Source organism: Heterodontus francisci, chromosome 22 (assembly GCF_036365525.1).
Source record: "Heterodontus francisci isolate sHetFra1 chromosome 22, sHetFra1.hap1, whole genome shotgun sequence".
Classification (NCBI taxonomy): domain Eukaryota; kingdom Metazoa; phylum Chordata; class Chondrichthyes; order Heterodontiformes; family Heterodontidae; genus Heterodontus; species Heterodontus francisci.
Window position 1 is genome coordinate 65,991,561 of NC_090392.1, and position 144,179 is coordinate 66,135,739.

General features: G+C 41.7%; 2 protein-coding genes and 1 long non-coding RNA gene across 3 annotated transcripts; 1 reads left to right on the forward strand and 2 right to left on the reverse strand.

Moving 5' to 3' along the window:
* Positions 1-450: 450 nt before the first annotated feature.
* LOC137381399 (A disintegrin and metalloproteinase with thrombospondin motifs 8-like) lies at positions 451-30,751 on the reverse strand. The gene is made up of 8 exons (XM_068053941.1): positions 29,551-30,751; positions 24,033-24,165; positions 16,822-16,989; positions 12,595-12,887; positions 11,270-11,456; positions 10,331-10,503; positions 4,854-5,029; positions 451-1,982 (listed from the first exon to the last, which is right to left on the reverse strand). Exons 1-8 carry the CDS (start codon positions 30,454-30,456, stop codon positions 1,244-1,246), a joined length of 2,775 nt encoding a protein of 924 aa, XP_067910042.1. The 5' UTR covers positions 30,457-30,751; the 3' UTR covers positions 451-1,243.
* Positions 30,752-46,051: 15,300 nt separating this feature from the next.
* Positions 46,052-89,740, forward strand: LOC137381400 (A disintegrin and metalloproteinase with thrombospondin motifs 15-like). The gene is made up of 9 exons (XM_068053942.1): positions 46,052-46,990; positions 52,974-53,362; positions 67,638-67,770; positions 68,686-68,853; positions 74,001-74,284; positions 76,783-76,960; positions 79,659-79,834; positions 84,957-85,132; positions 87,503-89,740. Exons 1-9 carry the CDS (start codon positions 46,432-46,434, stop codon positions 88,287-88,289), a joined length of 2,850 nt encoding a protein of 949 aa, XP_067910043.1. The 5' UTR covers positions 46,052-46,431; the 3' UTR covers positions 88,290-89,740.
* LOC137381401 (uncharacterized) lies at positions 61,905-67,321 on the reverse strand. Its single transcript, XR_010977170.1, has 3 exons — positions 67,268-67,321; positions 63,137-63,263; positions 61,905-62,214 (listed from the first exon to the last, which is right to left on the reverse strand). It is a non-coding gene; the product is annotated as an uncharacterized lncRNA (long non-coding RNA).
* Positions 89,741-144,179: the final 54,439 nt, after the last annotated feature.

A 144,179-nucleotide genomic window follows, 5' to 3' on the forward strand; every position in this document is an offset into this window, starting at 1 on the left:
GGTATGCAATCCCAGCCTTATACTGCATATCAATTCCATTGCATTCCTATGTTATTCGTGTCAACTCTAGCATTTTGACTGTTCATAAATGAATTTCAACATGTATTTTGCTTTGACTGATTTTCAGCAACCAAACCCCCTCCCCTCATGAAACAAGATTTTGAACGCACTGTTTGCAGCAGAAATTAGAGGTGTGCATTCACACAGATAAAGCCAATAGTTTTGAGTTATCTCCTTCAAAAATAAGTGGATTGAAGGGATACAAAGAAAATAAAAAAGAAACAGAAGGAATAAAGCATAAGACAGTGAGAAAAGGAAAGAATTATTTATGAAAAGTTAAAGAAAGAAAATAACAGGATAGAATAAAAGCTATAACCTATGATTTATTGTGCGAGATTAAACAGGGCTTTCGACAGAGCAAATTCTGCATTACTCACTAAAGTGGCAAAGTTCATACATAATCAAGATTTTATTAAGCTTTTATAAAATTAAGTTGATTTATTTTAATGTACTCTCAGTTTGACTGGGGTCTCATCATTTGCCACATAAGAGCTAATAACCAGTTGTACATCAAAGTAAAGCATCTAAATAGATAAAGGGGAGAAAAAGTCTCTTTTTTGTAACACAGCAGCATCTATAAAATAATTTGAAGTACAATGTCATTAAGATACAAACTGTACAAAAATAAATAGCTTTAAAAGGAAGCTTAAAAATAACTACACTCCTTCATTGAAGGTATATGATACCTCAAGTACTCTATATACAGTATTGGAATGCTACATCTGAATTAGTTTTAAAATCTTCCATAAAATATACACATTGTTGTATGGGACTGATATATAACAAACTATTATAGACACCCCAAAGGCAGTACCTCTTAATTATTAAATTACAGTTACTATGATTATAGGTTTGTCGTCTTCGCAATGGCCGACTTGTCAAGCGTTAAGACTGAAACAGCAGCATATAAGACACACTTACAGTATATTAGCCTAACTTCTGAAAGGCAACGTTCTCTAAGATCTGAGGTAGATAACTATCTGGAAAAACAACAAAAGGAAGATATACAGTGGTATTTGCTGTCTTACTACAACAAACAGGTCTACTTTGTTAACCTATTTGGGTCAGTTAGTGCATTTTCTCCATTTGCCTATGGCTACACAACCCTGAAGCTAAACAAGGTTGAGTCTGGTTAGTATGGGCTGTCAGATTGTATTTCTTTTCACATAAAAAGTAGCCATGTTTAGCACTCCTGTAGGAAGCACTCCTCAGTCACAGATTTGGGTTGTTTGGAAAGGTCACATTTATCCTCTTCTGCAGTTTTGCCAGTGTATTCAACACATAACGCAATCCGCTTCCTTTCCCCCTTGCCACAAGTTCTTGAGCAGGAGGACCAAGAGCCCAGCTGCCAAAGTGGGCATGGCATATCGGCACAGGGTCTAATGTCCTCCGGCTTCAATGCTCTGTTACATTCCAAGGACACTTTGCCATCATTGTCCTTGCACTCTACATTCCTCCTTTGCCAACCAGATCCACAGCTACGAGAACATTCTGACCATTCTCCAAGAGTATATTGAGAGGCGATGGACTGTTTGATGGCATTAGGGGACTTCTTGTTTGATCTGGCTTTCTGCTTGCTAAATAAGACATCTTTGGGGATGAAGAAGCTGTACTTCACCCTGGGAGGCAATGTATCTATACTGATAGACAACAGCTGGATTGTAAGTGGCTCTTGCAGCTGTTTGAAACTCTGAATTCTTTCCAAAGTGGTAGAGGAGCCACTGTACTTGAGAATAGCCCCTCCAATCGGAATATCTTGTTCTACTGTTATCACGGAATAGTCTCCATTCAGAATGTACTTATCATCCAGCAACTTCACAGCCAAGTAATTACCGTCATGTTTAATCCCTTTATGACTCCGTTGTTTGATATCTATATTAGTTGCTCCAGCAGGGATTGTAACAATGTCATTATAGCCAAACCTAGGGAGACAAAAATACCTATAGTTAAATCCCATAAAAAACTATTTGATTATGAGAAATTCATGATTTGTTGCAGTGTGATATGAGGTTCTGCCACAATTAAGGGTTTTCATAATGTGAATGAAATGCAGTCTCAAGCCTCTAAAATTATAGTATTATTATCTCCATCAGTCTCTGAATTTTTGATGGACTTTCAACTAAATAAATATGTGGAGATGAAGTAAGTCTCCCTTTTATTCATCAATGTGTCTGTACGGGGTTGAGGTCCAATTTGCCTGAAATTCCTAACTCCATCCAGAAGGAGGTTAACAATTAACGGGTCAAGTACCAGTAGGAGCCCTGCAAAGTCACTACTAATGTTATAGAACTATTCAGACTATCATGCCTATGTTCATACTAGCTCTTTAACTACAGTCATCTCCTCTAGTCCTATTTCTCTTCCCTTTTTCTGAATACATTTGTACTCTTCCTTTTCAACATGTTACCCAAATTTCTTTTTAAATGGTGTTTTAGTCTGTGCCTCAATAGCCAATTGTGGTAAAGCATTCCATGTTCTAATAACCATCAGTATGGAAAAATAAATTTCAAACTTCCCCCCTTCCAATAATATTCCTGACTCTATGCCTCTTTGTTATCAATTTGCCAACCAGTGGAAATAATACTTGATTATTCACTCTCTAAAAACCTTTCATATTTTTGAAAACTTCTATTAGGTCCACCCTCATCCTATTCTGTTCCAGTGAAAAAGTTTTAATCTTACAAGCCTTTCTTCATATGTATAAATTTTCATTCCTGGTATTGTTCCAATGACTAATCCATAATTCTCTTCCAACAATGAGGTGCCTAGAACAACTGTCACCTAACTATTCCTTTATACAAATTCAACATCACTGCCTTGTTTTTAAAAACCAATGCCCTAATGCACAAAACCCAGAATTTCATTGCCTTTTTATGGCCTTTTCTATTTGCAGTCCCAACTTTTATGCATCTATATTGCCAAAGCTTGTACCACTCTTATGTCTTACTGTTTAGGGTATACTTCCCTTCACTGTTTTTTCATACCCCAGGATGTAATACTTCATATTTCTGTGTATTGAACTGCACCGGTTGCTTATCTGTTAATCTGTCTACGTCCTCCTGCAACACCTCCAATCTTCCTCACAAATTGGTCTTGCCCCTAATTTGATTTGATCTGACCAACAAACTTCAATATTATTATTCTTGTGCCCATGCACAAATCAATTGTAAAAATAAAAATAGGGGCAGGAAACAGGAGCAGGGACTGCTTCTGGGTCCCGCACCCACCCCTAGGGGGAAACAGTCAGTCATTGGAACTTTGACTGGGGCGCCTCCTTAGTTGGCATGGAGAAGGCTCCGTGTCCAATTAAAGGCAGCGGGTGTGCTCCCAAGGTTGGAGGGCCAATCAGAAGCCTTCCAGCTTGAGAGGAACACCCACTGCAGTAAACGGTAAAGAACTGAGAGAGTGCTTCAACAAGAAGGTGACCTCTCAGTACTTTTTTAAAACTTTGTTTACAAAATACAAAAAGCAGCCAGGCAACCACTGCGGGGTGGTGGTGGGAGCCCCTCTACTGGGTGGCCTTTTGCTGCACCCCTATCTAGGCCAGCAAGGAGAGCCTGCAGGCCTGCCTGGAGTTCTGGCACCCCAGCCTGACACTAGGTGCCCACCTCCAGGCAGCTCAACTGCCCCCACCCCCTCATCACATTGGGAAACTGGATACCAACTGGAAAATCCCAGTCAGCCTTCTTAATCCCTGGCTAACAAGGCTCTTAATGAGACTAATTGCCTGCCCATCTTGTGGGGGCGGGCGGCCTTGCCGGGCCCTGAATCCATGTCAGCCAAAATGGTTGATGTTGGGAATGAGGTAGGGAAATCAGCACGCCATCTGGCATCACAATTTTTGGGCCCTGTCTGCCTTCGTTCCTGAACTTAGCTGGGCCCAAAATTTAGCCCCCCAAAAAAGTAAAAAGTTCCCAGCACAGATCCCTTGGAGTGACCCACATCTTGCCAATCTGAAAAACATCTATCTGTCCCCCTACTTAAAAGGTACCAACCTTTTAAAATGCCTTTAGGACCAACTCAACTCCACAGATTTTAATTATATTCCTGTATATTTAAAAAGAAATGATTCTAATTCTTTCTGTTCCCCTTCCAAATTTGTCAGATATCCACAATTAGTCAGTAGGGTGAAATGGTGGAGTAAATGTTGACTTCTTCACAGATGCCATATGACTCAGCAAGTGGGATGCTTGAGTGATAATGTCACTCCCTGGATAGTTCTCCCCAAAGGAAACATAGGTTTTAAAGTCAGTTAGGACTAAATTAGAACCTAATTCTTGTAGGTGAGGATCCAACATATAATTCTCTTGCTATGAATCCAACCATTAAGGGATCTGTGTTAATTTTTTTGTCATGTATTTGCTATTGGTAATTTATATTCCTGTTCTCTCTCATCTCCTTATACTCACACCATTCTTTTTGGTCAAGAGGGTGGAAATCTCAAGTTTATTTTCCTTCCTTTCCAAAGCAACCAGCTTACAAATGATTAATTCACCCTTTAGAATAAATCTGAGTGCCAGCATTCAAATGAGATGCCTAATTCAGTATCCAATGCTCGAATGCTTTAACTACTGCCCACTGCAGACTTTTGTTGAACCATTACTATTTATATCAAAGTTTGTAAACTCATAAGTAGTTTATTGCATTTGCTAAATTCTTGCATCTCCATCTATAAAATCAAATCACATAAATATTTCTAAAGTATTAAGCACACATCTCCCACTGTATCATATGGGTTTGGTGACAGCTTTTAATTTTGAAGAGTGCAGAACCTAGTATAGAAATGGACATACTTGGACTTGTTCAGAGAGCCAGTTATTTTCCTGCATGTTGAGCTATTCCCACCACACACTGCGCACTTGTCAAACTTCTTGCTGGATCCAAATACATGATCACAGCCAGCTTTTACGCATTGACCTTGGACACAAATCGATGTGGTATCAGGACCACATGACATTCCATCAATAACCTGCAACACCAAGAATTGATTAAAATTAGTTTGCATTTCATCATCATAAAGATATTTTGATGTCCTACATTTGAAAGTGTGATTTGTATTATGGAACATTGATTTAAACAGGGATAATTGGACAAGGGAAGGGGAAGGGTTGTAGAGTCCTGCTATATTTTATGTCCTGCACCAATGCACACTTATCCAAAAGCTTGCCAGATTTTAAAGTTATTTTATACAATCTGATTAGAATTTATATAATACACAGCATGGTTGATCATGTAGGACAGGCCTGTAAGAATCACATACGAATTTGGTGTAGGATATCCTTTTATTAGGAACAAACATGGTGGTATATTCCAGTCTGACTGAAATTATTTTCTTTCCTGAAGCATAAAAGGATGGGAATTTTACATCAGATTTTTAGTCTAAAAGTTTTAACACTTCAGATGCAGAGACCTTTTTAATTATGAATTTAGATTTCATGATACATAGTGCTGCCATTATGTTTGTTAATTTATCTCAGCATGTGCTTTTGTATCCACACAGGTTTAGCAGCAAGAATTTAATTAAACAAGACAACAAAAGTCACCGTGATTTAATTGGCTCATCTAAGAAGAAATTAGTCAGCACTGACATAAAAATCCAATTTGATGGTATATCTGAATTGTTTCCTTGATAGAGAGAAATTAGGACTAAGGTATTACATTAGCTGCTAGCATTTTCTTATTCTGTCTGTATCGCGCTTACACTGCTAACTGCTGCAGCCAAGATGGAGCTGTGATTCTATAGAACTTTTTTTCCACAGTATCATAACATTTTACAAGCCAGAAGGAGGCCATTTGGTCTTTTGTACCTTTGCCAGCTTTCCAATTAGTCCCATTCCCTTGTCTTTTGCTATGCCCCTTTTATTTTTTCCTTTAAAGGTAATTTCCCCACTTCCCTTTTAAAAGCTATTTTCAACTCTGCTTCCAACATGGTTTCTGTGTAAAAATAATAATTCCCCATCTACTCCCTTTGTTATTTTGCTGTTCATCTTAAATTTATGCCCTCTCGTTACTAGCTCACTGACTCCTCATAGCAGAGTACCTCCCTTCTTCGATTCAAAATATCCCAAACTATCCAAACTACACTGTGATATTTGTGTACAAACAATTACTTACTTAATGCATTTAACCAGTTTTAATGCCTCAACTGAAATAGAAGACAAAGTAATTTCAGAGAAATAAATGTATATTAATATTGGAAAGCAACATTTCTGGGCACTACTTTTTTTCTATTTTGTGAGCCATAAGGATCTATTTGACCAAACCACCAGATTTTCAGAACATGTCATTTTAAGTTGTTATAAGGCATCAGTGATACTTTTCTGAAAACTGTAAAGGAGCCAACATATTTTGCAGTTGGCCCATATGTAATTATTTGATGCTTTATTACAGAGCAGAAGGATCTTTGCAGAATATGTTATTTATTTTTATGATGTGAAATTAGTGTCTCCAAAAATAATTAAATGCAAATGCCACAATATAGTTAAAAGCCTTAAATTGATCACATCAAAGCTCTATGGTGCCAAAACTATGATTCATAGTTATAATTCAACCATTGCAATAAACAGAGCCCAGAGGTGCTGACAGCATGACTATTATCCTTGACAACCTGGGCAGTATTTAAAAATAATTAAGCATAAAATGTTTCAATATCCTTTAAAAACTCAGTGTATAGTTGAGTTACGTTGAGGACATCCAGTGGTTTCTTACTTCATGTTATTTTGCACAAAGGAGAAAAATGCTTGACAATGGGGCTTGCAAATCATAGATGGATGTTTGAAATCTCAGCAGTGAGTGATGCTAGGATTGGAATGTAACTCTTTGCTGGTATGTACATGTCTGTTTCCTTTTAAGTTATGACGGACTGTGAAAAAATAAAGATGCTGTAATCACTGGCAAACACCAAGTAAAAAGCTCATCTAAATAAAGAAAGTGATGGTATTAAAAGATTCGAATAGCTTACTAAAAAGGTCTTCAGCATAATTGCTGCAGTAACTAATATTTTATGGACTATACTTCTATTTTTCTTTCATAATTAAGTATGAAAATATGGCATGATGAAAATCCTTTCAGCAGAACAGAATTTAGCTAGAGACAGTAAGGACAGACATTTAGTGATATTTTGAGATTATAGAAAAGTGCCAATGGGCAAATCACTGATTCACCATTCATCAGTGCATACTCCAGTCCTTCTGGTCATGGTTCGACTTACAGGTGACATTGCAGTGCGTCTGCTTGATAGTAACTCCTTTTTTTCTCCAGATTCAAGTGCGTTTGCTTTTTGGTTATAGCAACATTCTACCCCTTGAGCCTGCTCCACCATTCAATCCGATCATAGCTGATCTATACCTCAATTCCATTTGTTTTGTATTCCTCGATACCCTTACCGAACAAAAATCTATCAATTTCAGCCTTGGTCAGAGTCGCATGTGAGACAATCGAGGTATAATTGAGACTTAATGCCTGAAGAATATTTATGATGGATGCAGTTTTCAAGCCTCTTTAAAACACTTTAAAGTTTTTTCCAGTTTAATGGACTTTTGCTCCGTGTAAACAAAAAATATTCTTTGTCTACTCATGTTTGAAGATGATGCTTACCAACTGCTGTGGTGGGATTTGAACTCATGGGCAGCATGTTATGCAGTGGGGAGGCTGGTAAATGGTTGGAAACCCTTTTGTTCTGTCAGCAAGCTTTGCCAGGCGTCTTTAACTCAGCCACGGCATTAGCATCCTGCTTCCAGGTTTCCCGACCAATCTGAGAGGGCAGGCAGGATGACATGCTGTATCTGTCAAAGGAAGGATTTTTAGTTAAAGGGACCCCAGTAGGGGTCAGAATGGCTGAACTGTATATTGATACCTGTGGCTTCAACAACCACAGGAACAGAAGAGAGATGAGGGAAAGCTGCTCCCTCTCTTGCTCCCCTGGGTTTCTGACTCTTACCTGGAGGTCCTGCTGTGAGTTCTGAGGGACTGAAATGAGGTGATGTTTGCCAAGGATGAGACGATGAGGTCAATCCATCAAAGCAAGCAAGCATGGATGAAAGTGGCCAAGGAAGTGAGCAGTAGAAATGTGGAGACAGTGCCCAAGGGGTTCAAGGATCTCAGGAATGCAGCGAAGATGAGCGGCATCTCATTTTCAAGTGCCAACTCCCACACTCTGACTTTCCCAGCATTCTCCTGCACAATACTCCTCAGACTGACAGATCTTGCAGCTGCACTCATTCTTCTCTCTCCAGACACCTCCTCACATCCCCATCTGAACAGCTAACACTCACACTCCCCCTTATCTTTGTGGCACCTCCCACTGATGCCTTCATGTTATGGGCTGAATTTTGTTGGTGACAATGAAGTCCTGCCTCAGCCAATAGTGGGACCCTAGGCGGCATATTTCTGGCGGTGGCAAATTAAGAGGCTACCGCCAGGGTTGCCGTTAGTGGTGGCCATTGCTGCGGCTTCTACATTGGGGAGAGAGTGCCTCAATGACAGAGTGCCCTCGAAGACAGGTCAGTGTGGTTGGGGGAAGCTAGGGCTTGGCAGCCAGGCCCTGGTGATCGGGGTGGAGGGAGGTCAGTGCTGTTGCTGCGAGGGTAGCCATTGCCGCCAGGGAGCCCCTCTGTGGGCCATGGAGCACCCATCAAGGAGGCCCCCCCAACCAGAATCAGCTGGGAGACCGCCAGGGTTTACCTGGCAGTCTCCCCATGTGGCAGCAGACCTTCTCGACGTGCGCAAAATACCAACAGAGGCATGAAGTGGCCCTTAATTGGTCACTTAAGTGGTTCAATAGGCCGCCAAGTTTTCCACCGCCATAGCATATTGTCAGCAGCAAGAAGGTGTCGGCTCCCCTCCTGTCACCTCCCTCTGCCATTTTGCCAGCCCTCCTGCCTCCCAGCCCATAGCATTTAGGCTGGGAAAATTCAGCCTGTTGTCGTTCCCTCCTCCCCAAACAATCCATTCGTCACATTCAAAACTCTCTGCTTTCTCTCCTTGCAAAAGAAAGTGTGGAACTCCAGAGACAGAGAGAGAACTTGGTGAGGCAGTTGGGGTGAGGGGCTCTTCTAGTGATAACCATCTAGATAGCCATTGACAATATGTGCCCACCTGGTCCACTGGGAGGGTGGTCTTGTTCCAGGCGACTGCAGATATCAGCAATGACCTGCTGTGAAAACCTAAGCCTCCTGTGGCACTGGTGCTCACGTATGTTGAGAGAGCTCTGCCAGTAGACTCTGCGTTGGGGTCTCGCCTTCTTCATGCTGGATTCAACCCCTCTGTCCTGGGGAACAACATGTGGCTGAGGCGGAGGCAGCTGGTGATGCCGTTGGTGTTGTTGTTGCTGCTCCTCTTGTTCCTCATCAGTAGTCCAAGAGAGCTGCACAAGCTGCTCCCATGCCACGGTGAAGGCTGACAGGAGGGAAGTGGAGATCAAGGTGGGTGAAGTGCAAGTCAGGTGGACTGCCTTCAAAGAAGTTGGATGTCACCTGTCATGCAGTAAGAGCACTCTAAGAAGAAATGCAGTGAGCACCAGCCTCTCACCTAGGCAAGGCTGCAGCACTTAAGTATCACTGTTTGAAGGTTTCTCAGTTTGTTAGTTTCACTGACCAAGCCCTCCCCGCTGTGCTCTCGCCTCGTTGACCCTGACACGGCAAACCCATGTGCTGCCTGTTAAAGCCAGAATGCTGCATAAAATATTCAGTGAATGCCTCTTTAAATATTTTAATTATTTACCTGACAGCTCCACGGGGGCTCCCCATCACCTGCAAACCTGGATGTTGGCGGGATCATGTTGGCTTCCTGTCCTGATACCATTCTACCCCTGTCTCCGGATCACTAATTCAGGCATCCAGTAACATAACCACTATGCTACAGTACCTTCAATAGATATGATTTATTTGTGCAATTCATTTCTTTTGGTGAAAAAAAGAATTGATTAACTGGCCAGCTCTGAACACAGAATCAAATAGATCATTGTGATGAAGTAATTTGGGATCTGACAATACAGTAAGATACCAGGAAATATTTGAAAAATACAGTGTTACTCAACTTTAAATTACTATGCTGACAGACTTTGTGAAACCATAGCTGTAAATTACCAAAACAAAAGCAAAATTCAGTGGATCCTAGAAATCTGAAATAAAAACAGAAAATGCTAGAAACATTGAGCAGGTCTGACAGCATCAATGGAGAAACAGATGTTGCTTGACCTGCTGAGTGTTTCCAGTATTTTCTGTTTTTAGTTGTAGCTGTAAATTACTGTCTATTCTAAGGAGGGACTTACTTTGGATTGAAATACTTTAAAATTGCTTCTCCCTCTGGCACGACAGAATAGTTTACACCGATCTCTTGGGGACACGCCAGAGTATTTGGGTATCCAGTTATCAGTCTTCCCAGCCAAGCCTTTGTAATTCAAGCTGTTGTACTTTTCACACTGTTCTTCTCTGAAGCTTTTTCCTATTGCAAAATAAACAGATTCTAAAAGTTACTTTCTTTGTGTCTCATTGGGAATGAGTCCTATTTTTATTTTAAAATATTTACTCTGTTGCAATTTGACTCAAACAGCCAAAACCACAGTTTCTTTTCAGAGCCATGTAAGAGCACAACCTGTGCACCAGACAAAACTATAAGATGCTTACATTTCTGTAAGGAACAAGACTGAAGTGGACTTGTTCCTTTCACGCCTCGACTGCAGCATTTTAGAGAAAACTGCAAATTATTTGTAGGATTACTAGACAGCATTAACATCCCTCACACTGTTAGCTCCATTTCAAGTCTGTCAGAGCAGCATAGAGGAATTTTCCATTGCACCTGCTACACCCGCCATGAACGTGTGATGCTGTTACTGGGTCTTACGTGTGAACATTGCCCATTCATCACCACCATCATCAATCAGCTCATGAGCACAATAAGCCAAACTACTTCAACTTTCATATTCGATTCTATACTACATATTTGGTTTATTTGCAGTTAAGTATTTATTTCTCACAAAGTCCTTGGGTCAAATGGGGCATGAGTGTTACCAAGTTTTGTGAAATTATATATCCGACAAAACTAGAATATGGAAGAATAAATGCAATCATGATGTCAGCAAGCATGCCACCCATTTACACTTTCATGTTGTATATTTTAGCTGCTGTGTGTAATCGCAACATCCCATAGTTCACCACTCCATATTGACAATTCTACAAGTATTCTTAAATGGCTAAAATAATCCATTTACCATTGTTATTCGGACAATCTTGTGTATTGCAGGAACGGTACCGTGTTCGCTGCCCTTCACAATATTTTCCACCATTTTGAGGCACTGGATCATTGCATTCTCTGAATGAAAACTGCACACCTCCACCGCAAGTTCGGGAACATTCTCCCCAGGGACTCCAAGATCCCCAGCTTCCCTGGACAACAGCCTGCAAGAGAGACAAAAACTCAACACCCACCTACCTGATAACATGTGGTCTTAGGAGGCCACGCCTATAGACCTTGAATAAAATTTATGTAATTACTTGTATTACAAGAATTATCTTGTATTTAATCCTCAATTATTTGAGCAAAAGCTTAAAGCAGGCAGCCCCAATCAACACAGTTCCAATTTTCTACCAAGGCTATTCTCATTTTTTTTTAATGCACCATTAACTTTGTCTTGCATTTCAACAGTGCTTTTCCAAATGATTACCCACTATCATTTATGATGTTGCAGGCCTTGAGTTCCCCAACCTCTGCCCTATTAAATATACATGAAGGAAAAGAAAGTCAGGACAAGATTGCAGCAATAAAACATAGACTAATGCTAAGAGTTGTAGTGGGAATTGGGTGAAGCTGCAGGTCCAGACATTATCCTGAAATTTGATTTAAATCCAGCCCAAACACTTTCCCCCTTATGACTGTGTCAGCATCAAGAGCTCCTAGGCCAAGAATATATGTCCAAAGCAAATTAAAGTTTCCTGTATTCTGCCCCAACTATGTGCCTTAACTTCAAATGACTAGTTACTCCAGCAGTGTGAATTTTCAGTGTGAATTAATATTCACTCTATGTATGTGAAACACAAGTAAGATTTATTAACCTTACCATCACTTTACAAAGGTCCCTACGTGGGCAACTGTATTGGGAAGGGGCGGGTGGGCGACCTAATCTTCGACTGCTGGCTGCCCATTGCTTGCCTGAGAAATGAGCAGCAGGCAGTTAAAAATTGTAGGGTGGGGCACCTCTACCTCTTGGATGCCCCAGGCCCTCCCAATGTGATTTTCAGGCAGCCTTTCAAATGACTAAAGCAAGCCCACTTGTTTTGGGTGGAAGGGAGTTCAAATATATAAACTGAGGTCCTATGCTGTTATAAGACAGTACACTTTGTCTTAAGAAAGTTCTAAATAAATAGCGACTTTGTTTTACTGTATTTTCTCAGTTCTCTATTCTAATGATGTCAACAGGATTTGTATATATTTAAAATCATTTGCATTAAAAGATCAGTTAAAACATTGAAATTTGAGGTGGTAAATTCACAGTCAAAAATAAACTCTAGAAAAAGCCCACACAATTACACACCTTACCTTTATGTTAGTTACCTCGTTGGTGCCTATACACGCGCCATCTACACAGATTTTGTTCTGACCACACGGAGTCCCATCTCCCCACAGGAGACTTCCATTTTTCGTGTGACACATGGGTTGATCCTCAATCCTGCACCACAGCTGAGAACACACATCAGAGTCTGACGTGTTCGGACAGTGTTGGTACTCCTCTCCAAAAATCTGTTGGCACTGTGCGTCCAAGTTGTATGCCTGCCCTGGCAGCTCAGTAGGCAATGGAACTGATTTAACAGGAGCATCGAGCAGACAGCCGCCTGTGAACAACACCAGATTCAATCAACAATTTTGTTTATACTTTGTATATTTAAAAGAACTGTTTATTTTTAATGAGTATATTCTACTTTGACAACATCGCTATTTTTACATCGCTATATATACATCAGATGTTTTTTCAGGCATTTCTGAGTTTCATGACATTGTTGCCCTGAACTTGGTCCTTTTTGCACCTGCTTCTATATCTATATTTACAGGGAACATGAAACTGCATCATTCCACTCATCTGCAGTAAATTAATTGCATAACTGACTGTAGTACATAATTGGTAGGTGCCACTGGGTAATTTCAGCCCAGAAGTCCCATATCCCCAGCTGTGAGATGCTACAGAATGGACTAAGGAAATAGGAAAATAGTGGGGAAAGAAGAAAATCAGTTGGAGTTTAATAATAATTGAACATCAATTTTCAAGACCATTTTTTGGAATTAGATAGGGCTGGGAGCACCAACTGTAGCTCTTCCCAATAGCATATGTTCATTTTTAGATCTAGGTTTGTCAAGCTAGTAATCCATTCAGACTCTTGTTTCAAATATTAGTTAGTTAGAGATACAGCACTGAAACAGGCCCTTCGGCCCACCGAGTCTGTGCCGACCATCAACCACCCATTTATACTAATCGTACACTAATTCCATATTCCTACCACATCCCCACCTGTCCCTATATTTCCCTACCACCTACCTATGCTAGGGGCAATTTATAATGGCCAATTTACCTATCAACCTGAAACTCATTGGCATGTGGGAAGAAACCGGAGCACCCAGAGGAAACCTACGCAGACACAGGGAGAACTTGCAAACTCCACACAGGCAGTACCCAGATTTGAACCCGGGTCACTGGAGCTGTGAGGCTGCGGTGCTAACCACTGCGCCACTGTGCCGCATTACATTGGTCTACACCAGTAGCACAAATTGGGCTCATAGCAAATCGGTCGCCAGGTTTACATGGTGCACAATTTTCTTTTCCATTGAAGTCAATGGGCTGTTGATTAATTATGACCCTGTTTCATGCTATCGCCATAGACCAAATTCACCCTGCACGAGTCCAATATTTCATTCAAAAATTCCAGTAGAGGAAAAAAAATTACAGTAATGGTATTGTGGCCTCATATACTGGCATACTTAATAAATATGGCTTCAGTATTTACTAAAATAAAAGTAGAAAATGTTGAAAACACAGGTCAGCACTTGAAGGGGACTAATTATTATAGGTGGAATCCACCATTACTGAAACAGTAGTCTAACTTTCCATTTCAGCTCCTGTCTTTACTGCTATGTATTTCCAGAATTTCCTTTTTGTTTCACCAATGGAAGTAGACTAAGACTGAATCATACTTTAGCTTGTACAATGTGCGAATATAATCAAAAATGAACAGCTCTTCTTTTAGTCCCAACTGATTATGATACCTGGGCCAGTTAAAAACTACTATTGTACTAGCTGCTCTAATTTTTGTTCTGCCTTGAGTTGCAATGTTGAATTTTCGATTTGGTATAGTGTCCGGTTTATGCCAGCACATGTCCACTGTCATTAAAAACGACTGTGAAATTAAAAAGTAATATGGGAATTTCAAACTCCAGCTGAAGCAGTTGAATTGTAGGAACAATCCCACAGCACGAATTTGCAGACTGGAGCCTTGAAATGGTGTTCCCTTCAACATAAGATCAGAATTGGGGATGTTCACTGATGATTGCACAGTGTTTAGTACCATTCGCAACACTTCAGATACTGAAGTCATCTGCGTCTGCATGTAGTAAGTCCTGGACAACATTTAGGCTTGGGCTGATAAGCGGCAAGTAACATTCACACCACACAAGTCCCAGGCAATGACCATCTCAAACAAGAGACATTCTAATCATCTCCCCTTGAAATTCAACAGCATTACCATCATCAAATTCCCCCATTATCAACATCCCGGGGGTTACATTGACCGGAACCTTAACTGCACCAGCCATATAAATACAGCGGCTACAACAGCAGGTCAGAGGCTAGGAATTCTGCGGCGAGTAACTCACCTCCTGACTCCCTGAAGTCTGTCTACCATCTACAAGGCACAAGTCAGGATTGTGATGGAATACACTCCACTTGCCTGGATGAGTGCAGCTCCAACAACACACAAGAAGCTCAACACCATCCAAGACAAAGCAGCATGCTTGATTGGCATCCCATCCACCATCTTAAACATTCACTCCCTCCACCACCAACGCATAGTGGCATACCATCTACAAGATGCACTGCAGCAACTCATCAAGGCTCCTTCGACAGCACCTTCTAAACCTGCGACCTCTACCAGCTAGAAGGTCAAGGGCAGCAGATGCATGGCAACACCACCACCTCAAAGTTCCCCTTCAAGTCACACACCATCCTGACTGGGAAATATATTGCCACTCCTTCACTGTTGCAGGATCAAAGTCCTGGAACTCCCTCCCTAATAGCACTGTGGGTGTACCTACACTAAATGGACTGCAGCGATTCAAGAAGGTGGCTCATCACCACTTTCTCCAGGGCAGTTAGTGATGGGCAATAAATGCTGGCTTTGCCAAGATGCTCACATCCCAAGAATGAATACATAAAAGGATACAAGAGTACAAACACTTAATATGGTTGTCCAAAATTCCCCTCTCCGTTTTTTCAGCAGAACTGTAAACCAGTTTAAAATAAATGAGTTAATATTTGCACTAAAATCGCAGAGGAAGGAATTTCAGACGTATGTAGTGAGCATTCGATCACTATCATTCATAGGAACTCGAAATGGTGCAGAGTCTCTTCAGACGGGCTTGTAAACACATTTGAATTATTATACCCAGTGCCTCAGGTTCTGGATATCTGGCTTGGTATTCTTTTCATCAGCTTTACTCCTGGCTACCTATCACTGGGTATTTTTGCATTAGAGATCCTGTTTATCACATGTAGCAATCGAAGGATAAACTGTATTTACAGGATTGCAGTGCACTTTTTGTGATACTACAAACTGTGGATAAAGATGTGCATTCACAACCCAGTTTACGAACTAAACATTCTGTAGAAAGATCATCCTATTTGTACTTACTGACTGCCAAAGAAAATAAGTCTCAATTGTAAGTGGATTCAATTGACTCATGCGCCAAGTTCTTATTTCTGTGTCCACGTACATTCCCGTGCCAACTTTACTGGCAGTCAGAAAAACAATCTTCATTCAAATAGGGGCCTGGGAACATGGCATGTGAAGCTTTTACTGAGACGTATTGCATGGTTAACCGTGCATGCACAATTTGCGTTAAACTGGTTTAAGAAAGTGGGTTTCAGTTATACGTTCATCTAAACTTGTAAGTTCAGTATTTATTTTTGCAAACTGTTTTTGTGCAATTTGGGAATGAAAAAATATCTCCAATTTACACACAAATAGATTATTAAAAGTCACAAGTTATGTTCCAGCATGGCTAAGATACAATTCAGTGTATCTTGTACATAGACCCACATTATCCTAGCGCTAGGTCTAAATTCTACCTCCCACAGTATCAGCATGAATTTTTTGTTTTCCAAACTACTAGCAATATAGTCCATTTGAGTGAGCTTGTGGATTTGTTGCCCATCAGTGCACATGTGAGGATGCCTTTAGGCTAAAAATCCATGACTTTTGGAAACTGAATCAGGACAGTCACCATTATATGTAGCTCAGTTTCAATTAACATAGTACTGATACTATCAGCGAACAACCATAACAGCATAGACATTTCCTTTTGGTTGTAAAATGTGGAGGATTTTAACTAATATTTAGATTTAAAGAAGTTCCAATGAACTTTACAATAGGTTCCAACAATGATATATCTCAAATGAACTAGAAATAAGTTGTTCTTCAACATTAGCTATGCAGCAGTTGTACATGTTTCATCAAAGCCTAGAAGACAACCACTCCACCATACTGCAGCTGACTAACTTACCGTGACCATTATCAAAGAACTCTGTGATATAAAATGCACTACAAGGAGACCAAGGTAGAGTTCTGTTGAGGCGGATGAACACTGGAGCCATCATATGGTTTTTCCCTAGCTGACCAAACAGCTTATCGCATGTCTTTGAATCATCATGTGGCATGCTCAATTCATGACCTGTCAAAATGAGAAAATATTAACTTAGTCAAATCCAAACTGAATATAGCAAGACTGTACACTTACATTGCCTGCTAAATATACTGAAAGCATGCAACTATTCTAAAATAATTATTATTCAATTTTGGGAACTTTATTGACTATGGTATCACTTAAACTATCTAACAGTAGGAATTGCAAAACTGATCATTTGGGAATAGGCAAGAATAAACATTTTAAGATATCTATATATTCATTTTAGAAATCTAAAATCATGCTACATTCCATCATATAGTTAATAAGACACACTATGAAACTTTAAACAACATGTGGGCTGCTGTTAGACTTCCTGTCTGAAGAACTGAACAGCAGATGGAATTGTTGATCAATGACTTCAGATAAAAAGATGTTGTAATTGATCCAAGTGTAGAATTCCATTATATCAAGTCATTTCCCATTCACCCCTATTGTATAGAACTCCAAGTCCAGCAATAATACTGAAATATATCATTCAAATTCAAGTGTAAACATCCTTCCCAACTATTTGCGATTAATGCCTCACTGTGTTGATCATTGGCAGTCCTGCATATCTTCTGCACGCTAAACATCTCTTGCAAAAGTTCACATCAAGTACAATGATAGTATTTGAACTTACATTGAATTCAAGGCACAGTGATTTAATGAGATGAGGTGCACATACAAACATACATACGAACAAACGAATTAGGAGCAGGAGTAGGCCACTTGGCACTTCGAGCCTGCTCCGCCATTCAATAAGTCCATGGCTGAACTGATTTCTCCACATTTCCAGCTCCGATAACCTTCCACCCCCTTGCTTATAAGAATCTATCCACCTCTGCCTTAAAAATATTCAAACACTCTGCTTCCACTGCCTTTTACATGTTAGTATTATTTATATATTATTTTTATATTTTACATATTACAAATGGCTTTATATTTCAATTAAACATTCATATAAATCTTAATTCAAGCATAATCAAAGCTCAACTGTAAACTGTCAAAAAGTAACAGAATCCACTGCACCTTAGATTTAACAAACCTTTCCTTTTTCACTCAATGGAGTGACTTCAAGGGGGAAATAGTTTGATAATAAGATTAAGATGTTCTAGGTTTTTGTCATGCAAATTGGAGAACTGGAGGATACCAACTCTTTTATTGAGGAACGTCTAATACTATACTAACAATTTGAAACCAGTATTTATTTACATTGATGCAAGGAGTATTATTTGTGGCTGACTCTGAACCTACTTGACCAGAGAAAAAAGACCTGTACATTTATGATGTTACAAACATTCACTGAGCTCTGTGCACAATCCTCCCTTCTTAAGAGCACTGTAGGTGTACCTACCCCCATGGACTGCAGCGGTTCAAGAAGGCAGCTCACCACCACCTTCTCAAGGGCAATTAGGGATGGGTAATAAATGCTAGCCTAGCCAGCGAAGCCCATATCCCAAGAATTAATTTTAAAAAATCACTTAAATACATATTGAATGCGGCAGTGCCCTATGTTAATGTTAAAGATTAAGAATGAAATGTAAAATAGTTCCAACCTAAACCAAGGAACCATTTGCAAACTTGCTAAATGTTACTTTGCATGAATTGCAGTTATACTGCAGGTGATGTGAAACTGAAGTATTACAAGACTACTTCCCTTGAGCTATTCTCAAACTGCCAATCTAAATACAATTTGCGTCACTTCACACCTGAATTACATTATACACTTTTGTTCCCTGCAAAATCAAATTGCTTCATGTTTCTGAAAAATGTAATATAATGGGCTAGTTGGAGAGCAGGAATGCACAGAACCATTTAGTAGTAAAACAAAAAAATGATATCTAGTAAAATGTTTACAGTATTCCAGATGTTTCCAGCACCTTATGACCATGAAAGGTGGAAATATGCCAAATTCACTCTGGAGTACAAAACTGGCACTTTGCCAAACCTACTCTGAGCAAAGCAACAAATAAGGTTTAGCATGTCTAACTTTCAGTGGTGAGGTATAGCTATTCCTTTTTTAAATACATCACTTTTTAAATTTGGTTTAAAAAATGCCTTTCTCCTACTCAAAACAAAAGAAACCTGGAAAATGGGACTATTATGAAAAAATGAAGATAACATTTTTATAAGTATCTAACTCAATAATAGTTAACAGATGCCTATCCATGCCATTTTCGAACAGTGGGGGTATTGTGTCTCTGTAGTAGTAATCAGGTTAGTGCTACTGTATGCCATACATTACTTAGAGTCTAAAGGTTAAATCTGAATGGTACTGTGCCTTTCACACACTTACCCCTATTTTCAAGGATTCAAGCATCTAGATGCAGAAAGGCAAGTCAATTATCACAGTGACTCAATGGTATTCTGTTATGCTGTTGCCTTTCTCCCTAGTCTACATCACCACCCAATTTTTGCTCCATAGATTAGAATGAAATCAAACAATATAATCTATGATCTTCTGTCCTTGTAGCAAGCTGTCTGGTGCTACTTGCATATGGGAAGCGGCAGGTGAAAAGACTAAAAATTTCAACTTAAAAGATGTACAGAAATTAAAAGAAAACTTGCTGATCCTAACCAGACCAGACTGTATTATCTGCCAACACATTCCTTCATATACTAGCCTACCCCTACCTTATCATTCCCCTTCCCACTGGCTCTTGTTGCCTACTGCTGTACAAATACAATATTAAAAAAAACAGACTCCTCCAGCGCAGCCACTGGTACTTATGAAGATTTTTTTTACGTCCAAAATGCTAAGATTTGAGAAATCTTTGTTTTCCTTCCCAAATGCTTTAACCCTTAAAATCCTTCCCAGAAAATATCTTTCTCCCCTTCTCCCACCTACTCTCCGGATGATACTTCAATCAGACGATAAACAATTTAACTAAAAGTTTAGAATGCCATAGAATCAGTCTTTCAGTTTTCTAACTGAACAAGCTGCAAGTTAGATGCACACAAGAGAAAGAAAATGTTGCCGAGGAGATTACTGAGATACAGCCTACTAGGCTAGATGGGATTGAGATTCACAAGGAGGAGGTGTTAGCAATTTTGGAAAGAGTGAAAATAGATAAGTCCCCTGGGCCAGATGGGATTTATCCTAGGATTCTCTGGGAAGCCAGGGAGGAGATTGCAGAGCCGTTGTTGTTGATCTTCAAGTCGTCATTGTCGACAGGAGTAGTGCCGGAGGACTGGAGGATAGCAAATGTTGTCCCCTTGTTCAAGAAGGGGAGTAGAGACAGCCCTGGTAATTATAGACCTGTGAGCCTTACTTCGGTTGTGGGTAAAATGTTGGAAAAGGTTATAAGAGACAGGATTTATAATCATCTTGAAAAGAATAAGTTGATTTGCGATAGTCAGCACGGTTTTGTGAAAGGTAGGTCGTGCCTCACAAACCTTATTGAGTTTTTCGAGAAGGTGACCAAACAGGTGGATGAGGGTAAAGCCGTGGATGTGGTGTATATGGATTTCAGTAAGGCGTTTGATAAGGTTCCCCACGGTAGGCTATTGCAGAAAATACGCAAGTATGGGGTTGAAGGTGATTTAGAGCTTTGGATCAGAAATTGGCTAGCTGAAAGAAGACAGAGGGTGGTGGTTGATGGCAAATGTTCATCCTGGAGTTTAGTTACTAGTGGTGTACCGCAAGGTTCTGTTTTGGGGCCACTGCTGTTTGTCATTTTTATAAACGACCTGGATGAGGGTGTAGAAGGGTGGGTTAGTAAATTTGCGGATGACACGAAGGTCGGTGGAGTTGTGGATAGTGTCGAAGGGTGTTGTAGGGTACAGAGGGACATAGATAGGCTGCAGAGCTGGGCTGAGAGATGGCAAATGGAGTTTAATGCGGAGAAGTGTGAGGTGATTCACTTTGGAAGGAGTAACAGCAATGCAGAGTACTGGGCTAATGGGAAGATTCTTGGTAGTGTAGATGAGCAGAGAGATCTTGGTATCCAGGTACATAAATCCCTGAAAGTTGCTACCCAGGTTAATAGGGCTGTTAAGAAGGCATATGGTGTGTTAGCCTTTATTAGTAGGGGGATCGAGTTTCAGAGCCACGGGGTCATGATGCAGCTGTACAAAACTCTGGTGAGGCCGCACCTGGAGTATTGCGTGCAGTTCTGGTCACCGCATTATAGGAAGGATGTCGAAGCTTTGGAAAGGGTGCAGAGGAGATTTACTAGGATGTTGCCTGGTATGGAAGGAAGGTCTTACGAGGAAAGGCTGAGGGACTTGGGGTTGTTTTCGTTAGAGAGAAGGAGGAGGAGAGGTGACTTAATAGAGACATACAAGATAATCAGAGGGTTAGATAGGGTGGATAGTGAGAGTCTTTTTCCTCGGATGAGGATGGCAAACACGAGGGGACATAGCTTTAAGTTGAGGGGTGAAAGATATAGGACAGATGTCAGAGGTAGTTTCTTTACGCAGAGAGTAGTAGGGGCGTGGAACGCCCTGCCTGCAACAGTAGTAGACTCGCCAACTTTAAGGGCATTTAAGTGGTCATTGGATAGACATATGGATGTAAATGGAATAGTGTAGGTCAGATGATCGGCGCAACATCGAGGGCCGAAGGGCCTGTACTGCGCTGTAATATTCTAATTCTAAAAAAAAAAGATAGACTGGATGGGGAAGGCTGTTCAGCTCAGAAAGAAACTATAAGTCCCATCAAATGCAGAATGATGCCAGGACTTTAGCCTGCCTGAATCTACCCAAAAGCCCATTTCACCTATTTATCATTCCACCTATTGATTACTGGGTACAAAGAACTTTCTGATATCAGTTTGAAATTTGTCTTTTTTGCTAGTTTGAATCTTGTTCTACTGTCACAGTTTAGCTTGAAGCTGTGTTGTAGATTTATTTTTTTCTATAACATATATTACCTTACATACCTTTTAAGATGTCCCTTCTTAGTCTGCTGCTTTCAAAGGTGGAATAGTCCAACCTTTTGCAGTTTTTTCTTATAATGTAGTTCTCTGATGATAGGATTCAATCTAAAGATCTCTGCACCATTTCAAGGGCTTGAATCTCTGTCCAAAAAATGGACTCAAAAGTCATAGTCCTGAGATTTACTCTACAGTACTTTTAAAAGTAGGTAGCACTATTTTTAATCATTACATTTATACTGTCTTTTATGCAGAAGTACTAGGCACTTTACATTGTAGGCTTCACCCAACTATTATCTAGTATATAGTTCCAAGTGTGACAGCTGAGTTGTATCCATTTTGATACTAAACATATCGAATGCATTGTTTTACAAGATAGTCAGTAATATTCGATATGCTCATATCTTAAGGCTTTGTACTCTACCCTGTTTTGCTCATGCGTGAATGAACTAAAAGGAGTATTATAGTAAATAGAAAATGGTTATAAAGTAGTAAAGAAAATTAAAATGATCTTTCAACTCTGTACCCAGCCTTCTCAAGTCAGTTATAGTATAAGTTAGCTGTAACAAATCAAGTTCCTTGCTAGCTTAGTTAATATTCATGCCAGGAGGTCCCATGCTTCATTTCTAGTCTCTGCAAAATAAGCTGATATCAGTCAGTGTTATAGCATTACAATTGGCCCATATGCCACTGATATTGGTACATAGGGAGGCTTCAGGAGGTGAAGAGCAGGTCACCAAAAAAGTATAAAGATTGGGAGGGAGCGGGTCTTGGTAGAAACACACAGAAATCTGGAGGAAATTGACCATGGTAAGCGCACAGAGAGATTGGGCAGGAGTGGCCACTTAAAGGAGTACATGCCTTTGAATAAACAGACTGGAATTGTACTCCGCCCCGCAGGAGCGGGCTGGGGCGGGGGTCCTAAAATTGAGTGGGAGGTGGGGGGATGACATTCCTGTCACCTTCTGCATCCATGGCAATTTTAAGAGGGGCAGCGATGGCGGGAAACAGCTCGCCCACTCCAGGCTAATTAAATCCCTTAAGTGGCCAATTAACTGTTACTTAAGGGCCTCCTCACGCTGCCGCTGGTATATTACCATCAGCGGGCGGGTGGCTCAAGACACCCAGGAGGCTGCTCAGTAAAACCTGGTGGACTCCTTGCAGGCTTGGTGGCGGGAGGGCGAGTGGGTGGGCACCCTGTGCCCCACGGAGGGCCATACATGGCCCAACCGCACACACTGCACTACATTCTCCCCCCTCAACTGACACCCCTTGCCTCGCCGGGGCCCAGCCGATTGTCCCCCGTGAGGCCCCATACACTTACTCTTTTTTTCCGGGGCTGGCGTCTCTCTTGCTCTTCTGGCTGGGTTCAGTCCCAACAGTGGCCACCCTGATTGGCTGGCAACTCTTGAAGGCGGTACATCCTGCCTCAGAGCGGTGGAAGTCCTGCTCGAGGCCAATTACGGGCCTGGGCCACATAAAATCATTGCATGGCTCCCAGGCCTGGCAGAGGCAGGCTCGCCCTGACATTTTGGCCGGTGGGCGGGGCCTCCTGTCCAACGTAAAATTTCAGCCATAATGGAGTCCCTAACTTGTGGCAGCTACCAAATTGTGGTCTCATTGGCATTGGCACAGGTCAAGTATAGATAGTCAAGTGGCTGGATGGAGATTGTGAAGTATTTGGTGAGAGGGCATCAAAGTCTATCTGGAGCTTTGAATGTTCAGAGGCCCAGATGTGTGCATCTTGCTGTTTGGGAGGAAACTGATTGAGAAACATTTATGGGTAAAATTTTGTTTTCCAAATATATGCATTATGCCAATTTGATTTTTTTGCAATATATAATAGATTAGTTTTCTATATGTTTTTGTTGAATATGATTGGGCAAAAAAAATGACAGACTGTAATAGGTTAGGATGTAAATAGGGAGAAAAATTCTGTGTAATATGATTGGTGAATAATAAAAGTAGAAAAATGCCCAATTATAAAAGGGTAAAACACATAGATATTTTAACAATTAATGAATGAGGAAGAAAACGGGCATGCTCTATGGTCAAGATGTATACAACAGTTACGACATAGATGGTAGACAGAAGATTGCATGTGCGCAATTACATATAATAAACACATCTCAGATATACTTTTAAGGGCATTAACTTTAGCAGTCACTGTACCCAGTTCATGTGCTACGGTGTAGGCTGCCTGAAGTCCATTATCCTCTATCACGGCACAGCTCCTACTTGTGTCACACATGGTTCCAATGTCTGCCACTCCAAGGGTATTACAGCTCTGCTGGCCACAGATATCCTGTGAGGAAGGAAATGAGACAACCTCTCAAATATTCTCACTCCAAAATGAAAATGGTCAAAAAGGCTATGATCATTTGACGTATTTGCAATACTACATGGAATATATTCATAATTTTCACATCTGCCTTATTTATTTCACAAAGGCATTAAACTCATATTTTAATTTTAACTAGTTACAACAGACTTGTGAAAAAATACAAGAACAACATTCCGATTCTCACAGAAGACTCACAGATCTATCAATGGATCGAATCAAATATTTTTGCATAAATACAACCCAAAAATGACAGGAAAAAATGTTTAATTAAAAAAAAAATTGCTGTACCAGCTGGAAGTATGTGTAACTCATTGACAAAGTGATAATTCAATTCAGCCAAAATGGAATAAACTCCATCTCTGGTGACACACTCAGTTATCCTTTCTTTCAAATCTGCATTTTTCATTGGTTGGCTTCTAGTCACAAATTGCTAGAAAATGTAGAATCATAGAATGGTTACAGCACAGAAGGAGGCCATTCAGCCCATCACATCTGTGCTGGCTCTCTGTAAGAGCATCTCCGCTAATCCCACTCCCCAACCTTTTCCCCATAGCCCTGCAAATTTTTTCTCTTCAAAAAATTATCCAGTTCCTTTTTGAAAGCCATGATTGAATCAACCACCACCACTTTCTCACTATTTGATTACAGAATAAAGTCTGCATACTTAAAAGTACAACATCAAAATAAATCCTACACTGGATAATTTTAACACAATTAACTTTCAAAATAGAGAACACAATGTAATAAACTAAACTTAATATTCTATATGGATGGATGAAAAAGGTGCTTATTTAAAATACAAATATGCTTAACTTCTACTGAATAGAACTGAAACTCGTAAAATGTTTTATTGAAATAAGTACTTTCCAGCTATTAAATACCTTTCTCTGGCCTCATATTTTAGTTTTTTGTCCTCTGATCAACATTAAACTATTAGATCAGTCACTGTAGTTTAATCCCACAAATTCTCCTAACATTTAGAAAATTGCTGCAGAAATTATTTTACTGCTTTGCATCTTGTGTTAAGAGTTTGGAATGAAGAGCCACTGTAATGGGATCATCTATTGGGAAAATAAAATCAGCAGTTAAAGGTTTTTGATTTTTTAAAAAATGTTTTCTTAATATTGGCACAACTAATTTTCTACTAGTTAATAAAAGACTATTTTGGTGCTGAAACAATGGCTTTTATGATACCTCATTGGTAGTGAAGCCCAGCACATGAGTATAAACGACAAGGCTGAAGCATTTGCAACCATCTTCAGCCAGGAGGTGCTGAGTGCATGATCTATCTCAGACTCCTCCTGAGGTCCTCACAATCACAGAAGCCACTCTTCAGCCAATTTGATTCACTCTATGTGACATTAAGAGACGGCTGTGAGCACTGGATATAGTTGGGATTTCACATTGGGCGGACAGGAGCCGGCCACTGACTGAAAAGTTGGTGGAACCCGCTTCCGCCTCAGCTGGGGATCCGACCCGCATTTTATGGGTCCCCAGGCTTTAACTGTTCCGAGGCGGGACTTCCAGCTGCTTGAGGGAGGAAGTCCCACCTCATTGAGCTGCCAGCCAAAATCATCAGACTGGGAGCGGTGGCCACTGCTGGGACTGCAGCCCAGCCAAAGACATGGAGACGGGAAGACGGGTAGGTTTTGGTTGCCTCACCGGGGCTAATTGGTTGGGCCCCAGCAAGGCAAAGGTGATTGGTTGGGGAGAATGGGGGCGTGTTGGTTGCTGGGGGTGGTTGGGGTAGCGGAGGCTGCCCTCCATTGGGCACCCTGTGCCCGATGAGCGGCCCCCCCCCTTGGGACGATTGCAGCCGGCTGTTTTTCACAGACGGCTTTTCTTGGCTCCAGGATGCCCGCTTGCCACGCATAAGGTCCGCGTGGAGGCAAGCGAAGGCCCTTAAATGGCCGTTAAGCGGCCACTTAAGGGCCTTGATTGGCCTGGGGCATGCGGGCCATTTTATGCCCCCCCCCCCACCCTACGTAAAGGGGGCGGAGGCGGGAGCAGGTCGGGAGAGCCTCCTGGAACCTCCCACTCCACTTTACGCCATCCCCCTGCCACCATCTGACTCATTGGGGTGCTGTAGAATTCCAGCCTACAACATCCCAGCTGCAATGCTGATGACGTGCTCCAGGATTAGCCACGCCTCTAGCCAAGCTATTCCAATAACACTGCAACCCTGGCATTTACCCGATTCCCCGTCCACAAAAAGCAGGACAAATTTAATTCGGTCAATTATCGCCCTGTCAATCATTAGCAAAGTGATGTTAGGAGCTATCAACAATGCCATCAAGGGGCACTTACTGACAAATAACCTGCTCACTAATGCTCAGTTTGGGTTCTGCCCAGACCACTCAACTCTTGATCTCATTGCAACCTTGGTCCAAACATGGACAAGGGACCTGAATTCCAGGTGAGGTAGGAGAGACTGCCCTTACTCCTGATTCCCTAAAGCCTGTCCACCATTAACCAGGCACAAGTCAGGTGTGTAATGGAATACTCTCCACTTGTCTGCTTGTGTGCAGCTCCAACAACACTCAAAAAGCGCAACACCATCCAGGGCAAAGAGCCCACTTGATTGGCAACTCAACCACCACTTTAAACATTCACTCCCTCCACCACTGGCACTCTTTTTTCGATAGCACCTTCCAAACCCATGACCTCTACCATCTAGAAGGATAAGGGTAGCAGGAGAACACCACCACCTGCAAGTTCCCCTCCAAGTCACACACCATCCTGACTTGGAACTTTATCACCATTCCTTCACTGTGGCTGGCTCAAAATCCTGGCACCCCCTTCCTAACAGCACTATGGGTGTACCTACCCCACATGTACTGCAGCGGTTCAAGAAGGCGGCTCACCATCATTTTCTCAAGGGCAATTAGGGATGGCCAATAAATGCTGGCTTAACCAGCAACGCCCACATCCCATGAATTTAAAAATCCATTAACATTATTACAAATATACGCCCAAGACTAATTGAATTATTGACTCAGTTCCACCATTTAGTGCAAGGTGTTCAGTTTAATATTTTTATAGAATACTCTGGTACTGAAAACAGAAGCACATCCTCCTTCTCAGAAACACTCATTTCAACTTTCCCCAAAGGATGTACTCCTAGATTGCAGTGCTTAAGGAGAAATATTTATATAAGCCTACTGATTGCAGTTTACAACATCTGTCATCACTCATGAGTGATCTGATTCTGAAACTTTTAATAAAGTTTCAAGACCAGGTGGAGATTTTCTGCATTGAAATCTTTACCTGTGCAGCAACCGTAACCCTGACTTAAGTAGCAAAAAGGGTAAGGGCGTGTGTCAATTCTAGGATTTCCGCAAGTACGGAAATAATCCACATCTCATGGCTAAGCGGTGATAAGATAATTATATCCAGACATCACGTGCTTGCCCTACCCCTGCAGTTATTAGCATCTCGTTGGCTGTAAGATTTTTATTTATAAACATGTTAAATTGTAACTTGGAAATAAATGGCATAGTTTTCTATTATATCACAATGATGCAAAATACCTCCACAGTTTCTGGCTAGGTCAGTGATGGTGCAGTCTGTAATGGCCCTTTCCCTTTCCCTTACCCTAAAACCGACGATAAAACCAAACCCCTATTGCACATTCCTTAGGGACGATTGCTGCTGAGCTGTAATTCACCTTCTGTGGGGTTTCCACTGAACCTGAGTGAATGGGGTGGGGGGAGTGTAAGTATGTGAGGTCGGACTGCACCATTACCTGCTGGTTTTACGTCCACGGATTGTTCTAACTATGCCCCACCCCTCATTGCCTCTGCCATTAGTACAGTGCAGAGAGTATCAGGAGCTGGCGGCCGATTGTGGAAGAAAACGTCTCGGTCACCAGGCACAAGTATTGTACAGGGCTAATCAGAGATCGCCATAAACAGCTCGTCAGGAGCAGGGCTGTGAATATTAACTTTCTTCTTGCTTCATCGTCCCAATGCAGACCACGACACCCGGCTGCTCACAGACTGGCTCTGCATGAGTCTACTTGACCACAACGCGCATACACACAAACATACAGAGACACAGAGACAGACACATACTCTCACCCTAGCTTCTATGGGCTTGATATCAGGGAGTTACAGCTGCCTGGGACAGGTGACATTATTACAGCTGTAATTTCGTCTCCAAATGACCTTTTGTTTTCGCCAGCTCCACACTAACAAGAGCAAGAGGCGGGGATTTGCAGTCTTTCCTGGAAGAATGCAGGTAAACCCCAAGCCAAAAGCAGCCTGCACTCAGCGGAGGACTGGAGGCATCTTTCAGTCACTGTGGGGAGCGGCCACTGACTGGAGCTGGGCTCAGGACCATTGCCCAGCTATCTGGGCAGCTTGCTCGCAGTCCCTGCTGTCAGTATGGAGAATCTAGCGATTGCTCTGGTGTAGATTCACAAAGACACGGTTTTGCCATTTCGCTGCCCACAAAGACCATTCTAAAGGAGAAACCAGTTCAAAATGTGTTTCCCCACAGTTCTTCCTCTGTGTCCTCCCCCCGTCTCCCCCCCCCCCTCCCCGACTTAAGCACGGATAATTCCTCCCCCTTCCCAATATTTTTTCTGCCCAGTTGTATCTCTGTCCCCAATGTCCTCTCAAACAGACAGGCGCCCTGTGTAGAAGCAAGCCGCCTGTTCAATGTCAGTGTCACTCTCCCCCGCCTGATAAACCTGACTTATCACATTCAATGGGAGTTGCTTTTACTGATATTTACCGGATTGATTCCAATTCAAGATGATTGCGCTGCGGACATTTTTTGAAACCTGTTTGTTAACCGGTCGATCCTATCAGTGATTCAGTGGAAGCTGCCTCGGCAGTGAAGTCTCTGCTCTTGGATCAGGCTCCATTGCATTCGCCACAACTGGCCGCCTTTACACTGCAACTTCAGGTGCAGTGGTTCAGGGGCACACAGGTCAACAGTGCTTCTTTCTCAGAATATGGAGTGCACTCAAGGTCCTGAGGATGTGTGCACCCCCCCCCCCCCCTTCCTCCTCGCCCCGCCACCTCAATCCCTCCTCCTCCTCCTACAAGAGTCGCTGTCACTCGGGTTTGAGTGGCCACTCTCAGTCTAGTGGAGGTGGTTTAAAATGAGAGAGTAGAGAGGGAGAAACTGGTAGGAGGGTGGGTAACTGGAGTGAGTGCAAGCAGATTGAATTGTGACTTTCAGAAGGGATCAAAGGGGTGGGATTTGAGGGGGGGGGGCGAGGAAGGGCTATGGGGCGAGAGCAAGGCAGTGGGATAAATTGGACAGCTCTTTCAAAGAGCTGGCAGAGGGAGGATGGGCCGAATGGCCAACTCCAGCTCCTTTAGGTACACACATTACCTGGCGGGTGAACAAGACGGCCGTGTCGAAGTGATCAGGGTGCCTGTCGCTCGGGTGGTTGTAATCCAGCTGCCAGTGTTTGAAGTTGCGCAGGGTGAGGCCGGCGTTGCTGGAGACTGAAGGCCCTTCGTCCCCGTCCTCCACCAGCAAGATCTTCACCACCACCACGTTGACCAGGTTCCTGATGCTGGGGTCCTTGTAGAGCCGGGAAACCACGGCCATCAGAGTGAGCAGGTAATGCTGCAGGCTGGCCCCATAGAACCTCACCATGGACTCATCAGCAACCAGCATGGTCTCAATGTAACGCGCCTCGGACACGAATCTCTTGGCCCGGGGCTGCAGGAGCTTCCCTCGGCTGCTGTTCCTCTTCCCCTGGCTCAGGATCTCCCTCCTGAGTTGCCAGAAATGGGGGTCGTCGGGCGCAGAAACGGCGCATCTCTCGCCCCCTGCCTGCGCCGCTCTGTTGCCGGGCCCCCTCTGGAGGAGGTGAGGGCGGATCGGGCTGTGTCCCGGGCTCACCGGCTCGATCAGATACTCCTCCCCGTCCGTGTAGAAAGCGCCCTGGATGCCCCGGCACAGGCTGAGGGCCACCATGGATGCGGGGCTGGAGTTCACTCTCCCCGAGTAGAAACACTTCCTCAGGTCGGGCTCACCCTGGGCTTTGCCCGCCCGGCTTTTCCCAACGTGTTGGACAGTGAAAGCCGGAGCCAAGAAGCTGGAATCGGGCTCCAGGCTCAGCAGGAACTCTTTGCCGAATGCCCTGAGCTGGTAGACGGGGAGATCCGAGCCCTCCTTCCCCAGGAGCCCCGCATTGCCATCCAACCTGACAGGAGTCACCTCCACCACACAGGGCTCCTGAGCCAGCACTGAAACTGTACTGAAGAACAAGAGAATTCCGCCTAACATCTCCAGCAATGTTTCACATTCAAACAGGAACAATTTGCTGTAATATTCTATCACTGCTCCTATCTGCTGCTGATAATTCAATTAGTTCTGCAGTAGCTGCTGTTAAAAAGCCTCCCTTATTTGCAGAAGACCTTTGCTTAGGATTCAATGTACTGGAGTGAGCGGGACCTCCCGTGGCTGCAGCACCAGTGAATCGTTGGAAAGCACCAGCTTTTTATACTCTTCTCAACAGCTTCCATTGACATAAGCGATTTTATTTTTACTCGGAGCTCCCCCCACCCTCTTTACTTTGATCACTTTCATAATCCTCCCCAAACTTGCTTTGACTTTGCTGCAAACTTTCCACCAATCAGCGGCCGCATCGCCACGCCCCCCCCCCCCCCCCACAATTTTTTGTCTCTCTTTTTAACCCTTGGCAGCTCAAGGGATCAGAACAGAAATGACTTGAGTTTTTTTTTCTTACCAGTTGTAGAACCGGCACTGAGTGAAATATAGCAGACAGCGTGCAAATATGAAGCAGCGAACGCTGCAAACGCTCATTCGGCCCATCGTGCCCGTGCTGGCTCTTAGAAAGAGCCCCAAGTCCCCCTGTTCCTTCCTCCATCTGTGGACGATTGGGGAAATCGATAACCTGTCAGGTATAATACTTCAGAATTAGAACTGCTTGGAATATTCGTCCGTATCTCTCACTCCGTGCAACATAATATCAACATCGATCTCTTTAATATGGTAATGAGAATAAAGTTCAGAACTCTTGTTGTCACCGAGAGAGTCAATGGGCTCCAGACTTTGAGCTGCGGTCACCTGTCACCTGGGAGCAACTTTATTACGATCAAGTGGTGATTCACACCTTTCCTCCTCATTTAGCTTTATACTGATATCATTTCCTGATACTAACCAGTGAAGCAGAGGCTCGCCATCAAATACTGGAGCAGTACAGGAGGGATGACTTCTATACGGGAGGAACTGTTTGTGACTCCCTCCCAAAGCTGCTCCGCTGCAGGCTGGTACAATTCGTAGAAGCAACGCTCAGTGTTTGCGTGTCGGTCTGTCTTGCAGCAATCGGCTGCACGCAAACTTCAAGCCCAGCGACGCGCTGTAAAACACCCCATCGATCAGAGCGAGCACCGAGTCAGGAGAATCACAGAAACAGCACTCAGGACACTGAAAGAGTTGGGCTGCCAACACTTCAAAAAAAAAAAAAATCACGTTACTTTATGAATAAAAGCTCCACGACATCGTGTCCCATTTTCTATATTTCTGTTTTTACTTTGTGGCTGAGAAGTTTTCACCGATATTAGACACCTGTCCATTCTGCACTCGCTGCCTCGAAACAATTCCTAAAACTTGCCACATGATGGCAATACTGTCTAAGAATTCTGCAAATATATTTTAACTTAATTATAATATTAATTATAAAGTGTTTTCGGTAAAGGAAAAAATCTTGCATTTATACAGAGCCTCACAGGACAGCGTCTATATATATTTCAATAACATTTGTTGGAGGAGAGATGTAAATAAATTTTAAAAAGTTGCTTCTGAACATTATGATGGTAAACACATGCGATTCAAACATTCACTCACTGCAAGAGGAAATTAGTTGCTTCACGCGCAGATAAAGCACGAGCAATATACTTAGTAAAGCTATAGGCTGCAAATTATTATGCAGTTAGCTGTTTCGTTAAAGCATGTTGATCATTTAAGATACAAAATTTAAACCTATAGACTAAGTTACACCATCAGCTCGTACCGCCAGATGGCAGTGTTGGTCTACTCTTGTAAAGAAAGCATAATTTAGGAACAGGTACAGATCATTCAGCCCCAGGAGACTTAGCCTACTGTTCAATTAGTACCTTAATTCCATTTACCCACCTTTGCTCCACATACCTTGATGCTCTTAGCTAGCAAAAATCTATTGATCTCAGTCTTAAAAATTTCTATTGACCCAGCAGCACATCCTTTTTTGGGGGAGTGAGTTCCCAGCTTCCACCACCTTGTGTGAAAAAGTCTTTCCTGTTTGCACTCCTAAATGGACTGGTTTTAGATTATGGGCTGGATTTTACCAGTCCCTCGACGTGGTGGGTCATGGCGGGAAGGCCCGTAAAATGCTACTGGGAGCGGCCCGTCACGACCCACGACGCTGAGAAGGCCCCGTTGGATATTAGCGGCGGAATTGAGGCCTTGGTGCGGCCCCCAACCGCCAAGCAGCGGGGCCTTCATTAAAATATTCAAATGAGGGTAATAAGCATGCAAATGAACTTTCCTGCCGCTGGCAGCCATCCCATGCTGATTTTACGGCCGCCGGCGGTAGGGGGTGGGGAAGTGGTAAAAACTTCTTCATTGAGTGTGGGGATGGAGGGAAGAGCTTTAGGGTCAAAGGCAACACAGTTCGGGGGTGAAGGTCGTTACTGATAACTAATTTTGTTTGGGGAGGATAGGCCAAAAAACTATTTATGCATTGGGAGGGGGTGGGGGTAGGTGGTGGGAGAGGGGATTGCAGATGTGGACAAATCTTTATTTAAATTTTCATAGAACCGGCACCTTTAGAAATTTAAATTTCTCCAGAACGCCTGCGCGGTGGTGCCGGACCCCATTGCCGGGGAAGTCGCAGCTGGCGTCTCTACATCATTGAGGGTGGCCGCCCCGCCCCCTCCATTTAAATGAGCCCCTGCGTGTAATATTATTCTGTGTCGGAAGGCCGCTGACGTCACAGTGTGCTGCCGTGGAGCGCGATGCCCTGATAAAATTCAGCCCTACGTCCTCTTAATTTTGGATTCTCCCACCAATCCAATCACATTACCACTTTAAATACTTCAGTTAGATCGCCCCTCAACCTTCTAAACTCAAAAGAATACAAACCAAATTTATGCTCATAAGTTAACCCTTTAAACACTGGTATTTATTCTGAAGAATCTGCACTGCTTCCTTTCCAAGGCTGATACATCTTTCCAGGGATTGAATTCTGAAAACTAAATGCAATAGTCCAGATATGGGTCTGTCCAAGTCTTTGTGTCACTGAAGCATCACTCCCGTCTTTTTGAATTCAACCCCCTTGAGATAAGGGGCAATATTTCATTAGCAGTTTTATTTACTAATTTGCATCTGTGCACAGGTGAACATATCTAACTAAAAGCTTCAAATGTGCTATCACTGTATTTATAATTCATTATATCTAAGTAATATCATACCTGTTTTTAATATCATTAACGTTGCTCAAATAAATTATCTATTTCCAACAATGTTGAGAAGGTTCCTGCTTCTGAGGTATTTACTTAAAGTATCCACCAGGTGGCATCATCTTTGTTTTGATGGAGAATTCTTTTCTAACCAATAGGCCTATTGGTTCAAAGTGTAAATTAATAGAGAGAGCACCACATGTATGAAAATTATGAAATATAATTTGTATTTAAACTTCAATAAGTTGAGTAAACATGAAGCCAGAAAGGATGTATAAATGAATAGATTCTCAGATAGTTTCTCAGACAACAGGCAGTCACACTTTGAAGAGTTCTGCAAAAAGAGATTGGGTCTGTGGGGAATCCTGCACCTTGCACCATTCTGTTACATTTTTCCAGGATAATCACAGCGTGAATTGCATTAAAAATACAAATAAATTCTGAGGTCGTGAAGTTTACATTGCAATTAGACACGTATATCTGTGATTTGTATATAAGATAATGGTATCTCGTTTCAAATGTGAATTCTTGGCGGCTGACTATTGCTGATAAAGGAACAGTATCCGGGTGTCGGTGGACTGATTCATGCATGAGGAATTTCAATTGCATACAAATTGCATACAATTGCATACAAATGTTAGTATGCACAGTACTGAGGGACTGTGCCTTTTATACTGATCACCTCAGCATTTAATCCATCCTGCCTAATAGCGCTCATCTTCAGACACATTTTTCAAGCTATTGCAGGTAATGTTAGCTGTGGTACAGCGGATAGCAATCTCACCTCTGTCAGGATGTTGTGGGTTTGAGTCTTATGCCAGAGACATGAGCACATAATCCAGGCTGACACTCCAGTTCCATACTGAGGGAATGCTGTGCCATCTTTCAGATGCGATGTTAGACCGAGGCCCTCTCTGCTCTTTTAGGTGGATATCAAAGATCTCATGGCACTATTTGAAAAAGAGCAAATGGATTTCCCCACCCCCATCCCTGGGGCCAATATTTATCCCTCAACCAACATTACTGAAAGAGATTACCTGGTTGTTTATCTCATTGGTGTTTGTGGGAGCTTTTTGTGCAAGTTAGCTCCCGTGTTTCCTACATTACATGTGACTACACTCCAAAATTGTTAGTAAATTTGTATTTTTATAAAGTGCATTTGGACATCCGGAAGTCATTAAAGATGCGGTATAAATGCAAACACTATCTTTTATAGGGCAGTACCCTCTCCTAGTTGTTGACCTAGTGCGGTTGAATGTGGAACATTTCTGGTTTTGCTCCAGAACTATCTCAAGACCCATTCTGCAATGAGTGAGCACAGGTCTGCATTGGGCAGGTGCACTGTTTCTGCTGATAATTACTGTCTTGTTATGGGGAAAAGAGCTCTGTATGTTTTCTCTCTTCGTTATTAAGAGGTGACTAAGAGTATATTATTTGTAATTCACTGTGATTATGGATATGAAAGGCTTTCCTTTTTTACATCTGAATTAGGGGTTACCTTGCTGCTAAACGGAATAGTGGTCCAGAAATCCTGTGAGGGTGGAATGACTCTATTAACATAAAGACGAGAATGTGTAGTTCTCTGTAAGTAATGAACCACTAATGGAATCAAGTAGCTGAAATCATATTTGAAAGGCAGACATTCCTATAACTTCATTAGTAGGTCACCTGTTACAGACACAGACATAACTTCTGTTGATTTTCAGCCCAGTGTCACGCTTGGGAGTTGGAGTGATGGGACAGTGTTAATCCCACTGACTCCTCTGAGCTCAGTTGTGCTCATTTGTGAGGCACTAAATGGAAGCCAGGCTCACTGAGAGATGTATGCAGAGAATCCATCCTTAAATGAAGTCTCAGCCAATACTGAACATTCACCCGCATTGAAGCATTGAGATTTTCTTCTGAGGTGCTCATTCTGGCTTGATACAATAAAGGATGGCTGAAGACTGACCTGCCACATACTTTAGACCAGAACCCAACATGGCAAATCTCCAGCTAAATGCCTTGTACTCGCAAAGGTGGGCATTTCTACCCAGTGGGGGAAATTACTTTGTTTCTTGCATTGTTCATGGGGCTAGTTACTTGAGATTGTATATACTTCCCCCAGAGTATTGTTCTGACATGATGGATGTCATGCAGGAACATTTAATGGGAAATACAAACATTGCTGTCTGGAGACTCTGACCTTTTGACACAGCATCAAATTTAATTGTAACACAGACAGCAGAAGGCATGTCAATCCCACCATGGCTTTATAATAACCAACATTTTGAATACTCACTGCAGCACTGTGTTCAGTGTAATCAGTTACAGTCATAGATTCATAGAGTTATGCAGCACAGAAGCAGGCCCTTCGGCCCATCGTGTCTGTGCCGGCCATCAATTCTAATTCCATTTTCCAGCACTTGGCCCGTAGCCTTGTATGCTATGACATTTCAAGTGCTCATCTAAATACTTCTTAAATGTTGTGATGGTTCCTGCCTCTACCACCCCTTCAGGCAGTGTGTTCCAGATTCCAACCACCCTCTGTTCATCATGAACTTTGCTGCAATTAGATGCACTGCTCATATTGCAGTCATCTCTTCGACTGCAGTTCTTGCTCTTGCTCCCATCTTGCTACAAGGGTCTAAACATGGGAAGTTAGTTTTTACAACAAAGTAAACAAAATACAGTTTAGCACATGAAGCACTTGCTTCAGCCGAAGTGCACACACCCATATACCCCTTATAAAAACTATTCTTAAAATGTTAGCTTGGAGTTTATTTTCAAAGATATTGAGGGTAAGACAGATAGGGTATCACCACCCTTTGAAGAATTTATATTGCTTCCAGATATTCACATGTGGTAGGATGTTCTATCCAAACAAAAGCTAACTCAGTATCAGTGATATGGTTGTTTTTAACTGTATTTTTTTCCCTTATTTAATTTGTGCATCATATCAGGTGATCACAGGACAGGGCCTGTGTTGTGATAACAGCAACACCATTATAGATTATAAATGGGAGAATACAGTGTGTTGTGCAATAGGAAGGTACCAAGTTGACAAAGCAACATTGGAAATGTAAGCACCAATAAGCTGCCAGTAAAATCAAATATACTAAATTGATTAATTCCTTTAAAGAAAACCCAGATAAATTTATGATTAATGATAATATTGAAGGATATATGAATAAGTATATAGAAAGAAAGGCTTGCATTTATCTAATGTCCTATCATGCCTCACACGCAATGAATTATTTTTGAAAAACAGTAATATTTGGCCTGGATTTTGCGTTGAGAATGATGGTAAGGTTAATAGCTCTAACCCTTATTATGGAGTAAATTGGACAGCAACTTCTGGAGCATGCACATGGACAGTTAAATGTGGAAATCCCTTTCTTTATTTTGCTATCAGTGCATAATTTACATCTAATTCATACTTCCTGGTTTAGACTCTGCCTGTCTCAGTGAGGATTCTTCAATCTGATTGGTTGAGGAGCCTCACGGATTCTTGTCCTGCTCACACACGCCACAGATGCCCTCACTGGATCAGACGCTAGGTGACATGAAGTCTCCTCTCAAACACCTGTGAAAACTCTATGGACAGCAGTTAGCCTAGTGAATGATGAGCTGTGTTCATCCACAACTGACCACAAATCCAGGCCATTATGTAGGCAAATGTAGAAGCCATTTTGTACAAACAGCAATGAGATGAAATACCAGTTAACCTGTTTTTTAAAAATATTCGTTCTTGGGATGTGAGCCATGTTAACAAGGCCGCATTTATTGCCCATCTCTAGTTTCCCTGAGAAGGTGGCAATAGGTCTTCTCCTTGCAGTCCTGTGTTGCTGGTGTTTCCACAATACTGCTAGGTAGGGATTTCCAGGATTCTGACTCAGTAACGATGAAGGATTGGCAATATATGTCCAGGTCAGCATTGTGTGGTTAGAAAGGGTACTTGGAGGTGATGGTTCCATCAAGTTTCCTTGCTGAAACCCAAGGTCTGGAATTCCTTCCCTAAATCTCTCTGTCTCCCTACCTCTCTTTCCTCCTTTAAGACGCTATATAAGACCTACCTGTTTGACCAAGCTTTTTGTTATCCGACCTAATATCTCCTTATGTGTCAATTTTTTTTTGATAACATTTATAAAACATCTTGGGGGATGTTTTATTACTTTAAAGTCGCTATATAAATGCAAGTTGTCGAAGTTGTTGTTGATGGTGTTCTCACAAGATTGCTGTTCTTCTTGATGATTGAGGTTGCAGGGGAGGGAGGGACTGTTAAAAATAAACTTGGTGAGTTGCTGCAGTGCATCCTGTAGGTTGTATATATAGTGGCCACAGTCTGTCTGCAATGGAGAGGTGGCTGCTAGGTCCAGTGGCAGCAACTTCAATCTAGCAAATTGCTCTGTCCTGAATGGTGTTGAGCTTCTTGTTACAATTGCACCCGTCCAGATGAGTGGTGAATATACCATCACACTCATGACTTGAGTATTGTAGATCATTGGCAAGGCTTGGAGGTCTCAGGAGATGGCCCACTTATCGCAGAATACCATATCTCTGTCCTACTCCTTTCGCCATGATGCTCATGTAGTTGGTCCAGTTCAGCTGCAGTCAGTGGTGTCCCTCCCGACCCCCCGCTTGCCAATAGTGGGGGGGGTCTTGGCAACGGTGGCACCATTGAAGGTCAAAGGGAAGTGACTGGGCTTTTTCTTGTTTAAGATGATCATCACTATGCAAAATTCTGATGGCGTTGTTTGAAGGGGGAATGATTGGCCAGTTTACTGGCTGTTCTTTGAAAAATGCCATGATGTCTTTAACTTTAACCTAAACCTCCAGAACATGAGGAAGGGAAGGCTTGGTTTAATGTTCCATTCATAAATGGTACTGCATGGAGTCTAATTGCTTTTGTTCTTGGAGCATGGTAGTCTCATGCAATGATTTCAATTGGTTCGACTTAAAGGGCTGAATTGATTAGATCTCTAGGGATGGGCTCGGAGGTGGGTGAGGGCTGTAAAATGGCAAGGGAAGGCGGAGGGTTGAAGTGCCCTTTGCCTTCCTGACGCCATGCAATTTCATCAGTGGCGGGGAAGGTTGAGGATGGCCTTCCTTTCGAAAGGCCAATGGAGGCCCTAAAGTGGCCTACTAAGGGCCCCTTAAGGGCCTCTTCCTGCCACTGCTGGTATTCTACTAGCAGCAGGGAGCCTTTCCGCAACTGCCTGACTGGCCCTGGTGAGACCCGCATGCTGACCTCCAATCCGCAGCCTCCTCCATTGCTGCTGGTCCTGGTCAGCTGCAGTACCCGCAAAGGTCACCTTTCCCACTGGCGCTGCTGGGACTGAAGAGCTGCTGCCCTGCAATTGGTGACAGGTCTTAGAGGTGGAATCTGCACTTTTAAAAGGACAGAAGCGCCAATAGCAGGCAGTTAATTTCCTGAAGTGAATAGAATTGCATGGGGACTTCCGGAAACAGCTGCGGTGGAGTTGCCCCGGCTTTCCGGCCCACTATTGGGTCCACCACAGCCATTAAGTTCAGCCCAAAGAGTAAGCGGTTGATCTTGACTTTTGGCCGACCAACCTTTTGAAGCCCCAATCTCATTTTATTATAGCAGATGAGCTGCAGATCATCCCAATGCAATTTGCTGGACTGAGACCTGAAGACCAGGCCAGGGTATGTTGCCCTGGTGGTCGTGATCCTGGAGGGTGGAAGTCCGGTGCTGGAAATTTATTATTATGGATTATTTCGGTGGACCCCCAAGGATGTTTACCTTCAGAGGACCCCTTCAGTTCCATTGTTCACGGGACCAATTGACCAGTTCTGACCGAAAATGGCAGTCGGGGTCCTAATTACATCCTAGGACCTGATTCCACATTAAAAAGGGAACAGGCAGGTATTTTGGACACACGGTCATGGGCCCCTTTCAAAATGGAACCAGTGGCATTGCTGGCGTTAATAGGGCAGTAAGGCTACCAACTCCCTTTTGAGGCTGTTACCTCACCATTAATAGCAGGCGAAGGCAGCGAAAATCGACCTCTTTGTACTTTGTACTGATTGGTTGTAAGGTCTTGTTCAAGGCTCAGCACCCCCACCTAACGGTGACAACAGTGGTTAAAGTGAGGAGTTCTGGAGTTCTGAATTTATTAGAATTAGAATATTACAGCGCAGTACAGGCCCTTCGGCCCTCGATGTTGCGCCGATCATCTGACCTACACTATTCCATTTACATCCATATGTCTATCCAATGACCACTTAAATGCCCTTAAAGTTGGCGAGTCTACTACTGTTGCAGGCAGGGCGTTCCACGCCCCTACTACTCTCTGCGTAAAGAAACTACCTCTGACATCTGTCCTATATCTTTCACCCCTCAACTTAAAGCTATGTCCCCTCGTGTTTGCCATCCTCATCCGAGGAAAAAGACTCTCACTATCCACCCTATCTAACCCTCTGATTATCTTGTATGTCTTTATTAAGTCACCTCTCCTCCTCCTTCTCTCTAACGAAAACAACCCCAAGTCCCTCAGCCTTTCCTCGTAAGACCTTCCTTCCATACCAGGCAACATCCTAGTAAATCTCCTCTGCACCCTTTCCAAAGCTTCGACATCCTTCCTATAATGCGGTGACCAGAACTGCACGCAATACTCCAGGTGCGGCCTCACCAGAGTTTTGTACAGCTGCATCATGACCCCGTGGCTCTGAAACTCGATCCCCCTACTAATAAAGGCTAACACACCATATGCCTTCTTAACAGCCCTATTAACCTGGGTAGCAACTTTCAGGGATTTATGTACCTGGATACCAAGATCTCTCTGCTCATCTACACTACCAAGAATCTTCCCATTAGCCCAGTACTCTGCATTGCTGTTACTCCTTCCAAAGTGAATCACCTCACACTTCTCCGCATTAAACTCCATTTGCCATCTCTCAGCCCAGCTCTGCAGCCTATCTATGTCCCTCTGTACCCTACAACACCCTTCGACACTATCCACAACTCCACCGACCTTCGTGTCATCCGCAAATTTACTAACCCACCCTTCTACACCCTCATCCAGGTCGTTTATAAAAATGACAAACAGCAGTGGCCCCAAAACAGAACCTTGCGGTACACCACTAGTAACTAAACTCCAGGATGAACATTTGCCATCAACCACCACCCTCTGTCTTCTTTCAGCTAGCCAATTTCTGATCCAAAGCTCTAAATCACCTTCAACCCCATACTTGCGTATTTTCTGCAATAGCCTACCGTGGGGAACCTTATCAAACGCCTTACTGAAATCCATATACACCACATCCACGGCTTTACCCTCATCCACCTGTTTGGTCACCTTCTCGAAAAACTCAATAAGGTTTGTGAGGCACGACCTACCTTTCACAAAACCGTGCTGACTATCGCAAATGAACTTATTCTTTTCAAGATGATTATAAATCCTGTCTCTTATAACCTTTTCCAACATTTTACCCACAACCGAAGTAAGGCTCACAGGTCTATAATTACCAGGGCTGTCTCTACTCCCCTTCTTGAACAAGGGGACAACATTTGCTATCCTCCAGTCCTCCGGCACTACTCCTGTCGACAATGACGACTTGAAGATCAACAACAACGGCTCTGCAATCTCCTCCCTGGCTTCCCAGAGAATCCTAGGATAAATCCCATCTGGCCCAGGGGACTTATCTATTTTCACTCTTTCCAAAATTGCTAACACCTCCTCCTTGTGAATCTCAATCCCATCTAGCCTAGTAGGCTGTATCTCAGTAATCTCCTCGGCAACATTTTCTTTCTCTACTGTAAATACTGACGAAAAATATTCATTTAACGCTTCCCCTATCTCCTCTGATTCCGCACACAACTTCCCACTACTATCCTTGATTGGCCCTGTTCTAACTCTTATCATTCGTTTATTCCTGATATACCTATAGAAAGCCTTAGGGTTTTCTTTGATCCTATCCGCCAATGACTTCTCGTGTCCTCTCCTTGCTCTTCTTAGCCCTCCCTTTAGATCCTTCCTGGCTAGCTTGTAACTCTCAAGCGCCCTAACTGAGCCTTCACGTCTCATCCTAACATAAGCCGCCCTCTTCCTCTTGACAAGCGCTTCAACTTCTTGAGTAAACCACGGCTCCCTTGCTCGACAACTTCCTCCCTGCCTGACAGGTACATACTTATCAAGGACACGCATTAGCTGCTCCTTGAATAAGCTCCACATTTCGTTTGTGCCCATCCCCTGCAGTTTCCTTCCCCATCCTACACATCCTAAATCTTGCCTAATCGCGTCATAATTTCCTTTCCCCCAGCTATAATTCTTGCCCTGTGGTATATACCTGTCCCTGCCCATCGCTAAGGTAAACCTAACCGAATTGTGATCACTATCGCCAAAGTGCTCACCTACATCTAAATCGAACACCTGGCCGGGTTCATTACCCAGTACCAAATCCAATGTGGCATCGCCCCTGGTTGGCCTGTCCACATACTGTGTCAGAAAACCCTCCTGCACATACTGGACAAAAACAGACCCATCTAAAGTACTCGAACTATAGTATTTCCAGTCAATATTTGGAAAGTTAAAGTCCCCCATAACCACTACCCTGTTACTCTCGCTCCTGTCGAGAATCATCTTCGCTATCCTTTCCTCTACATCTCTGGAACTATTCGGAGGTCTATAGAAAACTCCCAACAGGGTGACCTCTCCTCTCCTGTTTCTAACCTCGGCCCATACTACCTCAGTAGACGAGTCCTCAAACGTCCTTTCTGCCGCTGTAATACTTTCCTTGATTAACAATGCCACACCCCCCCCTCTTTTACCCTCTTCTCTGTTCTTTCTGAAACATCTAAATCCCGGAACCTGCAACATCCATTCCTGCCCCTGCTCTACCCATGTCTCCGAAATGGCCACAACATCAGGATCCCAGGTACCAACCCATGCTGCAAGCTCACCCACCTTATTCCGGATGCTCCTGGCGTTGAAGTAGACACACTTTAAACCAAGTTCTTGCTTGCCAGTGCCCTCTTGCGTCCCTGTAACCTTATCCCCTACCTCACTACTCTCAACAGCCTGTACACTGGCACTGCAATTTAGGTTCCCATTCCCCTGCTGATTTAGTTTAAACCCCCCCGAAGAGCACTAACAAATCTCCCCCCCAGGATATTGGTACCCCTCTGGTTCAGGTGAAGACCATCCTGTTTGTAGAGGTCCCACCTACCCCAGAAAGAGCCCCAATTATCCAGGAAACCAAAACCCTCCCTCCTACACCATCCCTGCAGCCACGTGTTCAACTCCTCTCTCTCCCTATTCCTCTCTTCGCTAGCACGTGGCACAGGCAACAACCCAGAGATAACAACTCTGGTTGTTCTCGCTCTAAGCTTCCACCCTAGCTCCCTGAATTTCTGCCTTAAATCCCCATCTCTCTTCCTACCTATGTCGTTGGTGCCTATGTGGACCACGACTTGGGGGTGCTCCCCCTCCCCCTTAAGGATCCCAAAAACACGATCGGAGACATCACGTACCCTGGCACCTGGGAGGCAACACACCAACCGTGAGTCTCTCTCGTTCCCACAGAACCTCCTATCTGTTCCCCTAACTATGGAGTCCCCAATGACTAATGCTCTGCTCCTCTTCCCTTTTCCCTTCTGAGCAACAGGGACAGACTCTGTGCCAGAGACCTGCACCCCATTGCTTACCCCTGGTAAGTCGTCCCCCCCAACAGTATCCAAAACGGTATACCTGTTGTTGAGGGAAACGGCCACAGGGGATCCCTGCACTGCCTGCTGGTTCCCTTTCCATGAATATGCCCTGAGAAACACTGAATGGTGGTAAGATGTTAGTGTACAAGTCAGGACCGTTGATCCTACCCACTGTAACACTCGTACTGTAATATTAGATCATGTAGATATTTTGTTACCTTGCCTTTTACCTTGATATGAACAAGTACTTGTGAAATGTTTCTATAATTAAAATACAAGACCAGTACCAGAAAGACCAACATTCCTTGAGTTGGCAGTGCTAAAGGTTACAGGGGTTGAAGATTACCGGGGAGGGTTCAACAATTAAATGGGACAGGAATGAGTAGCTTCCACTTCTACCTCCAAATTTTCACTTTAACCACTGTTTCACCGTTAGGTGGCGGTGCTGAGCCTTGAACAAGACCTTCCAACCAGCACAGTGAGATCCACCTGTTTAATCTGCAGCAGGGTTCACCCCAGACCAGATCCTATCTCAAACAAACCCTGTGGTTAATAAACACAACACTCTGCACACAATGAGGATGGGGAAGTGTGATAAGGAGCTAAAGTCCTCCGGGCTCTAAGTTTGAGAAGCATAACATTTCGCCAGCACACAATCCATTTCTGGGGGTGGGACGTTAGTGAGCACTGGTTTGGTGAATAAACGCATGGCTCCTTTAAAAACTCAGTTTAAATAGCGAAAGGAGTATGATGCAAAGTCGTCATTACATAAACATCGCAACGAAGACTACAACCCCGGGACCTTTTATCTGTGTCCCTATTAAGATGAACTGTTAACAGCATCAAATATTCGGAGAGGTCAGTGTCCTTGACTGACAATTTCAGTGTTGATCCGACCCCCAAGCTGAGCCCATCACAGGTTTATTCTACTCTCTCTGTTGTCTGGTGTATCTCTCCCTGTCTCTCAATCATCCTCCAGTCTATATGTTATATATTGGATGATGTGCTGGTTATGTAGTGGGGGGGGGGGGGGGGGGGGAGGGCGCTCATTGGAACATTAGGGAATACGCTACATGACACTGTGCAGGTCTGAGCCATGTGGCGACTGTGATATTATGTCTAGTGGAAGCCCCACGGGAGCTGGGAGGCTCAGCTCATCTCTCACCGGTCAAGTGAAGAGCTTTGCTCTCAGTCCGGACCGTCATGAAGATCTCCCAAGCTGAGATTAAGCCCAGACTCCGGAGTTATTTGCAGTTCCCAGGTTTAGAGACAGGACTAAGTCGGCGCTCTTGTCCAGCAAATAGCCGAAAAAGCGATCAGGTTGGCAGGATTTTTTTTTTAAAAAAGCATAAACCCCTGACCTGCCACCCAGTCCATTCCAGCAAGAAACAAACCCACTTCAATCATTAGCCTCGAATGTAAATAAATCATTCCAATCACGCATTTTAAAAAAATTGCTTCAGTAAACCACTGAAGTTGAAGCAGTACATCGTGTCCAACTGACCAGTTACAACATCAAATCTTTCGAAATCAGAGGATTATTATGCGTATGTTGAATTAATCTGACGCGAAAGATTGGTGTAAACATCTGCATTCAGTTAGCGGCCCAGGTCTATCTGGCTGGAATAATCTTTGTTTACAGCAGACTTCAGATATTTTCACTGCAAGTTACAGACGGTTCAGAGAGGGTCGGTCAGTGTAACAGTAACAAGTGGCGTGTGGAAAAGGAAAATGCGTGCATTACGAATCGATTAAGATTTACTGATTGCTGCAGAACTAGAGCGGAAAATCATTCTTAATGTGTTCAGGTATTAGGAAGACTGGGAGCCGCTCGGTGAATGTCCTGACATTCTTGTCTGCGACCCCCCCCCCCCCCCCGCCCCCCGCCCCCGACCCATTTTGCCCTCTGCATCTTCTGATAGTCAAATTGTGTATTTGTAATGCAGAACCTGGGTGTATCTCTGTCCCGGCGCTTCTCTGTTTGTGCAGTGAGTTGGATGGGGTGGAAATGCAATGATTTAACACTCAAACTTGCTCCATTTTACACAGTGGAAGGGAACATTCTGTGTGCTGGAGGGTCGAGGATGCGGGATGAGAGCACTCAGCTAGCTGTACAGCGTTATGTCAAACACTCAGCTCTATCTATTCCTCGCTCCACAGCAAGACTTCGCCTGCGCTGTCCCCATTGCAAAATGTCTTGTCGGCAGGATGTGTGTAAGAATGAGGCACATCAGCTTTACTGATGTAACTCTAGCTAACAACTGGTTTCCATTCAAAATAAGGACATGATACAAATAATCATTGCCATTAAAAAGGCAATGCGCCTCTATGCACAACGCCTGTCTTTAAAATGGGGGCGAGTGATGGACGAGCCCCTTGCGAGCGCCTTCACTTGGATAAAGTGTTGAAGGAGCGACACAGCGAGATTTCCGGGTCTCAGCCCAACGCCGAAGCAACGAAAGCGATTATCTTAAATCCCCAAAGCCGATCTTTAATCGATTCCATGTCGGAACATATAGAAAGCAACTCGATTACAAAACACCACAGCTAAATCCTGCAATGAGCTGAGGTACTTAAATAGGGGTGGGGGGGGGGGGGGTGGAGAGATGTGCTGCAACATTCCCTTCTTCACCATGTCAGGTACCTGAAGCTAAAATAATGGCTTGGATCCTGACCAATAGTGAAACCTGGGTGAGATGCAAGACATCGCCAGCGTGATGGGTTTTACATGATAATGTTTGGATGGGGAGGGGAGGGGGGAAGGGGGGACAAGCCGCCTCTAAGTGGTGGAAACACCACATTATATTTTTTAAAAAGCGCCCACATCCAATAAGCATTTTCCAGGAGGTCCCAGCCCTGATTTGCAAGGCTGTTTATACATGACAGAATGTATATAAAGCACAAGCTCATTCCACACTCTAACACACAGGTACCAGAGCTAATGGAGCAGCCTTATTTGAGCCGTGGATTTTACATTACAGAGCTCACAGATTGCTGAGACAAGATTTCTGGATTTATTTTAATGAGCAAGGAACTTCCCCCACCCGCCCCTATTTGTTTTTATATATAAAGGATCCGCGTTAGACTTTGATTTTTTTTTTGGAGGAATTTCACTTTTTTTTTTGAAGACAGCAGAATAAGCTAACAATGTTAGTCCTAATTAGATCGGTCATGATGTTGGGTTTTATTCTTGTCTCCCCCATGTCCACTCTGTCCATGGAGAGTCAGTTTGTCACTCCCGTCCGACTGGACACTGCCTCCACACAGGGGTCCTTCTTCAAAAGAAGCCTGGAAGATGTCAAGCAGCAGAACGTGGTGGCTTTTAAAATCAAGGCGTTTGACGAGGAGTTTTATTTGAATTTGGTGCCCGACTCCAGTTTTCTGGCGCCGGCTTTCACCGTGCAATCGCTGGCTGCATCTCCCAGCCCTGCCTGGGGGACCAGTTTGAACCACTGTTTTTATTCCGGCTCGGTGAACGCGGACCCGGGATCATTTGCAGCTCTCAGCCTGTGCCAAGGCATGCACGGAGCTTTTGGTGCCAACGGATCGGAGTATCTCATCCAGCCCGTTCAAAACGAGAGCCAAGGTGCCAGTAGCACTCACGTTATCCGCCGCAGGAGCGCTTCCATCCCCTCTCTCAACGCCACATCCAGATGCGGAGTGAGTGGCACCCAAGCAAACGTCGAAGTCCTGCAGAAATTTAAAGGTGACCTGATTTTTTTTCCCCTTTTCTCTCTCGCAAGATTAATTGCAATCACACCTCATTTTAACTGATGAGACGCGACAAAATCTCCGTCCCTGAATGACAGCAGGCGTCAAATTTATATCAACGTTCCGTGTCACATATTAGTCTTGGAAATACCAACACTTCTGCATGAAATGGAAAGATGTTGGGGATGCTGTAACTTTTTCGTTATTGGTTTGCATTGTAACTTTAATTGAATGTAGTTTCTGTTGGTGTCAGTTGTGGGAATGTGTCACTTTCTGGAACTGATTTGCTCAGTGATGCTGAGAGTCAGTTCCATTGGGAACTCGAGAGCAACATTTAGCAGCTTTACTTTGTGTCACTGCGCTCTCCACATCTGCAGACTCAGCCGCTTGGCACAACGTCTTTTGAATTTGCGCCGTAATTTCCTGCAATTCTGACTTTATATGGGTAAAATATTTATTGAATGCAGCAAAACCCATCCCTTTGCTCTCACCGAAATCCCGACGGCAGCCACTATAAATGCGCATTGTATCTTTTGTAATAAGATGTTACAACACACACACTGACTGCAGCTGTACGCTGTTCTAACGGGGATGCGGTCTCCAGAACATTTTTTCTTATTTGTAAAGTGAAACTTCGCCCTTCATTTCAGCCCTGTGTCCCAATTCTATCTCTGGGCAGCGGTGACATTGCTCAGTTGAAGCTTTTAAGCTCCTGCTTATACTGGTTATATCAGGATACAGAGCGCCTGTATCCTGCCCCCTTTACTGTACATAACGTGAGGGGGTTGAGCCCTGCGCTTCACGTGATCAAACTTGTCATGTATCACCCCCCCCCCCACCCCACACCCCCCGCATTGCAGCTGTGCCTTTTACCCACAGCTGTTGGCACTCTGTCATACAGGCGGGAGTAGGGGCTTTCTCATGGTCTGCTGATTATGATGTTTGTTCTTGTGACTCTCAGAGCCCTGATCCGCTTTCACTCCTTCACAGTGGCGGTGGGTCAAACATCTTCCAGCTGAATCATTGACAGACCAACAATTTCCACGTGACTGCTTTAGCTGTTAACCCTTTGAGGGCGACAATACCAATTCTGCCCAACAACATTCTACGTGTCCTATCTTAGTTAATTCAGAAATATGCTAAGTTTCTATAAAGAACATTTACCTTGCTGTAGCCTATTGCCATAGAGGGAAAATTTTCTACATGCTAAAGAATTATCATATTGTCTCTGTCCTGTCAGACTGCTTGTCTGATATCCAGTCCTTGAAGAGCCACAATTTTCTCCAATCAAACATAGAAAGATTGAAGCAAACTCCACACTTGCCATTGATTCTATCACCCTCCCTGGCCACTATCAGGCTGAAGGCTGTACCAGACTGTTGGCAACCTTGGTAGCCTATTTGACCCTGTGCCTAGCTTCCACCCAGATCCTCTCCATTGCCAGGATCACCTACTTACACTTCTGTAACATTGTCCACCTCCGCTTTTGCCTTAGCTTATCTGCTGTTGAAACCCTCATCCATGTTTTTGTTACCTCGATATTTGATTCTTCCAGTGCTTTCCTGACCAGCCTTCTGCCTCCCACCTTCTATACAGTTCAGCTCATCCAAGCGCTGCTGCCTGTGTCCTAGCCCACCCCAAGTCCCAGTCAGCCTTCACCCCTGTGCTCACTGACATGCATGGGTTCTGGTCCACCAATGCCTCGATTTTAAAACTCTCATCCCTTTTTTCACATCCCTAAATGGCCTAACCTCTCTCTTTCTCTGTAACCTCCTCCAGCTCTGCAACCCTCCAAGATTTCTACATTCCTCCAACTCTGGTCTCTTGCCTATCCCCTTGTCCCAACTTTAACAGTTGTGCCTTTAGGCATCTAAGCCATAAAATCTGAAATTTCCTTGCTAAACATCTCCATCTCACCGGCTCTTACCTTATTTAAAACCTATCTCTTTGACTAAGCTTTTAGTCACCTGTTCTAATAATTCCTTTTTTGGCTCAGTGTCAGTTGTCCAGGTCATAAATGACATTTTGCTTAATTGTCACTTCACTCCCCATTCCACCCCCCCCCCCCCAACACCCCCCCCCACCCCCCCCCCCCCCCCCCCCCTCCACACACACAAACCTTCCACTGTAACTCCATCTCGACTACTCTTTCACGTGGTAGGAAGATAATTAAATCTAAGATGCATCTTTATTATAGAAAACTATTCAACGTATCTGCTGGCTGTGTAAGTACCATTTTGATGAATGCCTTCAGGACCACTTAAAATCACATTGAATCTCACCTCCCCTATCCATGTCAATTGGACAATAATTTTAAAATTAAGCCTATTCTCTAGCAACCAAACACTCGATGCACAGTCCATGATCCTAGGGAATGTGGGGCAATCCGAATGAGGGATCTAACTTAATTCAAATCCTTCGGTAGCTTTGTGAAAATGACTGTGCCTTATGGCTTTCGCTGTGGATTAAAACCAACTCTCCCTATACTGTATATCATTTAGAGCATCAATTATTAATCATTAGTTAATTTCTATTGAGAACAATTAGTGATACAATATTTTTGTCACCTATTTTTTGGAGAAATTTAGCTTGGCATTTAACTGGAACAGGATTAATGACTAAATATCAATGAGTTAAATGGTGCAACTCAATCATGGAATTCTATTCTGTTTATGAGTCACTTGTGATTTGGAAATTTATGAAGTAGTCAGTATCACCTGATTAGCAGCTTCGCTGATACCTTTGTTGGTAAATGCTGTGTGTTGTTGGTGCTAAGCTATAAAGATTCCAAGGCCTCAGGTTTGATTCCTGAACTATGTTGAGTTAGCTGATCTTGCCTGGACTAGCAGTTGGGATGCAATAATTGGCTTCAGTACTGTAGCCCAGGGAGGTAATAAAAATCAGCTGGGATCCCTGCTCCTGAATACTCTCCAGTATCCCCAGCAGAAAATGGGTGTATATGGATGTCAAGTGAGGAACAGATTGGATTCAGTGTAATGCCTTTTGATGCCAGCAGATTACTGTCTAATGTCACACATGAAGAATGGCTACTTGGGCAAGATACCAGAGGGCTCTCAGGGTCAGTCGAATTTTATCTCAGTAAGACTTGGTACCTTTAAGAAAAAAGGGTGAAATTATAATTTACATTGGAGTGCAGGACACCATTCTTAATTCAGTACAAAGGGCACTGGAATATAAATTATAACACTGGCAAGTAGGATTTTAAATTTGATGGATAGATCTTGACAGTGAACTCACGTGAAGTGCTGCTGGTCCTTATTAAAGAAAGGGGGTGCTATAACACATTTGATGCTCACATAGCTGAGCAGATCACTTGACTCCATTCATTTATTTTGCTAAAATAAATCTTCCATCTTTCTATACATTTCTATAATTCGTTATTGTAACATTTCCTAATTTCCTTTTTCAGAGGTATCCTACCTTATGCACCAAACCTAGCTGACAGCATCAATTTATTGTAAGCAGTTTATAAAAGGACAGAGCTATCAGGGGGTTGACGGGGTGGTGAGGTCACAGCTCAATGCTTCCAGCAAGGCTAACAATTCAGTTGGAGACCAGTTAGGGCAAATTCATTGTTTCTACCCATGTGGGTATAGTGTTGCATGTACTTATCAATGCAATGTATTGTGTTCCATACCATTATCCAATGCAATTTATAGTGTTCCACACACTTATCAATGCATTGTATAATGTTCCGTACACTTATCCAATGCAATGTATAGTGTTCCGTACACTTATCAATGCATTGTATAGTGTTCCGTACACTTATCCAATGCAATGTATAGTGTTCCGTACACTTATCCAATGCAATGTAAAATGTTCCGTACACTTATCAATGCATTGTATAATGTTCCGTACGCTTATCCAATGCAATGTATAGTGTTCCGTACACTTATCCAATGCATTGTATAGTGTTCCGTACACTTATCCAATGCAATGTATAATGTTCCGTACACTTATCCAATGCATTGTATAGTGTTCCGTACACTTATCCAATGCAATGTATAGTGTTCCGTACACTTATCAATGCATTGTATAGTGTTCCGTACACTTATCCAATGCAATGTATAGTGTTCCGTACACTTATCCAATGCAATGTATAGTGTTCCGTACACTTATCCAATGCAATGTATAGTGTTCCGTACACTTATCAATGCATTGTATAGTGTTCCGTACACTTATCCAATGCAATGTATAGTGTTCCGTACACTTATCCAATGCAATGTATAGTGTTCCGTACACTTATCAATGCATTGTATAGTGTTCCGTACACTTATCCAATGCAATGTATAGTGTTCCGTACACTTATCAATGCATTGTATAGTGTTCCGTACACTTATCCAATGCAATGTATAGTGTTCCGTACGCTTATCAATGCATTGTATAATGTTCCGTACACTTATCCAATGCAATGTATAGTGTTCCGTACACTTATCAATGCATTGTATAATGTTCCGTACACTTATCCAATGCAATGTATAGTGTTCCGTACACTTATCAATGCATTGTATAATGTTCCGTACACTTATCCAATGCATTGTATAATGTTCCGTACACTTATCCAATGCAATGTATAGTGTTCCGTACACTTATCAATGCATTGTATAATGTTCCGTACACTTATCCAATGCATTGTATAATGTTCCGTACACTTATCAATGCATTGTATAATGTTCCGTACACATATCCAATGCAATGTATAGTGTTCCGTACACTTATCAATGCAATGTATAGTGTTCCGTACACTTATCAATGCATTGTATAATGTTCCGTACACATATCCAATGCTACCAGACTTATGATCCTAAGAAAAATAGAGCCCCAATTTTACACTTTGAAACTTTTAAAATGGAATAAGTTTAGGACATGTGAAGTTTTCTAACCACACAGAGCTCATAAAAACTGGAGACAAAAGAGCAACATAAGGGCTGACTGAACATGATGTAGCATTTATCAATATTTTTCTACATGCTTTCTGATCACCATAACCAGCAAACCTAATACACAGTATAATAGTTCATTCAGTGAGGTTATAGTTGTTACTTACCTAATTTCTATCCTTGCTGATTAAAAATGTATTTCACTATTTGACCTTTTTTAAATTGGAGTGAAAGTCTATTGATCAACAGAGCAGCTACATTAACGCTGTATTAAAGCAATCTTTGTTTACTCCATCTTCCATGGATGTGAATGGTAGCTAGTAATTATATTATGGGTCATTAGTCCCAACAAGTCTCACCCATTTAAAGAGATCGTCTCCAATACCCACCTTCTCAGCATATCCGCCATTCTCTCCTCTATAAAAATGCATCTCATTGCCTCTTAAATCCAGTATAATAATTGCTGGAGAGCTACTCAAAACTAATGATATTTTTGATGAATGGGATTTGGCAAGTCCGACTCCAAATAAGCAGTTACTGAACCCAGATCATTTGATTATAGCTTTAATTGGTATTATGAACAGCAGTGCAATTATGTCCTTGTATGTTCAAACTGTATATTTATTTAGTTTAGGGGAAGCCAGTGTTGCTGGCTCCTGACGCACTTGTCAGCAGTTATCCCAAAGTATGTTTTCCAAATTTGCTAATCCTGGCCATCGGAAACCCAATTTTTAACAAATTTGCCTGTCTTAACAATCTGGTAACTTGGTCTTGGCATTGCTGCCAGCTTCATCTGATGGGCATTTTGGGATCTGGTGGCACTGGTATGCCAATAAATCCAATATAAAATAGTTTTACAATACTATGGTACCCATAGTTGGGTATCCATATCATCAGGTAAGCATTCCATTCAGGTGCAATTTCCATCAATGGACATGAAGATTTTTCTTTGTGAGACAAGTTGTACTCTTAAAACAAATGTCTAGTTAATGAATATAAGCATTATCAAATTGTCCTTCTGTATTTTGCATAATCAGCACCAGATTCCGGCTAACATTTTAACTTTCTCTTTTTAAGCATCCCATACCATGGATCCTTCACCTAAAGGGGAACTTGTGGGTAAAAAGATCAGTAGATCCAAGCGTTTTGCATCAATTCCCCGTTTTGTGGAAACCTTAGTAGTGGCTGATGAGTCCATGGCCACTTTCCATGGTGACGATCTTAAACACTACGTGCTGATGTTAATGGCAGTGGCAGCCAGGTTATACAAACATCCCAGCATATTGAACCCTGTCAGCATTGTGGTGGTGAAGTTTATGGTCATCAATCATGAAGACAAGGGCCCAAAAATCTCCAGCAATGCAGCGCTAACTCTGAGAAACTTCTGTGCGTGGCAGAAAAAGTTTAACAAGGCCAGCGATAAGAATCCTGAGTATTATGACACTGCAGTCCTTTTCACAAAGCAGGTATGTTTCTTTGTCCCCTTTTCTGTTGTGATTGATGACATGTCAGTACACATTAAGAGCATTGAAATGTCAGTCTCTGGTTTTGTGGTGTTTTATCAGTGTATGTTCCATGTCTGCACAGACCTTTCCTCACTAGAATATGGAATGATTCTACTGCGTAAGACATGGCTGTACTATCAGTTCCACACGGACCGCTCAAATAACACACCTCTTCTGCTCCATTGCCTCCATTCTGCTCCTCAGAAATTTGACTTTTCACTAAAATGCGATAAGTTCGATCTCTATACTATATTAAAAAATACAATAGGCCTAGGCAGTATTGCATAACCTGTTAATCTCTGATATATCATGTAGTGTGGTTCTTTAACAGAAGAAAATGTGCAAACCTCCCACTTTATACCACACATTTACAATGCTTCCAAAGAAACTCTATCAGAGAGGATCTTAGTGCAGCTCTTCTTATGCACATTTTCACCTTGTATTTTTATGCAATAAAAAAATCCATCAACTGATAGTTCAGTAATTCATTGTTATATAACATTTTGAGTCAATGGGTTATTCATTGAAGGGAAATGACTGAGCTTGGATGAAGCCATTTTGCTTCTGCAGCTTAAGAGGTTCAGCTTCCCATTTATTTCAATAGCCTAATTTACACCTTTCCTTTTATTTTTATTCAGTATATGTACCAGGTGCAAAATTCTTAGCAATAAGCAGGACTAAACTGGCTTTTTAATCGGCATGTCCTATTCATATGCAGGCTCAGGCATTTTTGTTTTAATAGATCAAAATTCAACATGCCAGAACAGCTCAATTTCTAGACCACTGGAGCACTGACCCTGAAACTCGTGTCTGCTCTTCTTCATTTGGACAGCTTGTGTGTTTTATCCTGTCAACCATTAACTACTAATGTCTCCTCAGGTTCACAAAACCAGTTTCCTGATGGCTTGGTTATTAATGGGGCATGTTCAGTTTGGACATTTACTCAGGTCAGACTAAAATAGCAATGCTAAATCAGTCTTTAATTTAACCTAATCCAATCAGGTAATGATTAAACACCGTAGAAAGCGTTTGTGTGAAATGGCCTAGCCAATTGAAGTAAAATTTTTGCCCCCTCTACTTCTGACTCTTGCTAGGAGTACAATTCCAGGTGAACTGACAGTCCTCTGGTACCTCACTGAACTAGTCATTCTTAAGTGGCCTACATAATGAATGTCAGCAGTGTATCCATTTATGAGGAGTATCAAAACCTGAGCTCAATTCTGTTCTTCTTTGATGCCCATGCACATGTACAGCAGGATCATTGGACAGCAAATGAGAGTGGGACCCTGCCTGGTTTTAGTTTTCCACTAACAAGCCCAAAGACACAGAGAACAATTGTAACACCATCACTGCTTTTATTGGCAGAAATCTGTCTTCTTGCTGTGACTTCTGTTATTGGTTTTACAGAGCTGCAAGCTTTGTTTGTATGCACTATGGCCACAGGTGTTTGCATGTGCTTTTCTAGTCCTATTATGGTTTAGAGGGACAGATGAACTGATACATTCCAACTTTATAACCTGCAATAGAGTGAACCATGTATTTCAAAACTCCAATCACCACTGTACTGCACTTGCTTTCTGAAAGTATCTCTATTTATACATTTAGCTTTCACAACAGATATGGGATTTGGGTGAGGTGTGCATGAGTTATGCTTACCATCAGCTTCCGATGTATCCTCACATCTATATTTCTACATTTCCTGACTATTTTTAAATTGCATATTTTGTCTCAAAATATCAGGAAAATTAGTAATGCATAATTTGTTAATCTGTTTTCAGCATTCCCGTTTTCCTCCACTCAGACCAGACACCATTTGCTTTCTCTTGCTCTGTTTTGTTAGTGTACACCTGGTCAATTCCCTTTCCATAATTCTTGTTTTTATGCCTTATTGAGTTTGCTTCCAGGTTTGAAACAGCCCACTCTGTGATTATAAGGTCCCTTCTTCTGATGCATTCAAAGTCAAGGTTTACTCTCTAAAACTTAAGAGAGCAAATGCTCCAACTATAAACTTTGTAAGACCATACGAACTTAAAAAATGTTCTCATCTGTTTAGTTGATGTTCAGGCCTAAAGTCTTGGTTATATTAGAATAAAGCCTTCTAACTAGCCATATAATGTAATTTGTGGTGCAATATCTTAAATCATTTCAATATTTACTAACTTTGTTCATGACTACATTGTATTCTACAGAAACTCCCGAGAAAACTATGCTATTTACAGAAGGAATCATCTATTTTAGCCAAAATCACCTAATTTTGAACCATCAAGGTTGTTATAGTCAATATACATAGCCAAATCAAACCTCAGCACAGTCCGAGCAGTAATTTTTTGTGCTGAATTTGCATTAGACGGGTTGGAGATTTAAGTGAACTTTGGGATGGAATTTGTGACATCTTCTCAAAACGATTGTATTTGTGTAATATAGAATCATAGAACAGTACAGCACAGAAAGAGGTCATTCTGCCCATAGAGTCTGCGATTGGTGTGGCCAAAAGCACATTCTAGTTCCTGCATCACTGGGGCGACTTGAAACTGCTGGCTGCCCAATTCATGCCTGAGAAATGAGCTGGCGTAAGTTGAAAAATGAGCTGGTGTAATAGAAAATTGGGAGTGAGGGGGCTTCTCAGCCACCTCTTGGTCACCCAATGCCCGACTAATGCAATTTTCAGGTGGGTCACTAAATGGGAAAACAGCATGCCTGCCCATTTCTGGTGGGCAGCTCAAATCAAAGACCTCCACTGAAGTACAGATGGGTGGAATGTGAGCCTCGCATGCTACATTCATTTGAACAAGGAGGCGAGCAGTCTAATCAGTGCTCCTTAAAAGGACTGCTGGTGACCACTCCAATTTCCTTTACTGCTGGCCTGTGCTGCACTACCTTGGGGACTGGCACCTCCCCCCACTCCCAAGGCTTGGTCTACCGACTGGCTCAACATAGTAACAGATTCATTTCCCTATCCTGACTGAGTGAACTGAGTGCCCATTTGTTGCTCGCTGCTCACCAACTATGTTCAGATGAGGCCCGAACCTCAAGGTGGGTCAGGCCTTCTCATGTTGGTTCTGGGCAGGTGGCATGATGCCCTGCCCACTTCTCACCCAGCAGTGGCCACTGCCGGGACCGCACCTGGGGGAGGAGGGCACAGCAATGGATGGCGCTCTCACAAGCAGGTAAGTGCAGTCAGGCAGGCTCCGAAAACTTGGGTGCAGGGGTGCGGGGTGGGGGGGGGACAGGCAGCACCATTGCCATGGGCTTGGCCATTGCCACTCGAGGGCCTCTCCATGGGCCTAAAAGTGCTCAAAAAGGAGGTACCCCCCCCCACCAGAGCCCACTGGGAGGCCACCTGGATTTACCTGGCAGTTTCCCCACATGACAGCAGCCCACCCCACCATTGGCAAAATGCCAGCTGAGGTGGGAAGAGGCCCTTAATTGGTCACTTAAGTGAATCAATTGGCCTCTGGGCAGGAGGGCTGTCTGCCACCTCTGCCACCTTTCCCGCCACTGGTAAGATAGCATGATGGCGGGAAGACAACGGGCATGCCAATCCCCACCTATTCACACCATTTTACGAGCCCCTCCCACTTCCCAGCCCACCCCCTGAGGTCTGGTAAAACCCAGCTGTATCTGCATTTGCTATCTTTTCCACATTGGTTTATAGAACTTATCAGATGGACACAATGAGAAAGATAAAGTAGAGCATTTTAACTGAAAGATAACCACAAACCCATTGCTTTAGTTTAATGGTACGCTAGAATCAGTTTACAATGAATTCTGACACAGTGGAACTTAGCTTAAGATGGAAAATGGCAATCCCCCAATTCACTTCATATGTAACCAAACTAAATTGCACTTCTGTTACATCCAAATAGACTAACTCATTATGGTGAAACTCTGAAGACTAATTTTCCAGTGTTGAACCAGTCAGGTGCTGTGGAATGCATGTCACAGATCAATGGAAACTCCATTCACAAAGTGTTTAATTTCTGTCTGCGCGCTGGCTGGAACCTGGAATTTACCTTGTGCGATATTATCATTCAGATGCTTAATATATTAACACCAAATTCCTCTGTCATTAAATAAATGTGTTAGCTGGTTTATTTAAAAGGTAATGTTTCTGTTAAAGTATCGGACAAAGGCGTGCTTCTACTATAATATAAAAACTTGGAAATTGTGATGTGTGTCAGTCGCGGCTACTTTTTAACATTTTTTGTTCATTAAAAGTTTGATGTTCTCAAGTATCAGATGGTTTGGTTTTCAGAAGTTCCAATACATATGACCCTTCCTTCAGTTGTAACTTAAATAGGTCCTGGTAAAGTTAAATTGTGTTCTGATAGACAATCACTTTTAAAATTGGTTCTGCTGTCTAGCATACACTTACTTGAAAACACGTTTAAGTTAGCAGCTATTGCATAAATTAACAAAAGTTCACTTCTTTACCGGGGAATCTTTGCAACTCACTTTTTGTTTTGACAGGGGGCAAGATGCAGAAGATGTGTATATCACTTTTGTCACAATGGCCGAACTGACATAGGGTGCACTTTGTTCCGAATTTCATCAGGATGTGAGGTTGCAAACGTATACTCTGTCTATATTACTGTAGTGCTCCATTTTAGAGGCTCTGGAGGTGAAGCACCAAAGATGGCAAATCTATATCTATGCGGTGGCTGAATGCTGGTGCTACCATTTCACTCTGTCACCGGAGTAGCCAAGCTATCAACCTGCCCATCGGTCTAGCAGATTTCACACTGACTTCGAAGAAGGATCATGATCAAAAATATCGAGCCCCTCAATGCCACGTAAAGCACTGGAAACATTGTTGCATTTTGGATGCTAGCATCCCACATAATTAGGCATGTAGACCTGAGGCTGTTCTGCTCCTGATGTAGTAATTAGTGGAAGCCTGCACACTAGTTGTGCACAAGGTTCATTTAAGGCCAGGTATTTCATTTCAAATGAGGGCTATCAATGCTGTTGGAGCATCAGAGCAGCACTCTGGTCACTTGGCATTGCAATTGTTGGCTGCTTCAGGCGAGGCCAGAATAAAAAACAAAATGTGCCAACTTGGTGGTTTGCTCTTTGGCCTGAAGAGTATAGAGCCACTCTTCCTTTGTGGCTGGGACAAAACTGGCAGTGAGTCAAGGGAAGTCAACAGCCCTTTAATTGGTGCTGGCACCTTACATTCCACCTGTTGATCCCCTAGCACTCCCATGAGGTTATCCGGTAAATGTTAGGAGCACCACAAAATGTACAAATTAGCTAGCTTCACATTATTATGCAAAGTCAGCTCTGTGAGCATGAAAGAAGCATGCACAGTGCCTGAGGAGCTGTGTGTTTCCCATGGCACAGCATCGGAACCACAGTATCCACCCCATAAGGTGGCAAAACGTGACTTTTGCACAGCAGCACATGCCAACTTGCGCATGCACAATTGGTGTAATTTTGCATTTATGACTCCTGAACAGCTTTGCCATGTGATATGCTTTATTTGTCAGATGCAGTCCCTTTCAAATTTAAGAAATGAAAAGAGATAATTGACCTGAGCAGTTAAATTCAATCAACAGCATGTTTTGTTCATGGGAAGATATTCAGACCCATGGAGAGTGTTTGAATGATCATAGTAGGTTTACACACTTTCTGACCTCCGGAAGCCATAAGGGGATGGCACGTCTGCTATTCTGACTCTGCTAATGTGGGCACTTCAAAGTGAATTTGGATATCCTTGATCTGAATTTATTGCATGGGTTTTAGAGTTCTCCACCCCACTTAGGAGATGCTGTGCAGAGGAAGCTTTTATCTGGAGTGCAGAATGAAAAGGGCAGCAGTGGAAACTTATTAAAGGAGCTAGGGTTTTAGGAATTACGGACAGATAGTCAATTTACAGGGTTAGAAAGACAATATTATTTGCTATGTCGAATTTGGAATGATTGTACATAGAAGAAAACGCAGCCTTGAAACTGAGATTATTCCTTCACTCAAGTATCAATTGTAGTCCAAATATAGGATAGTAATTTCCCAAATCATTAAGCCAATTGTCACATCAATCCAATAATTAACAGTATTCTAAAATATTAGTATATAATGGGTCTTGGTAATCCTGTTAAGTGTTTTTCCCCATTTGTGGTAGTTGCAAACTAGGCTTTGCCATTTCAACAGATCACAAGAACAACAGGTTTAAAAAAAAAAGCAACAGAGCCATTTTAAACTGTGGTGGCGCTGCAGCTGCCGGCCTCTGATTGTCCAGCAGCTATGTAAGGGCGGGATTTCCGGTGCTGGGGCCCTTGATCCCATGGAAGGCCCGGCCCTGTCCAGTTAAGTGCTTTACAGGCAATAAATTCAGCGGACCTTCCGTAGAAGAGGCGACGCAGGGATCTCGGTGCCAGTTTCTTGGACATTGAGACCCCTGCTGCCAGGATAAATTTCCCCCCACTGTGTCACCTCAAAATACAAATCTAACACATATTTAGCTCCAAACTAATCTGATTCTAGCTTTGATATGGGTGAATTTGTTTATAATTGTATCTTATAACAACATGACATTAGGGTTAGGGTTAGCCTGTCGCATTTTTGAAGTGAAGTGACTGTTATGTAGGTAAATGCAGTAGCCATTCTGTGCCAGGCATTTCCCACAGTCAGCAATGGGAAAATCAATCAACTTATTTATTTTGGTGGCGTGGGTTGTGGAGAAATATTGGCCTATTCTTCAGAACTCTGTCCCCTTAAAAGTTTGTGATTCTTAGGGTATTGAATCCACTTGCTCAAATTACCAAACATGCAATACTTTTAATTTGAATCTACTTCACTTTTAGTCCAGTGTTTAGTAAACCTGTGAATGGATCAAAGTTTATTAATGCATTTATTAATACATTTTCTGGAAGATTTCTCATCATAATAGTCATATGATTATCAGACTCTGCTGCGTGTGTCCTATCTCACACCAAGTCCATTTACCCATCACCCTTGTGCTTGCTGACCTGGATTGGTTCCTGGTTAATGACACTTCAATTTTAAGATTTTTATCCTTGTTTCCAAATCTCTCCATGACCTTGCCCTCCTATCTCTCTAATCTCTTCCAGCCCTATAACCCTCTGAGATCTCTGCTCTCCTCCAGTTCTGGCTTCTTTAGCATCCTTGATTTAATCGCTGCACCGTTGGCAGCCGTGCCTTCAGCTGCCAGGACCCTAAACTCTGAAATTTAAACCTCTCCGCCTCTCTCCCTCTCTTTCCTCCTTTAAGAGGGTCCTTTGACCTCCTTAGTTCACCATGCTTTTGGTCATCTGCCGTAACATCTCCATATGTGGCTCAGTGTCAAAAAGTTTGTCTGATATTTGCTCCTGTGAAGCCTTGGGATGTTAAAGGTGCTACATAAATACAAGTTGTTGTTACAGCATTGGAGACTCTCTTTCTGTTAGGTTTTTAACATCAATTCCATGGGTTGCTATTAGAATATATCAGAGATGCCAAAGGATGTATTGCCAGTTGATGTTGCATCCTTTTTGTGTGCAAATTATGTAAAGAGGTAAAGTTGTTCCTGTGTAATTAACACAACTACTATACATTTTTTATTTGCTCTTTATTCCACTCACTGTTGCTGTTGACACTTGGTGCTGTTATACTGTACCTACTGTTTTGATACTTGATAGTGTTACAAGCAGTGAAAATGAAGAGTGTTGACCTATACCTTTCTCATTGTGCCCTCAGCTCACTCTGACCACCAATAATGCTGGGAAAAAACCCACTATTTGGTCAGTTTAATAACACAAAGTTACACCAGGCTGTCTACAATCCTCTTAAATGCAAATTTTTAAGTTGAGCATTCATTCTCCGTGGTCTTCCATTTTGCCAGAACACGTACCAGTCTTTTATAAATTTGTAGCTTAGCATTCTGATCCTCAATCATATTTTAGCATATTGGTGTTAAATTCTGTAGACCAATCAAAATCTTTTATTTTCATGTTAATTGCATGGTCCAGTCATTCGGTGGGAAAATTTTGGCTGCTATTTAAGTAAAAACTGCCTGGCTTTAACATAAAAGCTCTAGTTACATGAACACTTTGAAATCACCTATTTGTTGATTAACATAAAAAATATATGAAATAGGAGCGGGAGTAGGCCATACAGCTCCTCGAGCCTGCTCTGCCATTCAATAAGATAATAGATAAACTTTAACCAAGTCCCCTTATCCTTAAGACCATGACCCCTAGTTCCAGACTCTCTAGCCAGGGGAAACAGCCTCTCAGCATCTACCCAATTGAGCCTTCTAAGAATTTTATACATTTCAATTGTTTTTTTAATCATACCAAATTCTCAATTTTTACAGGTTTCTGTGTATTGTTTTGTTTTTCAGACGGAACTTTGTCATAAAAACATATCGAAAGATTTTATCCAGTAGAACAGGCCAAAATACTTGACACAGGGGGTAACATGAGTTGAGTGGCTGTAAATGCTCATGACTTCTGTAATGAATTGTTACTTTTTGTCTAAGTATAATCATCAGAGGTGTATTTATTTCTGTATAAAGTTAATTCAATTTTTGAGAAACTGTAATTAATTTTTAATAGTTTATGAATATAATTCTTACAACTGGAGGAAAATATACCCTATGATATCATTTACGGCTCTTTTTCTCTCCAGAAATCTCCCAAGTAATTTGAGAATTGTATGATCATTGTTATTCCTATCAAAAATATCAGCTAGATTGTAAAACTTGGCAAAAATGAGATGCTGGGAGGCAAATGACATCCTCGGGATTCCATACAATGGGCTAGAGATTCTTTTGTTTTCTGGCAGTTTGGTTTCCAATGTAATATCAAAATTACCTAGGATAGTGCAAGAAAAACTCTGATTTAGATACATAACAATATCTTAAAGAACAGTCACTGACTTCTATAGCCAAGATTTACAGAAAATTAGTTTGGAATCTTGTCAGCTATCCACCAGAAGAGATATCAAACCAGAACACAGTGTTCTGAAAAAAATGGCTTGGACCCAACTAATCATGGTTAGTGATTGGAATGAGAAGGCAATAGCAGATGGGTTTTAGGATGTAGCCCTAGGTTCAAACCCCAGCCTTCACAAGAAGCACGGATATTATGCAGCGCCTCACTGAACAATTACAATTTATCCCCTGGGTGCTCTGTGTCTCCATTGTGTCGACAGCAGTACCAGATAAGGTTCTAACACCATATATGGGAATAAAATTGTGATTCTAAAGTATTCAGTATAGCTTTGCCAGTAAGAAAGAAATGTCTTTGTGCCTGTGTTTATTTCTGTCTCTGTCTGCCTGTCTGTCTCTCTCTCTTTCTGTCTATCTCTGTCTCATTTGTCTCTATTCCTTACAGATGCTGGAATGATTAAGAAAGAAATAGTTATATTTATATAGCACGTCTTCAGGTCAGAGTGTCTAAACCTTGCAAAGTGCTTCACACAATGAATTACTTTTGGAGTATGGAGACTGTTATATGAACAAACACCTAGATAAGATTTGAAATGAAGTTGTGGTGGCCAGCACAGATCCACAAAACAGTCTAACTGGCCAATGATAAACGAGAGACAGACCTCCTGAAATATGTGGAACCACATATGTCAGTCTTCAGTCAACATGATTTCAAGAAATGTCTAGATGCTCTGGATGCAGCAAAGGCCCTGAATACATCTCAGCTTTAGTGGGTGAAGACTTTGTGCTCTAGAACTAGGAGCACCCCTAGCCAAACTGATCCATAATGGCTATGTGAAACTCACCTATTAATATGACGGGTGAATGTATCACTAGTGTGGTGCTGAACCATACAGACCAAGGCAAACCCAAGTTCATTTCTGGGTATGTGTTGAGTTAGATGGAGCAGTTGGTGTCCTCAGCATTTTTTACCTAGGGAGAAGAAAAAACAGTTCTGACTTTTATTTCTGAACTTGTTAGCTGTGTTGGAAAATGTGTGTAAGTGGGCATCAGAGACAGGGCTGAGCTCAGTTATGTTGCCCCCATGATCTGTGGATATTCACCATCTGGATTCACTAGTCAAGAATAGCCACTTGTGCCTGGTACCAGAGGGTTCCCATTACATGTTGAATAATAACCCAGCATGAGTCAGCACCTTCAAAAAGGTTAAGGGTAAAACTTGAAGAAAAAATGCATGCACCCTTCAAATATTTGTGTGGAACTGACAATTGATATCAAAATGTAAAAATCAATTTATTTAAGAGTTTTTAAATGGAATTTTTGTTTTGCAGTAACCTGTAGTGATTTGGTTTGACAATTTGATTTGTTGGTTTAAATTTTAATGACCTTGGTTAAAATTCGCAATACTAAACTTAGCAGTTTAAGTTACTGATAATCGGGGACAAGGTCTGAGTCTGGGCGATGGATCTATACATAGGAAGTATCAAATTTCCTGCCAGGTTAATATGTTACAGGTCCCGTATCCGAGGAGGAAATCTGAGCTGGTCTGAATTTGATTGGCTCGATCAGTTCAGGGTTCAGTTTCTCGAGCAATAGCAAATCCTCTATTATAAGGAATTTGAACCCATGCCAGTGAAAAAATACTTTGGAATGGAACCAAATTCTCTTTGGTAGAGTACCACTGATTTAAAGATGCTTTTTTAACCTTAGTAGTTCATTTCTGGCTGAGTTTAATGGGCTTCAATAAGTGGTGATTGAACTGAATTTCGTATCATGAACCAAAGGCAATGCGATCATTTCCTCCAAAATATGGCATTTGCACAAGTTAAAAATAGTGGAAAAGTGAAAAAAATAGAAATGCAAACCTTTAGATTAAAACTGTTATTCTGATCCAAGGGGAAGACTTCCTCTGTTAGTACCAATATTCTAATTGTGTGCTTAACAGGTGATTTCATAATTTCACTACAAATAGTAAATCCAACCCCATTCACCTGCCTCTCTTCCTTGGATTGTACACAATAACACTGGAATCAGCCTTATCGAAGTTTGTATTTTGGACATGTTATATATAGGGTAGGGTAGAGGTGGGTAACAGCAGCAGACAAGGTGCCACAGATAGTATTTGTCCATGAGAGTTCTCTCCCTGTAGAAGTCATTGTCCCTTTACCTCCCATTCTCTAAACAATGTTTTAAAACATTTATAAATTGATGCTCCTACAAACCCATAAGTTGTCCTGAGTGCCCCCACAACCCCTTCATTTCTCATTTATTACTTTTCTCACTATCGAACTGTATTTTATCTGAGCAATAACATAAGAAGCAGAACCTGGTATAATAGAGGCTGGAGATTTTTTTTTAACAATAGAGGATCTGTTTGGATCTCAGGCACTTGAGGTCTTTATCTTGTGTCACAAACAGTATCTCTGTTGGGTCAGAAGAATCATAACATAAATTCAAAAATGTGCACCAGTTTAATCGTTAACATGCATCACTGATTCCAGTGCTACTAGTAAAAACCCATTTTCTGGGCTTGGGTTGCTATTCATATTCTGCTGCTCCTGAGCTACATTTCTGCCCAACATTCTTTGAGAACATATATATCATGGGATCATGAAACAGGTCAGACTCGAGAGCTTTTAAATTTGCTTTATGTGGGCAGAACAACATAATCTTAAATTCTCATAAAGCTACAATGCAGGGAGAGTAATGGCACCATCTTTGGATCTTATCTTTCAGCTCATTCCCTTTTAACTCTTACTAGTCTCTGTGGGGATGTTATGTTCTGTGACAAATGGCTTCAGTATTGGATATGTCTAATTAATCACCTGCAGAGCTCTCTGATGTTAAAGGTCATTTTCAGGTCTGTTTCCCACCAGCTTGAGTACTGGTACACTAGGATCTGCTTTTTCCACATCTGCCTCTCTGTCACATCATCAGTTTTCATCTAATCAATTATATCCTTAACACACTGAAATCAAAACGTTGCATTTTGCCATAGCTCTGATCCCTTCACTGGTGCATGATATATTTCCAGATATCCAATTGCAGCAGCTATTTTTGTTTTATTTTAAGTTGTTTGAGGCTTAATTAGTTCTGCTATCTCTGATAGAGAAAACCATTAGAATTTTAAGACCACTTTACACAACTGCTTGCAGGATACAAAGACCCTGTCACCAGTGATTTTGCATAGAAGTTTTGAACAGCTCAGGCAGTGCCATCCCTGATGTTACCTACAGTGCTACAAAGGAAGGCAACTGAGTGCACTCGGAGATAAATCAGAGCAGTCATAAATTAAGTGAAAGTGCATCTTCAATTTTGCCACGCGGATCTAAAGAAAAACTTTGCTGGAAATCTTAAATAAAAAATGGAAAAATGCTGGAAATCGGCAACAGGTCAGTCAGCACCTAAAAGAGAATAGACATTAGGACCTGTCATCAGAACAGGTTTTATCTTTACCTGGGACACTAAAGGGGCATTGTTGCCTAATGATATCTTGTGTCAAGAAACACAACCTGCGAAACAATAGATTTGCCATCTTACTTACAAATTAAACTACTTTTTTTCAGAAATAGGAAATATGACTTTTGTGGAAGTGAGACTCAGCAGTGGCAAATCTGAGCTTGTGCAGAGAAAGAAGAAACTGGGGCCTGTCTAAACAAACAGCCTTTGCAGCCATATTGGGCCCAGCCTAATACCACTCACTGATTAACTCTTCAGCTCTGATCTCTTTCTGCACAGCCCTGGGATGAATGGATCACAGTATCATTGATGCTTTAAAACAGACATAACTAATCAGCCATGTATAAGCTGTCAGATCCGTGTGTCAGTAATCCATCTTCTGCATTGCCTTAATCCCAGTTGATGATCCAGTGGTGAAAGTGAATTTTTACTCTCTTAATTTACAGCTGTTTTAAATCAAAATATTGAAAGGAACCAATTACAGTGCTGTAGTTGGTAAAAACAAAGATTCACCAGGGATGGAAACTGTTAAACTGGCAAATCTTGCTGCATTTTTGGCCTTTTCTACCATCTTCAGTGTGTTGGGACTACAGTTATACATTAGTCAGAACAGTCTACAGGAGTACATAAGTTTATGGTATCTAGGTTACAGTGATATTTTATGTAAACTGGATCCACTGAACATAATTTTCAAGATATACCAGTGTCAAAACATAATCATTCTGATGTCAATCTGGAATATTTGAATAATTGGTGGTGTTGATCGAGAAAAGAAGTCTACTTGTGGTGTAATGGTTGGCATGTTTTCCTAGCTGTAATTTCCTCCATAATAGTGACCTTCCTGAGCAATGTAGCTGGTGGAGTAGTGGGGAGAACTTGGTGGCTGCACAGAAAAATAGTTCTACCACATTGCGGTAAAATACATTTTTAGTGTGACTAGACTGAAACAGAGATAATATAGTGGGGAACACATCTCTCACAGTAGAAAAGTGGAGAAAAGGCTGAGTAAGGTTTATTGAGGGTTAAATATACTCTGCATTCTTCCAGAAATTGACAGGGGAAATGACAGTGGCTCAAGCTTTCTCCATACTTTAAAGCTAGAATCCCTTGTCACTTACCCTGGAATGTGGGAAGAATAATTTTCTTCCAGTATGAAATCGGATAGGGAAAAAATTGTCTTTATGCTTAGACATCTTTCAAGAAAAGTAATACGAATGCAACTTTCTCTTTGGTGTGGTAAAGTAAGAGGAGCCTATTACATAACTAAAAACTATAACAAACACTTTCAATTCTTCAGCATGCACTCAATCTCATCTTTGCACTCACTGCATATAAGAGCTATAAATCTGTACAGTGACACACAGGCATACTGTGACTGCCTGACAACCAGACTTCAAGCTATTGCAAGGCTGCTTCCAACCAGGGACTTACTCTGCTGTATTTAGCTGGCAAATGTACTTTGCCAGCATTTTAAAGAAAATTACGTAGAAATAAAGTTTTGAGAAAAAAAAACTTACCATATGCCGGCTGGCCTCCCAATCGTGACATTTACAATAAAATACAGACACGTGTAATCTACTGGCAATGATAAACTCCGTGCTGAATGATTTAACCAGCTTGCCAGATGTGAGTTTGGAACTTGGACAGGCTGTATCTTGAGTCACAGCTATAATGAGCCCTCACCATTTTCTGTTTAAACTGACTATTGTTAGAAATTATTACCAATTGCCTTACAGAATTTGCACACAATGCAGTTCTGTGGAACCTTAAACACGGATGGTGTGATAGTTTATTTTTTTAATGGCTAGACATTCCATTTCCAGTTAACACTTCTGCCATCAGCATGCCAGTTGCTTTATGAAGGGCATATGTTTTATTTATTTCTAGGACTTATGTGGTGCTCAGACCTGTGACACGCTGGGGATGGCGGACGTGGGGACGATGTGTGACCCGAAGCGAAGCTGCTCTGTCATTGAAGACGATGGGCTCCCATCAGCCTTTACCACTGCTCATGAACTAGGTATAGATTATATTGCATGCCATTAGATTTATGCAATATGCAGCATTCTTTCCTGTACTTTTTTCTCCCTATTTTTTTTTAAATCTTAAAGTGTATTGTAGGATTTTCCACCCAGGTAAAATATAACTAAGTATATTTTGTAAATTTAGTGAAAACATTCTGATGCACTGTTTTGAATGCAAGCAAAACATTACTTTCATCGAATTATTTTTATCCAGCAAAATAAATCTAGGAAGGAAAATGTGCCCAGTAACTGGTGCATGTCTATATTTGTTCTGATCAAGAAACTGAACAAAGGAGAATTGATAATCCACAGACTGTGCTGTTTGCTAGCTATTTGCCCTTGGATATTACAACAAATTGTCATTGAGATTTTGCTGATTAGGCTCTGAACTTTCCAGGTCTGGTGAATGCACTCAGTTACTGTAGATGCCAGTTGGCATTATTCCCTCAAGTTCCCAGATAGATGCCAGATGCATCTTTATTGCAGCTGTGCTGAATGAGTGGAGGCTGTTACAACTGATATCACAATGACCATGTAGAGTGACCATGCTGAATAGCCTTCCTTCAGAAGAAGCTGGCTTCTGCACAAACTTTTCAGACAGATATTTTGATGAGTTTAGTTATTCTCTATTCTTTTGCCAGTAAAAGTTGATCATTGAATATTATTAATATTTGAGAAACATAGTTGAGAAATATATGGACGCTACATATTCCAGTGATGTTGAGTCCGATGTTGAGTTAGTTACATTAGGTGATGCGTTTTTTGACGTACACTGTCTTACAATATTTTTTGCAGTGTCTTTTGATAGAAAACTGATTATTTGCATTGGCTTATCCTAAAGGATCCCTAGTAACTGACAGGATCTATATGACTACATTTTTATTTGAAACGCTTTTGCCATTGGGTTTTAGGCCATGTGTTTAATATGCCACATGACAACGTCAAGGCATGTGAAAATGTGTTCGGGAAGCTGAAGGACAATCACATGATGTCTCCAACTCTTATACACATTGACCGTTCTAAACCATGGTCAGTGTGCAGTGCAGCAATCATCACAGACTTCTTGGATAGTGGACATGGTAAGTGGGAAACTATTAATGCAAGACAAAGCCTATATGAATTTTAAATGTGTTTACTTATATGAATAATCCACTTTCTGTTGTCAACAGTTTTTCACGGGGAACAATGCAGTTAATTTGCTATGTTGTTCCTGGTGGGCTGAGCCGTTACCCTCACAAAGCTGCTCCACTGTCCTTTACAACTAAAACAATAGATTCATTGGAGAGAGGAAGAAAAAAAAAATCAGCAAATAGTGCATTATAATCACATCACATACCATTCATTCTCATTGAGTGGAGATTTGGTGTATGAGATCAGCTGTTGTACTTATCATGGGTTAGCAGCTGTCATTTAAAAAAAAGGCCAGAGAAGAATGCAATGTAAAATGTTCATGGTTCATAATTGAACTTTGCAAGCAGAAAAACACTATAAAAGCTTAGTCAATCATATATCCCTTTCAAATTTACTCACTTGATAGTAGGCCAGTTCTGCTCAGCAGCAATGATATGAATATATTCTTTTATTGACTGTTCAATTCATGATCTGGGTAATACTGTGATCTTTATTTTAAATCGGTTACTACCTCAGAGATTAGCGTCACTGTTTACATATTGATATTGGTATTAATCAATGAGGTTCTAGATACTCAAAGGTATTGTACAAAAAACAGTTAATGAAAAGTCCATTTCAGAACGGAACTCTATGGGAGGGAAAAAACAATGTCCCATATTTATTTTTAGCAATATTATTTTATTATTAAAAGCAATAATGTAATGTTGCCTATTTTCAACTAAATGTTCTAAGATGACGTCTTGTTGCAAGTTCCTTGGCTGGAAATTTCTTATGGAATTATATCCATTTCATGCACTTCTATAAGTGTAATCTGCAGAGGAATTTCCAGCCAAATATATGTAATTTAATGACCGGGTTTTAATCATATATCAAATGTTTAATTACATGCAGATGAAGGGTATTATTTGGGAGCACATATAAGGAGACACTCACTGAGACTGATTGACGTTTGAATAAGGAGCTACATGTTTATAATCAGTTTAGTCTGTAAAATAAATGTAAGACTGAGTAAGATTGGTTCCAGCATCATGCTTCAACGACAAGCTTTCTGGAATAGAACATAGAGTTGGAGGAAATCGAGTGGTACAATGTTCATTCACTTCTGGGCTTTGAGTTTGAATCTAGCCTGGAAGGATAAAAAATAATTTCTCTACCTTTTTCAATTGTAAAAGATCCTACTTGAAACGAATTTGGGTCGTCTTAATTAAACTGTGAGCTCGTAGCACAAAACTGTCCACAATTTAGCATTACTTTTGCATTTTCAATATGTCATGTAATAATTCTGTAGAATAATTTACAGAGACATAAATGTAACTAGCAAGTTCAGGGTATAATTTTAAGAATGGTATAGAATTGCTGAATCCATGAATTCTACTCTACTGTCTTTTAAATATGTAGAGAAAGTAAATGCTTAAAGCTCAGTTTCACAAGATAGCTTAGCTTTCTGCTGGTTTAGTCAAGGAGCTGACTAATTTTATTAAACCAATTTAATTTTGGCTGATGTGCGAATTAACAACAGCATTACTTGTTTAAAATGTCTGAGTGTTATAATTATTTTATCTGTGTGTTCTAAGGAGTCACTCAGACTCATTTCAACTTTGATTTGACTGAATGTTGAGATTTTGTTGAAATATTTGAATACACATTATGGCATCATGAAGGATTTGTTTTGGGGCACCATATTTATCTGGATAAATAAGGGTATTGTTTTGACTACCTTCCATTTTGCAAGTAGCACTATATATACACAAACTTATTAGGTATTCAGTTCAGTAACAGGCAGTTGTTATATTTATTTACTTTTTCCACTAGTTATTTTAAGCAGGAATCCAACCATATTTAAAGGGAAGGAATGAAAGACATTTCAATTCAGAGTTAGATTAAGCGTCTCGTTAACATTTGGTGATTTATGTATTTGTCCCATTATTTTGAACATAACATGAATTTAAGTGATTAGATTGGAATGTATATTTTGATATGGAAACTAAGTATGACCATGTATAGAAATAATTTTGCAGCACCTTGATACCTGAGTGATAAGTCAGAGTGGAAGTGTAATATTGCTTTTAATTGCTTTTAACTCTAGTCAAAGAGGTAAGGTGTAAGGGATTTATGGCGGCAGAGATGAAGAAAGAGTTGGGAATAAGGGAAACAAAGGCTACTGAGTGGTGAACAGGATTGCTAACCATCACATGCTTATCAGGACAAAGTTAACTGTGCCAGAGACTGATGGAATGATCGGTGACAAGTACTAGCTGGCCAATCACCAGTGTGATAAAAGCTGAAAATACACCGATGCTGGACAACAATTGATGACCTGCAGGGTGGGGAAGCAGCAGTTATTGTTGTGTGGAAAGAGAAGCAGAAGAAGGGTCACTGACCCGAAACGTTAACTCTGCTTCTCTTTCCACAGATGCTGCCAGACCTGCTGAGTGACTCCAGCATTTCTTGTTTTTGTTTCAGATTTCCAGCATCCGCAGTATTTTGCTTTTAGTTATTGTTGTGTGTCTGATGATCACACAGCACAACATTGTTAATCCTGCTACTGCTCATGGAATATTTGCTGAGCTAATAGTTTTAGGGCTGAATGAACTAGGCAGAGTTCAGAGGCTCTGTTCAGGTTGCTTGGCTAATTGAGCCAGATAGTTTCAAAGTTTAATTGATTTGAGATCCCATATCTGCAATTGCTCATTTGTCTGGATTAGTGCATGAACAGCTGTGCTCTTTGGATCGGAAAACAGAATTTAAAAAAACAGTCCAAGTAAGCAAAACTTTTACTGAAATCAAACCTAGATAAGATTTGCTTTAATTAAAGGTAAAGGAGCAATTATATTGACTCTAAAAGGGACAATTTTGAAGAGGGTTCGCCATTGCTAAGAAGAGAAAGCATGGAACACAATTTCACGGCGTTCTTTTGTGTCAGATCAATGACAGTTGTAGGTTTTCTCTATATTGTCTTAACAATGGGTTTTCTTATCTTAGACTTGTCAGTTATGTAATGTTATTTCTGTTTGTATGTTAAATACTCTTATAAATCATCAGTTTGGCCTCAGCTGGAGTATTGTGCCCAATACACTTTCGGAAGATATCAAGGCTTTGGAGAGAGTGCAGAGGAGATTTACCAGAATTAAACCAGAGATGAGGAACTTTAGTTATGTGGAGAAACTAGAAAAAATGGAATTGTTCTCCTTGGGGCAGAGAAGGTTAAAGAAAGATTTAATAGAGGTGCTAAAAATTATGAGGGGTTCTGATAGAGTAAATAAGGAGAAACTTTTTCCATTGGCAGGTGGATTAGTAACTAGAGTCCACAGATTAAAGATAATAGCCAAAAGAACTAGAGGGCAGATGAGTTTTTTTTTTAACATGCCGAGTTATTGTGATCTGAAATGTGATGTCTGAATGGGTGGAGGTGGAAGCAGATTCAATAGTAACTTGCAGAAGGGAATTGTATAAATACATGAAAAGAAAACAATTGCAGGGCTATGGGGAAGAGCAGGGGAGTGGAACAAATAGAACAGTTCCTTCAAAGAATGGGCATAGACACGATGGTCTGATTGGTTGCCTTCTGTGTTGTATGATTCTACTGTCCTTGTGTATATGAATTATTCAGATTACTGAATTGGAGTTAAATTGGAATGTTATTTAAACTTGAGAAATAACACTGAGAATTTCAAAGGGATCAAACCATTGCATTATATTTCAAGTATTGACTTGAGAAAGATGCATGTCACCACAAAGATTAAAGAATGGCATTGTTGTTAATTTTTGTTCACAAATAATTGCATGATTTGGACAAGACTCAAGATAGTGGCAAGATTACTAGAAAAATCTGAATCTGGAAACTCTTAGTGGGGGTGAGGGTGAAAACCATAAAGATTGTAACAGATTCTTATATGTTCACTGCTTTGATGGTAACCTGTTCAAAAGATAACTTATGCAACCATTCAATATTTGCAAAACATTGAAATGTTTGTTACCTCCTTAAGATAATTTTTGATGGCATCCTATACATAGAAACACGATGATAATGTTGATATTAGTACATGTGTATATTTGAACCAGTACTGGATGTTATTTACACAGGGGATGCATACCATTTAACTCATGTGGTTGATGTGGTAGTTCCATATATTTGTTATATGAATACTGGTTCCTCCATCCTTAGCAGAATGAGTTACAAAATAGATTTGGTTTTCCGTTATGAAAAATATGCCACTTCCTCATCAAGAACATGGGCTGAATTTTCCCACCACTGTGGAGGTGGGCTTGGGGGGGGCGGGTGCAGAAAAATAGGGGGAACTGCATTGGGACGACTCCCCGACGATTTCCCGCCTATGGCGGACTTTCCTGGGGTGGGCTAGGAACAGGGTCGGCTGCCTGCCTTACAGAGGTGGGCATCCAATTAAGGCCCCACTTAGGGACCATTTTGCAATGGCACCGGTATTTATCCACCATCCAAGTGGCACCCTGCTGTGTGCAGAGGCCGCCAGCTGAATTGAGGTGGCCTCCCAGTGGTAGGCCAGGGGGTCATGGGAGCTAGAGGCCCCAATGATAAGGCTGTAGGGATGAAAGGCCACAGCCCTGTCTGTCACGACCCATCGGGAGGGGTTTCCCTTCTACTTCAATATCCCTATCACCTCTTTATTTCATGAATTCTATGCAGGCAACAGAGGGCGCCTCAACTCGCCTGCCTGCATGGACAGCCCCCACCTCTTCCGTTTGGTCTGCTGGCTTGACATCTTTGTGGGCCCTCTAATCCTGCAGCCTTGGAAGCTTGTCCGCCATCTTTAATAGGACAGCAAGCGCGGAGGTGGACAATTAGGAGGCCGCTTTCTAGAAGGTTGCGTCAGCAGGCACATTGTCGATGTGGGCTTGCTTTGGACCCCCATATGGGCCGAACCTCGGGGTGTTGACGCCCTATGATTCATACACAACCAGGTCCGGCCTTGTCAGTCACATACAACCAACACATTGATGAGTGAATTGCTAGCATTTTTGTGTAGAATTAAGTTTCCTGAGGAGAAAAACAACTTCAGTTTTAATTGTAACAATATGTGGCTATGGAATGTCAGTGGCTAATCTCTTTTATCCACAGGTGACTGCCTACTGGATGAGCCAATGAAGCCTATTACATTACCAGATAGCTTACCAGGAGAAAGCTATAACTTGAACAGACAGTGTGAACTGGCTTTTGGAGTTAACTCCAAACCATGCCCATACATGCAACCTTGCCTGAAACTCTGGTGCACTGGGAAAGCTCGTGGGCAGCTAGTGTGCCAGACAAGGCATTTCCCATGGGCAGATGGAACGAACTGTGGAGATGGAAAGTTTTGCATGAAAGGTGTCTGTGTGGCAACCCATGATGTGACAAAGTACAAGGTAACATCTCTGAATAATATCCATTTTAAAAGACCTTTGTGCCTGTGCGACACTCAATTTCTTTTTTCACTTCACACTAGATATTTGTATTCAGACATACAGTGATATGTGAAGTATAAATTGAGCACAAGACTATAGTCCTTCTTTCTGACTGTTTTTGTTTTTGTAGTTAGTTTAGACCAGGCATACTATCTGGAGTACATTTTCTGAGTGTCTAATTTCAAAAAATAAAAATTATGCTACATCAGACATAACTTGGATATTTTATGATTTGCGCTTAATCTTGGTGCTAGGCCCATAAACAGATACTGGCTTCATTTAAATACAATGTTTCACTCCAGTCATAAAGAACAGATAGTAACGTGTATAAATCTTTCGAGATTGAGTTCCTTAATTGTTAGCTGGGAAACATAATCAATAACCTTGCATCATTTCACCCAGGTCATTTATGTTTTCAATTTCAGTTTTAACAGATTGCTGTCTTTGTTACAATTACAGATGCAACTTGTTCTATCATTAAATATACTGTATGAATTAGTTACTTTCTCTGTGTCCAATTGCACTTGAAAATCTGGGATGTGGGACATTTGAATATGTCGGATCATCGTTTAAAAAAAAGACTTGTATTTATATAGTGACGTTCATCAGGACATCCCAAAGCACTTTAGAGCCAATGAAGTACTTTTGAAGTATAGTCATGTTGTAATGTAGGAAACACGGCAGCCAATTTGCTCACAGCAAGGTCCAACAAACAGCAATGTGATAATGACCAGATAATCTGCATTTTGTGATGTTGATTGAGGGATAAATATTGGCCAAGACACTGGGGATAATTCCCTTGCTCAGCTTCAAAGTAGTACTGTGGGATCTTCTACATCCAGCTTAGAGGGCAGACAGGACCTCATCTGCAGCACTCCCTCACTACTGCACTGGAGTGTCTGTCTTGATTTGTGTGCTCAAGTCCTGGAGTGGGACTTGAAACCACAACCTTCTGACTCAGAGGCAAGAGTGCTACCCACTGAAGTATAGTTACAGGAAGTTTTTAGTCATCATCCGAATGCTAAATCATTAATGTCATAAGACAGCTAGCCTGCTAAAAGTTCATAACTCAAAAAATAGACACCAATTAAATTTAATGAGTATGGAAATCTTGCACAGAAACCTGTCAGCCCTACAGTCACCCCACAAGATCCCTGATGGGCATTAATCTTTAAAATTGTTAAAAAAATAACTTCTCATTGTTATACTGTCAGCAGGAAATGTGATTTTTATAGTCAAACCTAATTTATTTTATCTGATATTATTATGCTTAGATAAGGATGAGATACATTGTCAATGTAATGGGGTTTCATAATAGTAAGACACAGTAAAATTAATCAGTTATTTTTGTAAACAACCTTCCAAAATTTATATCTAAAATGTTGACAGATTTAAAATTGTAAATGGATCTAATACAATTTAAATAATCTTGCAGTAAATACTGTGTTGTGAAAGAGTCATTAAGTGTATATATGGGTATAACTGATCATCACAATTTCCTTCTATCTAAGATATACGCAGTCAGTTTTGCTACAAAAGTTAAAATAAATCTCTCTTTATATTAACAAAAGGACAGCTTGAAATGAGAAGCATGATAATCGTTTGGCTAGGTGGTAGTTTGCAAATAATTAGTGGAGGTGTCTTGGTGAATAATTAGCATATTAACAGTTACAAATGTGGGATTGTGCCAACACTGCTTCTTAAGTGTAGACTGGGCATGTGGCCGGAAAAACTACCTACTCAATAGAATAGACTTCTAGGAAATAATAAAGGATTTTGTTTTTTGATGAACAATTGAACTATTTATTCATTTAAATAAACTAGACGGTATTAGATATTTTTAAAGTTTGATGAATGTTTAGTTGACAACTCTTTGGAAAGGATGATGAGAAGGTTAAGAAAGCTCCCACTCCTGATAAACTTGAAAATGTACACTACAGAATCACTCTTGCTGGTGTGATTCTGGAACTCCAGGGTCAAAGTCTGTAATGAATAGATAAGCACCACTAATAAACAATAATTGGCCACAGAAGGCTTGCTTCCAAATGTCTCTTCAACATGAAAATATTGCCTTTGACATGCTGTATTTGGCTGGATGTGGTGGTCATTATTTCTGAGCATTGGGTCCATCCATATCAAAGCAAATCAGAATGGTCAGCCCTGAGAATCTAATTTCAGTAATATTAGATGCCTATTAATCTAGAGTGTAAATGTATGAAAATAATCAGTAATTGATCACAGCATCACAAAACTTTTGGCATTCACAATGATTTGGCAATAGCAAGCTCAATCAACTCCACTTTAAAATGGATAAAAATATTGTTCAAGTACATCTGGGTTTCATTTAAAGTTAATAATTGTGTCAGCCTGTATTATTTTGCAATATTGGCATCAGTTATATAATTTGTGGTGCAAGAATGAATGTTTAAATGAATCCTGTTGATGACTTCTTATTACAGGTCGATGGGAGATGGGGAAAGTGGGGTCCGTATGGGTCATGTTCACGTACATGTGGAGGTGGTGTGCAGCTTGCCAAGAGGGAATGTAACAAGCCAACCCCTGCCAATGGTGGAAGATATTGTGAGGGGATTCGTGTTAAGTACCGATCCTGCAATTTGGATCCATGCCCTGACAATGGTAAGACATTTATTAAAGACATATTGTATTGTTATTTAATCCAACTTTTAATAACTTTTACATTTTTCATGTAATGTTAGTAGATGAGGGCCATTCTGTTGTATAAATTCTATAGTACTAAGTTCATGGGAGAGTAGGAGCAGAACAGGACCATTTTACTGAGTTTTCTCCACAGTGTACTTCACCCCTTGGATCAAAGCCAACTTCTCTCTCCCTTCTGAATTGACAGGTGACAGGATGGTTTAATAGGTTAGAAAAGACACTGTCCTCTCATATTGGAACTTTAGCCCATATTGATAGCAGAAACCCTTACTCTGTGATAGCTAGGAAGTGTAAAGTTAGATCAGTTTAGATAGTTTCAATGCTAATTTTCAGTTGATCTGAATTTGTATTGTGAAGTTATCCATAATTTAACATTAATTGACAATCTCACCCAGGTAGGCCCCAAGCATAGCAAGGCCTTGGCAAATTCATACTGATGAAATATGCGTACTGTTCTGAAGTTTGAATTAAGATGCATTGTTGGAGCCAAGTAGAGGGTTTTTACTGTATCTGACTCATGCTAAACCTGACTAAGAAGGGCTTGTTGCTGATACAGCTCTTAATGTGATGTAGTTAATTCTTCAGTTGTGAAAGAAAATGTAAGGAAAATGTTCAAAAATGCTTTTGAAGATCTGAGAAGCCTAATGGCAAAGTCCCAATAGCCCTATTCACATTAAGTATTGAATATCGGATGGTGGGCTAACTGATGCAAGATTGTAGCTTATTCAAGAGATTTGAGTAATATAACTAACTGCAGAAGTTTTTCCATTGCTGTCCATAACTGCTATTAGTTGCACCAACCTTTACTTTATCACTGTTAATATACGCCTTTACAGCTGATGAGTTTGTTGTACAGATTCTTGTGGCATCACCAGAAGAGTTTCTTTTTAGAAAGACATTGATGAGCCAAGGCCAAGGAATTTAACAGCAAAAGAAAAAAGCATTACTTTTTCATGTGGCAGGTAGAGTGTGTTATACCCAGGACACCCTCTGGGTAGAGAGGCAAAAGAATATTGAGTCATTCAAATGACATTTAGATACCATGACTGTAGGAATGGTGATTTAAAAGGGCTGAATTGCCTTACTCATCTGAATTTATATCAATGAAAAATAATGCAGCGTCCCCTATTTTACCTACTTATAATACAACTTTCCTCATATAATTAAACAGTGTTACTCAGGCACGTTTCTGAAAAGATCCAATGATGAAGAGTATTTTAAAAATAAAACCGAAAGAAATTGTTTCTTTTATTTAAAAAAATGTACTTAAAGGCTCAGTAATGTTTTTAATCTCTAATTCCTTTGGGATATTAGTGGCTAATATCTGGTAACAAAAAGACTTAGCAATAATATTCTAAATCCTTGAAGCGCTGACCTTTGTTTTGTGCATTCTATCTGATGCTCAGAGGCTATAGAATGTGAGACATTTAAAAAATATCTTTCTCCTCCTCTCAATCATGATGAATTTGTGTAGGTGAATGGCAGTGGAGGACTGTTAACACAGTAATTCGGGTTACAAAATTGTACAAAATTTATACCCTGGTCATTTAAATAGTGTGAACTCTGCCTAGATGTGTAAGCTAATATCGCATCATTCCTGAAACGCTGAATAGGTTAAACTGTCTGGATCAGGTTTGTGGAGTGTTAGAAGGCGGAAGTGTTTGATGTGCTGCACACTAGCTTGTTCTTACTAAAGGTAGTGTTGGATATTTCCCCTTTTTTGCTGTAACTTGCCAGAAGACAGTCTGTGACTTCTGTAGGTATTAATAAATTCACAGGCACTGAAGGAAACATTTTCACCAATGGAAAACAAATCTGCCCACTGCAACGGGGATGTTCAGTATCGAAGGGCCAGAAAATTCTCTCAACAGTGTTGTGATAAACTCAATAATTTTTATATTCAATATCAATGATGTGTATGGGATGTCTACATGTCTCCTGTAATGTCGATAGTACAAATAATTTAAATAAATGCTTTCATTTTGTATGCAAAGTTCACCCATAACTCTCAAATTGTCTCTGTCATAAAATTGGACAGCATGGAAGGATCCATTTGAAATAACTGGCTCAGACCCAGCTAGTTCCTGTCAGTCATATAGTGATAGGTCTGTACTGTTAATAAAAATAACAAGTATGCATTTGATAAAAATATTCCTGCTCCAAAACAGCAGCATCCCTGTTTTCTTTTTACTCTGTTATTTTTAATAGTTTTGTTTAAATGGCAAGTGCCATTGAAATTGGCTGGGAGCAATTGCCTATCCTTACAGGGTGAAGGGGTTGAATTCACATATAGAAAGTAATGTCCCCATTATAGTGTAGATATTAAAATGATACAGTATCATTTTGGCAACAGTACTAGTGTACAGCACAGATGAGACTCCCCATTGCATTAGGTCATGTGCGTTGTAGTCTCTGAGAGCACTTGGAACACAACAGTATTGTGTATGTGGATTAATGGCAACATCTGCTTTACAAGTCCCAACCATTGTTCTTTCATTCACAACAATGCTTCATAATCCTCTTGAGCCTGCAAAGGCCCTGAGTTATATGCCTATGCCGTAGGATGAATATTGCCACATTATAGATGTGTTCACCTCTACTTAACCGTTTTGGACTGTCTATTTATGGTTGTCTTTGGTCTGTACTTGAATCACAGGCAAAAGTTTCAGAGAGGAGCAGTGTGAATCTTTCAATGGATACAATGTCAATACAAACAGACTTGCACCATCTGTTGTGTGGGTTCCCAAATATTCAGGGGTATCACCCAAGGACAAATGCAAACTTGTCTGCAGAGCGAATGGTACTGGATACTTCTACGTTCTTGCACCCAAGGTAAGCATATGAGATACTTTAACACCACGTGTTCACAATCTCAACTATCTAGCCTTTGGCCTTCCATTCACCATAACATTTCTGCAGCTGCTGATTTGCTCAACTGCACCCTCTCCTTTAACTTTGCCCCAGTTCCCAATAAAGCCATTATCTCTCTCACCCTGGCCATTCCCACAGTACTGCCCTCATCTCTGTTCCCTTAAGACAAAGGGATGCAGATTTGAAAGGATATGGCGAACAACTGGTTTAACCATCCACTGCCAGATGTGGCTGAATCATATAAAGCACTATTGGGTCCTGCCCTCAATTGGTAAAACTGCTCACTAATGCAAAGATAACCCCTCGCTTCTTTTCCCGATCAAGATGCAAACCACCATCTCAATCCCATCTCTCCTGTCTTCTGCACACTCGCCTCCGACAGGAAGTGCGAAGACCTCATGGACTTCTTTGTCACTCAGATCAAGATCATCCAATCAGCTGCTTCTGCACCATCCCTCTCTCCCACTAGCTCCTAACTCCCTTCATTTGCTTTCTGAGCTCATCTTGTCCTGCTCCCTCGATCCTATTCCCACTAAACTGCTGACCGCCCAGCTTCAACTCCTGTCCCCATGTTAGCCAATATTGTTCACAGTTCTCATTCTTCAGGTGTTGTTCCTCTCTCTTTTAAATCTGCCATCATCAAAAAACCAACCCTCGACCCCACTGTCCTTGCAAATTACTGCCCCTACAAAAGAAAGAAAAATTCTTCCTCAAATGATTTACCATCCAATACTTATTTTATTTCCATACATTGAAGAACAATAAACCTGGTCTGAACTGAATCCGTCTTGAACAACCCTATTGTATGACAGCAACACTACCTTTAGGGAGAACAAGCTGGTGTGCAACACATCAAATAATTCCATCTTTTAACACTTCACAAACCTGTTCCAGACACCTTAATCTATTCAGCGTTTCAGGAATGATGTCGGCTTGGCTTACACCCCTGTACACATCTAGGCAGAGTTCGCACTATTTAAATAACCAGGGTATAAACTTGTCAACCTCCCTTTACTCTCCAAAGTCCATGAACATGTTGTTGCTTCCCAAGTCCTTGCCTCCTCATCCTTCTTGACTTGTCTGCAGCCTTTGACTTGGTTGACCACACCATCCTCCTTCAATGCCTTTCCACTGTTGTCCAGCTGGATGGGACTGCTCTCATCTAGTTCCATTCTTCTCTATCTAATCGTAGCCAGTGTATAACTTGCAATGGGTTCTCTACCTCCTCCTACACTGTTACCTCTGGTGTCCCCCAATGATCTATCCTTGGCCCCTTCCTATTTCTCATCTATGTGCTGACCCTCGACGACGACATCCAAAAGCACAGAATTAGTTTTCACATGTACGCTGGTAACACCCAGCTCTACCTCACCACCATCTCTCTTGATTCCTCCACTGTTGCTAAATTATCAGACTGCTTATTCACCATCCAGTACTGAATGAGCAGAAATTTCCTCTAATTAAATATTGGGAAGACTGAAGCCATTGTTTTTGGTCCCCACTCTAAACTCTGTTCTATAGCTACCGACTTCATTCTCTCCCTGGCAACAGATTGAGATTAAACTATTCTGTTTGCAACTTTGGTGTTATACTTGACTCCGAAATGAGCTTCCGAGCACATATTCGCACCATCACTAAGACTGTAACATTGCCTGGCTTTGTCCCTATTTCAGGTCATCAACAACTGAAACCCTAATTCATGTCTTCATTACCTCTAGTTTTGACTATTCCAACACACTTGTGGCTGGTCTCCCACGTTCTACCTTCCGTAAACTTGAGGTTATAGAAAACTCTGCTGTCCGTGCCCTAACTCGCACCAAGTCCTGCTCACCTATTATGCTTGTGCTCACTGACCTCCATTGGCTCCTGGTCAAGCAACGCCTTGATTTTAGAAATTCTCATCTTTGTTTCCAAATTGCTTCGTGGCTGCACCCCTCCCTATCTCTGTGATCTCCTCCAATCCCACAAACCTCTGATATATCTGCAGTCATATAATTCTGCATCTCCACTTTTAATATACCACAATTGGTGGCCATGCCTTCAGTTGCCTACGACCTAAACTCTGAAGATTCCCTACTGACATCCCTCCACCTCTCTACCTCACTTTCTGCCATTAAGTACTCCTAAAAAATCTACCTTTTTGACAAAGCCTTTGGTCATCTGACCTAATATCTCCTTATGTGGCTCGATATCATATTTTGTTTTATAATGCCCTTGTGAAGCACCTTAAATATTTTATTATATTAAAGGTGCTATATAAATATAAGTTGTTGTATTAAGAGCTGGGCACAGATGAAATGTATAATGTTGGAAGCTTATTTCTAGAATTGTAGATACTTTTTGGAAGTTTTCTAACTTTGAACTGTCATAGAAAACTTTAACAACTTCCTGTTCGTAAAATTCCACCCCTATAATATTCTAAACTTATTGTAATAATATAAGATTAACAATGCAAATTCATACCTATTTGTCATTCAATTTATTGCTTGAAGGACATAATGTAGGTTTCCTTGTAACTATGGGAGTCCCATCTGGTATTATTAGTAATGCATTAGGTGGAAGAAGACCATTCTTCCATCTAGGCTACTGTTGCAAACTTCTCATTAGAGTTCTTTACCATGCTTCTAGCACTAATAGCTGCCTAAGAACATAGGAAATAGGAGCAGGAGTAGGCCATATGGCCCTTGAGCCTGCTCTGCCATTCAATAAGATCAGGGCTGATCATCTACCTGAACTCCACTAACCTACCCTATCATCATAGCCCTTGATTCCCTTAGAGTCCAGAAATCTATCGATCTCACTCTTGAATATGCTCAACTACTGAACTTCCACTGCCCTCTGTGGTAGATAATTCCAATAATTAACAACTCTCTGAATAAATTTCTCTTCATCTCAATCGCAAATGACCAACTGCTTCTCCTGAGATTATGACCCCTCATTCTAGACTCCCCAGCCAGGGGAATTAACCTCTCAGCATCTACCTTGTCAAGCCGCAAAGACGTTTATATGTTTGTGAGGTATTCTCTTTACTAAAAGGAATTCATCCAATCCTTATTTTAAAACCTGCCATGGCTTTCTTTTCCATTAGCTCTGCTGGTAATCTGTTGCACAATTCTATTATCCTCTAAGTGTTGGCTAAATTTATGTATAACCTTGATTGGGCCACACCTGGAGAACGGGATGCAGTTCTGGTCCCCAAACAGCCAAAAGGATACTGAGGCACTCGAGAAAGTGCAGATGCTACATGAATGGAGAGGATGAAACTATCAGGAAAGATTGAATAGGCTGGGGCTCTTTTCTCAAGAAAGGAGAAGGTTAAAAGGAGACCTGATTGTTTAAAATTATGAAGAGCTTTGATAGGGTAGAAGTGGAAAAACTGTCCCAACTTATGGATGAGTCCAGAATGAAGAGACACATTTATAAGATAGCTACTAACAGATGAAATAAAGAATTTAGGAGAATGTTGAGAAGGTGGAGCTTGCAGCCACATGGAGTGGACAGCATTGATACATTTAAGTGGAGACTTGATTCATACAGGAGAGAGAAGGGAATAAAAGGATATAGAAGGATATGGGGGAAGGGTGGGATGCAGCAATTAGACTGGGATGAGGCTCATGTGGAGTATAAACACTGGTATAGACCAGTTGGGTTGAATGGCCTGTTTCCGTGCTGAATTTATGTAATTCTATGTAATTGTCTCAATCTTTTCAATCAGATCTATAACTTTCTCAAAGGAATCCAGTAGACTGGCCAGATGTGAGCTACCCTTTCTGAGCCCATTCTGTCTTTCTCTAATGACCAGTACTCTCAAAGCGCCACACCTTCCATCTGTTCAGGTGTTTTCCCAAATTTTATGCTGGCTTCTCCCGCGTCCTTTAAATTCACTTAATTTTAATCCTGACTTTGGCTAAAAGTGTGGGCGCTTGGGCTTAATTCCACCCTGTGGATCTGGGTGAAATTTTTTTTTCCTCAAATCCCCTCTAAACCTCCTGCCCCTTACCTTAAATCTATTGCCCCCTGGTTATTACCCCCTCCGCTAAGTGCTTGGTTTCTTTACCTTATTACACCCTGGTTGTCATTGCACTGGATCTGTTTTTAAAACCTGATTTTCATTTTAGTTAAGTTGGAGACTTTTATTTCCATTTCTATTTTATTTTTTACTAAAAATCTGGAACCGAATTTGTATTTTTAAAAATATTGCTCTTTTAGCACTCTTTGATAGGGTAATATCAAGCTCAGTCACAAAACCCAACACCTTAAAACAAAAATCTCTTTATTACTTCATCCCAGATAATATTAGTCTATCCCTGTGTTCCCCTTTGCTTACATTATCAACCTGGCATTAGAAGCCGGGCAGTAGAAATGTTTTTTCAATTATGCCTGAATTTTACTGGACGACATGTCAGAAAGTTATTTCCCATTGTTCACTAAAGGTAGCTGGATGTGGGCATCACTGCTAAGAGCAGCATTTATTGCCCATCCATAATTGCCCTTAACTGAGTGGCTTGCTTGGCCATTTTGGATGGCTGTTAAAAGTCAACCACATGGCTGTGGATCTGGAGTCATATATAGGCTCGATTGGGCAAGGGCAACCGATTTCCTTCCCTAAAGAACATTACTGAATTAGATAGGTTTTTATGACAATCCAGTAGTTTTTATGGTCACCATTACTGATGGTAGTATTTTATTCCAGATTTATTTAATTAATTGAATTTAAATTCCCCAGCTGCTGTGGTGAGATCACTATTCCAGGACTCTGGATTACTGGTCCAGTAACATAATGACTATACTTCTATTGCTTACAATCTATTAGCACCAATGCTGTTTGGAAAATCCCTTTAGATGGCAGCAATATAAATGTCTCTTTAACATGGTGTTCATGTCATTAATCCATCATAAGGCCACTTGCACAATTATAGGCAACTGCTGAAAGGGAAGCTATTTTTTTAAAGATAGACCAAAAGAAGAATTAGTTCCTGACTATCTGTCAACACCAATCTTGAAAAGCTGGAGCCCAGTCTGCAAGCGTTGAGACATAAAGTCACTGATGGTTCATAATTCACAATGTCTTCTCAACACCCAGGTGGTAGATGGAACTCCATGTATGCCAGACACTTCGGCAGTATGTGTCCAAGGAAAGTGTATTAAAGCCGGGTGTGATGGAAGGCTTGGCTCCAACAAGAAGTTTGACAAATGCGGAGTATGTGGAGGTGATCACAAAAGCTGCAAGAAGGTTTCTGGCCTATTCACAAAACCCATGTATGTTTTTCTTTTTTCTGTACATTTCAACTTGACGTTTTAATGGAAAAATGTTATTGTTTATGCGCAGTGGTGGCGAGAAACAGCCAGCCTGCCCCAGGCTAATCAAAGCCCTTAGGTGGCCACTTAAGGGCCTCTGCCCACTGCCACAGGGATTTTACCCATGGCTGGTCGAGCAGCTAGGCCCAAGAGAAGCTGTCTGACAAAAGCAGGTGGCTCTCAGAAGGCCTGGGGGGAGGGGGAGGCCTCATGATCGGGCACCCTGTGCCCGACAGAGGGCTGCCCCCGCTGTCCCAACCACCCCCAACACGCAACACCACCACCCCCGTCCCCCTCTCACCCCAGTCAGCCACCCTTACCTCACCTGGGCCCGAACAATCACTCCTTGGTTCCGGGGCTCCCCGACATCATCTTCATTTTGAAGCTGGGCTGCAGTCGCAGCAGTGGTTACCACTCCCGGTGGCGCTGCTGGGACTAACAGCTGTTAGCCCGCTGATTGGCTGGCAGCTCTATTAGGCGGGACTTCCTGCCTCAAGCGGGTGGAAACCTACTTGCAGTCTCAGAACAATTAAAGGCTGGGGAACTGCAAAATGTGGGTCGGATCCCCAGGCCAGGTGGAATCGGATTTGTCACCGACCTTTTAGTCGGTGGACAACTCCCGTCCGCCAAGGATAAAATCCCAGCCCATGTTGCAAAAGATAACTAGTGATTTCCATAATTAGGTACATAATCCTGATGCAAGAAGAATGATGTAGTCTATGCAAAATAATTTTCATAGTGACAGGATGCCCATTAATCCTTTGGAAAATCCCTAGAAAGTGAAATGTGTTTGAAGATTAAAATAGAACAAGTAAAAGTATGTTCATGGTGTAGCTTTGGTTCTGCTCCCTGCTGTTGTCTGTAGAGATTAACAGTTGCCCAAAACACATGTTGCAGTGCTGTAAAATATTGAACCACCAATGTGTAGCTACACTACTCTGGGGGAAACAATGGCTGGAATTTTCCAAGCCCTTTGTGGATGAGCTGGGAGGTGAAGGCTGGCAAAATGGTGCGGGAAGGCATGGTGTGGGGGGGAGGTGGGGGGGGGGGGGTTTAGTGTCTGACATCTTACCCCCGCCATGCCATTTTGCCAACGGTGGGAAAGTTGGCGACTTGGATACCTATCAGAAGGTCAGTTGAGCCACTTAAGTGGCCCTCACACCTCCACAGGCATTTTGCCCACAGCGGGAGACTTTGTCACCATGTGGGGAGACCGCCGGGTGAAACCTGGTAGCCACCCAGTGGATTTCAGGGTGGGGGTGGTGGGAGGTTTGTTGGGGGGGGGGGAGACCCTCCTTTATGGGCACTCAATGGCCCACAGAGGGGCACCCCAGTGACATTGGCACCGGTGATCCCCTTTTCCCCACCACCCATACCCCCCCACACTCCCAATTTCCGGGGCCTGCCTGCCTGGACCTGGCATCTCCCAAGCCCACTTACCTTTCTTCAAGGGTGCCCGGTCATTGAACCACCCTCTCCCTCGTGTAGCAGCCTCAGCAATAGCCATCACTAGCAGAATTTATGCTGGAGAATAGAGAAACGGCAGAGAAGCTAAATGATTACTTTGCGTCAGTTCAGTGATTTCTAATTGATTGTAATCTGGGGGGACCTCAACAGTGCACCTTCTGGAGAAGTGTAGAATCACCAACAGCAACCTCTGGATTTCCATGTTTAACTGCACAAGCGTGGACTCAAGAAGTTGTCAATTTCAGAGGAGTAATAGTGTTATTACTCCTACAAAATCAGGTCATTAAATGAAGCAAACATTCAAGGAAATGTGGTTTATTGGCCTTTATTTTATTGTTTTCACCTGAGGTTCTATTTCTTTTGTTTGTAGTAAAGAGTGTGTTCACTTCTTGTAAAGTATTTAATATTAAACAGAATGGGTAAAGAGCTCTGTTGCTGAGGTCTGATTGAATAACTCTCTCAAATGGCATCACTTCCTGTCCCCCCTCAATCTTCCACCAATTGAATTGTTCTCACTCGTAGCAATATGTTTAATTGCAGATGTGCTATAATTTAATAGTCATACTCTTTGAACATGACAATGGGAGTTCAGTAATTTGCATTAGAACAACTTTTACACCGTAAAATGTCCAAATAACCTCACACAGATGGAAATGTAGGCGTAGAGAAAAGCTAAGGGAGGCGATAATTCGGAAAGGTTTTCAGGAGGCTTTTTAGGAGGTGGCAACCCAACAGATTTAGAGAATGTGTTTGTGTAGTGTCACCAAAGGTGGAACAGAGAATAGTTGAAGGGGAAAGATGCTCATTAAATATTTCATTACTTAGCTTTTGCTTTATATTAAGTCTGCTGTTTTCTTTCAACAGACATGGGTATAACTACATTGTGACAATACCAGTTGGAGCCACCAGTATTGATGTAAAGCAAAGAGGATACAGAGGCATGACCAATGATGACAACTATTTGGCAGTTAAAAATGAACACGGCAAATATATACTGAATGGACACTACATCGTTTCTGCAGTGGAGCGGGACATTGTCATAAAGGGAAGCTTGTTGAGGTATAGTGGAACAGCAACATCTGTTGAAAGCCTTCAAGCTTTTAGACCCATCCAGGAACCATTGGTCATTGAAGTCCTTTCAGTTGGAAAAATGACTCCTCCTCGTGTTCGCTATTCCTTTTATCTACCGAAGGACAGCAAAGAAGATAAATCTTCACATAATCTCAATAAAAAAGACACAAAAGGAATCTTGCTGAACAATGACAGTTTGAGCAAATTAAATAAAATTGATACAAGGCAACCAGATTATAAAAGAACAAGTTATAAATGGGTGGTACGAACATGGTCTCAGTGTTCTGTTTCTTGTGGAAATGGATTGCAACATAGATCTGTTGAGTGTGAAGACAATCATGGTAAAATAGCATTTGATTGTGATACCACCCAGAAACCAGAAGTCATACGGCAGTGTGGAGATTCTTGCCCAGTGTGGGAGATTGGCGGATGGTCACCATGCTCAAAGAGTTGTGGCAAAGGCTTCAAGAGACGTATCATCAAATGTAAAGCTGATACTGGGCATGCTTTGCCCAGAGAACACTGCAGTATAAGGAAGAAGCCACAAGAACTAGATTTTTGTACTATGAGACCCTGCTGAGAGCCATCAGTGGACCTTATTTCAGATTGAGTAGTCTTTAGAAATGGCAGGTGATCATTGGTTTCCAGCAACCTTTAGTGAAAGTTATATCTGTTGCACCTGAACCCAAATGGAATATTCAGAAAAGTACTACTCCACATTGGGAAAAATGGAGACCTGTGATGCATAATTGTGAATGAAATTACCTGAAAGTTACATGTTGAAGTTTACCTCTGAAATTTGTAAGTTGGTATTAAACTGTTTTGGTGACTTCATTGACCATGTACTAATGTAAGAAGTGATGACTGCCTATTGAGCACTTACACAATGCAGATTGTCACCAAGTTGGAAGCAGTCAAAGATTTTAATGGGGCTTGGTGTTTTATTTACCACTAAGCGCAAAAAAATACAGGGACCAGTGTAGGTACAGCTGCAATATTATGCAGGGATATATGCCCTAATGTGATATATTGATGGTTCAATGAAAAAAGGGGTGACCATCCTTAACTTCAGAGATATGGAAGTTAGTTTATTTGTAAACGGGCAATTTTATGTGCTACTTTATGAAATATATTAGGTAGATAACCTGTTGTTTGTGAAATGTATTAGAATATTTTACCCAGTAAACCTATAGTATGACATGCTGAGTGACGTTTAGTCAAGTTTAATTGGTGTCATCAGTTACAAAGTGTTATGTTCCAACAAAACTGTATTAATGAAAGTAAAGTAGAACATTAGGCTTGTGGTACAGTTCTGTATAAATATAACCACATTTGGATGTTATCCGAAACTCGATCGTTATGGTGTTGGTAGCTGAGCCTGTTTGTAAAATGATCTTTTCCAAGTATCTCTTAGTAAACTACCATGTTTTATAATGTAATAATTTATTCTGAGAGGGACAATATTCCGTGGTGCATAAGTCATTTTCTGTTTGCTGGTAACATTATTTATTGTGTGTACTGGGTTCCAAAAGCATCAATGCAAAACCAAACTGACAACTTAATAATTCTGTTTTTTTTTGTGGTAGGATTGTAATTATGGTGCTATTTGTTTTGTCCACATTTGCACATTTTATAACCTTGCCTGTAAAAATTTGTGATAATTTTGGAAAATTTTCAATTTATTTTACAAAAAAATGTTTGAATTGTTTCATCCTCCCCATTATTGTAATGCGAATGAGTTGCTAAAACTGCAAGGCCACCTCGTATCAATGGTTTGTTCCATTTCCCCCTTTATATTGTGGTAGTGCTTCTTTTTAAAAAAAAAACACAGCATATATGCCAAACTCTGTAACCCTTTCACTTGTGTTCTGGTTGGGAGGGACTGCAGTTACTGTTCTTCCATCTAAAAGATGGTTCATATGTTAGTGGGATTTATTTTACTCTTTTGCATTTTTAAATTGCAGAAGGCATAAATACCGTTTATTGGCTGTTATGTATACCATGTATACATCTGTTTAATTGTGCACAAATAAAATTGTAAATATCTATGAATTAGTAGTCTTATTGGTTGTTGAGGGCAAGTATATACATACAATGGCAGTTTAATTGAAGTTGCACAAGAAGAGAAATATTCAATTGTGATATTCACTGGTAGTTAGTGTTTGATTAAAGCTGTAGTGTTTTGTGGATATCTTCACACCAATGGTGAGTGCACTGGTTGGTAATATCTCTTATGATAAATAACAGCAAAAAAACTTAAACTCAAAAGCCTCCTCATAAATATCACAGCATTTATTGGAAAGACTAACAGGAGTGATTGCACAAGCTGGCTGAGGATTCCGATGATGGTTATAAACAACTTTACTTCACTCTTGAGGCTTATGCTACCAACAGAGCCCTTTAATGAGTTTGCAGTCTTCCGATCACTCCCATATTTTCATGACTTCTAAATGTTTGGTTACATTTTCTATATATTCTGTATGAGTTCCAGTAAATGTTTGTTACAACAAAACATTCACTGAAGAGGGTGGTAGAAGTTTGGAACTCTCTTCTGCAAACAACAATTAATGCTATATCAATTGTTAATTTTAAATCTGAAATTGATAGATATATGTTAACCAAAGGTATTGAGGGATATGGGACAAATATGGGTATATGGAGTTAGGCTGCAGATCAGCTATGATCTCTTTGAATGGTGAAACAGTGTTGAGGGGCTAAATGGCCTCCTCCTGTTCCTAGAAGTTAGAATAGTTTATGGAGCATATTACAAAATGAAAGGCTAAACAAATATTTTCTTAGTTACTGTAAAAACAAAGATGTAATATCATTTTATGTAGGTTTCTATGACCTGTGGCGATAGATGCACAAATCGTATAAAATGAGTTTTTTACTACTTGGACATTGCTTATATCCTGATTAAGTACTTGCTGTAGGCATTTTTAAAATATATATTCAGCCACTTCATCTTGCATCTCCTTGTGTCTTCCAAAGATGCTGACTTTTACTGGGGTATTGGTCCACCACCCTTGGCACCCTTCTGGTACCTCACCATAGTAACCCTTGAATACTCGTGAAAACACCTAAACACTTAGAAGATGGAAGCCATCACCTTCAATCCCCACCACAACTACGATATTCTAATCACCAATTCCATCCCCTGCCCCAATTAATGTAGTGGGCTGAACCAGATTGTTTGATGCCAAGCTAAGATTCTAAACTCATATTCTCTCCAGCACAAAGGCTGCTTATTTCCACTTCATTAACATTGCCCACTGTAGCCCCTAGCTCAGTCCATCTGCTGCTGAAACCCTTTTTCATGTTGAGTCATGTTTAAACATGACTATTCCAATACCACCCTGGCCAGTCTCCAATCCTCCACTCTGTAAACATCAATTCACCTAAAACTCCCTGATGCCCATATTTTGGTCGCATTCCACTCTGTCCTTGTTGATCAACATTGACGACTGATTCCTCATGCCTCAAATTTAAACTTCTGATACCCATATTTAAGTCTCTCCCTATCTCAACCTCCTCCAGCCTTACAGCCTGTTCCCCAACTCTCTCCCCCTCGAACTCTGGCTTTTGGTATAGCGTCCCGTCCCTTTCTCCGACCACTGGCGGCTGCATCATTTGCTGCCATAGGCCCACACTGAAATTTGCTGCCTGAGTCTCTTCACTTCTCTGACTTTCTGTCCTCCTTTAAGACCCTTTAAAGCTCCAACTCTGACCAAACATTTGGTTACCCCTCACTGGGGGGAATTTTCCCAGCCCTTTGGAGGAGGGGGCCTGGAAATTTTGAAAAAAAGTTATTCAGGCCAGTTTACTGGTATCTTCCCACCTCCAACATTTTCCCAAGGGCTGGTTAGAACCAATGCTAGCAATCCATCTGCAGCAGGATGCCAATTAAGTTTGTTGAAGATGTAATTATCAGCAATTTTCACAGCACAAGGCTAGTTTGCCTGTGTCGCATGGGCCCCTCGTTGTCTCAACACTTGAGGAGGCACCTGCACAACAGGAGGCCAGGGCTGTGTGAGATTTCAAGGATTTTTAATGTTCACTCGCAGAAAATGGCAAGGTTGACCTATTCCCATTACAGAGCCTTGTCATTGAGTGAGGATTTTCTGTTGATATCTCTGATACAGCAGTGGCAGCCACTCCCCTGACAATGATAATGGCTGGAATTTTACCGGAGCCGTCCACCGACCGAAAAATCGGTGGCAAACACGCCATTGGCCTGACCTGGGGATCAGGTCCACATTTTGCGGTCCCCAAGCATTAAATTGGTCTGAGGAGGGACTTCCATCTCATTGAGGCAGGAAGTCCCACCTAATGGAGCTGCCGGCCAATCAGAGGACCGGCGGCTCTCTGTCCCAGCAGCGCCACCGGGAGCGATGGCCACTGCTGGGACTGCAACCCAGCCATCACAAAGAAGATGTTGGGGAGTCCCGGAATGAAGGTAAGTTTTTGGCGCCTCGCTGGAGGTGATTGGTCAGGCCCTGGCGAGACGAGGGTGGTTGAGGGGACGAGTGGGGGTTGGTGGGGGGGCATGTTGGCGGTGGTTGGGGCAATGAGGGTGGCCATCCGTTGGGCACAGGGTGCCTGATCATGAGGCCCACCCCTCTACCCCCCCAGGTGGCTTCTCTCGGGCCTGGGCCACCTGACCAGCCATGGGTCAAATCACCGTGGTGGCGGGCGGAGGCCCTTAAGTGGCTATTGATTGGCTTGGGGCTGGGGGGCTGTTTTATGCCATTGCCATCCTCTGTAAAGTGGCGCCGGAGGCGGGAGCAGGTCGGGAATGGCTCCCCGAGCCTCATGCTCCATTTTACGCCCCCCGTCACACCTTCCCCCTATTTGGGGGGGGAGGGGTGTAAAATTCCGACCAATGTCTCCATTGTGTTCCTGCCAATCCTGCTGCTTGGTCCTCAGCAGTGACAGAATGGGGGCTGCTGGCCACCCTTGCAGTAGGCTGCACTGTATCCATCTCAACCCGTCCACTGTCCCTAACTGGATGGCAAATGCAGAAACAGCCTGCGATTTGGCTGTCTCCCATAAAATTAAGCTGGAAGGTACGCGGCAACAGCAAGTGGGGTTGGAACCTGAAAATGGCCCCGCCGCATGAAAATTTTCAGTCTGGAAGGTTCAGCCCAATGGGCTGGATTTTAAGCAGCCCTCACGCGTGATCTGTGGCAGCAGGGCACCTGAAGATGGCTCCAGATGTGGCCCGCCACGGACCTTGACGCTGGCAGGGTCCAACCCGATCCTCCAGGCAGTGGTGAAGCTCCGTGGCGGCAGCCACTGCCGCTGGGTGATGGGACCACAATTTAAATATTTAAATCAATAAAATTAATTAATTTAAATATACTCACCCACAATCTTTAGGGCCCGCTGCGATCTTCAGATCTTCAGTGTGGCGGCTGGCACTCCTGCGGCTTCAGATACCCGTCGGGGAAATGAGGCGCAACACTAGTGGGGAGGGGTGAGGAGGTAGGCTTGTCAGTGCGGGAGGTGGGGAATGGGGTCAAATACATGTAATGGATGTAGGGGATGGTAGGAAGGGTTGAACCATAAACTTTGTGCAGTTTGGGTGGGAGGAAGGTCAGATGTAAAGGTATGTGTTTTGAGGGGGAGGGGGGAAAGGGCAAATAGTTATTGCAGTTGTTATGGGGGAGGGGTGGGAAAGGCACATAAGAACTTTATTTCATTGTGGGGGAAATTTCTTTAAAAATTTAAATAAGCTGGTAGGTCTGGCTGTCCTTTAAAAATGGCGCCAGCTCCTGCACAGGCAGCTGACGCCATTGCCAGGGACGGACAGCCTACGCCCTCCACGTGATTTGTGAGGCGGGGTGGGCTACCACGACTATTTAAGTGAGCCACTGCACTTAAGATCGCGGCGGCTCCTTGGCGTGCAGCCTGCGCGGGTAGTCCACCATTTTTAAGCTCGCCGCCACGGCAGGCTCATAGAATCCAGTTCAATGTCTTCTTTTTGTGACTCGCCATCCGATTATTTCAGATAATGCCTCTCTGAAGAGCTATGGGACATTTTCCCGCATTAAAAATGCTATATAAATAATTGCCATGGTTATAGTAGCAGTAGTTACAACAAAAACAGCTGCAACTACAGAGATATTAGATACAGAAATGCTCAAAGCTTCAGCACACCTAAGAAATACCAAAAATGCTAACATCAACTGGAGATCATACCATACTGATATTTCCCTCCAAATAAAGCTAAAATTATTGATGATGACTTCACAGTTTCTTGCAGCACTTCAGTTAGAGTTGAAAGGATGAAACATGCATAAGACAAAATCATCAGCAGCAAAAACATGTTTATGTAAAAGCATACTTGCCAGATGATGTCTGCCTATTTTTTTTGTCTATCTCTCACTGAAACTAATAAACTTACCCTCAGTAGTGACTTGTTCCTCATTTAATAATGTTTCGATTGAAATTGAGATCTGATTTCATACATATTTCATAAATATTGTATTGTTTAATATAAACCACACTTATTTACGGTGGCATGATTTCTTGAAAAGGAATCAGCATCCCTGAAAAATAATTGACAGGATTTTGTTTTAATAGAGCTTTGTAAACTTACTGTTCTGGAGTTTCCGTTCAATTGTACTGTCTTATTTTGGTGCAATTTCCCCCAATATCGGCTAAACCACCGCAAAAGATTGCTGATTTTTGAGCACAAATCACGTTGATCGCAAATCAATTTTCAGCAATCTTTGTGCTAGTTTAAAAAAATTCACGCTCGAAGCTGGTCCCACTCACAAAACAACCCACATCCCCAGATCAAATCAATCACCATTGAGAGTTCCACTAATTGCGCTCATTTGCAGGACGTTGAGGAGACTCTAAAAATTAAGCTGATTCTTTTAGGTGCAAGGACTGTAATAGGCACATTTTAAAAGATTTTGCATATAAGTTTTCTAATTTACGAAAACGTACTGACTACTGTATACCAATATAATGAGCAAATGGTTCTGCATTTTAAAAAATCATTTTCAATTTAAAATCAGATTACTCATAGGCGGCAGACCAGACCCTCTGATTAAAATAATTTTTTGTGATAAGTCCTTTTTCAGCAGTATTAATCACACTGCCCCAAATTACCACTCTTGCATAGATCAAGCAGAAAATTATGATCTAAAACTCTGCCCAATTGAGCTGGTTCATGGCAGAATTTGTATTTGGCAATATGCAAATGAATTTGAGTTGAACTTGAAGAAACGAGTGCTTCTCAAAACTGATACAATTTTGGGTGCATTTTGTGCCCAATTTGTCGATTGCGGCCAAAGCAGAATTCATTTCACAGTGCCTTCATAAAAACAGCGTCACTTTGCTTGCATAAAGCATCACCATGATTTTCAAATCTCAGCTCCTCTGTTCCAGAAGTCAACTTACTCTAACAGATAACAAGTATGGGAAGTGGACACCGAGATATAGAGCTGAATTTTCCTTGCCCCATGGTGGGAAGGGGTGGGGGGGTGGAGGGTGGTCTCAAAGCCCAGGGGAAAATTCGGCCCATAATGCGGGTGATTTTCAACTTCCACAAAAAATGGGCGAGAAGTTGTCAGTGGGGGCGTGCCACCCGTCCGATGTTGGTGTCGGGATGCCTGTTATCATTTTTGGGTTCAGGACTCATTTGATTGCAAAATGATGCCCCTGCTGCAGTTAACTGGTTGAGGGTGGCGGAAGAACAGCCTGCTCCCATATTGAGCTGACTGAAAGATCAAAAGTGGTCAGGGGCAGAGCTGATTCAACAGGGGGTGAGGGAGGTGGAGTCAATCATGGGATAGCAGCTGGCTGCAGTATTTTTGTGGAACCAGTAGGAGTGCCTCCTCACAAAAGCATTTTTGGGACTTCTCTGGATGGACACCAGTGGTCCCTTTAAGAACATTTGTCTAGGCCACTTAATGCCTGATATGAATAGACAGAGCATGTGTGGCCTGAAAATTACTACCGTGAAGGACTCTGGTTTGCATATAAGCAGCTCCCAACAGAAACAGGTGGATGGGCCACTTGCCCATTTATAGGCCTGCCTGAAAATTGGATCAAATGAGCCTTGATGTCCCCAACCCCCCTCCCTGACTTTCAACTGCTGGTTTTACTGAGCGAAGACTGTAGATCACTGAGGTCTAGTCTAAGAACCTTTTGTATGGTGAGGTAGCCGGGGCCAGACAACCAGTGGGGCACCCAAAGATCCGCTTCAAGGATGCTTGCAAGCATGACATGAAGGCCCTAAATGTTGACTATCGCACCTGGGAGTCACTAGCTGATGAAAGAGGGAAATAGCGATACAGCAGCTTGGCAACAGGAGCCAATGTCAAATACAACTCACAGCGTCACTCGGCAGCTTCACTTGTGGCAGAACCTGCCTCTCAAGGATTGGCCTTCACAGCCATCAGCAAAAGGGGCACCAAGAGAAGACATCCACCTGAGTGGATTGTTTGCTGCGTGTTCATCTTCTTTTGTAGATGGAAGGATGTCAACCAACCAGTCTATGGCTATATTTCTAGTTATAGCTAGTAGCTGTTTTCCTATATAAATCTATAGATACAACCTAGTTCTACACAGGAAAACATTGTTTATGTGGCTCTGGTATTACTATCTTTGCAAGTTGAAATGCTTAGAAAAAAAGTCAATATTATATTTACAAAGAAAATAAAGGAAATTGTATTGCTGCATTTGCCATGGTCAAAAAGTTTACTTTTAAAACTGTTTTTACTCAGTTCTCAGTGCTTGAACTGCTTTTCCAAGTTGAAGAATTATTAATACCACACCTCTGAGCTGATTTATTCTATATTTTTTGTGTTATTTAAAAATATTGCAGTGTGTTTTTAGGATCCAATTTTTTTCTTGTGGAGCCTAGTGCTATAGTAAGCAGCTTACTGCAGAATATGCCATATTCTAATGGCACACAGCATTATATTTCAGAGCGACATATTGTGCAAAATCAGGACTGGATCTTGCCCACAACATCAACGAAACAATCCGGTCATTGAACATTTTCCTTTATTGCCGGTTAGGGTTGCTGCCAGGTTAAACAATTACTCACTGGCACCAATGCTCGCAGTTTGACACAGAAGAGGTGGAATAAGGCAACTAAATGCAGGTGAGCAAAACTTTTTCTCTATCTAACTCCTATTCCCTACATGGAAGATATAAAGGCAGATTTTGTGAGTTTATGTCCCCAGTGCAAAGCTTTGCCCAATTGCAACACGTTTAAGAAAGTCTAACGTACAGGCCAACAAGCTGTGCAGAATTTTCCGCCCATTTATAACAACAACAAATATAGTAACTACAACCTAGAAAAAAAATCCCAAGCTGCTTCACCGAAGAGCAAGGAAAAGCAAGAGATTCAGACGGGTGACTAAAAACTGAGTAAAAGAGATGCAATTTAACAAGAGCCGTCAAGGAGGAACGGGAGCTGAAGAGGCTTCAGGAGGTAATTCCAGAGAGTGGAACTTAGGCAGATAAAGGTAGGGCAACCAATGGTAGTGTGAATGAAGGGAGAATGATAGAAAATTCCTATCTGCAGTTACATCGCAAACACCAAGAGGATTGCCTCCTGTTGTGCAAGGAGGCAGCAACAGTGTTGAGCATCTGCAACAAGGATACGCACAGTCAACCTCCACCATAGGCAGGCAAGGCCACCTTCTCCCTCCAGTTTTCTGTCTTTGCTTCCTTCTAGTCTAGTATAGAGATGATCTGCACAATTAGCTAATGTGCTACCAACAGATAAATCAAACAAATAACTAGCTCATCGTTGAGCACTTTTATCTCCTTTTCTACTGAATCGCAACAACACGGTCGCCCAATTTCACTGCACGACTGGATATCTCAAACCACAGAGGGTTACTGCTGGCAGCCATCTGGGCAGCAGATTCCTGCTCCTTGTCCGGCACCAGAACTTGTTCCTCCTGACCTCTGTAACCCTGCATAGTGACTCTCTTAGTATTACCTCTTCAAGCTTGCTAACTGCATCTTCTAGGGAGTGTGTGGCTCTGCTGCTGTTTGGAAAAATTGGTGAGACTGATACAAGGTAATGTGACGGACTATCTTGTTGTGGTCTACTGACAGTTTTGACAACCTTCTCTCCTACACCTACCACAGCTTCAAACAGGCTGCATTGCATTGTACCATGTGTGATATTTTTTATGGTTGTTTATGCTGTTATGTGTCATTGAGTGAGAAAGGCACAAGACAAAAAAAGAATCCCATGGCACTAGCAATCATATTAGGAAAAGTCTCTGGCTTCACCTTCCTCCATTTCCTCAATGCTTTTAGAGGCAGGGATGTCTAGAGTGAGGCCCATATGTTTAATTTATGTGTCATCGAACTCTGCAAAGAGAGCAGTCTTAAGATGCAATAAGTTGAAGGGCCTCATACAGGTGTGCAACCTGCAGCTCTTCCTACGCGTCAATAGATCAATGTGTATAATGCTGCTAGTGTCTGTTAAAGGATTTTTTGAGTGAAGCTGCATTAACATTTTAATGTGGCAATATTTTCAGATGTAAGCTAGAGCCTTTAGATGTGACATGTTGATGCTAAGCATTCATATTAGTCTAAGGTTGCCCGAAAGGACACACTTTGTGGCATAAAAATTTAGGTCAGCTACATGCTATAGGAAAATGCTGAGGAGCATTATGTTGGGAGCTTATCTTGAGAATTCCACATTTGCAGCCTACGTCTTTATGTGTTGGAAAGTGTAATCCCTGTCACATATCTCTTTCCAGCATGTTTCATAACTCATCACTGAGAGGTTCATGACTATCAATTAGGATAACCTTCCTTTGTCTCATTGTATGTAGCAACATTTGAAGCACTGGCATTAATGAACTCATGCACTTACAGGAAGCTTCCACTGGTGAGAAATAGTGCCAAGCTTTAAGATCCTTCCCTTTAGTTCGCATAAATGGAAGTTTAAATCAGCGTATTCATTGCTTTACATCTCCAAATTTTTAATTCTCCAAAGAATAAATGCTGAGATCATAAGTGCAGACTGTTGTTAATGAACAGATTGTAGCCTCACTGCTACAGCCCTTTAAACAGCTGCAGCAGTACTTTTCATTTCCTGAACCAAGCATACAAATTTCAACAGACAAATTGTGGATAGGAGATCACCTTAATACTTAGGGGGAATCTGGAAGTTCTGGCAGGGATGGGCATAACTATACCTTGGTGAGATGTCCCACAGTTTGCCCTTCTCAGCAAAACCCTAGGATTTTTACCCTTATGTTAGAATTTTAAGTCACACTTTTCCTATATACAGGCCAATGAGAACAAACCCCTTATGTGCTTAGATCTGTGTACACATAAAATACACATGGGAAAACACTCTGAAAATACAGGAAACATATATCAGAAATGGTCTGATCGGGATGTGAAGGCCCCATTGGACTTGTTATTGAATTTATCTGGAACAACATCAATCACCTTATTCTAAAGTAACTAGGAAAACTATCATTTAAAGTCACCTTTGCTGCCAATAAATTGGTTTTGGTTGAAAAATTATAACTTTTCGGTATACAGACTGCCTTTGTTCACTGGTGTTTCAATTTCTAAACCATATTTTCAAAGACTGTCCACCCTGCATTTTCATGATGCTTCTTTATATGTCATGGACAATGATCAAAGAAGGAATCCTAATCCATCAGAGCAGAGCATCATTCAAGAATATTTACACAATCACATGATGTTAAAAGATAGCTGATGGATATTTTAAGGGCAATATTTGTTATTAAAGGAAATATATCAATCACTTATTTTATATAAAAGAACATTCTGGATAATAAAGAACATTTGTTCTATGAAACAACTCAAATAAGCTACTGAAACTGTTAAAGGAAGTATTAAAAAAGCTGAAGAGGGAGATTTGGAATGGACAAAAGCCAGTCTCAAAAGTAGACTTGAGTAAACAAACAGAAAGCCAACCACCAACCATAAGACAAATATCTCCACATGCTATCAAGGATCACCAACTATTAGTTTTCTTCCTGGAAATCCAATATCCAAGACTATTGGCAGAATGTATTCTCCTGTCTGGAATCTGCCACAGCTATTAATGTTCCATATTTACAGTGGGTCTTATTTAAATCCAATGGCCAGGTATTACACAGATTTGCCTTAGACAGCTTTTTTGCAGCTAATATCAATGTATTTATGACTACTTTTTTTTAGATTTGATCCAGTCTTAAAAAGGATATCAAATGAAAAAACAAATCACAAATTGGAAATGAAATCAGACAAAGCAGCAAAAAGACTGGTTAATATATTGCATGAGGCTCCTCAGTGCTGGACTGAACCGTGAGACTTAAAATTGAAAAAGTATAATGCACCATCACTATTGTACATGCCTATAAGTCATGCCATATTCACTTCTTTTCACCTGTATGTATTACACAGACTCTGGCAGTTTCAAGTCTGGAGGAAATAAGCTTGAACTCTAATCAAGAGCAGGTAATGCAAACTTATAAAAGTGTTGTTGTTGGCTGTTAAAATAAAGAACAAGGTTTAAAATGTACTTAGGAACGTAAGAACATAAGAAATAGGAGGAAGAGTTGGCCATGCAAGCCTGTTCTGCCATTCAATAAGAATCATAGCTGTTCTTCTATTTCAACTCCACTTTACTGCCCCGTCCGCATTAAATTATAAGCCCAGCCTTTGGGTTATTAGTACATAACCACTACACTGCCATAGCAAATTGAAGCAGTCATGTATTAGCAATGGGAGCGAAGAACAGTCCCACACGTTGTATTATAGCATCAATGGAAGCAGAATGCACTTGGTCACTTGTGATGAGGGGAAATGGCATTGAGTGGGAAAATGGAGATAGAATTAATTCAAAAATTGCAGCCAATTTAATATATTAGAGATGAAATGGGGGTTGTGATGGGAGGGGCCCGGAAAATACCTCCGGGAGAGGCCTGCCACGGGCCTCGACTCCAGGAAGGCCCCGCTCCATATTACCGGCAGCGGCGAGGCTTTGTGCCAGTCCCCCGCTGTTCAGCGGTGGCATCACAATTTACATAAGTTAATAAATTCAAATTAATGAATTAATCACTTACCTGCTGCCATCGGCCGTCCCGCTGCGATATTTTGGCCCGTTTCTGGAACTCCGGCCCCTTTGGATCTCCGTTCGGAGATCCGAGGCAGAACACTGGTTGGGAGGGGGGAGCAGGTAATATTTCAGGGCGGGGGGTGGGGGGGGGAGTGGGAAAAATCATTGCAATTGGTGGAGGGGATGATGGAAAGGGGTTGAAGGTAAAAGATTAGAAACTTTGCAGGGAGTAAGGTCTGGATCGCTAGGTAATTTTTTTTGTGGGGGAGAGGGCAATTAATAAATTGTTTAGTCATTGTGGGACATGGAAGAGGGGATTGAAACTTTGATTAAATTTTTCACTTTATTTATCTCTCCTGTAACTTTAAAAATTTAGATTAAACTGAAGGGCTGGAAGTCCTTTAAAAATGGCACTGGTACCTGCGCAGTGGCACCGGACGCCGTTGCTGGCGACAGAGTGCCAGCCCCTCCACATCACCGGTGTGCAGAGTTAATCTCGTGTGTGCGTCCCGCTGTTCTTGAACAAAAACAAGAAATGCTGGATTCACTCAGCAGGTCTGGCAGCATCTGTGGAAAGAGAAGCAGAGTTAACGTTTCGGGTCAGTGACCCTTCTTCGGAACCACGCTGTTCTTGAAGCTCACTGGAAAAATTCAGTCCATGAAAGAAAGAGTGTGAGAGGGGAAAAGAGAGAGATAAACCCTACTGTGCACTGGCACCAGTCCAGTTGGTTTGTTTCATAGCTATGTGAAAAGTATATTTCTAATTATTGTATATGTATGTGGTGGCACAGAATATGATCTGGTAGAAGCAACAGATAATGAATATGCAGAGATTACGAATCACAGGCAAATAATGATTATGAAAATTGGTAATTCAATTTTGATTTTGCCAGCTGATGAGGTTAAGAGACGCACTTTATACTCTCCATGGAAGCGAATCAATTGATTTTTCATCAGTCATTACTCTCTTTGACATTGATGCCAAATTCAGTCCTCAGTTTTATGTACCCTTCCCCCCACTGATGGGCAGGAAAGGGTTGGGTGAGGGGTTAAAATCTTGAAATTCTGGCCACCATAATATTAACAGTGTGGATTTAGGCCTCAATCAGACTCCCGCTTGCATCTGAAAAGTCACAGCTCGAGGATAGGATCAAGGCGGGGCTGTTCCACACTCTACTGCTGGGCAACAGGAACATGGCAGTGGGAACTGACAAGCCAGAAGAGACCAGGGTAGTTTTGCAAATGCACCTCTTTGAACTTCTTGTGGACCAGGCCGTTAAGGGGTCCTTGAGCCTCCTCAGCCTCAGAACCACCCTGATTGCTGACCATGAGGGAATCCCCAACCCTCCCCAATCTGACCATGAGGGAATCCCCAATCTGACCATGAGGGAATCCCCAACTCTGCCCAATCTGACCATGAGGGAATCCCCAACCCTCCCCAATCTGACCATGAGGGAATCCCCAACCTTCCCCAATCTGACCATGAGAGAATCCCCAACCCTCCCCAATCTGACCATGAGGGAATCCCCAACCCTCTCCAATCTGACCATGAGGGAATCCCCAACCCTCCTCAATCTGACCATGAAGGAATCCCCAACCCTCCCCAATCTGACCATGAGGGAATCCCAACCTTTCCCAATTTGACTGTGAGGGAATTTCCAGTCCTCCCTAATATAACCAGAAGGGAATCCCCAGCCCTTCCTGATTGCTGACCATGATTTCCTTGGAACGTCTTCACTCACGGACTGTCAGGCACCACTCCCACAAGTCCCCAGGGGTTGCGACCTCCTGCAGCTCCTGCCTGCCAGCCAGGTAATGAATCTAGCCAGGAGTTGGGTGGGACTCTGGAACATTTAAGTGAGACTCCGCCATTAATATCTGCAAAACCTCCATATTCCCAATCTGTCCATGTGCTACCCGCCACCTGGTTCCCCTGAACCTTTCCCTTCCCATAAAAATCCAGCCACCAGTTTCTATCTAATAGTTTTTTTTTAACATTCTTCTCCTTTACAGTGAGCACCATTGAAGTTTATACCGTCTATTTTTAGCTTTTCGAAAAAAAATTGGAATGGTGATGTAGCGGTTTTATGCAAAATTTTTCTGCCAATAATGATGGCAAGAAAATAGAGCCAATGAAAACTTTAATTGGATCAGAAAAAGATGGATCACCGTACTTTATCTGGCCATAGTCTGCCTGCGTCACTCAAGCGAAAAAATTAAGTGTTTCATCTCACAGATTCTAGACGAAACCGAAGTGCAAATGTAAGGCTGCTGGGTTGCCAGTATTCACATAATTGTAAATGTCACAGAGGGGATTATGCAGTTATGGCCATTCATTAATTTGTTCACATGAAAGTGCTCCAATTCCCTCATTCACAGTGGCAAAAACTGAAAAGCTGATTAGGTAAGTGACTTAGCTAACAATGGCCTTGTTGTAAACTTATATCATATTTATTCAGGGATTAACTGCAACCACTTTAGCCACAAATGCAACTGAATTGAATTTGCAACATGTGTGCTCTGAGACAGCCCCAATTTAAGGCAAGATGTTGGGAGAAAATCTGGTTAGCAGAGGAAAACAGGAACAGGAAAAAGCCATTTAATCCCCCAAGCCTCTTCTGCAATGAGATCATTGCTGATCTGTGACCTAACTCCATACACCTTAATACCTTTGGTTAACAGAAATCCATCAATCTTAGATTTAAAATTGACCCAGCATCAACTACCATTTGCAGAAGAGAGTTCTAAACTTCTACCACCCTTTGTGTATAGAAGTGTTTCTTAACTTCACTACTGAAAGACCATGCTCTAATTTTTGGACTACGTGTCCTAGTTCTAGATTTCCCCAACCCAGCAGAAGTAGTCTTTCTCTATCTACCCTATCAGTTCCCCTTAATATCTTGAAAACTTTGATCAAATCAGCCCTTAACATTCTAAATTCCAGGGAATACAGCCCTAGTTTGTGTAATCTCTCCTCGTAATTTAACCCTTGGATTCCAGGTATCATTCTAGGAAATCAACATTGCAGCCACTCCAGCTCCACTTTTCCTAAGATAGGATCATTCATCCAAAATTCACTGGGAAAAAAATTGATACTTCAGTCTTAGTTTTGAAAAGAGCTGAACTGGAATTTTAAACAGAAAATGGCACATGGCAAAAAAAACAGGAGGCAAAAATAAGATTAATACAATAAAATGGCGATTACATTACCTGAAGCTCAAAGAAGCTGATGTAGAACAGATAAAAAGAGATAACTAGCAGAACATGATCAGAATATTTCAGTTATATACCAGCACGTTCCCTCATATATTACCATAATGATCCACCTCTAGACCTGGGAATCAATCTACCTGCTCATCTTCCTCAGCTCAACAGCTGCTTTTACTTTTGATCTTGTGTCTGGCTAGAAAAATCCTCCAACCCTTTTAGCAATACAAACTGTTTTTGCAGCCTTTAATTTTCTGTGCCCTTGGTTATTTTTTAATTTGCTGCTTTATTTTATGAGGTAGATGAGATGGAGCTGGCAGTTCACTTTTTTGATTGCTGACCATTCATTTTTTTAAAATTCTTGGCCGTTTTAGAGTTCCCCACCTTGGCCTCCAACTGATTTCTTGCTGGATCACTCCTTATCATCTGTCTCCTATAGTTCAGCTATCTGTGTGGTCCCTCTGCATGATTCTTCTTCAATGTAGCTTTCCATTTTAGTACAGTTGTGGCAGTCACTGATTTATATTTCTTGGCTGCTGGCTATTTGCCTTTCTGCTGCAAAAGGTACAGCTCTCCTACTGTTAGCAGTCTGTTTTCCTTGCTGCTGCTCCAGTTGTTTAGCAACCTGAAGAGGGGATGCCTTCGCAGGACAGAGTGACCTCAGTGTAATCTGTATCCTGCTTGAGATCGCCTCAACCACTCCAGGATGTTTTCATTGAGACCTCACATTTTCCATGGCTTCTTAAAACATCTCCTTTCTGTGTTGACATAATTATTCCTCCCCACCAACTCCCTCCCACCTCCTTCCTCATCCAAACTCCTAAATAAGGTAACAATGTCATGGAGAGAGGAACTTCTCTCCCATTGATTTTCTCACAGACTCTGTGGCGACAATGACAGCATAAACCACCAGGAAGGATTGTCCATCTGACTTCTAACTACCTGCTGGCTGATGGAGATCCAAGATAAATTCATCTGGCGCATTGTTCTGAGTACCTCCTATGGAGTTACTGACGCTGGAACTGGATATTGAGGAGTCAACGCAAGAACTCAAACAACTAATGATCTTAAACCATGTGATCAGTGGTGTCCTTTAAAAGGAAATGGAGGCCAATATTTTCAAATTACAGTTATTCTGAGAAGTAATTTCGAGCAAAAGGAAAAACAATTGTAGAGTTCGTGCAGTTTTAAACAGCCCTCTATCTTAATTGTGGGAAATGTGTATTTTGGAAAATGGCCTGTGATTACAAAGGAAATAAAACTGCACTTTTACCATTTCAAATATTAGATTACTGAGAAGGATTCTGATTCCGAGAACTTAAATGGTTTCAGTCAGCATCACAATCTTTTGTTTTACAGTGTCAAAACATGAAGAGGTGTGAAGTCAGGAAGATCCTGGAGAGAGTAATGAAATGATGTATGGAAAAATCGTAATAAAAATATACAAATACAAATATCTTTCCCTTAATGTTAATTATGAATTCAAAGAAGTACATTCTGACACATGTAGGGTCTGTTTAGTACCTTGGTTGTCTGATTATTTAAAACCTGAAATGAAATTCTCAACTAAATAAACACTGAAATCTAAATTTAAATCAATCAGCACAAGGGTACGGTCTGAGCTTATTAAACATATTGTGAAGGGGCTTCTGGGATATCTCAGGGGTTCATCCAGTCAGTAGCTGAGCAATCCAAGGAGAGAGCTCCCAAGTTTGCTCTCCAGTAAACATTTGAAACAGAGCTGGTTGATCTTAGCCAGGGAAGCAATTTAAAATTATCACTAAGAGCATGTGGAAAGGGATTAGGAGTAAATTCTTTACACAGAGAATTGTTACAACATGGGATGCTTGCGGCAGAGACCATTACATGGTTTAGGGGATGAATAAATAAATATTTGAGGCAGAGCAAGATACAGAGCTGTAGGAAGAGAGCAGTGAAGTGGAATTCCTTTTGGACAACCCTAGCAAAGAACTCGGACAGGTATGATGGTCTCCTTCTACTTCAGAATATAAGAAATAGGAGGAGTTGGCCATATGGCTCGGTGAGCCTGCTCCTCCATACAATATGTTCATGGCTGATCTTTTATGTCAACACCACTTGCCCACTCTATCCCTATATCCCTTGATTCCCTTAGTGCCCAAAAATCCCAGTTTTTGCACAGTTAGTGAAAGGGAAAATCAGTCAGGCTTCTTGCTCCTGATTGCTGTTGATTTGATACTGGAGTTGGAATGTAGATGCCCAGTGAGGACAGGGTCAAGCTTGGCTATGATGTTCCCCCATGGGAAAATTGCTTCCACTCTTTGTCAAGGTTCATATGTGAATAATGGCCTGAGTTGCAGAGGGTGCCTCGTATTTTTGGAACTGCATCTCATTAAGCCTAGCAAGGAATATATGCCTTCTCAGAGAAAGGAAGAAAATTGGCAAGGAAAATATAATACTGACAGCAATGTTAGAAGTGTGTACATAATGTACTAAACGTAAACTTTCTGAAAGTTCTGTTCTCGTTCACAGTGTTGTGGATGCTGAATATGAAAACTAATAATTATTTTACCCTTTGATATCATTGTGTTTCTTTCTTCCTTAAATTGTCAACTGAAAAGGACGCAAATTGAAAATAGCTTAACGGGAAATCAGATAAAATGACTCATATATCCAGGGATTAACATTTGGTTAAATTCTGACTATAGATTCAGATACTCAGACCTTCAAACCAAGTAAGTTAGCTAGTTCGAGTCTCCTGTGTAAAGTGGTAAGCGAAGCAACTCATTTCTTCCACTATTACAGAACCAACATACTGCTTTCAATGATCTGAAATGTAGAATCTGTTTCTCTCTTCACAGATGCTGCCTGACCCGCTGAGTATTTCCAGCATTTTCTCTTTTTATTTAATTTCTCCCATTGATGTCAGCCCAGAGCAAGACATTTAACTCTGTCAGATCTAACCTTACATCCAGCAGATGTTCTCCATAGTTGATGTTTATATCTACTAGTGTGTACAAGACTCAATTATCTCTGAATTGTTTCCATAACAAAGGCATTTTTACTTGGACAGATATTAGCCTGACTCACAACCCCTGACCAGGAGGATTAGTGGACGACCTTCAGTCTGGCTTCTATTGTTCTATCTCTCAGGCTTCGATAGTCCTACCAGGAGGTATAATCCAGCAGCATAGATCTCAGGTTCAGGAACACACAAGCTTTCCCACCTTGGCAAGGTGCAGTCTCTAGGGAAGATTGGAAAGCTAAACCTCAATGTGTAATTACTATTTATTAGTCTACAGATTGAGTTAAGGTAGAGGCTCATCTCAACTGGTGCATCAAGATTCAAACACAAACCCAACAACAGAAAGAAAAGAAAGGATTTGTATTTGTATCAAGTACTTTATTGTATGCTCAGTACATCTTGAAATATTGCACAAACAATGTTTTACTTTAGAACTGCAATAATTGTAGGTGGCAGCTAATGAATGTATGGCAAATTTCCACCAGGGTCGCACAAAATGAGATGACTGAAGAGATAATCTACTTTTTGGGGTGGCAGTTAAAGAGGAATATCACCAAGACTTTGGGAGAATTTCAAGCTATTCTTTATGTCAAAGAACAGTCTTCAGAAGTTTTTTTACATGGAACAGATAAACAGGGCCTTAGATTAACAGGAACATTCACGCCACACAAGTGCCAGGCAATGACCACCTCAAACAAGAGAGAATCTAATCATCTCCCCTAAATGTTCAATGGCATTTACAACACTGAATCCCCCACTATCAACATCCTGGGGGTTATTATTGACCAGAAACTGAAGTGGACCAGCTACATAAATGCTGTGGCTACAAGGGCAGGTCAGAGGCTGGGAATTCTGCGGCGAGTAATTCATCTTCTATCCAATGCCTGTCCACCATCTACACGGCACAAGTCAGGAGTGTGACGGAATACTCTCCATTTGCCTGGATGGGTGCAGCTCCAACAACACTCAAGACATTCGACACCATCCAAGACAAAGCAGCCCACTTGATTGGCACCCCGTCCGTCACCTTCAGAATTCATTCCCTCCGCCACCGATGCACAGTAGCAGGAGTGTGTACCATCTACAAGATACACTGCAGAAACTCACCAAGGTTCCTTCGAAAGCACCTTCCAACCCCACGACCTCTACTACCTAGAAGGACAAGGGCTGCAGATGCATGGAACACCACCATCTGCAAGTACCCCTCCAAGCCACACACCATCCTGACTTGGAACTATATCGCCGTTACTTCACTGATGCAGGGTCAAAATCCTGGAACTCCCTTCCTAACAGCACTGTTGGTGTACTTACACCCCAAGGACTGCAGCAGTTCAAGAAAGGAGCTCACCACCACCTTCTCAAAAGCAATTAGGGGTGGGTATTAAATGCTGGCCTAGCCAGCGATGCCCACATCCCACGAACGAATAATAAAAATAAGCTCCTCCAAAAGAGGACACTTCCAATAATGCACTACTCTCTATGCACTCCAGTAAAGTATCAGCCTGGATTATTCATTCATACCCTGGCCTGTTACACTCAGTTGGGGAGTCTGGTTTCCTTTGAAACTAAGAACATCTGTAATAGTCTATGCACTTTTTACAAATAACATGTACCTGAGCATGGGCAGCGCTAGTCGTCAAATTTCAGAGGAAGCTTGAATCCTCCAAGACATCCAGTTTGCCAAGAAGTTATAGCTAACAAGGAATGTGTCATCGACTAGTTGGTCTAATTCCAGTTGATAGGTGTAAATGAGAAGTCAAGTGTGCATTATCGCATGTTGATGTCATGAGATATCTATGGAATTATAGGGTATTAGGGTAAATATTATGAAGCTCTTCTCCCTCGCAAGGCTTTGCAAGCAACCAGTACACAATCAGAAAATCCTGGGTGCATTGTGAGCCAATGGTCATGGGGCCTTCACAAATTGGCTAAATTTGTGTCAGCCCCATTTGCTGATTGTTGGAGCAATTTTCATTCTTTGGTTTTAGACACAGATTTAAACCATACTTTCCTCTGTGGAAAAAGAAAGAGGTAAGGGGCAGGAATCATTAATAGACTCTTCTGTTTTTGTCACTGCTCTTGAGTCTTACTTCCATGCTAAGATGCAAATTACAGAAATCCATGGGAGAAATCTTTGTTTGATAAGGATAGAAATCAACTTTCGCTTTTCATAATTAAATGCCTAGGTGTAGGGACTACAGCCATAATGTAGGATTTGAATTAAGTAGGAGAGAAGATAAAGCAAATTACGAGGTATTGGCTGTGCAAAACATGGTTTTACTAGTCTGTAGATTGTCGAAAGAATTAGTTGGAGATAGTGCAATAAGTCTTGATTTCAACACAGTAATGTGCAGAAAGGACACTGGCATAGCTTAGGAGAGGATTGGAAGATTGTAATAGAAAATAAGAGGGTTTTGATTATAGAAAATACTTCAACCTAATTTCTTCATTATTTTGCATATATTACCATTTTACTTCAGAATGTTTTCACAGTTAAAGGGCCAGTGCCATCAACGTTATAAAACTGAGTAAGGCAATTAAAAATATGATGGACTTAACATAGCCTAAAAATGAGTACTGACAATATTAGCGTATGAATATTCTACACATTCATATAACATCCTTCTGTTTACAATTTTAAAAGCTACTAAACTACTTAAAATAAATGGACCAACACAGCCAATAAATGGGTTACGCCTTCAATAAAATAGTGAACCGAGGCCATGTGAAAATGTTAAGTTTCATCCAGGCACCAATTGTTTCCACTGATGTGCTTGCTAGCCTATGTAACATTTAACTAGGATGAAACACAGCAGCTGCATTGTGATAGTTGGCACTGCAGCAGGTACAGCATTTACTGCAGAACAGACTTTCCAAGGTATCCAGCATGTCAGTCATATGACAACTTTCTGAAGCACCCTGTTTCCAACTATTCCAGGTTGATGCCCCTTTACCAGGTTTCGTGCAGACATCTAATATAATGTCAAAATTTGCCATAAGAGAGATTACTCCCATATGCTTTGGAAATGCCACCATTTCATCACCACTTCTGGTACTGTTTTAAGTGTGAAAAAAGTCTTAATTATCAGACAGTTGGAGCCCAACAGTCTATAAGGAGGGGTTGCCAAATGATGACAAGAACTGAACAAACCATGGATGAAAAAAGTTGAGAGATTTTGAATTTATTGGAATTGTGCCTCTCAACTTCAAAAACAAAATCAGCCTATTAACTTATTTCTAAACCCTTAGTAAATTTTTTGGAGCTACTCCATCTATTTAACACACAGGGATTTTTTTTTTTGCAAAAGACAGCTCCACACCTGTTATGATTTAGAGGCTCTGAAGATGTGAAAAACAGCAAAAATTACTGTTTCTCTATTTATTCAGAGCTTTGCAAACTCCATAGACTTGATTATCAAGGGATTGAAATGAAACTGAGATTTCTGCTCAAACCCTCTGGTTGCCATTACCTAAATATATTGGCCCAAAATTTGTGGGGTTTTTGATGGTGAACCGTTGGCGTTCACTGTCATCATCCCCCGGATTCTGACTGCAACTTTGGATTTAGCACAAGTGCAGATTAACACAGAAATCCTAAAGTTGTATCTGTCATTCACCCTGCCCAGAGCCAACAATCAGTGAAGTCAATAGATCTGGCTATTACATTAGAAACGCTGTAAAATGTTAAGCCTTGTTCAGTGAGGTGTAACTGGGTTTTTAATAGTGATCTGAGTAATAACAACTGCTGAGCAACTGATCTGGCACTGAAAAAATAGTGGAATGTTGTTAAATTTCTCCATTATGATTAATTACTAAATTTTTAAACTAGATTTTTCAAATAATTTTTAAAAAACATTTATTTCGTTCATGATATTTCAGCTTCTACCTTAATCCCATGGATTCTGGGATTTTACAGACTCCCAGGAGCAGGCTAGGAGGTGGGGGGGGGAGTGTTGTAAAATTGAGTTGGAGGTCGGTGGGTGGGGGAGAGGCGCTGTGCCCGATCCGACCCACCACTGCTTCTATTTCACCAGCGGTGGGGGAGATGGTAAGAGGCCCACCCACCCTAGACCAATTGAGGCCCTTACGGCCACTTAAGGGCCTCTTCCTGCTGTTGCTGGTATTTTAACAGCAGTGGCCGGCCACTTTGCTACCTGAGGAGGCTGCCCAATAAAATCTGGTGGCCTCCTTGCAGGCTGGGGTGGCCATCCTGATTGGGCACTGTGTGCCCCATGTAAGCGCACCCCCCCACGCAACCCCTAGCAGCATCGGCCACCCCCGTTAAAACTAACCCCCAGCACAGGAACAGGCCCTTCGGCCCTCCAAGCCTGCGCCGATCCAGATCCTCTATCTAAACATGTCCTGCCAATTGCCCCCGGTGAGGCCCGACCCCCACTTACCTCTTCTTGTTGGGTGCAGTCCCAGCAGTGGCCACCACTCCCAGTGGCGCAGCTGGGACTGAAGAGCTGCTGGCCCTCTAATTGGCTGGCAGCACTTGGAGGTGGGACTTTCTGACTTAGAGGGGCAGAAGCTAAGACTTCAGGTAATTAAGGGTCAGTGCCGTGCAAAATAGCAGTGTGGTTTTCAGGCCTGGTGAAGGTGGGCTCTCTCCTCGCTTTCCAACTGCTAAGCGGGGCTACCACCTCCTTGTGAAATCCTGGCCCATGTTTATCTCCCAAACTTTAATTCTCTGTCTGTAATATTTTTTAAAAAGTGGATTGATTATCAGTGCTTTTCATTTCCTGGTTGGCTGTCTGTGAGAATTCTTTAATGCAATTGGCTCTTTGGATAACTTGATGCCATCACTGCCACTCCATTCTGGGAATTACCATTAATGACGCTATAATCAATTGCACATTGAAAGAGGTAAAGTTCTCGCCACAGAGATCACTAGAGCTCTCAGCGAGGCTTTCTTCAAGGTCAGTGACAATTGCCGTCACTTCACCACAGACTGCAAATTATGGGCTATTAAGACTGAGCCAAATGGACTGAAGCCTATTTGGAAATTCGTCAGGAAACTCTAGCTTATTAGAATATCATTAACACCAAATATACATCTGACATGTCTCTGTCCAATATACATCACATGCATGACGATGGAAGCTTGTTGTTCAGAATGGCTCCCCACCTTGACCAAAAGTTAATTTGATTCCTATTCAGGATTACATTCTTATGGTTAAAACTGATATGCTGGAACCTTGTATTAGGGGACTGAAAAGTATATTCATGAAAATTAAGAAAAACATTCTTCCAACTCTGATCAGAGCATACATTCAAAAATGGGATTTTATTTTGTAGCCTATATAGGCTTCAATTTGCAATCCTGGGCAATTTAATGGTTGAGCAGGAAGTCTGAAAGTAAGTTTAGCAACTGTTTTTAATGAGTAACCAAGGTCAAAGGTTAAGGGCCAAAACCCATCGAACACCTCTAAGGTTGAGTAGGGTCAAAGAAAAAAAAATAGAAATTAGAGTCAATGATAATAGTAGACAAATGCTTAATGAATTCACATAACATTCCTCTGTCTGCTATTTTAACACAGAAAGTAGCTTGTTTATTTCACATTAAACCAACAGTAGTTTCTACTCTGAGGTAATTGGGAAGTCATGCTTAGTAGGAGTTTTCAGAGCCTGGTGATTTTAGGCAGCAGTGAAAATTACCCCAGAAATGTGATTAATGAGAGCAAAAGTCTACACAGCTGAATTGCCCAGTAACACAAAACATGGCACTTCATAATAAAGGATATGTCTGACAGAATTTTGTAGCATTTGTTCTGAAGCTAGAATGATTTTGGCTCTCATAATAAATCTTGCATGGTTTCTACTTGGCAAATCAGAGGAAACACAATTTTTTTGAACAATAGGGGTGTTGTGAATAAAGTGCATTTAGGAAAGTAAGTAAGACTTTTAAGATATTATAGAAGATTGATTAAGTTCTTATTTACACGTCCGCCTCTTCCTTTGAGGTTTTATCCATGTTCTAACTATTCTCTGGCTTGCTCCAAGGCTTCTACCCATGGTGTTCAGCAACTAGCCACAAGGAAGTGTAAAACCAGCACTCTGGAGTGGCTTAATGTTTTACTTCGCCTTCCTAAAGATGGAAAGTGCCTTGTTAAGATAGAAAATTAGCTGTGTGTAGAATCCTATGCCACAAAATCTGCAGCTTACCACCCCATGATAAGAGACTGTTGTTATATCAATCCACTGCATCACTGGACTATCCTGAATGATATTCTGGTAAAGAACATTCTTTAGACAATTTTACTCACTGAACATGCAGGTTGCCATAGGCCACTGAATAGGACACACGCTTGTGGGAATCCATCTGTGACATGGCCACAGAATGGAACTTCCATCCATTCCTAACAACCCACTAGTGCTATCCAACCAAATGTTTTAGAACACTCACAGAGCTGTACATTCAAATGCAATCCCTTTTCACCATATTTTGGTCACAGTGAAAATTTTAAGACTAGATTATTTTTTAAATTTTGGAAGCAAGGTGAACACCCACATCACTGACATTCATGTTTATCAGCTCGGTTGTGGCGCTGAAACGACAGAAGATCAAATCATGGGAAAATAACAATAACATATGATTCGTAATGTTTAAAAAAGTAGCTCTCTGACCTTTAGTGGCACTTTAAATAGCACAATGTGAATAAAACTGTGGGAACAATCAATGCAAACAAATTCACAGACAAATCTGTGGCCCAGCCCTGAGTGAGACGGATACTGACATAACTGTACCTACTAATCCTTCTTTTCAGGGCTTCAGGGAGTTTTTACTCCAGGTAGAAAATATCAGTTTAGCAAGGGTCCAGGCAGGGTTAACACCCTGAAACTTCCTGGAAAACTTTTGCTCCAGAATAATTACATTTTTCAGAAGACTCAGTCACATGCTTAAAGGCTTAACTTTGGTTCAGATGGATTAGTAATTATCCAATGCGCCTTTCTGGAGTAGCAAAAACAATAATTAAAGAGCCAGCATCTTTGTGGAAAGTTGTTTGGCAAAAGTATTTTTGTTTGAAAAAGCGGAAGAGTGAATGAGTCACTTTTTGCAAAAATGACTTGCTGCCCAATTAAAATAATGATGCATTTCAACCTGGATTTCTTCAGTCTATTGTGCACTTTTAAATAAACAAAAGAGATCAGCTAGGCACTTGTTCATTAAAGCAATGGCCCTTCAAATAATTAAGAAGGAACCATAACACAACATACCCCTTTGAGAGACTTGATTCCACAGTTAATATACTCATATTTGGGACTGCAGATATAAACAGATGAAGTAAACCCATTCTGGCACAGTTCGGCTCACTTTACAGGCACTGTGATGTGTACACCAGCACAGGTTCAAATCAGTGTTCAATCATTGTACTGTTCCTGCTTCAATCGATTCTTTCTCATGCTTCAAAATTAAGGAACTATTTATAATTCAATGTTTCCTTCTTGCTACCAACTATAGGCTTCTAAACCCAAACTTCATGGCATTAAGCCACTACTTTCTGATCCTCTCCTGCTCTTTCCCAACTAAGTGAAGTCCTGAATAATGATCTTCTGAGTCTATAAAATGAACCTGATTTTGCCTGTCTTAAACCTGTAAAACATGCACAACCAGGGCCAATTTTGGGGACCAATATCCCATGCTCAAATTATGCCTGAAAATGTCAAGCCCAATATCGGACTGGGCCATTTTTCAGCAACCCCTTGTAGCCACCTAAAATGGGTGTTCGGCCCCTAATATAGTTAAACGAGGGCCTAATGCCTATTTTAGCCCACTTCCTCTGTGAAATTGGATACCAATGGAATAGGAGCTGGGCCTGCTCCACTCAGGATTCTAAAGCGGCCACCAAAAAAAGGTGAGTTTTCTTTCTGAAAAAGTTTCAATATTCATTTTTGTAGAGCAGGAGGATCAGCAGTATGCCTCCCTCCACCTTGACTCCATATTACCTCTGATTGTTGTGGTAGGTGACCTGATACTGATCTTAAAATGGGTCAACTGCCTTTGGAGGCATGTTAATGAAGTCTGAAACCCAATTTTGGGATAGCCTTGGGCCTACTGGCTGGGGTTTGCACTCAGTGCTTCAATTTCAGGCATAAAATCAAGCTTAAAGGAATTTTCGCTCCATGGTCTTTTCACCAACATTATTCATTTCTAAAAAGTGAAATGACTATTATTATCTTTTCACCAGTTATCTTGTTTTTGGGAAGATGAGGGTTTCTGAGCAATACTATGCTTGTGATGATTGAACAGTCTCGTTCATAAAATAAATTTCCTGTATAAACCTAAGGTTCTGTATACTGTTAAGATTGCTCAAATATAATCTGAGATCTACTAACAACTAGTCATTCACCAAATTTAATCAGATTAGCAGTGGTTCAGGACACATGGATTGTGTGAATTTATTTTACAGATTTTGGTTATTAATATTTACAGTGGTTCCAAAACTTGTTTGTCTCCTGTCAAGGTGCATATACAATATGGAATGAACCATCAATGCTTTATACCAAGAATTAGGAAATTTGTCTCTTTTTATAGGGGTATAAGTGTTACTGCAGCTGGATTTCGTTTAACTAATTTCTGTTCCAATTTTGTACATCCATACTCAAAGATTTTCTAAACCCCAGCACTTCCTTCGAATTACTAACGCTCTTCAAGGTTTATGTACTGTTAACTTTGAAATGTGTGTATAACGAAAGTTGACATAAACAAATACACTGGAACTGCAGCACGAATACAGGTTTTCAAAATGTTAGTGTTAAACTGTTACAACATCTTTTTTTCTGATAAAACATCCAAAGTGCTTCATCAAGATGACAACCAGGGACCAAGCATAACTCTGAGAAATGTCAGATGAAACAATCTAACTCACCTAGACCTTCCCAGAACTTTCACCCTGAGGTTGTGTCTGCTTGCCTTTGTCAGATCGTTCTACTGTATGTAAACTTGACGTCATTCAAAACGCTGCTGCCCGTGTCTTAACTCGCACCAAGTCCCATTCCCCTATCACTCCTGTGCTCACTGACCTACATTGGCTCCTGGTCAAGCAACATCTTGATTTTAAAATTCTCATCCTTCTTTTGAAATCCCTCCATGACCTCGCTCCTCCCTATCTCTGTAATCTCCTCCAGCCCCACAAATCTCCAAGATATCTGGGCTACTCTAATTCTGGCGGCCTGTGCATCCCTGATTTTAATCGCTGCACCATTGGTGTCCACGCCTTCAGTTGCCTAAGCCTCAAGCTTTGAGGCTCTCCTTAAAACCTGCCTCTTTAACCAAGTTTTTGGTCATCTGATCTAATATCTCCTTTTGTCACTTGGTGTCACACTTAGTTTTATAATGCTCCTGTAAAGCACCTTGAGATGTTTCATTATGTTAAAATTGTTGTCGTTGTTGTTGTAAAGGTCTTACATGAAATAAGCCAGCCACCTTTTCGTAAATCTACACCATAAAACCATTTACCATTGGCACTAACAGTGAGTGAAAGCAGGCTATTCTCCACAGCCAAGCCCAATTGTGTGCTCACCAATTACCGCATGTGCAGATTTTCTAGTGGAGGTTACTGAACAAAGATCAATCGCATGAATCCTGGTTGATTTTAATCTCCCCTAGTCCAGGAATGCTGTGGCCAAATGTAGTGTCCTTTTTCTCCCCATCATCTGAGGTCAATTAATTCAGACTGAAAATCAGACCTGGACCTTCCTGGCCAGATATGTCCAGTACCATGCCAACTATTTCATGGAGCATGTTGGAAGAGTTTTCTAATGAGTTTCCTAAGACTACATTTTAGCAACTCTGTTGCGCAGCCATTTTTTTGTTCAGACCAACATGTGATGCTCCCGGTAATGTCTATTCTGATGCTGGTTGAATGCAGCAATATACCAAGATCCTTTACAAAAAAGCTATACTGTACATTGGCGACAAAACCTAATCCATTTATGGCAGCAATGTGAACAGAACTAGTTTCTCTGCTAGCATGAAGTCCATGAAATGAGTTATTGTGCTTCTATTTTAAGCAACAAATGTTGCTATTGGATTTTCCATTGGCATTACATAATACGTTCATTGTCCAATGAGTAAACAAGCCTGTTGGATGAACAAACTAACCTTGATCCAACCCAAACTGACTCCAACTCTTTAAAGTGAAAACAGATCAGCACCAAACTAATATTTAAGTCAAAACCAATCGTACAGGTAAAATTACGGCCCAACTAAAAGGTTTCTTGTACCAATTTCCATCAATTGCAGCCCTCCCAAACCACGATGACTGATGTCAAACTGTGGCCCAGCCTGATAAACCAGCCAAGTTTATGTGGGTTTGATTTTTTATCCCATTATTGTAACAAAGATCCCATTGCTTCAAAGTCCAAATCGTTCAGGGCACATCTGGACCCACTTCTCATTTTGAGGTTCGGATGGAGTACTAGGCACAGCTAAGAAGAATAAAAGCAGATGATCAAAAAATAATTACAAGTTTGCATGTACACTCAAACCTACACCCAACATCAGAATCAAATCAAACAACTGAAATCAGACAAGCTATATTTAAAATCTGATCTTTTCAGTTGCCAGAATCAGACAAATTTTCACAACATATTATTTCTGCTAAGAATGCTGTGCCTGAAAAGGTGATGAAATCAGATCCTGTAATATCTTTCAAAAGGGAATTATATAAATGCTTGATGTGAAAAAGTGCAAGGCAATGGTGAAAGAGTAGGGACTAACTGGATAGCTCTTTCGAAGAGTTGACGCAGGTTTGCTGGGTTAAATGACTTTCTTCTGTGTTGTGTCATTCTATGATTCTATGAACAGGGCACATCCTTTTAACATTTTATCCTCCTCAGTACCGTGCCAGTATATTTATTAACATTTCTAAGTTAATCTACAGCTTGTAGAGTGAGAGAGAGAAATCAGAGAAGCTACTGCTGGGATAGCATCTGCCATAGCACAGTGTGTGTTGTAGGGTGTCAGTCAATATTTATCCAAGTTGACTGCTTTGTCATAGCCTCCCCTGCCCTGCCACCCAGAGTGGATGGCTTTGGAACCACAGTAATGATTTTGTAATTACCCCACTGAGAATTGCTCAGTCATGCAACCCCCTTATCAACACTTAGTTCCCTAGCATCCTCATACAGATGACTAGGTTAATGAATGCATTTTCCTTCTCCTTATTTCTTTGTTAATCTCTTATTATTTTAAGCTTCTCCTCTTCTCCTGCAAGTATTACCATCTTAATTAGACATGATTCCTTGTGTATTATCATCACCCAAATAGCCATTATTTACATTGGACCTAGACAATGAGTGCTGGCACCTCTTCGACCATGAGCATCACCATCAAACGTAAATTCATCCCCACATGCCCTTTATTTCGTTTCCCCAACTCTGTCACATTGATTCCAGTTGTAGCATCCCTATTACTCTCTTGGCTGGCATCAGCTAAGTCAGCAAAGAGCAGGATCAAATATACGATCTTCCTATGGCTCAGCTGGTCTCATTGAAATAAACTCATTGGACCACCAAGGCATAGTACTTATTTCTAAATGCTAAGCTTGAAATGCGTTTTGGTCATTTTGAAATTCCTTGGTGGTTTAATTGGTTAGCCTCTGAAAATGGGCATGGGTTTCGCAATGCGCATTTAACCCACACCCATTCAGTGGAATGTAGGCAGTACGCCAACTTTGTGTTGCCTGGTCATTATAATGATTTCTGTGTGCAGCCAGGGCTATCCATGCAGTTCATTGGATGCACCTATCAACAGGGGGCCCGATATAATTATTTCCTGGCACTACTTAAAGTTAGCCTGCACCTCTTAAAGGGAACACAAAAGCAAAACACTGCAGATGCTGAAAATCTGAAATAAACACAAAAAATATTGGAAACACTCAGCAAGGCTTGTAGTATCTGTAGAGAAAGAAACAAAGTTAACATTTCAGGTTGATGACTTTATCTGGGAATTCAATTCCAGTGGTGTAATTTTAACTTAATCACCTGTGGGGAAACTGACGGGATCAGATGTAATGTTGATTTAACACCCCACCCGGTTTTCATCTTTACTGAAGTTGCATCAATATTAGGCAGGATGTAAAAAGGGCGTTCCACCTGATCCCATGGGTTTCCCACCCAGCGAGTTAGGTTAGAATTTCCCTCTGACACATTTCCAATTCGGAACTCTTTCTTTTAGATCCTTGAATGTGAAATGGAAAATTGGATTCTTTAGCCACTTCCTGAACTGCAGTCATTATGTTGAACTGCTCAATAGAATTCACAAATCACATGGTGGTATTCACTTCAACCAACCGCACATATCTAAATTCAAACTGATCTGAACTGCATAAGGCTAGAAAAATTACATAACAGCTCAAAGATCAATAGAAGCCATTCTGGCAAAACTGGTGAGGTTCTCTGACCTTATCAATTAGTTTTTCAACAGTCCTTCCCCTAATATAGAGCTGAATTTTATGATCACACAGCTAGGAGCAGCAGCAGGTCTGCAAAAAGGAAGCAATCCTACTTGTGACATGAGTAGCCAAGCTGCCGTGATTATGTGGCAGGTGGCCATTTTGTATAATGGTGATAGCTGTCCTCCACAATCACCTGGGGGGGGCAGCAATGGAGACGCCGTTCATGGTGTCACCTGATGTTTCCCCCATTCACACATAGCCACCTTGCAGAGCTGCTCCCATTCACACATAAGCCCCTTGGACACTTAGCATAGCGGCAATGGCTGCTGTAAACCCCACTTCCCATGTGCTACTTTGGTTAGGTGGCACCAGTTTTCCAAAGTCGCGAAACTGAAGGCACATGAGTGCCGCACGTCCAACACAAAGTTGAGGAACCTTCACTGGATCATGGTTAATTAGATTCAAATTTATTTAAAGCAGAATTTCAAACACTTCAATTACGATGCTGTCACATCAGGGCGTCAGTACGGCCACAGTACTTCCCTGCCTCTGACAGAATTGGCACACTGTGGTATGGCGCCAGGTTTCGTGGCAGATGGCTCCATGGAGATTCTCTGTCCCTCCCTCCCCCAAACACCACCAAACCCGCCTCCGACAAGGGATCAAAATTCAGCCCATAGTCTTTTTTTATTAATTCACGGATGTGCACTTCACTGGTAAGGCCAGCGTGTATTGCTCCTCCCTAATTTTCCTCAAGAAGACGGTGGTGAGACACTTCCTTGTATACAAATGAATTGCTTGCTAGACCATTTCAGAAGGCAGTTAAAAGTCAACTACATTGTTGCGGGTCTGGAGTCACATATAAACAAGACCAGGAAGGGAGGTGCAGCTTCCCATCCCGAAAGGACATGGATGAACTAGATGGGTTTTTATGAAAATCTGGTAGTTTCATGGTCACCCCTACTGATACTATCTCTTTGTTTCAGATTTTATGTGATTAATTGGATTTATTTTCCCTAGCTGCTATGATAGATTTGAACTCATATCTCCATTAGCCCAAGCCTTTGGATTATTAGTTCAGTAACATAGGCCAGGATTTAACGAGGAGGTGGCGGCACCCAACGGCTGGAAACTCAGGGATGAGCCCACCTTTGCTGGCCAAGGGATTCACAACGCTCTTTTGCATGGCTCAGGTAATTAATTGCCTGAGGTTATGGCTTCTGCCTCTCTGAGGCCAGATGTCCCACCTCCAAGAGCTGCCGGACAATCAGAGTGCCACCAGGAATGGTCGTCACTGCCGGGACTGCAGCAGGCCCCAAATCTAGTCAGTGACGGAGGCTGGGGAAGAAGGTAAGTGGGGTCAGGTCTTGCCGGGGCCTATCAGTCAGGTCCGGGCGAGGGGTGGGGGAGGAGATCGAGCGCAAGGGCGGGGTAGTCTTCCAGCGGAGGTGGCCCGTGCCGCTGGGGGGCCATCCATTGGGCACAGGGTGCCCAATCAGGAGGGCCGCATCCCAGCCCACAGGGAGGCTGCCAGATTTTACTGGGTGGCCTCGCCAGGTGGCAAAGTGCCCATTTGCTGTTGGTAAAATATCCTTCCCGCTACCTCCCAGCCCGCTCCTGGGGTGGGGGGGAGGGGCAGTGCGTAAAATTACAGTCATTATCTCTATGTCCCTAATGTGTGCTACTCTGTCCCTAATGACACAGAAAATTTCACTGTCAATAGTTAGACCATCATATAAAGTTAATTCAAACAAAGATGGATAATTACATTTTGGAGCAAAACATTAGCCACAATCGGTGAACAGCTCTTGGCCTGTCTAGATTAATGAAACTGAAAATAGTTGTTCCACAGGATAAAGGCTTAGATAACATTTTTACATGCAACAATTTCTTATCTGTAATACAGTTTTATGCCTGACAATGTTTTCAGCTATTTGTTGGGGCTTGGCTGATTGTATTCCACAAGAAGCACAATGGCATTAAACTTAATCTAAAAACCTGCTGTGGGTTATGAGCTTGTAAAATAAATAGGTAATGTAGTGCAACAAACTTTTCCATGAATAGTTTTATAGCGGTTCCTATATAATTAGTCTTTCAACAGCTCCATTTACCCAACTCATTCTCAAAGTACTTATTTCATGTCTTGAACCACAAGGCTCTACTGTGGAAATAGCACTCTGTGTGCATGTCATTAATATCCTCTTTTGCTATTTGCATGTATTGTGATATATTTAATTTATTGTGCCATCAGTGGCAGTTGCAGAGTCTATTTGGGATGTGGGTATTGTTGGCAAGGCTGGCATTTATTGCCCATCGCTTGAGATTATTGCATAGTTTGGGCCTTCAGATCTTAGGACCGGTTAATTATCATTCAATACGTATCAAGATTGTCTTTTTGCTCCAGAAAAAGGATTTAGCTGAAGATACATGAGTTTTGGTGGCACTGGTCCATTTTATAGTAATGTCAATGACTTTAAAACTTAAAGAGTACCGGGGTTATGGCAGCGGCAGTATAATTGAGTTCACAGCCTGGACTTTGGAGGGGGTGAACATTCATCATTTCATCATTGATCACTGTCCATTAAGTTGCTCTGGAAAGCACATGTGTGGGTGTCAGGTGGGAACAGGATCAGGCTCAACTGTGAATCACCTATTAACCCTCACTGTCGAGATTCATACATGAAAATTGACCACTTGGGCTAAGTAGTTGAGGGTGGCTATGCTCTGAGAGTCAAACACTTGAAGTTCCTCGACTACACTTCCTCACACCCTGCCTCGTGTAAGGACTCCATTCCATTTTCCCAGTTTCTCGGTCTCCAACGCATCTGCTCAGATGATGCTACCTTCCATGACAGCACTTGTGATATGTCTTCTTTTTTCCACAACTGTGGTTCCCCCCCCCACTGTGGTTGACAGGTCCCTCAACCGTGTTCGGCCCATTTCCCGCACCTCTCCCCTCACCTCTTCCCCTCCCTCACAGAACCGCAGCAGGGGTCCCCTTGTCCTCACTTTCCACCCCAACAGCCTCCATATCCAAAGGATCATTCTCTGCCATTTCCAACACCTCCAGCGTGATGCCACTACCAAACGCATCTTCCCCTCCCTTCCCCTGTCAGCATTCCAAAGGGATCATTCCCTCCGCGACACCCTGGTCCACTCCTCCATTACCCCCACCACCTCATCCCCTTCCCATGGCACCTTCCTCTGCAATCATAGGAGATGTAATACCTGCCCATTTACATCCTCTTTCCTCACTATCCCAGGTCCCAAACACTCCTTTCAGGTGAAGCAGCGATTTACTTGTACTTCTTTCAATGTAGTATACTGTATTCGCTGCTCACAATGTGGTCTCCTCTACATTGGGGAGACCAAACGCAGACTGGGTGACCGCTTTGCAGAACACCTCCGCTCAGTCTGAAAGCATGACCCCAAGCTTCTGGTAGCTTGCCATTTCAACACTCCCCCCTGCTCTCATGCTCACATCTCTGTCCTGGGATTGCTGCAGTGTTCCAGTGAGCATCAACGCAAGCTTGAGGAACAGCATTTCATTTACTGATTAGGCACACTACAGCCTGCCGGACTGAACATTGAGGTCAATAATTACAGAGCATGACGGGCCCCCCATTTTACTTTTATTGTTAGTTATTTTTTGTTTTTTCTTTTATTTATATTTTTTTGTATTTATTTTGTTTTATTTTATCTTAGTTTGTTCAGTTTGCTTACCCACTGTTTTTTTTCATGTTTGTGCTTGTGGCTGTTCAGTTTTCAGTCCATTAACACCCTATCTGTACTAATGCTTTGTCTTTCAACACACCATTAACATATTGTTTGCCTTTGCTCCATGACCTTCTGGTTGGTTATTCTCTGTGACCTTGTCCTATCTGCACCGTCTCCTTTGTTATCTCTTGCCCCACCCCTGCTTTACTTGGTTAAAACATTTTACATTTCTAATATCTTGTAGTTCTGAAGAAGGGTCACTGACGTGAAACGTTAACTCTGCTTCTCTCTCCACAGATACTTCCAGACCTGCTGACTATTTCCAGCATTTCTTGTTTTTATTTCAGATTTCCAGCATCCGTAGTATTTTGCTTTTATTTACTTGAAGTTCCTTGATCTTCTGTAGTGGTTTAGCCAATTCTGGGTGAATTCGACTTAAAAAAAAAAGTGCAAACAAGCACAAACTCCAGGCCATGATACATACCCCACTAGCTCTTATAAATATTATTGTCATGAAGACCCCTACCTGTCAAGAATGAGGCATATTAATTTTGTCACATGAACATTAATTTTCAACTGTTGCTGTAGTGGAGAGATGACTTGTTTAAAAAGATCAGCAGTGGCTGGCAAACAATTTGCATTCTAAGAGACAGTCGCCAAGGAAAAGACAATGGGAACTGCTCATCGATTCAATTAACAGAGATTGGTCTGGGTGGTGGTGATCCACATCTTGTCGGTGTAAGAGACAGCACTACACCACCCCCCCACTGAGATCTTTGGAATCCACAAATGCAGGAGTTTGTTTAAAAAAAGCGACTCACATGACTAGCCTGCTGGATCAGGTCTGGTTTTGAACTGCTCACACAGTTTGAAGACAGGGACTGCAGATTGCAATTGAACTTGGAATAAGAGACTCTCTCTCGCTCTCTCTCTCACTAATATCTGGATCCACTGAAGTCATTTAAACCTCAAGAGAGAAAAGACTCCTACATCGAAACAAGTTTTAAAGTGTGCACTGGGCCCCAATGAAACAGCAAGACTTACGGGCAACCTAAGCCTCCACATTGAACTCAAAGGACCACAAGTAGAAACCCAGTTACTGCCTCAAACTTTTCCCTTTTATTCTTACTACTTTTTTCTGTCTCTATCTGCGTGTGTGTTTATCGCGTATGCATGCTAGCGTGGTCGCGTCATGTATTTGTAGTTGTTAACTGAATTAGAGTTTAGAATTAAAGTCTTTCTCACCTGGTTATAACAATTATCCTTACAAATGTTGACATTGTTATGACCAGGTGAGGCAGGGTTCTAGGGCTCCCCTCTCAGCCTTTTCCTGGTTTGGCCTTAACAGGGTTTAATTTTTAAAACACCATGTTTTTAGCTTCCCCTCAGTGAATCCTTGTTCACTGCTCTCTAATTGTAATGGCAAAGAAATCAACCCAACAGGTTTTCTCAGACTTAAACAAGAAATGTGTAAATTTATTAACCTGAAAACTCTAATTCAATTAAAACTACTAAAAATACACGAAACAACCACACTAGTATGCATACGCGATAAACACACATGCAAATAGAGACAGAGGAGGAGAAAGAAGGGGAAAGGTTTAAAGTAATAGCTGGAGTTCAGTTACTGGTTTTGGATTGGATATGAAGTCTTTGATTGAAGTTAAGTCTTACAGTTCTCATTGGGGCTCAGTGCACACTTTCAAACTTGTTTCACTGGTCTTCTGTCTTGAGGCTTAAGTTACTTCTGTGGGTCCTTGGAACTTTATGTGAGAGTGAGAGAGAGAGAGATCAAGAGAGATGTGCTCTCTTCTTGAAGTTCAGTTGCAGTTTCTTCCCCAACTGTTCTGTTAGCACAATTCAATTAACTCCAGGTTGGCCAGCAGGATAGTCATGTGACTAGTTCCTTGTTTAGAGCAGCCTCGACTGCAAGATTTGTGGATTCCTTCAAGCTCACCAGACACTCTCAGTGGGGGTGGGAGGAGGGTGTGGGGGGTGGGTGGTGAATGCTGGCTCAATGACTCTCAATGTCTCTTGATCATCACTGTGAATAAAATCCATCTGGCTAATTGAATCAGGGAGTACTCCCATTGTCATCTTCATGCAACTGTCTTTTAGAATGCAAATGTGCAGCCATGTTTTCAGTCACTGTTGTGATCTTTTTAAACAAGTTAATTCAAATCCAGTAACAGTTCAAAAATAATGTTCCATATGATGAAATTAATTTATCTCATTTTGGCAGGTGGACAGACAATGACATGTTTTAGTCTGCAAACATATTGAAAACATATGCGTCAACAACATAGAACAAGCAGAAATTTGAAAACAGAATTTACCAGTTTTTGGAATTGCAAGATGTGATTTGGTTAAAAAAGAATTATTTTCAATAATCAAACAAATGAAAGAAATGAATGAGAGCAGGAATAGACTTGGAGCTCAACTCAACTGTGCCTAAACAAAATCCTTTTTGTTATAGCCATATTCTGTAAAAAAAAAGGTCACATACTCTGTGTTTTATATTTGTTAACTGACATGTGCTTTCTAGAAAATGAAAGCAATTCTGCTTGATTGCCAGTAAATTATTAAATAAACTATTGTTGTATGATTTATTTATGAGTGATGTCCCTTTAAGAACTCAGTATGCTAATGAGCTAAATACCAGGATGCATGTCATGTGACTAGAAGCCATAGTCTCTCTGCACTGTAACACCCTGGACAAAGGTTCTGTATATAGTTTGCTTTGTATTGTGTGTATTAGTTTAGCTCTAAATAAGCCTTCTAGAGGCCTTCAAGGAACTGGAATCGATGTGCTTCATTGTGTTGCTTAAGATAACACAGAATCTCAAGACAACTATCACCTATCCCTGTCACCGATAGTAAATCTGTTTGCAAGTTCTTTGTAGAACCATTAATGAAAAAATATGGATTCTGACAGCTCTAGCATGGAAGCCTAATCTGTGTTTACTTCACAAGGTCAAAAGCAGATTTCCATAATACTGATGGAACATCTAATTTATCTCGATTATATTCCAGTCAAACAGTCTGAGGGATATATATGAATGAAAAATAAATATGGAAAACTTTTATGCTGATCACAGAGTGAAATCCATTTGTATACCAGCAACAAGCAAATCCAAAGATTATGTGAGAACTCTGGGAGTAAATATGCATTAAACATTTACCAATTCCATAAGCCAGGCCCTAATAATACACGTCATCCTCATTTCTGACAAAAAAACATTGCAGATTGTGTAGGTCAGGGATCGAGTGTGATGTATCCAAGTTTGCTGGCCATACAACATTAGGTGGGAAAGTAACCTGTAAGGAAGTTGAAAAGAGGCTGCAAAGGGATTTAGACAGATGAAGTGAATGGGCATGAACATGGCTGATGGATTATAATGTGGAGAAATCTGAAGTTGTCTACTTTGGTAGGAAAAATAGAAAAGCAGAATATTTTGTAAATGGTGAAAGATTAGATAGTGTTGATATTCTGAGTGATCTGAGTGTTCTCATACACGAATCACAGAAAGTTAGCATGAAGGTACAGCAAACAATTAGGAAAGCAAATGGCATGTTAGTCTTTATTACAATGGTATTGCAGTACAGAGCAAAGAAGTTTCACGGTGATTGTATAGGACTTGGTGAGACCAGACCAGGAGTACTGTATACAGTTTTGGTCTCCTTACCAAAGGAAGGACATACTTGTCTTAGATAGAGTGTAACAAAGGTTCACTAGACTGATTCCTGGGATGAGGGGATTGACCTATGAGGAGAGATTGAGTAGACCCAGTCTATATTCCCTACAGTAAAAGAACAAGAGGTAATATCGTTGAAACATATAAAATTCTTAAGGGACTTGACAGACTAGATGCTGTTTCCCCCAGCTGGGGGTCTAGAACCAGGGGTCACAGTCTCAGAGTGGTCAACCATTTAGAATTATGATGAGGATAAATGGATAAATTTCTTCATTCAGTGAGTTGTAAGCCTTTGGAATTCTTTACTCCAGAGAACTGTGGATGCTCAGTCATTGAGTAGATTCAAGTCAGAGATTGATAGATTTTTGGTGGCGAAGGGAATCAAGGGATGTGAGGATAGTGTGGGAAGGTGTAGCTGAGGTAGGAGATCAGCCATGATGTCAGAATAGGCGCGAGGAGCTGAATGACCTACTCCGGCTCCTATTTTATATGTTCTTAAATCAGCATATCTGATTTATCAGGTTTTACGCAGATTTATTTAATTAGAAATTATCAAAATTTCATTCACTATAATTTCACATTCACAGCAGAGATTTTTGTGACCTTAAAGCTCTTTCATAAGCATAGGTTTGTCACTGTAGTTTAAATGCAAGAGTGCTTACTTATATTAAAGGTTACTCATAAGCAGCCAAGGTTTACTATAATGTAAGAACCATAAGAAATAGGAGCCGGAGTAGGCCATTCGGCCCTTCATGCCTGCATCACCATTTAATAAGATCATGGCCTATATTTGCGATCAATTTCACTTTCTGGCGGGATCCGCATATCCCTTGATTTCCCATAGTCCAAAAATCTATCTCAACCTTGAACGTATTCAACAACTGAGCATCCACAGTTCTCTGGGATTGAGAATTCCAAAGATTCATAACTCCCTGAAGAAGAATTTCCTCCTCATCTCAGTCTAAATGATTGACCCCTTATCCTAAGATTATGCCACTTAGTTCTAGACTCTCCAACCAGGGAAACAACCTCTCAGCATCTACCCCAAGCCCTCTCAGATTCTTATAAATTTCAATGAGATTATATCTCATTCTTCTAAACTCCAGAGAGTATAGGCCCATTCTACACAACCTCTCATTATAGGTCAAACCTCACACCCCAGGAATCAATCTAGTGAACATTCACTGTCCTGCCTCCAAAGCAAGTAAAGCCTTCTTTAGATAAGAATACCTAACCTTTGCACAATGTTCCAGGTGTGATCTCACCAAAGTCCTGTACAATTGTCGCAAGACTTCCTTACACTTGTACTCCAATGGCTAATCTCTGAAAACCATAAAACGAACTGATGTGATGCAAAAACACCTATTGAGGATTTTAAAAAATACATAAGCTGGAAAAAGAGTACATTTCCACAGCAATGTGTACAAACGGGAATGTGAAAGAAAATAGAAACAGATGTTGTCTGCACTCCTAAATAATCTAGGTGGAATTACTCCAAGGCTACGCCATCCAAAGAGGAGACCACAGAGGCTTTCTATCCAGGTAGTATTCTCAGGGAGAACAAAGGACACGAGATAGAGTTCAGTAAGCTCCTAGGAATGCCCAATGTTCAAATTGGGCAGCCAGGAAAGGAAAATGCTGCATTACACAACATTAATTTGTTCCATCTGAAAAAGCCCCAAAAACTTACACCAAAAATATAAATTTAGAAGTACCTGAATTTAACACTGCAAAAGAAAAATCCATTGGGTTATTGTGGTTATTTTGTGTGGTGTAATGAAATTTATTCTTTTCTCAGAATCCTAAAATTGAATAATACAGCCCAGGTCATCACACATTTTTATTTGGTACTAACTTAGGTTGTATTAAACTGAGTTGGTGAAATCAATCTCCTTGAAAGGACAAAATGATCAATCAGTGGATTTCTATTCACTTAACTGATTTCACTTACCTAATATCCCATTGATTTTAGCTCATTATTAGTTGCCCAGAGAGCAGATATCAATATACATGGTAAAGTTATGCATTCTTTAAATCTAAAGTGTTATAGTCCAGTTCTATAAGCCCTGTGCACAATTGTTTTTTCTTAGAGCCAAGAATGAATACTCAAGCACGTTTCATGATAGATCAAGCAGCCAAAGCAAATAAAATCATTACATACTTAGCTCTCTGTTCTCCTCCAAAACCCTATGGATATCTGTTATAGCTGTTTTAAATTCAATCAATATTGAAATAAATTGATCCAAAAAGTGCTCAAAATGCACTTAACGGAAATCTAATAAAAGGAAGTTTGGTTCATGTACATATTTGTTCTTATTTACATCTGTAACACTGTACTTCTCACCTTTTTTGAGCAAGGGTGTAACATTTGCAATCTTCCTGTTTTTCAAACCGGAGGGAGGTATACAGTGGTGTTCCCCAGGGTTCAGTGCTAGGACCACTTCTGTTTTTGATGTACATTAATAACTTGGACTTGGGAGTATACGGCACAATTTTGAAATTGGCAGGTGACCCAAAACTTGGAAGTGTAGTAAACAGTGAGGAAGATAGTAAGAGACTTCAAGAAGACATAGACAGGCTGGTGGAATGACCAAATACATGGCACATGAAATTCAACATAGAATAATGTGAGGAGATATATTTTGATAGGAAGAATATGAAGAGCCAATAAAAGCTACCTGGTACAATTTTAAAATAGATGCAAGATCAGAGAGACATGGGCGTACTTGAGCACAAATCTTTGAAGCTGGCAAGACAGATTAACAAAGCAGTTTAAAAAAGCACATGCGATCCTGGACTTTATAAATAAAGGCACAGAGTATAAAAAGCAGGAAATTATGCTAAACCTATATATAAACTAGTTTAGCCTCACTGGGTGTGTTGTGTCCAATTCTGGGCACCACACTTTAGGAAGGATGCTTTAGAGAGGGTACAAACGTGATTTACTAGAATAGTTCCAGGGATGAGGCATTATACTTAAGTGGACAGACGGGAGAAGCTGGGATTGTTGACTGTAGAGCAAAGATTGCTAAGGGGAGATTTGATGTGGTATTTAAAATCATAAACGGGTTGCATACAGTTAATAAAGAGAAACAGTTTCCTTTGGCTGATGGGTTGATAACAGATTTGAGGTGATTGGCAAAAGAACCAGAGTGCCATGAGGCAAATCATTTTAGCACAACAACTGGTTAGGATTTGGAATCCATTGCCTGTGTTATGACCGAGGCAGAGGAGTGCACTGTCTTTCTCTAGTTCACTTCTCCACCGGTCACAACATATATTTAAATGTGCAGCCAGTTACCAATACGGCCAATTATATACTCTGTTTTTATTTCAGAGTAAAATCCACCAATTAGGTTTTTTAAATAAACGACAAAAGTATTCATTTATAATAAAACAAGGCTTATTCAATAAAATTGCAACATTTTATCACACAGCTTGAAATATGACAGCAAATATATATATTCCCTTCTAAATACACAGACACACACACACACACACACACACTCACTGGTTAAAGGGAGAAATAAAGATGCTTTGTCCAAAGTACTTGTTAATTCTTGAAGAAAAAGGCTAAGATATGTTATGCTCCAGATGATATACAGTCTGGCATCCGAATACATGCAAATGGGTCACTGGGAACTTTTCAGAAACAGTTTGCTTCGGAGATATCGAGACGGAGTCTTCCAAAAACTTCTCTGGAGAAATGCGGCATCAGATGTTACAGCTATCACACGCTGGATTTTCTTTGCAGGGTTTTTCAGAGAGGTGAAGAAAAGATGAGCTGGGTGTTTCTTTCAGCTGACTACAAACTCAACTGATTCAAAACAGTATTCAAAAATGAAACACACTCTTGAGCACCATAAATCTTGACGTCACGTGTAAACAACTCCCATAGTCAGAAGGCACCTGTTGTTTCCTTAGCTGAAGACATGTGACATCCAGTAAATGTTGTTTTGACCCTATTAAAAAAAAAACAAAGTTCAGCATCTATGGCATCACTTCAGTCCTCCAATGAATCCATCTCCACAATTCTAAAACACGGGTCTCAAAAAATATTTAAAAATGGAAGTACTTTCATAACACCTAATAAGATAGTAGAAACAAATTCAATAGTAGCTTTCAAAAGGAAATTGGATAAATCCTTGAACAAGAAAAAAATTGCAGAGATATAGGGAAAGAATGGAGTAATGGGACTAACTGGATTGGCTCTTCAAAAGAGCCGATGAAGACCCAATGGGGCAAATGGCCTCCTTCTGTCTTGCACAGTACTAATTTCAGTATGGCTCAGTTAACAACACATATGCTTCTGAGTCCAGAAGATCCGGCATGGTGGTGGGGTGGTGGTCACGCAGTATGAATTCCAGAGGGAGGGGGTTCCTGGTAGGACACAAATTGCCCATGAAGGAGGGACACCACCCAAGCCCACAGGGAGGGCACCTTGTGTTCCAAGTGTCTTCCTTACGTGGCGGTGGCTCTCCTGCTGGTAAGATCCCAGCTGTGGTGGGAAGAGGCTCTTACTTGGCCGTTATTAGGCCACTTAAGGACCTGAATTGGCCTCTGGGTGGGAAGGCCATCATCAGCCTATCCAGCTCCAGGAAGATCACTGTGCAACAGGGAGGCAATGGGCTCTCCACCCCAACTGCCCACCCTCCACCTATTGCGATGTTCCGTGCCCCCTCCCCTCCAACTCCACCTCAAGGGGCCACACAAAATCCTGGCCTTGATCTCACAAATGGAAAGAGGATTGTAAATGGTATGGAGAAGATGAATCCAGAAAATGACTTTCCATTAACCTGTAAGACTGTAAAAAGGTTTGGACTAGTAAAAGGCAAGTTGAGGTTCTTCACATAAAAAGTGATGGATACTTGGAATGACCACCCAGATGCAGTAATAAGCAAAAAACATATAATCATTCAATAACTAATTCAATGCTGCAATGAGGACATTCTGTGGTCATTCTAGATGAGCTGGGATAGGCTGAATGAACTTATGCACCTGTAATGATCTTTTTATCTGATGAATATTTTGTTCAAAGGAAAAAACTTTAACAAGGGTTGAAATATTCAAACCTTTAAAATACGAATATGACCTATCCTTTGACTTCAACTAAGGAATAAGATTATTCTGTAAAGTCATATCCTATTACTTCATAGATAACTGTATCAGCTACTGTCATTGCATGTTATGTGATAAGTATTCTAGTAACTTCCTGTAGTATTGCTTACAAATAGTGTGGGGGCTGGAGCATGATTGTGTCATTCATCTGATAACCTGGTCTGTGCCTTATTAGGTAAATGCAGGTAATGTTGGATTTTTATAGTAATTGCTTGTAAATTTCAGACTACAGGTCAATGATTGACTTTTTCATAATTGTTTTACTTCAGTAGAAAAGCCTGCTGTGTTTATATAGGTAGGTGGAAGTCCTTCGGAATGCCATCGAGCTATCATATTTTCCCTAAGTTCAGCACAATCATGCTTGGTACTGAATTTCTTTGTAATTTTTATTGTGCTTTTATACTTAGTTTATACATGTCAAAAAAAATTGAGAACAATCTTTTCCTTATAAATTTTCTTTGTTTTCACGGGTGATTCTATTATCCACATATTATCAGAGCCAAGACAGCTTGAAGAAGGAGAGGTTAAGTTCACCAGGAAGAAGCTGCAATGACTGATGTAGAAAATCATAGCCAAAACCAAATAAGACAATCCATGCAGGATCAGAGTGTTGAATGTATTGTTGGACAAAGGGACGCATCTCTTGCATAACATCCTTTACAGGGGCCTCTTCTACATTCCTCATGATATCTTTATGAAGCATTCACAAAGGTCTGAATAGATTCAAATTATTTTTAAATTGATTTGCTCCTGCTATGATAGTTATTCTATCAGCTTCCTATGAACCTCCATCAAACCAAAAAAAATTACGGCTTAGAAATCCGATGATGACTTCCCGCTGTACAGGCATAAAATGGGTGTCCACACATATGGGGTGGCACAGTGGCGCAGTGGTTAGCACTGCAGCCTCACAGCTCCAGGGACCCAGGTTCGATTCTGGGCGGAGTTTGCAAGTTCTCCCTGTGACTGCGTGGGTTTTCGCCGGGTGCTCCGGTTTCCTCCCACAGCCAAAGACTTGCAGGTTGATAGGTAAATTGGCCATTGTAAATTGCCCTTAGTGTAGCTAGGTAGTGGGGAATATGGGATTACTCTAGGGTTAGTATAAATGGGTGGTTGTTGGTCGGCACAGACTCGGTGGGCTGAAGGGCCTGTTTCAATGCTGTATCTCTAAATAAAATATGGCAGGCAGCATGCACGCACATTCTGTGCCAAAAGTGCAATGCCTGCAACATATGCTCCAGTCTAGATGTTCAGCACCTGCATCTGAAAAAGGCATTATGCCCCTTTAACATACAAATCGAGCGCCTAGTGTTTGTTTCAGAATTCCTTCCCAAAATTAGGCTCCTCTGAACTCTTGCATCCTAATCAACCATTCTCAATAGGACTGCTGGAGGCCGCCACCAAAAAGGTAATTAAAAAAAAAACTTCATAGCTCCACAGCAGTCTCTAAGACCGTTGCCAGTCCCATCTTGGCACACTTCTGATTGTGCTGCCCATCTCCTCCCAATCATCCCTTCCACCCTTTAAGGACCTTCCTGAGGGCCTTTGCCAGTGATGCAATGGCCCAAATTTGAACTTGCTTCAATGCTGAGCTGTCTGGGCAGTTGCAGCTGGCATGTGCAGTTCACCAGTCTAATTTAAATGAGGTTACACCCCAAACTCCAGTGTGCCTCTGGTCTACCTGTTCAGGCACTGGAATCCTTTGCTGTGCTCAATTTGTGCCAGCAGACTGGGCCTTTCTAACCTCACCACCCCACTCCTCCACCACCGCCCCCCCCCTTACCCCCCACATACCCAACACACATGTATATTAACAAGGTTTTCATACGATACTGTGCTCTTGATAAATCGCACCATTTTCCTAAGTCCTCATAGAATTTGCTGCACACTTTTGTGGAGTTAATTTTTAATTACCTTTTTTTTTAAAGGTTCAGTTTTAGTTGAAATTTAAGTGAATATTGTGTGGACTCCATAGCTACAGGTCATTAGCCAAGTGTTAAATAATGTGACCACACTAATCTCAGAATCAGAATCACAGAATGTTTTTTTTTTCCTGATTTATATTTCACAGAAAGGACTTGGAAAATAATTATTTTTATGCAAAGTGTATTCTCAAGTTTTTAAAAAAAACAAAAGCACCTACTGAAAGGCTATTCATATATTAACGGAATTTGTTTTCTCCAAATACTGCAAACAGTAAGCAATTCATCTCTTTGCCTTGGTAATCAATGAACACTTTTTAACACTTCCCATTCTGTATGAAGGTTCCCTTTGTACCCTCCCCAACTCTAAACAGAAGAAAATAAAGTTCAGAGACAACAATATAGTAATTTTGTTAAAGCAAAAGCTGCAAGGGCTTTTGCTGAGGCTATAAAGTTAGGAATGCTGGAACACAGTTTGTAGTCATTTTTTAGTCAATTAAGATGTCTGAACTGATGTAGGTGAGTGTGGCGTGTTCTTTATTTTGTATCATTACATGAAGATCAAATTACATGAGTCAGATCATAACTGATGTACTGTATGTTCACCTTACTGTGAAATGAAGTAGCTTATTGATTTGCAGCTAGCCTTGTGCCAGCAAACGTTTGCTTGGTTCATTTTTAGGGAGATCAAAGAAGTACATGTGTGAAAGACACAGAATATCTGATATTTGGTTACTAATGACATCAAGGGATATGTGAATAGCGTGGGAAAATGGAGTTGAGGTAGATGATCAGCCATGATCTAATTGAATGGCAGAGCAGATTCGATGGCTGAATGGCCTTCTCCTGTTCCTATGTTCTATCTGACTCGGATCATGAAGGGGTACTATTCTTATAATCCTGAGTTGCACTGTCTTACAAGGAGATACAGGAAAATGTGAGTTCACTCTTATAAAAGAAAGATACTCAAATAACTTATGGGAGTGACTGATAACATTGAACTTGAGAAGATATTGATGACAGACCTGACTTTGTAAGGCTTGCCCAACATTATCTTTATTTACAATTACATTTTTAACTTGTTCAGAGTGTTCACTCTGATGATAACTATATCATGCTGTTCAGAGGTAATGCCAACTAAGAAAGCTATACAATTTCTTCTGTATTTCATTACACCATAGCATAATAAGCCCTGATATTAACAGGGCCAAGTTTTCTAAGAGGAGGTGGAGGAGATTAGGTTTGGATTTCTATGGGATCGCCGCCCCAAAGTTAGCCTAAATGACAGGCTTGGCTCCCTGTCTAGTGGGAAGAACTCCAGAAGAGACAGGAGCAGAAGCAGGTTAGTGGGAGCTTGGGGGTGGGGTTGTGGGTGGGTCCAAACTCTGATACTGGGCAGGGTGGGGGTGGGGGGGAAGAATTCTCTTTGGAAGGAATGAGACCTGATCGTGAGACGGAGGTGCTGATGGTGGGGGCAGGGTTAGGTCTGATGACAGGGAAGAAGGTGATTTTGGGGAGCTGGGGGAGTCAGTTCTGCTCCTCCTAGCTCTCAAGCAATGCTGTAAGGAGGGCACTTACCTTTTCCCCTGAAGCTGTCCGCACCCCTCAAACTGCTCGGTGCCAGGTTTTCGAAGCCTGTTAAACCTGTAAGGGAAGTTAACTGTGAGGCTCTCAAGCTTCATTATAATATGTAAAAGGCCAACCCGCCTCCTGGGAGTGAGTTGGATGCCCGCACCCTGTCTTGCCTCAGTTCAACCCAGAAGTGGGCGAGTTGAGGTCAGGTGTGAGATGTTTAAAATTTTTACATCTTACCTGACCCCGACCCACCCACTTTTGGGGCTTAATATTACCCCCATAGAATCTTACAGCACAGAAAGAGGCCATTTATCCCATTGTACCAGTATCTGTCCTTTGAAAGAGCTATCCAATTAGTCCTGCAATTTTCTGCTTTTCAAGTATTTAGCCAGTTCCATTTTGAAAGTTATGATTGAATCTGCTTCCACTACCCTTCCATACTTTCCATTCCAGATCATAATACCTCACTGTGTTTTTTTTTAAGTCTCCTCATCTCAACTCTGGCTCTTTTGCTAGTAATATCACATTATTTTACCCTGATGTTCTTTAATTGACATTGAAATAAGTATTCAAGAAAAACTCCAGGCTTCCTATTTTCATTATTTAATATACAAAACACAATTCCAATGTTTAATTCCCAGAACAAATTCGTTCTAGGCACTTCACAAGTAAAAGCACTTCCAGTAAGAATGCTTTCTGTTTTCTGAGAACAGACATTTAATAAGTTAAAGAGATTGCTAGCATCTTCAGCCATTAGAAGAAGCCAACTTGCCTACGGGTGCAGGCTAATATAATGGAGGAAAGTGCAGTTGCCAACATATGTACGTCCATAGGGCAGAGAACCACCAGAATTGAATATGATAGTTCAAGAAAATCAATAAGCAGTGATGAATTGATGTCAAGATTGCATCTTAAAACCTGTGGAATATAAATAAAAGGAAAAACTGGGGGAGGTAAGGAATTCTACAGTTTGAAAGCCATGGGACAGTATTAGTTAACAGTGAGAGAGAAAGCAACGAGTTTCAATTTCAACAAAATGAGGATCCATGGAGGTGGGAGAGCATATAGAATTGTAAAATGAAGGAGTTAGACATTATCCATTAAACACAAGCCACTTGGTTTTTTGACTTCACTAAATTCCCACTTGCAGGGTCATAAAAATTTAAATAATTTCTTTATGGATCATTCGAGGAATCTGTTGCAAAAACATCTTTGTCTCTATGAATGTTACCATCTGGATGCTTTCTTTGGAAAGTATTTTTATTGCCCAATGCTATTTCAGGGTTTGTCTCAGGTAATTAAACACTGTCCCACAAATGTGCAGCTGTTCATTCAGTTTTCAGATCTTGTAGGTAAACAATATGGGTAGAGTCCTGACCTGTAATCAGTAAATGAGCCGAGTAGCATTATTCAGACGCCGAAACTGGCCTGCAAATTCTCCTGAATCTTGAGAGAATCTCCTGAATTTTCATATTAAGAGGATCTATCTCAGTCCTCACTCTAAGCTCACTCCCTTTCCCCCACCCTGAAAAAATCTTTCAGTTGATGGTTCAGTCTGCCTGAATGAGTTTGCTTAAATATTTCCATTCCTGGCATTGATGATTGAAAAGTTTGGAATTTATGAGTACACGGAGTAGTGGTTAGTAGCAATTATCCCAACAAGAAGCAGGGAAGGATTCAAACCTGTTGGCTAGATTTTTGCCATTCCTTTGGCTGGATTGACCCCATTGCGCAAAAGCAATTACTTCAAAACATGGTTGAGCAGAAGAAAAATCAATTTTTTTTTAAAAGGCTGAAGGTTTAATTTTGAACTTATCCCACCCCACGGTGGTTTGTTTGTAATGATTCTTATTTCTATTTGGTAATTGAATGCATAGCTCATAAGTGACTGCAGATGGTTCCAGTGACTTGCTAGGTTTGGGTGTGGAAATCCTTCACACATCAAGGGTGCTCCTCTCACCGTTCGCAACTGATTTCAAAGTTTTTACAACCCCTCCATATTTTCCCTCCTCCTGTCCTGAAGGTATTGAGCCCCTTCTAAGATATGGTTCCACATACACCTTTGGTATTGTGCCTAAATTTGCACTCTTCATATGTAGTCTAGACAGTGAGAGTCAGTAGGCCGTTTGATTCTGGTATGTATCACAGCCAAGGTCAATCTTATCCTCGTCTTAATAACAACACACCTGCACTCCTCGGCAGAAGTCACTGGACATAGAACAGCAGCACATAAATCTGGCTTTTTATAACCCCTCTGTAGCTCAGAGACACTGAGGCCCATACGATGGGTCTGAGACAATGTAGGGTCCATACCACTGCCCCAGCAGAGATCAGCTAATACAGCACAGATTGGGCACTGAACCCTGGGCCTACCTATCATGAAAAGTAGTTCATGTTTCATTGTTCCTGAGCAATAAAATTCTTTATATCCCTTCAAGCTTGTAAGAAATAGTTCTCAATGACAGCATTAATTAAGGATCTCTGAGTAAAGGCATCTCTAGGTAGCAGCGACCACAATATGATTTTTAAAAAATTCATTCATGGGATGTGGGTATCGCTGGCTATGCCAGCATTATTGCCCATCCCTAATTGCCCTTGAGAAGGTGAGCCACCTTCTTGAACTGCTGCAGTCCATATGGGGTAGGTACACCTACAAGTGCTGTTAGGAAGGGAGTTCCAGGATTTTGACCCAGCGACAGTGAAGGAATGATGATATAGTTCCACATCAGGATGGTGTGTGACTTGGAGGGGAACTTGCAGGTGGTGGTGTTCCCATGCAACTACTGCCCTTGTCCTTCTAGGTGCTAGAGGTTGTGGGTTTGGAAGGTACCGTCTAAGGAGCCTTGGGGCGTTGCTGCAGTGCATCCTGTAGATGGTACACACTGCAGCCACTATGCATCAGTGGTGGAGGGAGTGAATATTTTTTGATGGGATGTCAATCAAGCGGGCTGCTTTGTTCTGGATGGTGTCGAGCTTCTTGAGTGTTGTTGGAGCTGCACCCATCCAGGCAAGTGGAGAGTATTCCATCACAATCTTGACTTGTACCTTGTAGATGGTGGACAGGCTTTGGGGAGTCAGGAGGTGAGTTACTCGCTGCAGATTTCCTAGCCTCTGACCAGCTCTTGTAGCCACAGCATTTATATGGCTACTCCAGTTCAGTTTCTGGTCAATGGTCATCCCCAGGATGTTGATAGTGGGGGATTCAGTGATTGCAATGCCATTGAATGTCAAGGGGAGATGGTTAGATTCGCTCTTGTTGGAGATAGTCATTGCCTGGCACTTGTGTGGCGTGAATGTTACTTGCCACTTATCAGCCGAAGTCTGGATATTGTCCAGGTTTTGCTGCATTTCTACACGGGCTGCTTCAGTATCTGAGGAGTCATGAATGTCATTGATGAAGCAGCTGAAGATGGTTGGGCCTAGGACATTACGCTGAGGAACTCCTGCACTGATGTCCTGGAGCTGAGATGCTTGAGATGATTGACCTCCAACAACCACAAACATCTTCCTTTGCACTAGGTATGACTCCAAGCAATTTGAACATCTGGTTGGAAAGAGAGAAGAGTGAGTCTAAGACTAGTATTTCAAACTTATATAAGGGCAACTATGTGGGTATGAAAGCTGAGCTAACTGAAGTGAACTGGGTTACTAGGCTAGGAGATCGATCAATAGAGAAGCAGTGGCAGACATTCAAAGGGATATTTCAGAATGCTCAGGATAAGTATATTCCTATTATAAAGAAAGATTCTTTGGGAAGGACCCACCATCCCTGATTAACCAAAGAAGTTAAGGAAAGCATCAAAGAACAAAGAACAGAGAACAGTACAGCACAGGAACAGGCCATTCGGCCCTCCAAACCTGCGCCGATCTTGATGCCTGCCTAAACTAACACCTTCTTCACCTCCGGGGCCCATATCCCTCTATTCCCATCCTATTCAGATATTTGTCAAGATGTCTCTTAAACGTCGCTATCGTATCTGCTTCCACCACCTCCCCTGGCAGCAAGTTCCAGGCACTCACCACCCTCTGTGTAAAAAACTTGCCTCGCACCTCCCCTCTAAACTTTGCCCCTCGCACCTCAAACCTATGTCCCCTAGTAACTGACTCTTCCACCCTGGGAAAAAGCTTCTGACTATCCACTCTGTCCATGCCACTCATAACTTTGTAAACCTCTATCATGTCGCCCCTCCACCTTCGTCGTTCCAGTGAAAACAATCCGAGTTTTTCCAACCTCTCCTCATCGCTAATGCCCTCCAGACCAGGCAACATCCTGGTACACCTCCTCTGTACCCTCTCCAAAGCCTCCACGTCCTTCTGGTAGTGTGGCGACCAGAATTGCACGCAATATTCTAAGTGTGGCCTAACTAAGGTTCTGTACAGCTGCAACATGACTTGCCAATTTTTATACTCTATGTCCCGACCGATGAAGGCAAGCATGCCGTATGCCTTCTTGACTACCTTATCCACCTGCGTTGCCACTTTCAGTGACCTGTGGACCTGTACGCCCAGATCTTTCTGCCTGTCAATACCCCTAAGGGTTCTGCCATTTACTGTATACCTCCCACCTGCATTAGACCTTCCAAAATGCATTACCTCACATTTGTCCGGATTAAACTCCATCTGCCATTTCTCCGCCCAAGTTTCCAACCGATCTATATCCTGCTGTATCCTCTGACAATCCTCATCATTATCCGCAACTCCACCAACCTTTCTGTCATCCGCAAACTTACTAATCAGACCAGCCACATTTTCCTCCAAATCATTTATATATACTACAAACAGCAAAGGTCCCAGCACTGATCCCTGCGGAACACCACTAGTCACATCCCTCCATTCAGAAAAACACCCATCCACTGTTACCCTCTGTCTTCTGTGACTGAGCCAGTTCTGTATCCATCTTACCAGCTCACCTCTCATCGCGTGTGACTTCACCTTTTGCACCAGTCTGCCATGCGGGACCTTGTCAAAGGCTTTACTAAAGTCCATATAGACAACATCCACCACCCTTCCCTCATCAATCATCTTCGTCACTTCCTCAAAAAACTCAATCAAATTAGTAAGACACGATCTCCCCTTCACAAAACCATGCTGTCTCTCGCTAATAAGTTCATTTGTTTCCAAATGGGAGTAAATCCTGTCCCGAAGAATCCTCTCTAATAGTTTCCCTACCACTGACGTAAGGCTCACCGGCCTATAATTTCCTGGATTATCCTTACCACCCTTCTTAAACAAAGGAACAACATTGGCTATTCGCCAGTCCTCTGGGACTTCACCTGTAGCTAATGAGGATGCAAAGATTTCTGTCAAGGCCCCAGCAATTTCTTCCCTTGCCTCCCTCAGTATTCTAGGGTAGATCCCATCAGGCCCTGGGGACCTATCTACCTTAATGCTTTGCAAGACACCCAACACCTCCTCCTTTTTGATAATGAGATGACTGAGATTATCTGCACTCCCTTCCCTAGGCTCATCATCCACCAAGTCCTTCTCCTTGGTGAATACGGATGCAAAGTACTCATTGAGCACCTCACCCATTTCCTCTGGCTCCACGCATAGATTCCCATCTCTGTCCTTGAGTGGGCCAACCCTTTCCCTGGTTACCCTCTTTCTCTTTATATATGTATAAAAAGCCTTGGGATTTTCCTTAATCCTGTTTGCCAATGACTTTTCATGACCCCTTTTAGCCCTCCTAACTCCTTGCTTAAGTTCCTTCCTACTGTCTTTATATTCCTCAAGTGCTTCATCTGTTCCTAGCCTTCCAGCCCTTACAAATGCTTCCTTTTTCTTTCTGACTAGGCTCACAATATCCCGTGTTATCCAAGCTTCCCGAAACTTGCCAAACTTGTCTTTCTTCCTCACAGGAACATGCTGGTCCTGGATTCTAATCAGCTGACGTTTGAAAGACTCCCACATGTCAGATGTTGATTTACCCTCAAACAGCCGCCCCCAATCTAAATTCTTCAGTTCCTGCCTAATATTGTTATAATTAGCCTTCCCCCAATTTAGCACCTTCACCCAAGGACTACTCTTAGCCTTATCCACAAGTACCTTAAAACTTATGGAATTATGGTCACTGCTCCCGAAATGCTCCCCCACTGAAACTTCGACCACTTGGCCGGGCTCATTCCCCAATACCAGGTCCAGAATGGCCCCATCCCTAGTTGGACTATCTACATACTGTTTCAAGAAGCCCTCCTGGATGCTCCTTGCAAATTCTGCCCCATCCAAGCCCCTAGCACTAAGTGAGTCCCAGTCAATATTGGGGAAGTTAAAATCACCCACCACTCCAACCCTGTTACCTTTACATCTTTCCAAAATCTGTCTACATATCTGCTCCTCTACCTCCCGCTGGCTGTTGGGAGGCCTGTAGTAAACCCCTAACATCGTGACTGCACCCTTCCTATTCCTGAGCTCCACCCATATTGCCTCGCTGCATGACCTCTCTGAGGTGTCGTCCCGCAGTACAGCTGTGATATTCTCCTTAACCAGTAATGCAACTCCCCCACCCCTTTTACATCCCCCTCTATCCCGCCTGAAGCTTCTAAAGCCTGGAACATTTAGCTGCCAATCCTGCCCTTCCCTCAACCAAGTCTCTGTAATAGCAACAACATCATATTTCCAAGTACTAATCCAAGCTCTAAGTTCATCTGCCTTACCTGTGATACTTCTCTCATTGAAACAAACGCACTTCAGACCACCAGTCCCGCTGTGCTCAGCAACATCTCCCTGCCTGCTCTTCCTCTTAGTCCTACTGGCCATATTTACTATGTCCTCCTCATTTACTTCACTAGCTGTCCTACTGCTCTGGTTCCCACCCCCCTGCCACACTAGTTTAAACCCTCCCGAGTGACGCTAGCAAACCTTGCAGCCAGGATATTAGTGCCCTTCCAGTTTAGATGCAACCCGTCTTTCTTGTACAGGTCCCATCTGTCCCTGAAGAGAGCCCAATGGTCCAGATATCTGAAACCCTCCCTTCTACACCAGCTGCTCAGCCACGTGTTTAGCTGCACTATCTTCCTATTTCTAGCCTCACTGGCACGTGGCACAGGGAGTAATCCAGAGATTACAACCCTCGAGGTCCTGTTTTTTAACTTACTACCTAACTCCCTAAACTCCCCCTGCAGGACCTCATCACTCTTCCTGCCTATGTCGTTAAACGTAACTCATCAAACTTAAGGCAAAAGCATATAATTGTACAAAGATGAGTGGCAGGACAGATGATTGGTCAGAATATAAAGAATGGCAGAGAATGACTAAAAGATTAATCAGGAGAAAGAAATTAGACTATGAGAGGAAGCTAGCTAGTAATGTAAAAAACAGACAACAAGCTTTTCTACAGGTATTTAAAAAAGAAAAGAGTAAGTAAAGTGAGAATTGGATCTCTAGAGAGTGAGAACAGGGAGTTAATAGTAAATAATAAGAAAATGGCAGGCGAAATGAACAAATATTTTGCTTCTATCTTCACTATAGAGGATACAAAAACATTCCAGTAATAGCTGTAAATCAGGAAGTGGAAGGAAGGGAGGAACTTGGTGAAATTACAATCATCAGGGAAGTGGTACTGAGCAAACTGATGGAGCTGTGGGCAGACAAGTCCCCGGGTCCTGATGGGCTTCATCCTAGGGTCATAAAAGAGGCGGTTAATGAGGTAGTAGATGCATTGGTGGTAATTTTTCAAAATTCGCTGGATTCTGGAAAGGTTCCTTCAGACTGGAAAGTGGCAAATATAACCCCTCTATTCAAGAAAGGGGGGGAGGCAGAAAACAGGTAACTTTTGGCCAGTTAGCTTGACGTCTGTCGGGGGAAGGTGTTAGAAATGGTCATTAAGGAGGCTATAGCTGGGCACTGAGAAAACCTTAAGGTAATCGGGAATAGTCAGCATGGCTTTGTGAAAGGGAAATCATGTTTAACCAATTTATTGGAGTTCTTTGAGGGAGTAACATGCGCCATGGATAAAAGGGAGCCTGTTGACTTATTGTACTTGGATTTCCAGAAGGCATTTAACAAGGTGCCACATAAAAGGTTATTGCGCAAAATCGGAGCTCGTGGTGCAGGGGGTAACATATTAGCATGAATAAAAGATTGGCTGGCTGGCAGGAAGCAGAGAGTAAGCATAAACCATAAGCACACCATCTTGACTTGGAACTATATCGCCATTTCTTCACTGTCGCTGGGTCAAAATCCTGGAACTCCCTTCCTAACAGCACTATGGCTGTACCATCCCCACATGGACTGCAGCGGTTCAAGAAGGCAGCTCACCACCACCTTCTCAAGGGCAATTAGGGATGGGCAATAAATGCTGGCCTGGCCAGTGACTCCCACATCCCATGAATGAATTAATAAATACATGGGTTCTTTTCTGATTGGCAGAATGTGACGAGTGGAGTCCCACAGGTGTCTGTGCTAAGGCCTCAGTTTTTTACAATTTATATCAATTACTTAGATGAGGGGAGTGATGGCATGGTAGCTAAATTTGCAGATGACACAAAGATAGGTAGGAAAGTATGTTGTGAAGAGGATGTAAGGAGGTTGCAGACCGATGTAGATAGGTTGAGTGAGTGGGAAAAAATCTGGCAGATGGACTATAATGTGGGAAAATGTGAAGTTGTTCACTTTGGCAGGAAGAATAAAAAAGCAGATTATTTCTTAAACAGAGAATGACTGCAGAATTCCAAGGTGCAGAGGAATCTAGGTGTTCTGGTGCATGAGTCACAAAAAGTTAGCATGCAGGTACAGCAAGTAATAAAGAAGGCTAATGGAAT

What these genes read in the sequence shown, in the direction of transcription:
- LOC137381399 (XM_068053941.1), bottom strand. Translation starts at nt 30,456, where the DNA reads ATGTTAGGCGGAATTCTCTTGTTCTTCAGTACAGTTTCAGTGCTGGCT. An exon ending in ACGAGGTAACTAACATAAAG is followed by an intron (nt 11,457 to 12,594) that starts GTAAGGTGTGTA and finishes TCTCTCTTGCAG; the next exon opens with GCTGTTGTCCAGGGAAGCTG. An exon ending in GGCTCTCTGAACAAGTCCAA is followed by an intron (nt 1,983 to 4,853) that starts GTATGTCCATTT and finishes TTGTCTCCCTAG; the next exon opens with GTTTGGCTATAATGACATTG.
- LOC137381400 (XM_068053942.1), top strand. Translation starts at nt 46,432, where the DNA reads ATGTTAGTCCTAATTAGATCGGTCATGATGTTGGGTTTTATTCTTGTC. An exon ending in AGTCCTGCAGAAATTTAAAG is followed by an intron (nt 46,991 to 52,973) that starts GTGACCTGATTT and finishes TCTCTTTTTAAG; the next exon opens with CATCCCATACCATGGATCCT. An exon ending in CTTCTTGGATAGTGGACATG is followed by an intron (nt 68,854 to 74,000) that starts GTAAGTGGGAAA and finishes TTTTATCCACAG; the next exon opens with GTGACTGCCTACTGGATGAG.